We start from the raw sequence: 144,179 nt of genomic DNA on the forward strand, positions 1-144,179 counted from the left end.
ATGTGTGTGTGTGTGTGTGTGTGTGTGTGTGTGCGCGTGTGTGTGTGCGTGTGTGTGTGTGTGTGTGTGTGTGTGCGACCTAAAACTTTCCACATCCCTCGGCCTGATTCTCTGCTTTCTGTTGCCAACACCGTGCTGTTAACACTCCCTCTCTGACATGCCACAAGATTTCCTGGCCGATACCACAGAGCCAAAGGCCTGCTGGGTAATAAAGTAAAGCAGAGAGAGGGAGAGAGAAAGCTGACGGTGTTGAAGGGAGAGAATTGAGAGGTGAGATGAAATGTGTGTTATGTGTATGTGTGGGGGATGATGGGACTTTAACGTGAGAACACTCGGCCTTCACCGTTCAGGTTCTGAGGGCCTCTCGACCTCACGTGAATGACTGCTCATAGTCAGATGACACTTTCCCACAGGCCCTGACTATACTGTAGAGCACACTATAGCTGAAGTGGCTGTAAGCATGTTATTGTATTTGAAAATGTATTAAGACTACTGATCCCATTCTGCTGTTGCAGCAATTTATTTATGCAAATTGGATCTACTGCACAAGTGAAAAAAGTTCAATAAAGCCTTTTGTGGCTCGAGTCAGCATCTGATGGTGCTGAAGACGTCAGGCTTGAATAAAAGAATCTGGAGGAGTTGGAGGCTGAGGTAGACCTGAGGCAAAAACAGTCACATCAGATTCTGCTCTGATCCGGAGCCGTTCACTGACGGGAGGAGAGCTCAGAGATTACTTTTTAACTTTTGGGATTAAAAAGTGGATTTATCTTCACTCCTGTTTATCAACCTGACTGCAGCAGGGATCTGCTGAGGAGACGTTACTGTAATGTTGACTGGTGACTGGAGCCGGGTGGGAAATGTAGTTTATTTAAGAGATTACAGAGAGCAGAGGGGAAAAGAAAAGAGAGAATCACAGTCACTGGGGTGTGCTGAATATTGCTAATATATAATTTAAAAACACACACACACACACACACACATACACACACACACACACACACACACACACACACACACTATCCTTGTGTGCCATTGCTGGCTAACATTAGCTCACAGTTAATGTACTAAAGTAATCAGGCCGTATGCGTCAAACTTGCTTTGCTGGCGGTTAATACACCATTCAGCAACAAGCACTGCTGATGAAAATCTACCTGGCTCAGACACAATTGTTCAGTTTTATTCATCTTAAGTTCATCTTGTTTGCAAACTTCCCTAACCCAGAACAAGTATCAGCGACCTAATGAAATGCACTGTTACCTTGAGTTAACATGGATTTCTCTGGTTTGAACATTGTTGGAAACATTCAGGATCATGTAAATACACAACTCAACAAAATCTATAGCAAAGACCAAGGAGTGTCAGACATTTTAATGCTAATTCCTACATATTATATCTTTAAACTGTCTATCATGAGTCTGACAATGTAATTGGAGTGCAGTGCTCAGTGGTATGAGACAGGACACTCAGCTTTGTATGAAGACTGGAGGCAGGTTAAATAGGCTGCCTGTCCAAAGCAAAAAAAAAAGGAATTTTTCCTGGCCGGGACAGTGACTTCCTCAAAATAGTTCCACCATGTAACCAAGTAACAAAATAAAATAAAAAAAATCAGTAAAATTAGTGATTCATTTACCTTTGGACAGAGCCAAGCTTGTTATTTCCCCTTATTGTCTTCAGGTTTCTGCTGAGCTAATCAACTGCTTGCTGTTGTTTCATATTTAGCGAATGCTGACATGAGAAAGGTATGGATTGTTTCATCTAACTCTAGGCAAAAAAACATGAAAAGTCTTCATTTCTGAAAATGTCAAACCAGTTCTCTAAAAACAGTTGACAGGACTTTATGATCAGTTCCAGTGGAGGCCGGTGAGGATGGCACAGGAGTGATCTAATCTCCCTTTTCTGTGCCAGGGAGGAAGCACGCAGCAGCATTTTGAACTATCTAAATCTGAATTATGCAAAGTGGAGGACTTGTGCACACACTGGTTGGACAGACTGACATGAACACTTGAAACAGCGCAGCCTTGCAACACGTCTTCATCCATGTGAAGCTTTTAATGCTCAGAGTTTGTTTCCACTTTGAATTCAACTACAGTACATGGTCGTTTGTGAGACTACAGTCAGTGGTGGTTGGCCAACCTCTCTGATACTGAAGTTTCAAAAGGAGCTGAACACTGAAAGCTTCATCAGAGCTGTAGTAGTAGTAGTGGTTGGATTGTATTAGAGAGTGCAGGTGCTTCACCCTCCTGTGTCCTGCTATTACTGTCTAATGTTGGTCCAGTCTTAAGCTCAAAAGCCTGTGCTGACTGCGACTATTTTCCATTCTCAGAGAGCTGTAATCAGACACTTCCCACAGGAGCACGAAGCATGTGTGTGTGTGTGTGTGTGTGTGTGTGTGTGTGTGTGTGTGTGTGTGTGCGTGTGCGTGCTGAGACACACCATAACAGCACCTGCATGGATGTAGATAACTGGGTTAGTAGGGGATAGATATCAGGTGATACAATAGTTTACATCAAGGCGTATTTCTGTTCCAGTTTAACCTCTGAAACTTCATCTTTAATTGAAGTTCATGAAATAATCAGGCAGTTATCATGAACACTGAAACATAATAAGGTGTGAAGGCAGCTGGTTGATGATTCATCTTCTCGTTACTGTTTACAAGTTCCTCAAATCACAAATAAATCACGCTGTGAGTGTTGGTGGAGCAACACCACACAACAGCCTATAACTCTACCAATAGAGTTACAACGAGTGGTCGATCGAAAGGAAACACAATAGGTGCAATTACTTTGATGATCATTTAATTATTTAAGTGACACACATTTTACAGTTCAGGCTTCTTAAAGGAACAGTTCACCCAATAAAGGAAATCCAGTCATTATCTACTCACACCCATGCTGATGGAAAGAACAACTGAAGCAACTGGGGACTTAAAATGCAGAAAAAAAAATCATGAAATGGCTCCAAACAGCTCATCTGGCACAATCAAAGTCTCTGAAAGACCCCAGATCCTCAAACAGATGTTATAAGCACCCTTTTTTTTAAGCCAACATTTTCGCTGTAGCTGCTGAGCTAAAAGTGTTAGCGCACACACCTGGTCTGAAGTGGATGCACAAGCTCGAATGTGCGTATATGCACGTACGTACGGCAGTCCTATGGAGTAGTTCTGAGTGCTAACGCTTTAGCTTAGCAGCTACAGTGGAGATTACGGCTCAAAAAATGGCTGTAATGTATTTTCAAATCAAGCTGGGACCTCAGGGCTTCCAGATAAGAGGATTACACTAGGATTGTTTTTTTTTATGTTTTTTGCTTCAGTTGTTTTATTTGCGTTTTATAACAAGTCCAGTTGTGAATGCTGCAACGCTGTTTTGCTGTGAATGACTGAATTTAATTTTTTTTAATCAATAGGGAAAATAATCAAAAGACTCATCGATAATGAAAATAATTGTTAGTTGCAGAGGATACACATTTTCATATACCTCCTATGCTACAAATATACAATGTAATGTAATGCTCACACACACTCTCTCTGACCTTCTGTTTGACCGATATGACCCCCCACCCCCACCCCTACCTCCACCACAGAGTGAAACGTGACCTGCATTCACTCTACGATGCTGCTAATTTAAGAAACACACTGAGCCCGCTTGCCCTCAGTTTAGCACTTTAACGCGCGCGCACACACACACACACACGTTTCATCACCCCAACAGTTATCAGCTGATGTTTACATGTTGGACGGCAGATAGAAGTGTAGCTCTTACTGACAGTCTTCTGATACTCTGAACTTTTAACCATCTCTAGACAAAACACTGGAATTTTTTTGAATTTGAATAGTTTACGGTGGTTGAGCATCACCAACTGTGCTAACAGGCGTTCATACTCTTGGATTTCTGAGAGAGAGGATGTCCAAATATGGAGCCAGCCCAGCTCACCAGTGACAGGAAGTAATTTAAATGCCATCAGACGTGTGCAGTTCTCAGTGTCAACAATCAGGGAGCTAGCCTGGAATTACTTGGTACTTGCTAATGACAAGTGTCTTTCTAAAGTGCATTGTAGTCATACCTCTTTGATTGGCTCTTTTTATGGTATAGGACTAATTTGCAACCAGTCAACATACAGTATATAACCCTGTTTTGACCTCTTACAGACCGCTCTCAAGGCAGACAAACAGGTGTTACCTATTACCGCAAATAATGCTTGAATTTTATTTAGGCATGTCATTCCAAGTTTCAAGGCTTAAAGGATAAGTTCAACTAAAATCGAAAATTCAGTTTAATCTCCTCAGCCTCAGTGAAGTTTCGTGGTCCAAAAAAGAAGAGAAGTAAATTTGGACTTTTTCCAAACTGACTTGAAAAGATGTTATTTAAACCCACCTGCCTACTTATTAATACAACCAGGTGTTTTCCTCTTCCTTTCACAGCACTGAGATCTGGATTTCTAAGTCAAACTGGGATTCTTTCAGTAGCCAGGCTGCTAGTGGTAGCCATGTTGCTAATGCTGTCATTGCGACAGTGGCCGGCAACAGTGATAACACAGGGAAACTATAGTTTGAAACGTTGTCTATTTCCGCTTTAACAATGTTTATGAATATTATTTTTATCTTAAGTTTGCAAGTAGAAGCCAATTTTAATTTAATGTGTGACTGTAGAGTCAGGGTGTCACAATTCTCAGGTGATATTTAAAAAAGAAATATTTACAATACACATACAGTATGATAATATTGTGTTAAGAATCCGGTGCCGCTGGATTATTCCCCTCACCCTATTGTTCATTCCTTTTCAAAGCAGGTGACGATGGTGCACATTATTGCTGGTTGCTACCCGCCATGGAAACAACTAGCTAGGTAGCTACAACCACAGCTACACCACTACCACTGCTGTGCAAAATCATGTTGGCAAATGACAGACGACGACTCTACCCACACCTTAAAAAAGTTAGCTCTCCAGTGTGGGAGTTGTGTACATTTTCTTTTTCTTTCTTTACATTTTCATTCTTCTCTTTTAGATATTGCGCTAATATCTTTATCATTAATCCCTCTGGCCATGATAATCATATAATGAAAATTAACTACATGACTACTACTTCATTTTCAATATGTGTTGATGCAAAGGATTTCAACTTTCTGTGAACCGCATCAACAGTGTCAAATGTGTGATAGAAACACACATGAATGAACAACAAGGATATTATGATTTGTGTTATTATTTGATGTTATTATCAATTAACACTCTGCTTGCTGTAGAAATAATATTCAGAATCCACTTTATAAAGTAACAGCGATAACTTGAGACATTATTCAACACCGGGACCACTTTATTGCATCACATTAAGTTGTTGTTAGGTTCATCCTAGCAATTAGTTAGAGAACACTAAAGTCAGGATTACTTAAAAGCAGTAAGTATGTACAGGAAAATGGTCAAACATCAGAATGGAGCTTTGCATACACATGTAAGCCACGAGCAACACTAATGTCCCTGGCAAAGAATGTTTTTTTATTGTACAGAATAATCACTCGCGACATTAAAAATCAGAACTGAACTGTATCAGGATTTAAAGACAACTAACTGTGAATGTGATTCCGACTTGAACTATCTTGAGAGGAAGTCAACCGATAAAAAGGAACGTGAAAAGGTAGAAAAATGAAAAAGTCTCTTGGTTTTTGTTTAAAACAAACATGATGCAGATGCAACATCTGATTGGGAGGGATATTTCCACTGTTATTTTTATATGTTAGAAAAAAATATCCAACAACATATGAATTAAAATAAATTAAAAATAAATTAAATTGGAAAAAACTAGTAAAAGACTTGTGGCATTACAGAGCAACAGGGGACACAAGCACCTCTGTTCATTAATCATACGGTTTGATCTGAACGCTCTGACCATCCAGTGGAGGCAGCAGCTTTCCTCCATATCCGTCAGCCTGAAACAGGGCTTTAGTAAAATTTACAGGTGGAGCTGAACAACAAAATGCAACTTCAGTTTTAAACAAGAGAAACCAGGAAGAGATAACAATTCACTGGAGCTCTGGCTGAATGATAAAGTTGTAAATCGCAAAACAGAACAAAATAATAGTGTAGAAAATGGATCCAACCTGACTTAAATAAAAGAAAATAAAATAAAATTAAAAAAAAAGAATCTGGATAACGCAATTCAAATAAATCTTTAAAATGCACATATATGAGAACTAAAAGTAGTAAATTAATTCTAGATTATTCATCTCAGGATTCATGACCTATGAGGGTCGTCACACTACACTACGTGCTGTCAATCAAACATCATTTGAAGGGAAACAATCCTGAAATGGCACCAAACATAAATTAAATAATGTAGAATTTATTTACTAGATTTTTCTCAATTCAAATATTTGTGCATGTATTTCCTTGTAAGTTAGGCTTGGTCCTTCACAGGTGATAGGATCATCACTGAATTAGTACGTTACGGTGGTGCTATTATGGCTTTTGTCTACATGTAGTTACAGTTTTATAGAAGAATTTACTTTCATGGTTTTCTTAAGGACGGATCAGTTAACGTGTTAGCTAGAAGTAGCTCTGCCAAATTGTCTTGGGCAATACATCTAAAAGTAAAACATTTTTTTACAAAATCAATATCAACACTTTGCGAAACATTGCTAAAGCAGAGGAACATTCACAATAACTGTAGGTCATCATGAGAAGAAAGCAGGCTGTGAGTATTCATTTTCTACGTCTGCGACAAAATAAAATCAACAACTTTACAAAACACTGGTTTTAAGTTCAAACTACGTGAGCAGCATCTACAAATCGCAGTGATGGCGAGCGTAAAAAATGAAAAAGAAAGCCTATCTCGGGAAATTGTTTCCACAGAACAACAAACTGTCCAGTAACAACTAATTCAACTTCACAGAGTAAGACTTGGTCGAATGATTTAAGGAAGCTCAAAGCAGAATCCAAATATCCTTCCAACACGACGAGCGGTTGCTCGGGCCTCCACAGCACTTTGACAGTGTCAGTATCTGTTTGTTTGTCCTTTATGTAAGACTTCTGACATCACGTCCACAGCTGTCAACAGAGAAATCCTCCTGTTCCCTTTTACTCTTCGTTTACTCTTCGCTCACTGTTCCTTCATCCAGCATCAACGTCTCAGCAGAAGACTAATAAGTATAGTTGTAAACTTGCAGGAATGTTCTGTGCAGTTTGTCCAAAAAACAAAAAAAACAAACAAATCTTCGAGTCCACTGCGATATGAAGGAAAAACAAAAAGATCTCTTTTCATATTATGTCTCCCTTTAGTTTGACTTCAACATGGGAAATCCTTGTGAGAGGTGTCAGTTCAGAGCAGGTCCCTATATTTTGATGTGCTTTATTTCACATTTTCTTTTTTTCCCCCTCAGAGCAGTGTCATCTTCCTCCCAGTGTTAGGACCTGTGGAAATGTCAAGGGAGTCTTTTCTATACCTCCTGGACACGGGACAGAAAACACGGCCAGTGTCAGTGATCCTAGAGATAATTTCTCCCTTCGCTAAAAATCAGTCTGCCAGAATGACAGCAAACTCACAGTATGTGCCACATTGTTCCTTTGTCCTTAAAAAAGGAGAAAAAACTTTGCTTTTTTCTCCAGGAGATGGAACTTTCTTCCATCATTGTCCTCTGCATTAAGGCTAAAGGAAAAATCTGTAGCGTCCTTGAGGTCATAGGTCTGTGACTTTGTTTTCTACAGCTGCTGCAATCTGTTGGAGCCTGTAACCGAGCTGCATCTTCTGGGCTGTGGAGTCTTCTTCCAGGGCCGTGATGATCTGACAGGGGATGGAGGAAGTTGGATGAAAATCATTACAATTGTACTGGAATTTTGGGGGACATCAATATAACTGACCATTTGCTTACACAGCAACTATAACTAGGCACAGCAGATCAGTAAGGAATGCATTACACTTTTTAAATTTGGACCGGTAACATCATTGTATTGAATTTGCCCCATATTACATAAAAAGCTCTGATTGGCCCAAGACAGACCAGCTCAGACAGAAATCTGTCTTAATGGGAGCAGACCAGACGTATCTGCCGGAGCAAACAAAAAGTTCGACAGGCACAGCAGTGGTAACAAAGGGATGCAGGTCTTACAGTTGAAGAGCTAATACGATAGTGTATTTTTAGCACTTAAGAGAGTGAATGAAATGACTGTACACGCACCCAGATGCATCTAAACCACAGCACATCAAATCATCCAACCCCACAGTCGTGTTTTTGTACTCTGGTTATACTCACTTGATCATAGTACTTGTTGATGTACTTGTACAGCTCATGTAAAGCCACGAGGCAGTTGACCTCAGCAGTATAATTCTGTTTGGGGAGAGTAAAAATAGAGAGGTGAAGAAACGTCAGCGGGCGGAGGCTGTTAAGAACTGTAGCGGTTGCCATTCATATTTTATTTAACTCCACAGCTAGCTTGTTAGGCACCCACCCAGGTGGTGGGATTGTCCAGGTCCTGAAATGATTTGTGCTGAACCTTTGCCTTAAAAATTTATTTTTGCAAAATAGGAAAACAAGAGCGGGTAACGTACACGAGAGAGTTCTGCTAGAGCAGAGTTCATCTCCTGGTCGCTGGCGGAGATGGTCTGACGGATGTCTGCATAGTACCTGAGAGAGCAGGAAAGAGTTATGTAGTGAGAAGAAAGAACTGCAGTGGAATTTAAGGAAATATAATGCCTCAAGGTTCTTGAATCCCTTCATATTTTACAGCAGCTGTTATACAATGTGTACTATGTACAGATAGTCTGATGTTAAATGGCTGTAATACAAACAGAATAATGGTACTTGTATGATGAGCAGAGCTACTTTTCTTACAGCAGAGGATGTGTTCATAAGGATCAAGACTCACTGTTTCAAATGATTTCACCATTTACATCAAATGTACCAAAGGTCACGACATTTTAATGATCGTAAACATGTCAATTATTTTACTAATACAGTTAACAGGAACCAATACATGCTACGTCTTTGTCACCAGTGTAGAAAGTCCCCAGACTCACTTAAAAAATCATGCAGTTTTGTGAGTTGAGTTTGGAGAAAGCAACAATCATGTTTACCATCCTAAAGAGAGGTGGACTGTCTCTGCTCTTTAATACAGAACACAGTTTTCTGCAGCAGTTATCCTTTTTAATGTACATTAGACTAATAAAGCTTATGAAACAGGCATATTTGTTACATAGAAGTCAAGTCTAGTGAAGCTTTAATACATCACCAGTGTAATCTGCAGGGTTTAATGTGCAGCAGACAGCAGTAAGTGTAGCAGTCTGCTCTCAGACCATCCATGCATGGAAGCCTCGCAGGCTTAGTCTACCCTCTGTCTGCCCACTGACAGATTGTCCTCGGCCTCACTCTCCCCCTCCTTCCCTCTCCCCCTTCCTCACTTCTCTCTCCTCCAGTGTTTTTTATGCCTGGGGGTCAGTGGGGCAACTGGCTGCCATATTCTTACCTCTCCACCATCTGTTTGTAGCGCGGGATGTCTCTGGCGTACAGCAACTTGTTGATGGGAGAGTCCTGAGCAAGGAAGACAAATGGATAGATGTGTCCTGAATATCACATAAGACGGGTCATTCAAAGCCACCGTCCTAATATGAGATGATGTATTACAAATACCTACTGATTTTATTTCCCTCTTAGTGCTCGTATAGTGTTTTGTGATTTGTTTAATAGCAGAGCTATAGTGGTATAGAGTTACACGGTTCTGTAATATTGGCAGTGCCTTAAAGTGATTAGCTCACCCGTCCCAGCTTGTGGTCAGCGATGGTGCAGGAATCCATGAAGGTCTGGGCGATGACGGAGAGCACAGCATCCACGTGGTCTGAGGTCTGCACGTCAAAGATGAACTGTGGGTTCTTCAGGATATTGATCCAGAAGCGCAAGGGTAAACTGTTTGGACAGACAAGAAAGTCGATGCACGTGTTAACAAAGATCCACTGATTACAATGGATATCAAGACAATGTATTTACTGTATAAACAAGAGGAAAAGAGACACCTTAATAAATGTTTTGTTCAGGTTCAAGGATCTTTTATATATATATACACATACAAACATATATATATATATATATATATATATATATACACATAACATCCTCTTGGTAATGCGTACTGTATACGCGTTAGCATGTGAGTGCTTGGACTTTCATAAATTGATAAAACTGAAGGAGTTCAGTGAGTAGCGGGGTGAGTGTGGCTGTGGCTCAGGAGGAAGAGCGGTTTGTCCAATAATCGGAAGGTCAGTGGTCGATCCTCAGCCCCTTTACATGTACAAGTGTCCTTGGACCAGATACTGAACCACAAATTGCTCCCGACGGCTGTTCCATCGATGTGTGAGTGTGTGTATGAATGTTTCATGGTAACTCTGCCACCAGTGTGTGAATTTGTGTGTGAAAAGGTGAATGCTGACTTGTGTTGTCCTTGAGTGGTGAGTAAGACTAGAAAAGTCAGAAATAAATGCAGTCTGTTTGATTGCAGGATGACTGGCTGTCAGTCACTGGTATTTGATTTCGCCATGTTGGTTCATGTAGCAATGATGATGCAGGATGGCAGAGGGAGAAACGATCCAGTAAATGAGTTTCTTTGCCGTCCGTATATCCTCATTTTTACTTCTCTTGGATTGATGCAATAAGTCACTGTGAGCACAGCTAGAACAGAACTAAAAGGCAACAAGATGGATAATGTATTAGTACGGATGTATTTTTCTTCTCTGCCCGACCACATGAACCAAAATACATTGTGAAAGTGACTGAAATAACCCTTTGATTAAGAGTTCAAGAGCTCTGGTGACATTTCCAGGAACTCCTTCAGAGATGTTTTTGATATTGTTTCATAAAGTTGTGGCATTTCACATGAATCTTTGCGTCATTGTAGAAATACGTGTTCAACTGCTGTCCATATGTTCTGTGTGGGCATGCTTTGCTGACACATGACGTTCTTAAAGCGTCAGATGAAATTTCCCTTGCAGTGTGTTTATATCTTTTCTCACATGGCGGCCCACCAGAAGTTGGCCTGTGACCCATTTCTGGCTTCAATCCCTGTCTTCTCACAACCAAACCATTTGTGAGCTGCTGCTGCTGCTAGCCCGTTACCTGTTGGTCTTCCAGATGTGGATGGTCTCAGGGTCAGTGATGTTGTGCTGCAGAGCCTGCTCATCCAACAAGTCGAAAAAGTATTTGACAGCCAGAGGTACAGGGCGACTGGTGCTGAGGATGGCGGTGAATAAATCATCCACAAACTTCTGCAGTGTTCCCTGAGACAGAGCACACAGTGAAACTGATAAATAAACCGCATGTTTACACAATCAAGCTCACAGTGGGTTATCCGCTCATTTGTGGTATTCTCATAACTGCCGTTTGATGTAATTGTGATTATTACTTCACTACTACTGGCTGGTTCTCTGACATTACTCTTTAAATACATCCAGTCAAACTTTGTCTCCCCAGCACATTCCATAACCCTTACTCTGTACACTAACCTGTTCACTGTCACATGTTATAACAAGAGGGTGTAACGATACATGTATTTGTGTCTTCATCATTGCAACCTCTTTGTCTTAGTGTCTGTATGTTTATGTTCCATCACCTTCTATACCACTCTTTGTTTTGTCACATGATTTCACCAATTCAAAAGATGCTTTCATTACAGGAGCACTCCACTGATTTAGCACTAGGATCATCTAGGATCCGGTTATAACAAAATATACTATCCTGTTGCATTATAGGAAATGTAGGATCATCTTTTTTTAGAGCTTGAGTCATACCAGAGACTGACGTTAGGATATCTCGCTCACTGCTGTACAGATAATGACTGTTTTTGTTGTTGTACCACTTTAACCCTTCTCTGACTAAACAGTGGAGCCATGACTGAAATTCATACTACACCACTTAGAGTTTTCCTTATCTAATATACTACATATAATACTTTCATGCCCACTGCATTTTTCACACCATGCTTATCAACATGTGTTTACTGTGAGAAAAGATCAGCAGGATGTGTTGGGTCAACAGATATATTCAAGATGAATATTTCATTTGTTTTAAATAATGCAGACTCACACTGGATCAAGACTGATGATGGTTTCTTTGTGAAAATGTAAGCTCAAAATAGCACAAAGCCATAGTCATGAAGGCTGCCATGTTCACACCCTTTTAACCAGAGGAGCTTCACTCACTATAAAAGACGAGCAGCTCTGTTACTCTTTATGGTGCAACAGCCTCTTGGAAGTTAAAGGCAGTGTTAGCTGTCTCGTGAGTTAAGTGTGGAAGATTATCCAGAAGTAAAAAGAAGACACACTTCATACTTTGTGTATCTAACATGGAGACTCCACCACGGAGCCACAAAACATGCTCATCCAAATTGTCTACGACGCTGCCTGTTACCTTTTAACACAATAAGTTTGGATCGTTCATTTAAAGAATGTGACCATCTAACATGTGTGGTACATGTAAATATGCAACACCTGTTCAAATCAGAGTGACGGAGCAGCATGTGTTTTACCTTCATGGAGAGCAGTCGTGTGAGGTAGATCTCGGGGATGGCCTTGGCCCTCTCGCCTCCCCTCTCCCTCACACTGCCTCTCCTGTGCTTGGGCAGCTCCGACTCTTCGCTGGCTTTCACCAGATGCCACAGCCTCACTCCTCCCTCCTCCCCGTCATCCAGCATAGGGGTCTCTGGTAGGAGGGGACCACAGTGGTATTAGTATATTTGTCTTGGCTTGGTGTTGTCTATTTCTGTTGTCCGTTTTACTACTACTTTTATTGCCAACTCTCAGCTTCCCACTGCAACATAACACACCAATACACTGTCAAACAGTGACCTCTGCTGGTTATTCAGACTCTGTTCAGCCTGTCAGGAAACACATGACTGCATAATATCTGTACTTACCAACATTCACTTACAAAGTATTTACATGTACAAGCTGTTAAAAAACATCTAGACTGATTTATTTTCTTCGTTCCGTATGTATGTTTAGCTGCTCACAAAATAAATTAAATAACATAATACTTTGACCATGTGCTTAAATTAGTCAAATAATAAAGCTTGCTCTGTATTTCACTGATTAGTACCTTCAACAAAAAGGAAAAGAAAAGTGACTGAGATAAAATCCAATCTGTGTAACTGTTGACTGTCTGGCTGAATATGAATAGTAGAGAATATGACGGGGTAACAAAGGAAAAGTAGAAGTCAGAGTTACATCTGACAATATTCCATGATTTTTCTTTAAAAACTAGAGTCTGTATATATACAGTAATGGAAGGAGGCCAAGATGAATGAAGAGTTGTTCCGAAGTATAAAACAATCTGGAAAAAAGCACTCTTGGCCATTTTGCGTTCATGTTTAAGACGCTGCCTAACTTCAGACCCTCATGTCCCCGTCTCTTAAGTACTGCAAAGTAATTTCTGCTGCTTGAAGTTCCTACCTGTTCATATCTAAATGATGTATTTGTGTTTAGTGTGTTTACAATCCACAAAAAAATGACTCACTTTCTCCAGGCATGTAATCATGGCTGTCATGGAGGTGATGCTTGGTGTTCCTGGGGACGAGGGCCACTGTTGCTCCATCAGGGACCTGCATCACACAGTTATATCACATCTTTCACACTTTGGAAAAACTGCCTCAAACATTTAGAGGAACATCTAGAGGAGTCTAGATAGTTTTCACAGCTGTATTCTGCACATTCATGGTTGATGTGTGTGTGTGTGTGTGTGTGTGTGTGTGTATGTTAGTGTTTGTGTGACTTGCTCTGACCTTGTAGTGCTGCAGTGTATTAAGACGCTTCCATGAGCCTTGTACCACTGACGTCAGGTCCTCATCTGATAGGATTAGGTGACCTGCAACACCTGCACGCCATTCTGGAGAGAATATGTTTATATGACCTCTTGTTACTGATTATCATTACAATTAGGTGAGACTTTTTTGTATCCTAATCACGTTATGTCGCTCCATGTATTCCAATACTCCCCAGGCCTGCCCAAAAGTTAATGTGAACAACTGCTCCATATGACTGAAAGCCCACTAATCACTACAGTCACCTGCTAAGGAGAAGCAGGATGTTGTAACACAAACTGGACTTACCAAGATGTAATGAGTCAATGTGTGGCCTCTGTGAGAAGGAGGTTCCCTTCCATGTTTGCTCCACAAGTTTCTCCTTCACTTGAGTGATGGTGTCACAGTCGAGGACTTTCGCAGGTACCGTCTGGGTAGTAGTGCCTCCAGTGGTGGCTGCAGCTGGCATCACAACATTTAAGGTCTGGACAGATCAACAGGAGGATTGTTTGACGGTGGAAATACTGCGACACCACTAGACAGAATTTCAGTGAGTGTGTGCCGTCGTCCATATTGGTTTGAGTTAAACTTGTAAGCTTTATTTAGTCACTCAAGTTTGAATTCAGAAAAATAATCAATAAGCTATGACATTAACTATAATAAATATCATGAAACAGTTCATGTTAATTTGACCCCTGCTTAATGTAAAACAATTTATTTTGGAATAAAGAAAAGAACTATGCAAACTTAAAGCCACCAAAAATGACAAAAAAGAAAGAAAAATCTGCTTCTTGAGTAAAATACACATTTTACAGACTCTAATATTGTTAACATATTAACTCTGCCTGTGTTAATAAACTGTATATTGTATCTCTGTGTGTCCTGACCAGAGTGCGGTACTCCACGTCCTCTCGCAGCAGCCGGTTGTCATTCAGTGTGTACTTGGCTTTTCCCGTCACAGCGTCCACAGGTCCCTTGTCCACCTGGTGCTTTATTGCTCTGAACAGCATGTAGAACGACTCCCCTGCTGATTCCTGGCCAAGAATAAAGACGGAAGGTCAACAATGTCCCAACACAACAGGATTTAATTTAAGAGTCACTCAATGCGTGTCCTGACCGAGCTGTCTCCATTACGTGTGAGCAGCCAGGATTGGCCAGCCTGCGTGTGGACGAGGCCAGAATGATCAACTGAATTTCATTTGTACTGGCTTCAATAGAGAGTTTTCATAGTGATACATGTTTTAAATGAGAAGTGTTTCTAACTGGCTTAATATTTATCAAATTAAATTTGAGACATTTTAAGACGTAGACGTGCTGTATTTCTCTGAATAAGTACAGGCTTTTGATGCAGATTTAACCTTCACTCACTGATCTCTGGTCAGGTTTAATATACTAGCATACATACCCTCAGAAAGGTAAACAGACAGATTGACATCCAGTTTGTCAAAAGCTTTTCAACCACTGATTCCGTTCTGGAAAAAGAAAAAACACACATGTAAACAAACGATGTATGGATGGAGAAAGTGTCAGCGGCCCAGCGCTGAAGATAAACTGACCAACTGAGTTCAGCCTCACCTCCTGAGCATCAGTTTGGGGTTCTTGGCCACATACTGCTCCACCAGATCATTGAGGAGTGTTTTCAGGATGTCTGTGAAGTACTCCAGTTTACCATGCAGGGCTACAGTCAGCAGTGAGGCCACATAGGCCCGGTCCCTTGGAGAGAATGTCCGCTGGACCTCCAGAGTGTGAATAAACTACAGAGACAACAGGGATAAGAAGATTAAATCATACCTTGGTGGATTAAATTGTACCTAAGTGGCCGACATCAGTGTGTAAGGTTGAACAATAAAATATCACCCTTAAAAAAGCCTGCCACAAGCTCAGAACCACTGCTTTTCAGTATGTATAGTACATCAATAATCTCCATCTGTTCAGAATATCAAATTAATGATGTATGCCCGTCTCACTCTAAATGTTTTAAAAGACTGTAACTATGTACTGTACCAATAGATACAAACCTTAAGACCTAACTTCCTGGCATCAGTGTAAATGGGCACAAAATCATGCGGATGAAATTAAATACTTGGGTGTTACCCTTGATCCAACTCTTAACTTCAAGAAGCATAGAAAAAAACTCTGAAATTTAACCTTGCAAATTTTAGATATAAGAAACTCAGTTAAGGCATCATATTCCTACTTGAATGCAATAATTCATTTATGTTTTTTTTTTTATATTGTACAACAAGTTGGTCTCAGGCAGGTAAAACAGGCTCGAGACCACCTGAATCATTGTATAAAGCGTCCTAAAATTTCATAATGATAAAACACATCGGTATCACCACTGTTGTATATTCACCAAATTTACTCACCAGATTGAAAATCTAAGTACTTTGTACTCTCGTAATGTCTAATTTTGGAACATAGCAATAGCTTACATTACATCTCTCCTTTATGTTTTATATAAGATCCATGTTTATTTTCTCCATTGCCCTGTTCAACTAAAGATGTATGAAACATGAAGATGTGAAGAAACAGCAAGTTATCGGGAAAACTCATGTTGTGGAAAATGAATTACAGTCTCTACACAAAAAGTGAACATCTTTCCAATTAAAAACATGTCCCCCCACATTAAGACACTTCCTTTGCTGACCTTGGTGAGAAAAAGTTTACTGTTGAGCAGATTGGACAGCTGAACCAGCCCTTGCTCCACAGTCTGCCTTCGACTCTCAGGAACATCCAGATCTCGTCTCAGTGGCGAGTCCTGGTGGCCTGGGAAGAAAATGCGCTCGGCATATGCCCGGTAATCCAGGAAGGGAATCCCTGAACCCACCAAATCACTGGACATGTCCATCATCTCAGTCATCAGGTCTGAAGGAGGAAAAGGGAATGAAGGCATCAGTTTGAGCATCTTCCTTATTTTGGGACAGTGGCTGAGCTGATGTTAAGGTTTGGATCGTACCTGTGAACTCCTTCTTACAGCGATCTCTCACACTGGTCTCCAGGTTCTCCAGCTGGATCTGCACCTTCTTATAGTCCCTCATGGCCTGTTTGCTCTTCCTCCTGACAAATAACAATGCATAGGCAATATTAAGGTAAAGACGAAAGAAAGTTAACAGGAGAAGTACTACTTGAGGACAAACTGGTAAGTCAGTGGAATTGAAGTGAAATGACAAAGTGTTGCACATGTTTACCTGTATATGAGGACTATGATGAGCACAATGAGAGCCACTATGGAGGCTCCCACCCCGACTCCCACCTGAGCCTCCAGAGGAAACGTAGACTGGGCCTGGCTGTCATACTGCACTCTGCCCAGAGAGAAATTCAGATTCCCCATTTTCACCTGGAAAGCACAAATACAGACTTTTTAAACCATGAAGCAGAAAAACAGCTCAGAATGCAATCATATACTGTACTGTTGTTCCTCTACACGGATTCACTCTTAAATCCTTATTCTCCATTAGCTTCACCTGACCAGAGTCCTTTGCTACAGTCCGGTCACACTGACTGTAAATGTGAACAGGTTCTCAGTAACATTAACTCACTGTGAATTCAGGCAGACTGTCCATGCCATCCTGTTTGTTGCTGGCTGTGACTGACGGCTGCTGGGCTGGTGGTTCACAGTACAAGTGGTTGCGGGTCAGGGTCTTCACTGAACACACTCCCTCCCCTATCCGAGCCTCCACCTCATGCTTGTAGATGGCCAGATCCAGGTTCTCTCCCTAGAGGGGAATGATACAAAACGATGCACAGCATAGTCTTATGGAACAAGGATGTATTGACATATACTGAAAAACATAATGAAATATATTAAAAATAATACATTTTAATATACGGAAGTCATTGTCATTTTCATTCAAGAATATATATTACAAAATATATATTGATAATACATTGGTAATACGTAGTAATATGTATTTAAAAATCTCTTAAAGGAACAGTTCACACAAAAAATGCAAATTCAGTCATTACGTGTTTGACTGAAATGGCCGCGTGCAGCTCATCAAGTGTAATCCAAGTGTCCAGAAGCCCTGAGTTCCCAAATGGATTTGAAAAGACGTGACGTTCACCCTTTCTTCAGCTGAAACCTTCACTGGAGCTGTTAAGATGAAAGTTTTGGCACGCACCAGGTCTGCAGCGGGTGCATGAGCTCGACGATGTCTTTTCAAATCAATTTGGGATCTCGGGGCTTCTGGACACTTGGATTATGCTGGACGAGCTGTACTGAGTCATTTTATGTTGTGTTTAGAAGAACGCTGCAACTGTTTTGCTATAGGCATGGGAGTGAGTAGATTATGACTGAATTTTCATTTTTGGGTGAGCCATTCCTTCAAAATAAATTTGAACATATTACTAGATATTACATTTTTGGAATAGATATGGTGTTGTCAATGTAAAGAGCGTATATAATTTGATATATTAAATAATATCTCGCAAGTACATTATTAAATACATATTAAATATATATGAAGACGACACTAATTCAAACACAAGACTGTTTCAACACTTTATATCAGTGTTATATAAAATTAGGTGAACGTATTCTCATAACACTGTTTAATTGACACAATAATGAAATAAACTGCAATATTTATTATGTGTGTGGAAAAGTGTTGTCTTCCTGCACTTCTTAGACTGGCCCACAAACTGAAGTAATTTCTTAAACACAGTTTGGAGTAGAGAGAAGAAGAGAAGTTGGTTTCATCAAAGGGTGTGAGTCCTGACCTCCACAGAGATGATGCTGCCAGGTTTGTAATGGTACGGTTTGCTGGGGTCATTCTGGTTCAGGGAGTAGAGCTGCGGGTTGGGCTCGTAGCTGAAGGCTTCACTCCCCACTGCACTGAAGTCAAAATGTAGGCTGTCCAACAGGAAATGAACTTTGACCCTGGCCCTCCTGGCCTCTGGACCCACGGCAGGAGTCGGACACAAGATGAGGGAGGAACTGTTCACTGTGCAGCGTGACTCGTACTGCAGGAGAGCACAGGAACAGTCAAATTAAGTATGTGAGAGAAATTTTAGTTGAAGGAAAATTATGATCACCGTCACCCTGCTGAGTTTTATATTTGACAGCAGCTTTAAATATTTTTTTACCATATATATTTGACAGGTTTAAAGAAAACTGAACACAGACCACAGAGAAAACAGACCTGTTTGACATGACAGAGTGTTCCCTCAGGGCAGTCGGCCTCTGGGACGATCCTCCTCAATCTCTTCATTGGACTCCGATGATCCCGGTATCTGGTCAGGACTCCTTTATTCCTCCTGACGATGCTCCTTCTCCTCCTCGGGGGGAGAGTGTCAGGAGGACTGAGGGTGACCCTCATTTTGGGCTCCTGGACCACATCCAGGTTCTGACCAGAGACTCGAATGACTCTGCCTCCCCTGAAGAGGAGAGGAGAACAGAAGAAAATCATGGTTGGAAAGATGATTATATTACATGTTAAACTTAAACAACTGACATGCTGGGATAATAAATAAGCCTGTTTGCGTCAATGCAATCTTTTCACTTTAGCGTATTTAGTGAATATTTACTAACTACAGATGTAATTGTCTTCAGTTGAGTTGACAGGAGGTGACTTCTCCAATTGTTCCCTTGTTCAAAGTGTCAGACGGTGCCAGATTATTACAGTCCAAATGTGTTCAGTATGTTTCACAATGAAACTTCTGTACAATTTATTTCAAGTGACGGAGAAAAAATTATACCAGAATACCTGATGCAAGACTTTCTGAGGAAAATCATGAATATAATTGGTGAATTTTAGTTGTTTGATGTTTTATAAAACTTTAAATGTAATGCACAGAACGTCACATGTATTCCTACATATACGTAGATATGGAAGAAACACGATTCAACAACCCTGATTACAGAGAAGTTGGGACACTATGGCAAACAAACAAAAACAGAATGCAATCATTTGCATACTGACAACAGTTTTATGAAGCCCATGTAGTAATCTTTATACAGTCATATGTTTCACAAAGTGGTGAACCTCGCCCCATCCTTGCTTGTGAACGACTGAGCCTTGCGAGGACGCTCATTTCATACCTAATCATGATACTATCACCTTTTACCAATGAGTTGCCCCTGTCCCAACCGGTGTTGCTGATATCAAATTCAGAATAAGCATACATTTGCACAAATGAAAGAGGTTGATGTGGTGAAACATTAAATATATTGTATTTCTACTGTTTCCAATTGTGTTCAATTGAGCCACAAAGGATTAGCAAACAAGATCAGGACAGACAAACATCATCTTTTGGTTTACTTCTTAAGATAGATTACTGCCCACTATCTGCCTTAACTCTTAACTGTATCCAAGACGTGTGAGGTTGAGATTTCAGGGTTTTGCTCTAAAAGAAAAGTGTCACCACAACAATTATACAATGTATATTGTGTACATGTTTAAATTATACTATAGAAATGTATGAATGATTAAAGATTGCTCTGTTGAGACTGATAATTACCTGAGAAAGCTTTTGGACGGAGCAGCCATTGTGATGTTGGGGTTGGGGGTGTAATGATACACCAAACCCTGAAGGTGTCGCTCTGCTCCACCGAACCGCACAGTGATGCTGTGTTCTCCTGTTCTGTTGCTGCCTCGGGTCAGACAGCTGATCTGATCCTCCTGGATGTTCAGCCTGAACAGAGGCAGACATTTTACATTATAACCCCATATGTATATAAGTCAGTTTACACTAAAAGAAAGTCTTAATTCATGGTCAATGAGAAACACTTACACCATACATGGCACTCCTCCAATTAAGACGCTGACTTCACTCGGGTGTCCAGTCCTCAGTCTCTGGCCTCTGATGGTGAGAGATGAGCCCCCCGCCTTGGGCCCTCTTTGGGGGAAGATGCTGCTGAGTACGGGATCCTGGAGATGCAGAGACAAGGAGAAGAAGAAAGATAACGGATGAGTTGAAGGGAGAAAAAAAAGTGTAATCAATAATCCGATACTGAGCGGCTGATTTATTGTGAAGATAAAAGAGACACCAGGGCATTCTGGGAAACACTAGAAGGCTGCCTCACAGTCAGCTAGCAGAACAATTAATCTGCTTGTCACTTGGGCCAATTAATTAAGGCTGTTGTCAAACCTACGGCCCTTTTACTGTAATGTAAATGAGGAGACATGTTATTACCTTATTGCACTGCAGTGTTTCACTTACATTTACAAGGCACAGTTTCAAGTGAGGCCCAATTAACAAAAGCTGGGAGCAGCGAGCTGTCGTTTCATTAATTGGTCAGAAATCTTCAGTGGGAAAGCACTTTTTATGGATAAACAAACACGGACATTAAACAGCTGCTGCAAATTTTTACAACCAATCATTCTCGATGCTTCCTCAAGTCGAATTCGAACGCTGACAGATCACATTTCCATCACATTGTCCAAATGAGGCATTTCAGGATGAGGTTAGAAATATACCAAGGGACTCTCCCTCTCAGAGAGGGCTTGATGCGTCTGTTTTGGTCCACACCCAAGACCGATTACTGTGTACTCATCCATAAAGCTGGACAAAACTCAGGGGGAAACATTCAAGAATTCAAAGTAACTGCTGCTTGTGAAGTGGGTGTGAAAATGCCCCAGAGATGTCTTTGTTTTTTAAATGCTTGTTTATTTGCTTCAGAATCATTATGAAATCCTGCCAGGGTCGGCTTTTTGAAAGGGTGGAGCAGTTTCTGTAGATATTCAGTGGGTTTACATGCACTTAAAGTGTAACTCCACCGATTTTACACATTATTGTGTCTTTACAGGTCTTTTAGAGTACTACTGCATATGTGATAATTGTAGTATAAAGCCCTTTGTGGCACCAGAGGAAGCTGCATGTAATCTGATAAATTGTCCAGAGTAACCCTTTAGGTAAGCAGGTTATAGTGTGCTCTGGGTCTGAAGACTACAAGTCTGAAAATGAAAAAAAAAATGTAGGGGTGTGGAGTTACAATCTTAAAACTGTGATGAAAAATTCAGACATATTCGTGCTGTGAGGACGAGCTGTGGTCCTGATGGAAGGAGAGAATTCTGATTACCAAATGACCAAAGTTACCTGATTTCTCTGAGTAACTGTTTTTTTGAGTGGTTGCAAACATTCTGACTGTGGCTGAATTTACCTGGAATCTGAAGATCTGTGCAGACAGTCCGAGTCCTCCTCCCCTCACTTTGACTGAGGCCTGGCCGCTCTTTTCTTTTCCACTGCTTGTAGTCTCACACACTATCCTACAAGATAAAGACAGAAGACTGTCACAGTTATAAAAATGGAAACAGAAACATTTCCGAGCAGGCTTTGTTCAGGTGTGCTAACGATGACTTGCCTTGAGGAGACTTCGTATCTGCTGTGGATGACATTGCAGTGGACCCCGGCTACTTGGACTGAGTTCTGGATGTCTTCAGCTCTCTGGCCGAGGTTGGAGCCTGAAATGGTCACAACGGTCCCCCCCTCTACGGGACCAGATACTGGGTCCAACTGAAACACAAGAGCACACCGATATGAAATGTATATCCTGCCTTTTTCTGACATAATGCCTCAATACAATGACAGCGTGACATGAAAATGGTGTCCAGGAGAAATGTGGTTTGATGCAGTATTGTTAAAAGTGGTAAACCGGGGGGTAAAAACCATTGGGACCACTGCTGCACATCATTCCTTATCTCTCTCCCCTCATCTCTTGACAGCAGACATAACAGACAGACAATAAAGACTGAACTGAACGGAACCAAACAGCAGAGTCAAATGAGCATATATCTGAGCTGTCACATACAGAAAACATCCAATTTGTCAGATACGGAATAAAACAGAAAGCAGTCCTGCAGTCAGAACAAGATGACGATTCACATCATTATTATATCCTGCTTTTCTCAGACAGTGACTTCCACCGCAAAAATAAAATAGATAGGAAGTTTATTCTTCAACACCATTTTTCTCTAAAAGCAAAAGAATCCTTAGGAAGTGTTCAAAAGATGGTAAAAACATTCTTACAAAGTGAATGACAGGTGCAGGACAGGTGTGTTGGACCTCATCGGTGCAGGAGTCCTGATACACACAGCGAGAGCTAACGGCACCGCCACACCATACACAGCCATACTTGGGGTCTGCAGTGCGACACCGGCTGCAGTCTGATCGGCCCACTGAACAATTGAACAGAGTCACTGAAAAGAGGCAGAGAGAGGAAGTCTGTGAGGAAATTACATTATTTTAATGCCAAACTATATAAAATGAACCCGCTACTGTACGTAATCAGAATCTTACATCTCCCGCATACAAATGATGTCACACACACAGACACAAAAACAGTCCTCACCATACAGATCCTCAGCGCTGTCGATGTGGAAGTTGTTTTTCCTCCTCACATTGATCATGGCTGCATATTCCTCCAACAAGGCAGAATAGGCATACTGCAACAAGAACAGCAACATCAGTTAAACAGGCATAAGTGCTACTTGTGATATCTTAAATGAGTTGATGTTATGCACACTCATGTGCAAAGCAGCGACAGTGTGCATCAAATTATCTGGTTATGAGAGCAAATGAAAAATATTCATAGAAACACACAAAATGTTGATCAGGAGACGTCAGTTCATAGATTTTTCTTAATATTGCATGCCAATGGGCTATTGGTGTTTTTTTTACCTTTTCTGTTGATTTACAGTCATTATGAATGTTTATTGCATCAGATTGAGACAGAGGAAGCTGATAAATTATTGTACAGCCTGCAGCAAAACGGTGACTCAAACAAGCATGCAGAGCGGGGTGGGCGGGGTCAGTTATTCAGAGCCGGCCAGCTCTGGAGAAGAGTGATGTGCAGAACCAGCCCTTCTCGAGGAATAAACACTGGAGTTACATCGGTTTCTGCTCTGATCCGGAGCAATTAACAAACAGGTGAAGAGCTCAGAGATTACGTTTTAACTCTTGGGGAAAAAGACGATGCATCTTCACTCCTATTTATCAACCTGACTGCAGCAGTGATCCGCGGAGGTGATCTCGATTGTGGGGATGTTTATGTACTGTAAGGTTGACTGCCCGGAAATGTATTTTCCTTTTGATTGTAATGTTACAGAGAGGAGAAAAGAGAGAACCAGAGTCTCTGGCGAGTGCTGAGATTAGTGAGAGGTGGACCTGAGATCAAAAACACACACACCTTTATGGCTAATGTACAGTAAAGTAATCTGTCTGATTGATGCAAATAAGCACCTGCAGTAACGGGAATAAACTTGAATGTTCCTGTGGTTAAACCCAAAACTTCACTTCACAATAGGTGATCACACTATTACACAATTGTTGATGAAAATCTACTGTATCTGACATAACTCCTGGATGAGGTAATGTCACAAAGTTTTATTGAAGAGACTTTTAGTCTCAGTTGCCAACTTCCTTCCTCTCTCTCTGACTCCATCCTGAAAGTTATAACGACAGATAACCAAATGAAATGCACCATTAACTTGAGTACACTTGTGGATTTCTCCAGGTTTGAAAATGGTTGGAAACATTTGAAATGATATAAGTAAACAGCTCAACAAACTATATAATAAAAGGTCTAGTCGGTTTTAGACATTTTAAGAGAGAAATGTTACATTTTATCGTTAAGATGCAGATAAGCCGAGATTTTTGCTGAGTATTTACTATATAATAACCAAGGATGTTTTGTACAAACTTTTACTGTGATTGCAGTTATTTAGTCATGAATATTTAATATTGTTGAAATTGTTTTCAGGGCTTTACAAAAGGCCAGACACCGTTATTTTCAGACTTGTAAAGTGTACACTAAAAGTTTCAACACACTGAGATGATAACTGAGATATTCGCTGACCTGGTGGGGTTTGCAGGTGATAATGAAGACTGATTGTTGTCTGGCATCCGGCTCCACGGAGGCATCCACCACCACTGACTGATTCTCAATGTCCAACACACACTCGTAGTCCAAATTCTCATCCTAAATGTACACACCAGAAACATTCAAGTAGACAGACATACAGAAAATAAGCTTGTTTTCACCTATGTCATTGGGGGTACAGTGGGTGGTACCATCTGATTTTTATTTTGCTGTCACAGTACCCCAGTGAGGCTGCAAAAGCTGCTATTTCTACAGTTTCAATTTCATTAGGAGAAAAAAACACCGAAAGTCTTCACATTATAATGCTCTTTCTGTTACAGTGAACAGTGAAAATCTATCCTAAACCACAGCATGCATCAAAAACCCCTGAGGTCTAGAGCTTTTAATATGAGCCTTTATACTATTATATACTGACACAGAAAAAATGTGTCTATATCTCTCATATGTTTGCAAATCTGCTTGTACTCACTGCTGATGATGAGACTTTTTTGATAATTACATGAAACAAATCCCAGCCTCAAACCTTGTATCTGAAGCTTGATGATGGATATATTTTATCATGTGAATAATCAGCTTTAATGTAATCTGACTCCAATGAGACACAAGGCTGTTGACCCAGTGTTTGGTTACCTTACCTGGAACAGGTTTAGGTGTTGTCCCACCAGAGTGACTTTCCTCTCCACATTGACAGGTAAGAGGGAGGAATCCTGAACTCTCTCCACACACGGACATTCCTGATGACACATTATGATCCGTTACATGAGAAACATCGAAACATAAGGGAAAAGACAATGCTGCTATGCTTTATAAACCTACACATACATCCTGTTCAACATTATGTGGACATGTGAACAACTTATATCATAATGATGGGCATGAGATGGTTGCTCCATGCTGGTAAGACTTTGAGTTCTTTTGTCAGAGACAGACATAACAAGTTGTTTGAACATCTGCTGGAACAAGTGGCATTAGGGTTACAGTAGGTATGCAGTTAAGCCTGGCTCATGTCCCGGTTCATTCCAAAGATGTTCAGATCAGTGTTGCCAGATTGGGCAGTTTTCAAGCCAAATGGGAGGTTTTGGGCAGGTGGACAGGATTTGAGCTGGTTTTAAAATACACTAAAAACTAGAGAGGGACATTTCTGAAGAAACTGAAGTGTGAATGCTGGAGGTTGAATAGCTGATGCTAAACTGCATTGCTGGCCTTAAATGGTTGAGTAATACCAATAATGTATGACAATTGTGGAATATTTTAAGGTCTGTTGAAAAGCTGACGCTAAACTGAACAGCTGGGTTTAATTCGAGGTATGACTTGTTATACAACATGGGGTGAGGTTGAAGGATGCAAAATATACAGCAGGTTGGGAGCTAAACTGCATTGCAATTATAATCAATAGTTATGAGAACACATCCAATCACTCAGCTCACACGATCTGTTGTGTTTTTGCTAATCTGTTTATACTTGCAACATTAGAACATAATTATTTGTTTTTTGATATTATATCTACTTTACTCTGTCTCTTTTTTTCCCTTTCTGCCTCTCTCTCTCTCTCTCTCTCTCTCTCTTAATGCTGTCGCGGCTTGTTGCAATCTACCAAGTTAGATAAAATCTATTTTATTTGTTGAGTGAGCTGTCCCTTTATTTTTCTTTATTTTTGAGGCAGAGAGAACAAATGAAAAATAGTTTTATAGTTGCATCGTACAATGTATACTCATTCTAAAGCGCACTTGAGAACAACTGACTTGTTGTTTTATGTCAAATTGAAAAAATGGGATTACCAACAATTCTGTTACTGCTGTTTATGCATTCATTTGTATTGTTTATTTTAATATCAATATTTAATATATTATATCAATACACTGGAGGTTTTAATCAAATGGTAGATTTTGAGATGTTATTGGACTGAAAAACAGACCAATCTGGCGACACTGTTTCAGATCCTGGGACGATGCAGGACACTCCTTGACTACACCTTGATCTTAATACATTTTGTACAGGACATTGTGCAGCCGAGCATCGTCAAGCTACAATATTAGAGCGTTTCACGGAACTGGAACTAAGGGCCTTAGTGTGAACCATGAAAATAATTCCTCCCAACCAAGACATTACAATTGGTATTATGTGGGCAGACAGCATTCTGCTTCCCCTGACCAAACTTAAATTTGTGTTTCCACAGAAATCTAACAAACTTAGTTGATCCACATACTGCTGGTTGTAACAGATCTGACGTGGGAGTAGCGATCCCATCTTATACCTAGCTTAATACTAGACCAGACTATGAATACAAAAAGCCACTGTAAACAAAATATGACACAGCTAAATCCATCCGACCGCCAACACAAACAACACAACAGCAACAAAACATTAGACATAAATTAAAAACCAAAGAGGGATAATAAGAAATGATGTCATGATCAGGGATTACAACTCTTCTTAGTGTGTAGGAGAAAATGTATGTTCTGCAATAGGGAAACATTATTATCAGCAGCTAGCACTGAATGAGGTGAACAGCAGATGATATGGAGAGGGCCGACTAGTCGATAAGACCTGTCGGGTTAGTGCCTTGAATTTATCACTGCTATCGTCACATCTGAGATTACATTGATTTAGTGTCAGTCATTAGCCTTTCCTGTTGACAAGAGAGCTAATAAAGATAACTGCGCTACAAGTGTAGTATTCAATATTCCTTATTGTTGCCACTGCTGTGGGATGTGCACCGTGTACTTGTATGCTGACTGCAGATTAGAGTTTAGATCATCCTGGGTTAATTATGAAGGACTTATAAAGGAAAAGTTCAACAGTTTGGGGAATGTGCTAATGTGCTCTTTTGTCAAAAGTGAGATGGGAAGATGAATACCACTCTGATCTCATGTGTCTGTTAAAAATGAAACCAGAGCTTAGTGTAGCTAACTATAGGTGGGACAACATATTGAGAGGGCAATAAATTGTATAGCTGCCTTTTGCGATTTTTAGATACACTGACACCAAGTAGTGATATTTTTATGAAAACTTGAAGGTGCTCTAAACAGATTTCCCTGAAATTTTGACTTACTAGATTCACTTCTTCATAACTCTTTGTGGTATAAATCTAATTCATATAGGTTGCAAAGATTTTAATGAGTCATAGTCTTATCCAACCTTTAAACATTTAGCTCCCTGGCAGTAAAGCCTTTTACACTAGATGTTTTCCTCCCTGCTTTCAGTCTTTATGCAGGTATAGTAACGTATATGCACTTGTATGTTCTTACCCTTAGCACTTATATCATAGCACTTATGTACTTAAGGCATCCTTGATAAATAGCAGCTACTATGCTCAGACGAGCTTGAAAATTGTCTCTATTTTTTCATTCTTACTTTATCGACGGTGATATGTTGTGGTTTCTTTCTTGTGACAAATGTACTTACTGTAAGTCGCTTTGGACAAAAGCATCTGCTAAATGACCTAAATATAAATATAATGCTAAGCTATGCTAACCATCTCCTGGCTTTAACTTAATATGTAACAGACATATTCAAGAGTGGTATCAATCTTCAAGAAATATCAAAACTATATTTCCCAAAATGTCAAACTTGCTTGAAGCAGTTTCTCCCTGTGACAGGGTAACAGTGCGACTTCTACACCAGCTGCACGCGTGGCTTCTGCACTCACCAGGAAATAAGAGTCAGTGGAAGAATCTGACTGGTAGTTTGTTGCAGATTCAGAGGTGGGGTTGATAACTGTTTCTGGTGATTGTGTATAGATGACCGACTTTTTGCTGGTGCCTGCAACGGATGAACCTGTTACAGAGTCCACGTCAGTTTCTCCCTCTGGTTTCTCCCACTCATTCGACCACAGAGGTGAGTCTTTTTCTTCAGCGCTGGTCAGAAGAATGGCTTCCTTATTGTCGCTGACAGAGAGGTCTGGTAACAGGGCCACTTCGCTGGAAGTGGTTGAGCTCACATCAGAGGAAGAGCCCACCGCTTCACCAGATGGCTCTAAAAATCTAAAGACAGAGTCTACCTGGCCACTAGTACTGCTAGGTAATGTAGTGTTGGGAGTTTTGTCAGTGACATTCCAGGGTTTAGTGGTCTCATCCTCTGAAAAACCTCTTGTGGTGCCTCCAACTCCCTCCGTCACTTGTTCCACATCAGCAACCAACCCGCCGACGGTGGTGACATCAGTGTGAATGGTGGTGGCCTGGGTGATGATCCTGACAAAGGGGGAAGTTGTGTCCGGGGTTGGGGGTGAGGTGAGTTCAGCATTAGGGGAGGTGGATGGTATCACTGTTGTGGCAGTTGAGGGGGCAGCTGCTGTGGTGGGGGTAGGTGTCACTGTGGGTGGTGGCTGTGTAGTTGGGGTCATTGTTGTTGTTGTTGTAGTTGTAACAGCCGGGACAGTAGGAGGTAAAGGGGTCAGTTTTCTGGTGGGTGGTGGGATGGTGGGTGTTGGCGGTTTGAACTTGACGATGGAGTAGCACAAGTGAACAAGCGAGGAGACAAGAAAAAAAGGCAGGGGGAGGACAAAATTAAGATAAAACAAGAGGGTATGCAAATAAATACATCAAGAAGCAACTAATGAGGGACATTAAAAAAAGATTCATGGTAAAAACTGGACTCAAAAGACAAACAGAACAAACAAAACTACTGCAAACAGACATGTTGCAGAGTGCAGTGTGAAAAATGTCCAGCAAAGCAAACCCAGTGCTTTAAAGTTACATGTACACAGTGTTTTCCTTTAAATATACAGTAGACACTCAAGGCAAGTTTATTAGGTGCCTCTAGCTAAAACTAATTTAGACTGATACAACAGTCCTGCAATAAATCCTCCCTACAGGAAGTGAGTTGGACTGTGTATACTGAGAGCTCACTTGTATAAATCGGGTGAACAAAATATAAGAAATACATTTCAAAGGCCCTGTTCAGTCCTGATATTAACATGTGTCCTGAGTGATCCGAACACAAGTGGACAGCTCAAAGTAGGTGTGAATGGCCCCGAGACGCATCGAGGATGCATTTGAGATCCGATCACTCCACATTCAAAGGCGGTCTGGACGGCATGTGACCAAGTTCTTTTTACACTGTGTAAACTAATGAGTCCAGGGGCACAATGAAGACCACCTACTCAACTGGCGTCCTCCATGAAAGAAGCAGCAGCCATAATAACAGGCAGAATGGATCACATGCTGTCCGATTTCCACGTGCTTGTATATCAAGCATTAACTACAATACATTAAGTTGCGTCTTTCCTTGTAAAAAGCGCTGGTTTGTGACGGCATCGTTGTATCGGTCTGTTTTAATTGACTTCACCATTTACGCAAAATTTATGAAGGACGACAAGATTGTATCGATGTTAACGGGTCAAATTTTACAATTACAATAAACAGTAATCAATAGTGCCTACTTCTGTGCCCAGGGAGTAAGTCCCCAGTCTCCCTTCAAAAAACAATCACACAATTTTGTGAGTTCTCTTGTTAGAAAAATATAAACTTAGTGAAACAGTGTCCATGACAAATTCTGAATTATTCCGGCCTTCTCGTAAATTCAGTAAACGTTATACATGAGGTTCTGTCTTGTGTGAAATATATTGTGTGTGTTTGTCCCACTGATGCATGCATTTATACACATATGAAGTGAGATACGATCACAACGGGTCACTTGAGACGCATGCAGAGACGCATTCGAATGCCAAGTGTGAACGGACAGACTCCACTTGTGATTGGATCACTCAACCTTCACAAAGGAACAATTTATTGGACGACTTTTGTATTAGTGCAGCAGTTTAAGCTAGGCGTACCTAATAAACTGGCAACTGTATGTACCCCTCAAATCTATTTTCCATTTAAACGACACAACCAAAAGCCTTCCTGTGGACTCACATGTTGGTTGTAGATGGTGACTCCTTGGTTGCAGGTGTGTTTGTGTGTGCAGACATGCTGGTGGATGCACCAGTTACACCCCCAACGGCTGCTCACACACCCTTGGCATCTGGCAGAGCACACAGCAGGAGAACAGGCAGAACAGCAAAATAAATCACCATAAATAAGACGCTAAAAAATGTTAGAAAGCCCTTTCTACAACTGCTACAACAGCTCTAACACTGTATTTCTTTGCTGTTCCTTTCACTTGCACCTCCTGGCATCCTGCTCTGAACCATCTGGTGCTCATACTTGCTAAACTATCAAATAAATTACACTGACTTCAGCTGCAATTTTCCTGAAACAACATATAACACAGTCATGAATGTGTCAAAACAGCTATGCATGGCTTTAACTGCATACAAGATCTGAACAGTCTCAGTGAGGCATCCAATGGACAAACAGCGCAAGCTGAAGAAGCCTTGATGTTGACGTGTGTGTGTACTTACGGCCTGCGTCCAGAGAGCTGCTGAACTAAGCTGCAGTTGTAAAAGGTGAATTCTGTCTCGGCCACCGTCACGTTTACGAAGCGCAGTGACAGGGTCACCATCACAAACTCTGCAGAAGAAAAAAAACAGTTGCCATTTTAGGTCAATTTCAAATGATCTGACCAACTTCTGTGTCAATTTCTAACCAAATGCACAAAGCACTCACCATCTCCATGGCCAATGGGGGGCAGACTGCTGGCATCAGGGGTGGAGCATGTCACACCGGTGTCGGTGAATGTGGCAGGAGTTTCTGTGTCCTGGAAGAAGCAAGAGTAGGACTCTGCTTTCCCTAGACTGGGGAGGCCCTCCACCGACACTGTAATCTGAGTGAGGGGGAAAAAAGTTAAAAGCTTGACTGAGGGTTCAGCTCTTATATATCTTAGAAAGTGTTCAGGAAGACTACAGGCACACAGTAGACTATCTGTTCCCCACTCTTTCCCTTGAATTACATCAGTTTTCTCCCCACGGCTGATGTTGTAGACGCTGAGGTGCTGGATACTGAGGCACTGCTGCGTCTGGTTAAAACTCCACAGCCACTGACCAGGCACAGACCCTCGCTGGCACTCCCAGCGCTGGCCGCACCTGAAACACCACAGAGAAGTTAAGTAGAGTGACAAGGAAAGAGGAAGTGGACATTCACAGTTTTTTTTTTTACACTGACTCACCGTCCCTCCAGGACACACCAGCCACAGTAGGGGTCTTTGGCAGACAGACAGGACTGACAGTCCAGGTGGTCTCCACATTCTGCCACTGGACGCTTCTCTACCTGAAAATGACAAAGAAGTGAGGGTCAGTACTCAGAGACAGGTTTTTGTGGTGAATTGGGTAGTTATGAGTTTCTCAGTTTAACCTTTCTGAAAAATAATGTAAAACTTCAACCTTCATTATGGTATGAGACCTTATAAATGGTTTTTAACCTACATGTCGTTCTTATTGTTTGCAAAAACATAACAAATGTCAACAGCCTTTTTATCATTTCATTTTGTCTGTCCAGCAGCCATTCTTAATTGTCATGGTTGACTAGCTAACAGTAACATTAGCAAACATCCAAATTTGCCATGCTTATGTATATTAGCTAGCTAGTCAGTGCTTCAAACTTAACAATGTATTTTTTTTTGCTACTAATGAGTCAGGGCCATAATATTACCTGCGTATGTTACTTATTTTACCTCTTGCCTCTTTTAGTGTTGAGCTTAACTTCAGCTTCATCCTCTTGTTGCATTGCTAGTTAATTATCATTAGCTAAGTTAGCTCAGGATGCAAACCTTCCTCTTTGAAATGAGCGATTACGTTGCTAGCTAGCTCACATCCGTCCAGCTAGCTAGATATGTTGACACTATGTTGAGCTTCAATGTTTTCTCGACAGTTAAGTGTCTCACTGGCTTTAACCAGAGCATTCAAATCCTAAATTAACAAAGGCGTTTGTTTTATCCCCTCTTAGTAATGAGCGCTACAGTACACAGTAGGCCTACCTCTGTCTCAGCAGCCATTTTGTCATTAAATAGCAGGTAGACACAGGTGTTACTAATCACATAATTAAGGCTGTTTCTACTTCATGTCAACTTTTGCTTCCTGATGTGGGTTCAGTCTGCATTATTTGGTCAGAAAAGCAGTGATTCATTGCCTTTGCCCACAAACTTAAAAATATAGCAACATTTTTGACTCAAAGAAATTAAATTTTAATCTACTAATGACACTCTACCAGTAGGTTTATGACAATGTCACTGCTTTTTCGTGATGCCATTCTAGATATGAGACATAAAACTTTGGAAAATTTGGATTAAGATGTTCAGTGGTCCAGAAGTAAGACAAGCCCTTCAATATATAGACTAGCAGCTTCCCATCTCCATTCATCAGCATCTACGGCTACCCACACAGACACTCTGTAGGGAGTGTGCCAACACAATGGAGGCCACTTTCACTGATCAATACCATTGTTATGTCTGACCTCACACCTCCTGCTGACTGTTGTACCCATCACAGTAGGTTAGGCGACCTTTGACCCCGACAGCCAGCTGGCCTCTCTGTTTTCTCTTATGCTCTTTGCCTCTTATTCTTTTATCCTCTTTATCTGCGCGCGAGACACAGCTTGAGGAAGTATCAAAGCCTGAAAAACTCTGACAAACGATAAATTGTCCGACCATGAATGACAAGCCATGTTCGGTCTCGTGTATGGAGACATCTGGGTGAGAGTTTGAATGGACAGACTCACCAAGAAAGGCTACGGCTGTTTATACATCTGTTGAGGAGTTCGAAGATAAAATGCATGAAAATCTGTGAAAGCGTAGTTGCAACATAATCTGCTGAACTCCATTCTGTGTATTTTTAACAGAACATTGCGTTTACCACCTCCAACTGTCACACAGCCTTATTGTATATTTAGACTTACAGTGGTTTTGGTCATGATGTAGATGTGTGCTCCACTCTGGTCCAGTAAAAGGTCACTGTTAATGGGTGAGTTGGGCTGGATCGTCATGTTTGCATATACCTCCACCTGGCCGTCCTGGCCCAGATATACCTGAAGAAGTACAGCAGAACATAGAGACTTCAGAAAGTGGCATATGAGTTAAATATATACTCATCACGAAAGGATTAATATACACGGACAAACATTTTGAGAGAAAAGTGGTACAATCCTCTCTCTGTAAGACTGAAGTGAAGAGCTGCCAAAAAAGAAAAGGATGCAAAAGAAATATCTCCTTCAACTTACAACTCAAAAGCAAATCAAATCACGCTTGTGCAGGATCGCAGCAGAAGTGGCCATAAATGTGATTACGGCGCAGTCAAATCTAATATGAAGCGCAGGAAGACACCTCTGGCTTAAGTGATTCCCAGGCCTTCAAACTCTCATGTTACCTCATGTTAATGAGATTAGCAGAGGTTTTCATGCCTCTTTCCACAGGGCTCTCACTTGGTCACTGTGGACAGTTGTCCCATTAAGAGGATGCACTCAGCATATAATGGCATGAGAAGTAGCTCTGTAATGTGTCGTGACTTGGAAATAAATGTATGCAGTCCGTTGTTTTGCATGTCATAACGAGAACACGATGCTGTACTGAATATCCAATAAATGTGCTGCATGTGTGTGGGAGGGCAAACTGGGGAGACGAATGGTCCGATAATCGCTGACAACTGTTAAATGCAGTGATTTACATTTTTTCCAAAAGGCCGACCTCAACCTGAAAAGTAAAGTTGAACATTTTGGATAATTTGCTTTCTTTCTTACCGAGACCGAGATGAGAAAATCGATAGGCCTAACCGCTCTTATGTCCGTACCCTAAATATAATGCTGGTGAGGTCAGCCTAGACAAAACACTGAGAGCAGCATGAAACAGCTAGCCTGATGCTGGTAGGAGGCCTGCTTTCAGTCTCTGTGCAAAGCTTAGCCAACAATCTGCTGGCTTCAGCTTCAAAAAGCTTAAAGACGTGATCATTTATATATAATTCATATTCAACTTAATGATATGAGTGAGGTATCAATGTTATTATGTAAATCTCTGCAAGAAAAGAAATATGCATCTTTTGCAACATATTTTACAACTATTTCCAAACTCCAACAGGACACTTCAGAGGGTCGACTGCAACCGCACTCGAATCAAGATGGTGACAGTAATTGTGGCCTTTAACACGCATGCACACGCGCGCACACACACACACACACACACACACACACACACACACACACACACACACACACACACACACACACACACACACACACACACACACACACACACACACACACACACTCCAGTATCTGGATGCTGTGGAATTTGTCCTGCTGTGATACGATAATCCTGTTACAATAGCTTACTTTAGATGGCTACATGCAGTGCTGCTTTGATCTGCTAGCTAAAAGCACTATGTCTGACTCCATGTCTCACTCGCTCTCTTTCACACACACACACATCAAACACACACATGCACATACGCAGTATAATAGACCTACTAGATGATAGCCAACTTATCGAATACCTCACAGCAGAGTTATGTCCGCAATCCTCTTATCTCAATCCTTACGTGTACTGTAACTGTCGGTTACACAGCTGTTTTTGGACAATACTGTAAAAAAAAGTAGTACTTGGACAAAAATCTCTTTTGGGAAATACATTCCACACTAGCCCTCCAAAAAAAATTTAAAAATGTATCACTTCTTTTAAACATTAGCTCAGAAATTCTTCCAAGTCTCCAACAATCACATACCGCAGTCCACAGAACAAAAAGCAAACGCATTAGGCATGGGATCATGGTGGTATGCCTGACTGTGTATGTTGGAAAACTATGAATGTCGGAATGACTGGAATCTTCCAGGCTGTAGCTGCATAGCGATCTAGAAGGATATGAGAACTGGCATAAAAAATCCCTGAAACTGGCTGCAAATGTCTCATGTAGTGTAAGGTGTGTTTGCTTTCCTGGGAAGTGATTCATAGACAACCTTAGAAGGATCAGGCGCGAACAGCCACAAGGGCAGGGCCACAGGGATCACAGTATTAAGTTAAGCCTTACTTGTGTGATTGTCCTCAATGGAAAATTAGGAAACTGCCTTATAAGGAAATTGCCCAATGGTCCAAATATTTCCACAATACACGATCTTTGTTATTCCTGTAATGTGCTGGCAAAGTGTCTAGGGCGTCTCCCTGCCCTCCACCTAGTGCATGCTGTGGCAGGCTCAAGGGCCCAGAGAAACTGCCACTAACAAATGAAAGTATGATGTCACATAGGCTACCTTGTGCAGAGTCCCTTTGGAGTCTCCGAGGAAGGCGATGCTGTGTCCCTCTCTGACGCTGACAGCCACAGCAGTGAGACGGGCAGCTGAGGTGTGCCACGCTGCTTTAGCTTCCAGCGGTGCCCGGCTAGCCATCGGGCTGGGGGTGTGGTCAGAGCCACAGGGATACGCCTTCAGGGTATTCTATAATACATGAGCACAACAGAGAGGTTGGTCAGGTGGTTTGTCCGAACATGAAACACAAAGTTTTATTGCTAGCATTTCGAGGTATTTCTTGATTATTTGTTTTTATCTAAAGCAGGGGTGCACAAACATTTTCCCTTGGAGGGCCAAAACCCAAACTTAAAGGTGGACAATGGGCCAAAAGCAAGCACCGATTGTATTGTATTGAATTTTTAAGATGCCAAACGGTACTATAGCGAATCCCTAAGAGGCAAATGATACGAAAGTTATAGTGATCCATTTTCTAAGGCTGATCTATTTGTTTTGTTTTTTCTTTCCTGCGTTTATCACTTAAGAACACATGAAACAATATTTTGCCAGAATCATTTGAAAGTTTTTTGTTTTTTTTTTACTTTATTTTTTTTTACTTGCCTCTCTGGGCTTCCGTATTACTTGGATCCCAAGTTCCCTCAATTGACTGACTTCTGACAAAGTGTCTAAAGTGACAGATATTATTACCTACTGTAACTTGAAGCCAAGTAATCTGGAAGAAAAAGGTTATTTTTGTTTTATTGATCTTAGTATATGAAACATCTAAGCTTCAGACTTACAAATTCGTATTCACATCTTTTCAATTATTCTTCCCTTCTGTCCTAAGATTGCCTCAGAGCATTTGAATCCTCTTAATTCATTGTAAGAGGATTGCACCATAGATTAAAGTAGACTCATACAGACAAAGCCAACTCGCTCTTTTGGTTGGGCAAAACAACCGCACCAAATCCAGCTTTTTCAGTAAGTCTCTGAGCTCTGGCTCCACATAATTGGCCCTGAAGGAGGAAGTAGAATGGGCCATCTTTTTTTAGTCCACTCAGAGTTTATAAAAAAAAATAGGATTATCGTTGTTGCAAGGGGAACTGTGATCTACTGCATCTTCCTCATCCTGCAATACCCACTCCTCTATGCTAGACTTTCTTTTTCCATGTATCTTCATGCCCCCCCCCATTCTCTCTCTCTCTCTCTTTCCTCTTCTATCAGTGGGTTTCAAAAGACATCCCATCCTTCCTTGTCAGAGCTCATTAAGCAGCAGCACAGCTGATTCCGAGTTAGTTTGGTTTATTGATCCCTAACGATCCTATTAAATGGTTCTGAGCACTGGCAGGACCTAAGCGGCTGCAGGGCAGCAGAGGGGGTCACTGGAGGGCTGCAGCTGGGCAAAGCGACTCCTTGGGCATCTGGGAGCTTTGGGCTTTTCAACAAGGGCCGCCTCATTACAAGGCTTGGCTGCCTTCAGTTCTTCCAGGTACTCAGCTTAATCTCAGCAATCCAGTCATCCCCTTGTTACAGTGCTCTACTTTCTGTTTTGTCTTTTAGAGACCAATGAAACCATGTGAGTCAATACTCTTAAAGGTACATAAAGACAGCAGGAAATCATTTGCCATGATGTATAGCCCTGTGTGTATAATATGGCCGGTATCCATGCTGTAACAAGCAAACAAAGCAGAAAAAACTATAGCGTGCAATTCTGTTAAGGGTACCAAAGAGAAACAGTAATTTGAGAGTCTCATATGAGTATGTTATTGTTAAAACCATTGTTTTAAAAGCCCATAGCTCCTAAATATTTTCTGCTGAAACACAAAAACATTTCTTCAATCATACCATGAGCAAGTTGGCACAGCTGGACTTGACCTCGTACTCTATGTAGGCCACCTCTCCTTTTCCCTCCACCTGACCATCCTGGGTGTAGCAAAGGTCACGGGTGGAGTTGATGTGTCTGTCGAGCTCATCCAGTGGGTAAACGCACAGAGCCGAGGCATCCAAGGGATTGTTGTTTGTGGGGCTGATGCGGGTGGAGAAGACTCCCAGCAGATCCTCGCCTTCCCTGCCTGCACCTTGTCCCACCTGTTGCAACAAAGGCGTGGGAAAAACTCAGGAAAGTTAAACACAGCCAGCAGCAGTTCAACTTTTCATCAAAACAAGAAGAAAGAAGATATTTAGCTACATCTTGAAATTTTACTACCTTCAAGGCAAAGATTATAAAGGACTCATGTTGTTAACACTTGGAGAAACTTGCACTGATAAGCCCCAACATTAAAAACACTGAAAGGGGAAGTGAATAACATTGATTATCTTGTTACAATCAAATGCTCTGCTGGGAAACCTTGGGTCTTTAACGCGTACCATCCATCCAAACACTGTTGCAGACCAAGTACACTCCCTCATGGCAACAGCACCCCCGATGGCAGCGGCCTCCTCAACAGGACAACATGCCCTGTCACACCAAAACTACTCAGGAATGGCTCGAGATCCTTAAGGTCCTGGGGGTTGCAAGGTGGGATCTCGTTGGATTGGACTTGTTCCAACATATCCCAAGGACACTTGATCGGATTGGGATCTGGGAAATTTGGAGACAAGGTTGATGCTCTTTGTCACGTTCCTTTGGCCACTCCTGAGCAGTTTTTTTCAGTGCGTCAGAGCATGTTGTTCTGCTGGGGGCCACTGCCATCAGGGAGTGTTTGGATGAGTGGTGCATGACAAGTGGCTTTCAAAAGAATGCCAGGAGCCAAAGTTTCCCAGCAGTACATTGCATTGTAATGAAATGATCAATGTTATGCACTTCACCTGTCAGGGCTTTTAATGTTGTGGTTGATTGCTGTATATACACACAAATAGGAAATACCTGGGCAGCCTGGAGCAGGTTGTAAGTCCTGTGGTGAGAAGAATGGGATCGGCAAACAAGAGGAACTTCCACATAGGAATAGTAGGAGGTGTCGTCCAGGCACACTCTGGCAGCATATGTCCGGTACTCCCTTGAAGCCGACTTGATGTCGCGGCGGTAAAACAAGAAATACACGTACGAGCGCCGTGTGAATGTCATCACAAAATGGTGGTCGTATTCCGACAGACGCCCAGCCACAGCCAGCTTAGCTGTCTCCTCGTAGGAAAAAATGGGTTCTGATGAAAGGTGGCGGGTGGAGATGGGCGGGTGGCTGGCGGTATAGCCTCTACCAACATACATCACGGTCCTTTCCCCACCACGAAGCCCAACCACCAGCCCCACGGTTGACACTGACGGATCATTGGCCGCAACATACTGAGTATCCACGGGCCTCTCAGTGGAGAAGAGAACCTGCTTGATCGATGCCAGACTGCGTTTCTGGCAGGTGCCCTGGTGGATGCTGCCGCAGGTGATCAACTCCAGCGCCTTTGGGTCCACCAGCAGTAATTTATTGTAATTACTGGTTCTCCTGGCATGGGGACAGTTAAGCTCAGTGACTGGGGGAAGGCAGTCTTTGCTGTCGCTCACGGGACCTGTCGTCTCCTCTTGCTCCAGCCGAAGTCCATCTGATCCGTCTAGCTGGAAGAGGTGGTCCCTAGCCCCCACATACACCGTCCCCACATAAGGGTCAGGGTGGAGCACCAGGTGCTGGAATTCAGTGTCATTGCGAGAAAATCGAGGGTAGGAGCGACCATAGGCAGTGGCAAAGATAATGAGTAAGAGCAGGGTGGAGTTCAGAGCCTTCCCATGTAGCATGGCAGATATTCTGAGGGAAGAAATAGGAGGGTTAGAGGCACACTGGCAGGTGATTGAGATTAAACATCAACACTGAATAAGGCTAAAAGCTGCTTCTATATAGTTGAGTATAGTGGACGTTTAAGAGCTTTAGAGAGCTTAGGTTAAGGCTCAGATAAATGTTAAGATGTAGTGAGAACCTGTTGAAATGTAAGGTAGGAACGGAATCTCTTTTTCTTGCTAGCTCTTAATATTCATGCAGACACACCTCATTATGACACAAAATGTAACAGGATAACTGGGATGTTGTATATTTTCATTATAGTCAACAAACCAACAATGAATTGACTCTACTAACATGTAATGTCTCTGTAGCAAAAGCCTGATATAACTTGTTCCTCTTCACTGTAGACCTCTACTGTTGCACATGCTGGTACATCCCTTTAATACCATGCACTCTAGGGCTGCAACAAGCAGTTATTTTCATTATTGATTACTCTACAAATCATTTTCATGATGAATCAATTAATCAAAATTTGTGAAAAATGCTCATCACAATTTCCAAGAACCCAAAGTGATGTCTTCAAAATGCTTCACTTGTCCAACCAACAATCCAAATCCCAAACAATCTTCACTTACCTTCATAAACAAACTAAACCATCAAAAGCAGCAAATCCTTATATTTGAGAAACTGGGGCCAGCAAATGTTTGACATTTAGGCTCGAAAATGAAATGATTCATTTATTACTATAATAGTTGGCAATTCAATTTCTTTTTATCTTTATCTAAATGTATTTTCTGTCAGTGCTACATACACAGTGAAGGTGGTGTACTTTCTTGCTAGTGAACCATTCCATTCCTAGAAGTGCACTTTTTTCTTTTTTTTACAGTTTTTTTAGTAACATCTGCTAAAAATGACACCGCCCAGCTGTTTTAGGAAGTCATTTATTTTTAATACAAGTGGAGATTCTAGACTGATTATAAGATTGTGTCGTCAAATAGTTGCCATAAAGAACAAATGTTTGAAAGTATAGACAGACACTGTCTGGGATTTATTGAGAAAACAAAAAACACAGACTATTGCCAGCCTTGTCCTTAAAACACAATTTTTCAAGGAATACATCTTACCATCTATGTTCTTTGTTAAGCTGAAGACTTCCTCCTCCTTATCACCTGGAATCATATCCCATTCCTTTCCTCTCTGTCTGTGAATGCAACACAGGAGGATTAGTTATATATGAAGCAGAGAAACAAAGAGAAGGATGGATACATGACACACAGACAGACAGTCAGAAGCAATGTTCAGGATTCTTGTCTAATCTTATTCATCAAATTGTCACATCAAGCATATGATTTCTCACGCAGTGTTTATATCTTTGCCACACAGTATATCTTACAGACAACAAAACAACAACCATCATTTGCCATTTCCACAGCCATCACTCAACACCTCTGAGGAGAGTGGTTTGTGGACACTGAGAGCCTTCGCATTAGAGATAAAAACCCCTTTAATTATTAAAGAGGTTCCTCAGACCTTTCGCTGACCTCACCGAGAAAGGTCATGTAGAAATAAATAAATAACTCCTGTACATCATACTGTATCTTGCAAGCTTTAAACTGAAGATGTGTCAGAATTAGATACACAGAATATTATTCAAATTCAAACTGGGCTCTGGGAAGTATTACTTATGCTTCAATGCTCATAATGGCAGAGAGAGAAAATATGCAGAGAAAGCCATGTCTCTATAAAATGCTGCATTGTGCACCATTTCTTTGCAGTGTGAATAGATTTCTAAGACATTAGACATGCAGTGCCATCTCACCTCACTGTCCACCCCCCGGGGCTGCAATCAGGACAAAGACAAGGGGGGGTGGACCGGGGTGCTGTGTGTGGATGTGGATGTGTGTGTGTGTGTGTGTGTTTGTACAGGAGCAGGTGCATGTGTCTTCGTATGTGTCTGGTAAGAGGGTGAGTCTCTTTACTTATTCATGAGCAGAATAAGAAGTATAATAAGTAATAACCTCCACGCCCACTGTCAGAGGATTTCGGTCAGATGTGTGTGTGTGTGTGTGTGTGTGTGTGTGTGTGTGTGTGAATGTCAAGATGAGTGGCCATTACAGTCTGTTAAACAGGGCTTAAAAACCACACCGTCCTCTGAGACAGGAGGAATTGTCTTTATGAAATATATATATAAAACAAACTCATTCAGTGTGCCTCATGTTTTATTGAGTCAAATCTGCTAAAGCTCTCAGATACAATTTCTCTTGAGCCATGTTAGCGGTGTGGATGTTTACTGATGGTAATGTCCTCAGATCTGTTGATGGGGTCTGTCCACCACTTTGGTCCACAATAAATCTCAATAACTATTCTCTGGATCACCATGAACAGACATTCATGTTCACATTAGGATGAATTGCTATACTTTGGTCCCTTTGTGATTCATTAAATTTTCATTTAGTGGCATCATCAACATACCTGGAAAACTAATGACATCAGCCTCAGCAGTGGCCTATTTTGTGTGCCAACATGCTCACAATCACAATGTCTGTATTGTCATTGTGAGCCTGTTAGCATTTAGCTCAAAGCACTGTTGTACAGGCCACAGAGCAGTCAGCACGCTTATAGACTATTGAGTCTAATCTGTCATAGATGTCAACAAATGTGACATTTGCCAGGCTATAGGAGCCCACAAGATACAGTTGCAGGATAATGATAAATGCTAAAAAAGTAGCGTAATGCACAAGCATAGAAGAGTCAGAAAGTCAGGAAATTGATGAAATAATGTCAAATATATAACAACAATATCCAATGTTGGCTAGCATTAGCCACCAGCAGCTAGTGGTCGAACCAGACCAAGTAAAGTGCATTTAGACAGAATCAAACGTAGTGCAATTAGCCGCAGAGGTGTCATTTCATTACCCAACTGTGTAAAGTAACGATGTGAACTTTAAGCCCCCCGATCCAGAATGTGGCGGTAATGCACCAAGATTGTCTTGATGCACAAAACATGTAAGTATCATAAACTAAACTAAAAGAGCTTATTTTCTGCAATAATCCAATTTAAAAATGCAGGCTTTTTGACCAGGGAACCAGGGTGATGCAGACTTCTGGGTCATTCCTGCCACTTTCTATTTAACTTGCCAGTTCTAAAGCGACTGCATGCATCTATATTTTCAGGATATAACCAGTGTGTTTTAAACTGGTGCACAAGGTCAAACTGAGTTTCTACATGTGAGACATTACGTCACACTCCATTGTGTTTTTGGTCATTCATGTCTTCTGGTCTGGTCATCAGCTTACGTGATTGGCCACCACAACATGATGGTGGGTGGCATTTCTCCAAAGTTGATTCTGTTTCAACTTTTTTGCAACAACCAGCTGCTTTTTTTTTTCCCAGCACCCTCAACGGTCTGCACGGCTGCACCCTAAACACATTTCCCTCACGCAAATGAATGGGAGCAACGCCTGACTCTGACTGAATGAGGCCTGCTGTAATGGGAAAGCCCCTGAGTGTATTACAATGAGGAAGAACATGTTTTATTTCTCTACGTTTCAGTTTTAAGAGACTTTTATTTCTCAAAAGTTTTCCTGACACACACCGGGACCATCAAGGCACTGACAACAACAGTTGCTAAAGCACACACAGAATTTTCTACACACTACAAACAAATGCTGCATCAAGTACTGTGCTAATGACTTTTCAAGCTCGATGTTCTGCCTCTGTAACAGAGAGCCTGGGAACAATTTCAGACAAATTCTCACTGCTCCTCTGAGCAGGCGTCCTCACCTGCTCTTTGACCGGCCAACATGACGCAGTCACCATATTTATAGCCTATGGCGACCCCATCGCCATGGGAACTTCCTCTTACCAACCAGCAATGATGGCTTCCTACGAGCTACCGTGAGATCAGACTGGATGACTGTGGTGTGGGACTGAGTGGAGATGGAGGGGAAGAACACAGGCGGAGGAAATACAGCTGTGGTGGGTGTAAAAGACAAGAGGGGAAGTCTATTTTTAGATATTTATTCCGACATCTGAGACCTATTAAGGCTATGAAACATTTTTCACTGAATTCATCAACTGAATGACCACTCTTCAACATCATTTGAGTAGCGTGACTCAACAAGCTTTTAAAGCTAATAAAGCACAAATCCATTCCATTCAGATGCGAGAGCTTCATCTTTATACGCTGCAGCTGGTCTTTGCAACGACCTACTGACACTGAAAGTGAAACATCTCCTCTTCTCTCACTGTGGAAGTGTTTGCTAGTGATACAAATACCACCGCCGCCCTTCACGGGAGCAGAGGGGCGGTTTCTCTCATGCTCCTCACTAACAATCTCCAGAGTTCATCAGTTGTGTCTGGTATGCAGCATGTTCGGCCATGGGGCGCAGTCCAACAACCTATAAATAACCCCTGGTAGACCTTTAGACTGTCAACTCAATTGGGGAGGAGGGGTCACAAAGCTTCTATGGAGAGAATATTCACATGCAAGTGAAGACACACAGAAACGTATAAGAGTGAATTACTTTCCTGCTGGAGTGAAAAAGCCTCTGGAACAGGAGTTTAATTGAACTCACCACTTAAAACCCTAATAATGGCTTTCTTTTAGCTGCTGACAGGAGGATGACACACCCATCCCAATCAATGGTAGTAGTAAAGTGGTTTGTGTGTGTTGTGTGTGCCAACAAGTGTATTTATAGACCCCTATAAACCTCTCAGAATGTGGTCTCATCAGTGAACTTTTGCCCTAACCATTCCTATCTGACTCGCTTTCTCTCTCTGTCCATGTTTATTAATCACTGAGAGAGTCTGCTGTGCAAGTTCATTTTTAAAGCTCCTAATGAGCCGTGACAGCCCACTGAACGCCTAAGACCCCATAAAATATGTGGGGTCAGCAGCGCAGGGACAGTGGGGGACATTGGGCCTGGAGCCACGAAGCGCTGCCTTGCATTGTTATGTTCTGCTGGACTCGCCTGGCGTCTCGCCCCGGGCCCCAGACTTTGCAACAGTAGCATCTGTGGATCCCATCCAGAGAGTACAGTAGAGAGAGTATGAGAGTGTCTGTTTGAGTTCAACGAGACTTTCATTGACCAGACGCAGGCTACCATTGAAGAGATACAGAACAGACATCACCGTTTGCCAGTAAACAGTTGGAATTGATTTAAAAGTAGGGAGTCGACAGAGCTACATTGAAACACTGTGTTTGAAAAAGCCTGAAAACGCAATTCTTGCCTGTTTCCTCCTACTCCTAATGCAGGAAAGACCACATACAGGAAGTTGAAGACAGACTGCTGTTTTGCTGTAACACACTAGCAAAATGTCTCCCTGTCAAACCTTCTGCTGGCCACAATCATCACCAGCGTTCTGAACAATGTGTAGTGGTGACACACTCCCACGCTACGTGTTCCGCTTCATTTGTCAACCCACTATTTAGTCCACTGGTTAATACGTGTTGCCTGGTGTGGTGTCTGCTCTGTCATCACTGTGATGAAGTTGGATTACGTCTTTTGGTCCATGGCTACTCCCAACTAAACCCTCATTTGTGCTGCATTATAAAAAAAATGCCTTCAATTTGAGTTGATTTGAGGTTTTATAGATTTATGTGTGTCAGTTTCTAATGAGATTCTTAGAACCTTAGCAAGGTTTTTTATTCTCAGCATCTTTTTTTAATCAAAACCAAGCACACCTTTGGAAATGATCTTATGACTTTGTTCAAATAAAAATACAAGAATATTTTTATAAATGAGGCCTCTGGTCTACAAATCTTGTTCTCAAGATGAAGGGAAATATGTTTGTTTGGTGTAGACCTCCAAAATATGTCACATCATCATGATGTGAATCAGACCACAATGGGAATATCTGTCAAACTAATTGCAATTTGTTTATTTTTCGAGCAGGTTAGGGGTTAAGGGTCATGCATCTCTAATTTAAACTAAAATAAATTGATTACAGTCCACAGTAAACATCCTAAATGTTTGTTTGGCCAAGTTCTAAGGGTTGAATGTGATACTGCTGTTTCTCAAGCTTGGAACACATACAAAATAATACACTGATCATGTTTCTCATGAAGCGTGAGCTCCAAAAAAGGGAGTAGAAAAGCAGATCACGCTCAGCTGAAAAACCCGGAGACATGTTTGGACACCTTACTGCCGATAACATCTCTCTCCGGATCAGTTGTCCTAAAAGGTAACCAAAATCTCTAAAAAAAACAGGCTGAACACAGCTGTCACTGTCAGCGAATATAAACACACAAAAAGCATGCGTATAAAAATCAATTTTTCCACTCTAGTTGAGGCCAACACAACAATCTGGAGGTGTTATCACCCTTCACGTCAGCTCCAATCCCAATTTACATCCAGCATGTACATCCACAGTGGAGTCGCTGGTTGTGTGTCCCTCTTTAGATGGTTAGATCAGACAGAGCGCTAATATTATGAGAGGCAGATGTACACATGCTTGGCCCCTCTCCACTTCCGTCGCCTTCGTTAGGGTCAATGGCCATCTCTCTCCCCTCAGTTCACATGCAGACACAGAGGGTCTCTCTCTCCGTCCCTCCGGTGTGCTGAAGGGGCTCTCTGTCTGTCTGCTGCTGGAGGGAATAGTGTCCCTTTCACTGCTCTCCCACCAAGTGGCTGCGCTGAACGGACACAGGATAAAAGCCACTTCCCTTGGAAAGAGAGTCCACACACACATCTACAGAGGAGCAGAGACACAACACACTTTTTCATGTGCGCACACACACACACACACCCACATACACACTCGCTCAGCCCGTTTCATGACAGGATCTTTTCACCCTGGAGACAGTAACGCTCTCCCTGGGAAAAGCAGGTGTTAAGCCTAGCTGCTTGGTACAGCGTGACACGCGCCGCCAGACGTCCACTGTAAGACCAAAGGACTTTTATCTGCTATGATCCATCACTGATGAACTTTTTTATAATCTCTATTCTATTCACGATAACCATTCAAGAGCTCATTTTTACAAAAATCCATTATCAGTGAAGGCCAAAATGGCCATTTAATGAAAGAATGGCAAATTCATTAATATGTCGATGAAGAAAAGAGGATAAATGGACTTTAAAGCTACTGTGACAGGTCACTGCCTGCTATGAAGAAGGCTATTAAGACAGGATGGAAGACATCGTCCGAAATAAGTACATCCAATACATAAATAAAGAATTAAGTTGTGCAGTAGTCAGGGAAATTATTAAAACTGGATTCATTATAATGAAATGTCATCCAGTCATTCTGTCCATAATACATTTATTTATTTATTTTTTATCACATACATCTTTATTTTAAAATACCCTCGAAAATCTGGTTTTATTTCATCATGGAATTTTCCCAATGACATCCTCTCACCACTCAGCCAATCATACGTCCTCTGCTCCTTTCAGCAAACTCGACTTGTTTCCAAGTTTAGTTTAGGGATGTACTGATATTTCAGCCAAAAATCAGTATCAGCCAGCATACACTCTGTTAACTGCCTCTTTTAAACATCGGTATCAGTACCAGTCGTGAATTTCACAATCTGTGCATCCCTAGTTTAGTTAGTTAGCATTAGCATTAGCTAGAGCAACGATGTTCAACCAGTTGCTATTGCAAAGAAAACACAGGGCAGAAACACTTACACTTACCCCCCAGTTTATTTAGCTGAACAAGGTGATCTATGCCAGCTTGTGCTAACTAGCAAGGAGTAACCAGCAGCAGCTAGCTGATCAGCTAACAGCATGTATTTGGCTGAAAGTTTTTTTTTTTTTTTAAACCTTCATTTATTCATGAGGCATTCACTGAGAGCAATGCAACGCCCTGATCACATGCACTCAGTTACACATTCACACCTGGGAGCTGCTCAGTACAACCACAGTCTGATCTGCTGGCTAATAAGCAGCTCCACTGGAGCTGGGGTTAAGGCCCTTGCACAAGGGAACCTCAGTGGTGGTGATGAGGGAGGGGCAGGCGCCGCCTTTCACTTCCCCCACCCAGATTTCAATATTGGAATTGAACTCCACTCCCAAGCTCGGTTCTCTAAACTTTAGGCCACCACTGCACCAGTTGAGGGGATTGTGACAGTGCTGCTTTCATGAAAAGTTTTGAAATAAGTGTCATTATGTATAATGCCATTGTGAAATAAATAACAACTTGACAAAGGCCTTTGTGAAACAAGTATGAACTCATAACATTTAAAATGAAATCCTTCTTTTATATATTTGACTCATCTCCTCCTTCATATGATTATTTTCTGTATTTCATAATGTCATATTATCTTCACACCCTGCACATTTTGAAATCCTTACTATACAGTATTTATTATATAATAATATATCTATTGCAATGCAACAATGACAATTCTTATACTTTATATGGATGTTCATCTAACAGGATAGCAGACAGAGATTTTTGCAACTGCTTTCTCCAAGTGTATGACGACGTCTTTGACCTTCTGACCTTGACTAGGTGGGAGAAAGGAGAGACTGGTGCTGTCAGTGAAATATGACAGACTGGAACTGATGGTGCTGTAATTCTTCAGTTCAACATTCAACAGGCACAGGGATCAAAGAGCAGTCCTGAGGAAGCCGGGGTGGACGGACTTAATCAGACGGAGAGAGACAGCGAGAGAGAATGAAAATGATTGACAATAGCAGCTGAAGCCCAATTTAACTTTTTCACCAGTGACAGGAAAACGACTGTGGGACCCAAGTGACCCAGGAGTGCAGTAAAATATGACCACTTAATAAGCATGTCTGTTATAAATCTAAAAGTGCATGTTTGAATATAGTTTGATGGGAAAGCATGGTCCTCGAAGCCTTTACGTAGCTCAGGTCGTGGTTGTGTGCTTTCATTATCTTGTGGACGTGTGTTTTTTTGAGTGTGTGTGTGTGTGTGTGTGTGTGTGTGTGTGTGTGTGTAAGACAGAGCGTGTTAAGTGACTGCTGGTCAGATCCTTAGAAAGGGCCTCAGCTGACAGGGCTGGACCACAACAGCGCGGACGGCAGCCAACAAATCCTGCCACAATTACAGAGCTCAGCTCTCGGGCCTCCCGTGGGAGAGTCGGCCACGCTAAATGACAACGTGAGAAAGGGGAGGAATAGATGATAAAGCAAAAAACTTTCACTTGCACTTGTGCAAAACATCTGAATGTGCAGGAGCCTGTGTCTGCTTACTGACAAGCTTGTCTATTGAGTGAAGTTATTTAGATATGAACATGCAGCTGGGTTATGTGATAAATCCTCCTCTTAAAGATTTCAACTCCCCAGTGCAGGTCCCTAAAACACTTTTCCCATAAGCTTACATTGTGAAAGGAGAGGCTAAAAACGGTGGATAGATTTTTTCCGCCACAACCCCTGTGAAATGACTGGTTTCACTATCAGAATTTGATCTGTTCAGTTCGATAACATTTGGAGAGTCTAGAAGAGTTGCTCGTTTAAATCATTTTATCCCCATTCAAGTTAGCGGAGGGCTAAACAGGAAGTTAGCCGCTCGACCGCATATATATATATATATATCCACAAAGTCAAACTTTCTTGGCCTTCGTGCGCAACTGTACAACTTCGACAGGAATGAACATGGCCCCGCCTCCAACGCTTTTCCCAGTTTCTCCTTAATACATCCATGCTTTAAACCAGTGAGAGCACCAGGGAGGGACATTAAAGCAATCATGTTCAATAACCAAAAGTGTCCTAACTTAAATATTATATAATACTGTGTTAATCTAGGACTCCATCAATCCTATTTAGTACGTTTTCAGGGACTTAAAGGTTGTCGTAGTGCCGTCCAAGGCTCTCTGATAGTCCCCATATGCATTTATAGCCTTATTCAATTCAAAGCTTTACCTGTTAATCAAACTATGATCTATTGTGCTTTTTGTTAAAGACATAGTTCATGCTTATCTACTTTCTTTCTGAGAGTTATGTGAAGATCAAAACCAGCAGAGGGAAACAGCTAGCCTGGCTCTACCCAAAGGTCAAAACATCTGCCTTTACCAGCAGCTACATAGCTTAATTAACACATAATCAATTCACAAATGTTATCTTGTTTGTTTAATCCACATTGTAAAACATAATTTGATGCACCTGCGCAAAGCCATGAAATAGTTCAGCCCATTACTCCCCGGAAAAACATAAATTGTTTTTAGGGTTGTTGTTACTGTTTGTTTTTGTTTAAACAAACTAAATGTAATTTACTAATTACTGAGTTGTAGAGGTGCCTGTGGACAGTATGGCTACCTATGGGCGGAGCTAGGCAAGCTGTTATGCCTCTTGTCTAACTCTTGGGAGAAAAGTCAATAAGTTCATTTCTCAAAATGTTGAACTGTTCCTTTAAACTTCAGCAAGCTTGCAATAAAAATATCAAGCAACACTGACGAAAGTAATGTACAGTAGTCCTGCCTTAACCGTCACATATACCAAGACCAGCACCGAGCAGGGAAGTTACTAAATTTGGATTCCACTCATAAGTTGGTGTAATAGTTCAGACAGTGACTGAGGTTTAAAGCCATTAAATACACTGAATCTCTCCTACTTCCAGAGCCATGTCCGTAGTAGAGTGGAAAAAAACGGACTAGTACAACAAAAAGGCAAAGTTCATTTGCATCCTGTCTAAAAAAGACAAAGAAAGCTCAAATAGCTTGTCTGTGACTATTTGGGGTTTGAATGTCGACTGGCCATATGCTGGGATGAAGCATCACGTCATCGAGGACGCGCTGGTATGGTCATTGTGTGGCAGAATGCTAAGGAGGTGGCAGTGGGACGTGCATGCGTATTCATTTGTTTGTGGATGGTCTGCATACATTACCACCTACGGCTTGTACAGCCACATGTCCACTCCAAGTCACACATGCACACACACACACACACACACACACACGGCCGCCTCTTCTTTCACAGCACTCAATAGCCTGAGAAAGCCCTTTGTCGTCCTTCGTTGTCGTGACGACGTGCCTGGGTCGAGTGAATAGAGAGTGGAGGTCTAGCTCTCCCAGTCTGTGGGCATTTTAATCAGCTTGTCACACTGTCTGTGGTCGAACAACACTTCTGCTCTCCCCTGTCCCTTTATAAGGCCAGAGACGCTTCTTAGCATTTCTTTTTTTTTTTTTTTTTTTTTTTTGAGTAAGCACATCTTCAGCAAAATTATTCCAGCATCATGTTATGATCCAGGGAGCTCTGGGAAACATCAAGCGTGATTTTCTGCTCCATGATTGAATTACACAGTAGAAAATGGAAAGAAAAAAAAAAAAAGCGCCATATCCAGCCACAAGACCAATGATAGTGAACCAGAGTATTATTGCTAATATGCCTGGGCTGAGGGTAGAAAATGTGGTCTGCTTTCTGCCCATCCTCCAGTTTAATAAGTTCTATGGTTATGAAACACAGTACATATTCTCAAAAGCCCAGAATAAGCCTAAAGAACCCCCCGTCTATTCCCCGAGGATCTTATTGCTGGATGTTTGAGTTTGAAACAAGGATCAGAGAACATGATTTGTTTTATTCATGAATGAGTTTGCAGCTCATGACCCCTGGCGAACCTTTGACTCGTAGCATGCTAAGTGGAGCCGGTCCTGCATCCCCCTTCTGTCTCACCCTTCTCAACAAATCCTCTCGCCCGTCTCTCCCTCTGTGGCCACCGTGCCTGGTATCTCAGGCGCCTATCTGGATGCCACACATTTTCTAAATGTTTAGTCAGGGATTCTTTGCGGCTGTTGTCTCTGCAGGACTGGTGGTGAGAAACGCTGCAGCATTATATCATTACATCATTACTTAACGAGGGAAAGACACTCTTGAGGTTAGACCAGACTAGGACACGGCAATATATCAATATTATATTGTTATCATGTTGTCATATATATTGCTATATGGTGATATAGCTTTAGTGTTGTCTGTTCCTGGTTTTAAAGGCCGCATTACAGTAAAATTATGTAACTATCTGACCTCACCAGACTGTTCTACTTGTTTTAACACTTATCTTTACCAACCTAGTCCTTACATCAACAATACTGATGATTATTTATCCAAAAAATCATTCTAAAGCCGAATCACCCAAGAATGAATTTTTCTGATTGTTGAAAAGACGAAAAAAACAAAAACATTTTGCAGACTTGTAGAAACACATCCAAGCTTCAAGCCTCTGGGTGGGCAGACCAATTTCCCAAAGCAGTGGTCGACTGACATTTTGGAGCCAGCATTGCATGGAGACTAGTTTGTCAACTAATGCCCCCATAGCACTGATGAAGTATTCTTAGTCATTTTTAAACGGCTCTACAGAACTTCTGTGTTGTGCTGGAAGCCTGTTGTTAGCCCTAATGCTAGCTACTGTCGCTCTCTGTTAGCTGAGCGGAGAGAGGCACTGAGACGAGACACTCGAAAACGTCCTTTGGAGAAGTCGAATCCTTTGGACTGTCACGGAAAAAAATCCAAATTCACAAAGAAATCTACAATGCAGCAGCATTAAACAACTTCAATAAATCTTCCATAGGCTTGTACAGGCAGCTGAGAGAGACGGGGCAGGTCTCATTTGGATTCACATTACAAATCAATCAATCAATAAGAAAAGGAAGAAGGAAGGAAGGAGGCGGTCTAGCTAGCATTAGCTGTCTCTCTCTGATGGGTCCAAATGTGATGACAGGTAATGACGAGCCTGTCAAAACTCAGCAGCAGGTATTCCTATAACCTCAGCACTCTGTAGGTAACACCTTGACTCAAAGTGAGACAAGGAGTAACCTACTTGTTAGGGAGTGGTGACAGAGTGATGGTTAACAAAGCATCATCATCGGTTTAATCATCAGCAAAAGTTTTGAAATGTACAAGCTGCAGCCTGTAGATGAATGGACTTTGGCTTCTCTGGAACTGGAATACACTCCAAGAGAAATTGAGATACACATTCATGTCCTATGTATTTTGAAACAGTGCCAATCGGTGCTCGCTAACATGACTCACTGGATGTGAACTGTGGGTAGAAGTCTGCCATTGGCCGAGTGTTTTCTTCCACTGTACCAGAATAATGGTTGCAACCAGACCTTTCTCCACTGGACACAGCGCTGTGGAGATGGGTCTGGCTGAGTGAGACTAGGTGCTGGCAGTCAGCAGAGCTGGGAGCGGTGACCTGAACTTGCTACCCTATCGGCAGTCTGATGAAAGAGCTGTTGTAGGGTCAGTTCTACTAACACACTGACTGCTCTGTCTGTCTGCTGAAAAATCAAATATCAGCATGGGCGTCTGCGCCCTTAATGTGTTGTTGTATAAGGGTCAGCCCTGAAAGAAATTTACATTTCTCTAAGAATAAAGATAAAATGTGATGATGACTCTTTCAAAATCAGGATTGTGCTGTTGGTTTAGTGTCTCTCCCTGGCGGCGAGATTTCTAAAAGCACCTTCTGATTCTGTCAGCGTCTGTTTCTGCTTGGTTGTTGGGGGCTACCTGATTCTTTGACCAGAAAAACAATACGACGACGCTTGACCCGAGTACGTCATTGTCATGGCCGGTCACCATCAGTGTGTATGCATGCTAAGGCTGCCTACTTTCATCCGAGACTTGTTTCATCTGCAGCCAGGGCACCCATGCAGACATAATCCCTCTGAATCCCTAAAAAGGGACCAGTGACAGGCGTTCCTAATTCACATTTCATTCCGGATCGCACCCTACAGTCCTACAGGGATTTATGCTTATTGGGTAGCTACCGGAGGGTACTTCCTGATCCCAGTGTGGTGCTTACTGAAGGTAGAAACGGCTGGTTAAACAGCTTTAAGACCATAATGCTTTCAGGAACATTAACAAAAACCAGCTGGAAACAGTTACTGAAGCAGAAAGAAATCTATATATCTGATTGAGCTGTGCTGATCCAGGCATGTGTCATATGTCATGTTTGCTTACAAGTGGAGTGAGCACCTCATTTAGAAAACACTGATGCCAAGTAACACAGCGACAGTTTTCATTGATTTCTAATGACAAAAATTAAAAGGATGCAATGATCCGGAATACTGAAGTGATTGAAGGATTAGGATTATTTTTGTGTCACCACAAATTAATAAAAAAGAAAGTAGCAAACACCCTATCAAACAATAATCAACACAAGTGCTACACAATCAGTAATCGACGACTGAGACTTGTACCATTGTAACATCGTGATTTAAAAGGCCCCCAACCAGAAGGCCCAAAAAAGTAGTGCGTCCCCTCAGAGTTGCTGTAAGGTGTCATGTGTTTGACATGTTGAAGAGAAAATGGAAAGAAGTTTGCTGCTTCTCGATTTTAAACGTCAGTTGGACCCCAGATGATCGGTCACATTGGTGGCAGCAGTGTTTCTTTTCTCTGGGCTACTGTTTGCGTTTTTCTCTCAATTGTGCTATTGTTATTTGTTGCCGTGGTTTTCTTAGCTTAGCTTCTTCCGTATAGCTAGCCAGCTAACTTTGTTTCAAGCTTCAGGAGCTGAACACAGCTAGGTTACATGTGGTGTGGAGACAAAGAGACTTTTAGACCCAGCATGGGGATGTAATGTCAGTGGTGACAGGAGACAGTATTCTTGGTTAGGTGAGATCAGTGGGTTAAAGGGACATCGGGAAACAGGGTTGACCACAGTGGGTTCTATCGAGCAACTCCAGCCTCACAGCAACTCCGAGAGGACAACTACTTCAAATTCAGAAACACACATACATCCCCCAAACAACACCATTGTTGATCACAATGTTTCACTGTGGACATTGTCATCTGTCAATTCATTGCCCAACCCTATGCTCAAAATCACAATGCTAATGCGTTGAAGCTGGCAGGTATAATGTTCACTGTGTTATTAGTGTGTTTGCATTAGAGCCGAACAGAAAAACTACTATTTTGATAATCAATTCATCTTTAATGTCTCTTTACAAAAAAAACTGCTTCCAATTCAGGCCCTGTCTGAATGACATTTAATGGCAATTAGGTTTGCACATTCAAAGTGTAACTGGAATTGCTGGTCAGTATAAATGCAATTCAGAAAAAAGTCCCAAAAAATACAGAATACTGCCTTGTATGATTAATAAATCTTAAATTTTCAGACCTGCATGTCAATGACAAAATTCATTAATTAATAATAAGGAATATGTAATTTGATCTTCTGCATACCAGATTGTTCGAGGGTCTTGTCCAGCCATTCACACTCTGGTATAACAAGGTGAGCAAAGATTTAGCAAAATATTATAGAAAAATTCTGACTTTGTAACAAAGGAAATACATCAATTTAAGTAACATGGTCACTTGATACTCATTTCTGCTGTCATGCCTACAAGAACTACGACTATTCAGTATGAAGCTTGTGGCAGCATTTAGTTGCACTGCTGAGGAAAATTCCCCATTGGTGCGTGAGCTGTGAAACATGTAGTGCAGAACCTAAATGAACACTACGAAATGCTCCCATCACAATGTTTTGATCTATTCCCATTTCCTTTTTCTTTTATATTCAAAATGACTTCACCTCATTTAGCTCCCGAACTGGTGGTTTTTGAGTGTAGGCAGGTGGGCGTGATATCCTGGCCTTCTGTCAACAAGCCGCTTGACGGACAGCTTCATTAGAAAGAAAATGGACGCCCCCCGGAGACACGCCTTTGTCCCCCCCCTCGACACCACCCCTGAGCTTCCTGGGATTGGGAGAGCGGACAATCTGAGCAGGTCTTTTAGAGTGGGAGGTCTTCAATTGTCAAATGCTTAATAGACTGTGCTCTCTCCATCTTGCTCAAGAACACGCACGTGAGAGTCGACATGCGCAATGAACACACACACACATACACACACACGGTGTCCACACCCGCAGACGCTTTCCCAGTATCTGAATCTCTGGCAGAAAATCAAAGATGATTGATGAGTGGAGTCTGGCTGTGCTGAAGGTCTGAGGTGTGTGATTGTGATCTGGGGACAAAGGAATCATTGCCAAAGGTTAAGCATACGATAAAACCCTCCGGAAAGCAGGGAAGGGATTTTGGATGTCATTAATCACATGAGCTCGCTCTTTTCAGTGCGTTGTCATCTTTTCCTATCAATACCAACAATGTCAATGGCGTGTTGTAGGAATCAGCTGAAGTCATATTCCAGGTCTTGAGACTAACCGCATCCAGATGTCCCGAGGACACTAGAAAATGCATTTGTGACGAACACGCATCTTCCCTAGAAGATCCACCCAGAATTATTGCTCTGCAAATAAACTAAACCTAGTGCCGACTACAATGGAGCACGTCTCCTGATGAGGTTACAAGCCTATAGTTACTATCATTGGCCGACCTACAAATAACATGACACCTTAGAATCCAAAAGGACACAGTAAACTCACTATCAATGGAAACCCACCCTACTTTTTCTCTTATAATGTTACACTGTGAACAACACATATATATTTAAATTGGCAGGAGGAGAGGCAGTTAAACTGTGAACTACAGTTTAATGTGAACACAACAAGCTTACAGCACATAAATATACTGAAATACTCCAGCTGAGTACAGTTTAGACGTAAAAGTACTTGTATGCTAATTTATCGAGGGATGTTATTTTCAGTTAATTTTGCTTTTGATGGCCCAACACCCACTAACTGGTGCGCTAACTAACCAGTTCTTAAGAAAACTAAACAACGTGAATGACGTGAAATAGGCTACAAGAGGCGCTTTCCTTACAGTCCAGCATTCCATTGACTCAACTAGCTGAGCTGCACCACGTCAGCTTCGCGGCAGGTTTGTCTGAAATGTGCCGGTCAGAGAGGCTCAGGGTAAGGAGTGCACTGGTCTCTCATAGCTCGTCCCATTTCCACACTTGGTTTTGTTGCTGTGCCGAAAAAAGAATTACACTGGACTACATCTCCCAGTCAGGAGTGAAGACATTTCAGGTAGTTGTGAAGTTAGTTTTGGTTAATGAGAGTTGTCAAGCAGTCGCTTGTCAAAGCTAACTTTAGCATGTCTAGCTTGACGTGTAGGTCATCCTTCTTCTTCTCAAAGGGCTTTTTTAGTCACAGTAGCTGTGGATGGCATAACCTATTCAGGTTCGAGGTACCGAATTAGCTCTTTGAATCCCTCTCCCTCTAATACAATGACGAGTAGTACTCTGGAGGAAATGTTCCCAGTCAGAAGCTCCGTGTGGGAACTTCCCACTTAATGGTTGACATATATACCTTTAACTAACAACTAGCAGTTGATAATTACAAAGTAAAGAAACTAAATTTGATTTTGGGATGGTCACTTTGGCTTCATTCACTTTGGGACATTTACAACACTTTATCAGGACGGAGGAGTAGCCCTGTATTCACAGTGGTAAAATCCACCTGCAAGTCCAGTTAATGCACAATGAAATATGACAGGGGCATCATAGATCATGTGCTACATTATAAGACAGCCGTACTGCCACCGCCGACTGCGTCTTCAAGAGGGTGTGTGGCTACATATCACTAAATCCAGACAAATGCCAACCAAACTGCTCCAGGAGGCATCGAGAGCTCTTTGTTCGAGGAGGGGCACGGGCATGGACCCAACACTAATATGGCTAATGGCTTAGGACACCCCACTGCTTCTTTAATTGAAGCTGGCTCTCCGACATCCAGTGGGGAGAGAGCGGAGAGGGCGAGATAAGAAACGGCAAAGGAGAGGGCGAGATTGGGGAGAGGGTACGGAGTTAGGTTTAACTCTGATCTTGAAACGAAAGGAGGGGGCTGTGAGCGGGATGCAGAAGGTGTGTGTGTCAGAGTGTGTGTGTGGTGGGGTGGGTGTGGGGATGCAGCCAATCAGGATTTCCCCTGAGCCCTCAAGACACCTGGGATCATCAATGATTGATCAAACCAGAGGGTTTAACCAAGGGAGAGGTGGGTAAAAAAAAGCACGGACGGAGGGGGCAGGAAATACAAAGGAGTGTGTCTATGTGTGTGTGTCTGTGTGTGTGTGTCTGTGTTTGTGTGATAATGAGAAATAGAGAGAGAGAGAGACAGAGAGAGAGAGAGCAAGCAAATTCTAACAAGAGAAAGGGCAGAAATGAACAGAAAAAACATCAAAATTGACCGAAAAGAAACAAAAACCAGGCCGAACAAAAGACTGCATAAAAAGCCAGATTCAGTTCACTGTATCTAAACTTAAGAGAGGCCGCTGTGGAAGCAAACATCCCGATCAAAGCCAGACCGCTGCAGCTCTACAGAGACCCTGCTGCCTGCCCGCATGGTTTTGGCTGTGCTCAGACCAGCGAAAGACAAACAGAATCTCAAACTGATCCGCACAGACTGGAACATTACTCACACACACACACACACACACATCAATGTCCTCACAGTGACATAGTGTATTGCTTTCTTAAAAGGGAAATGTCATTATTTCACCCGGCTATTTTAGATGTTTTTGCCATCAGGCTTGTTCGTTATAGCAACAGCTTCTTTGCAGAGACTGTGGACACAACAGACCAAGACACAGCTTGTTTGGCGTCAGCTGGGGCCGTGAGGCTGGAGCATCGCACAAATACAAACTAATCAAATTAGGTTCCAAATGGCTGAATGGAAACTAAGTAGATTTACTTTACAAACTGTGTATTTAAAGAGGAAGTGCGATGATTTTATACATGAAATAATGCAGTTGTAGGTAGGTTGTATAAAGGCTTTTTGGCTCCAGAGGGAGCCGTGTCTGAAAAGTCTGAAAAATTGCCTCGAGTGATGTCACTTGAGTCGGTGCTGTAGCCCGCCCCTCATCTCTGCTTGACGCTCGAGGCTACATTAGCTGCTACGAGCATAACACACCTTAACCTCCAATCAAACGGGTTGCATTATGGGTAATATAGGCACCAGGTATGCATTGATTCCTTACACTATTCAGTCTAGTAATGTTACGGATATACATGGATATATTGGTTGAATACTGTTTAGAGATACCTTTTGATGTACTACTGTATATTGAATATTTCCATTTTGCTACATTTCAGAGAGAAATTGAGAGGGATGTTGTACTTCACTACATTTATCTGACAGTGACCATTACGTATAAGCTATATTATATATTATATAATGCAATAACTTACTACATTAATAATTAAACCAGTGGTTCCCAACCTTTGTGGATGTTAATACCTGCCAATAAGCTGTTAGCAGTTCAAACATTAATGATTCTCTAAGCCTCTCAAATGGTTTCATTTTAAGAACTGTTCAAGGTTGGAAGCTATACGACTAAAAAACCCACCTAGACCAGCTGCAACAGTAAAATGCTGCCAACACGTGGATGCATCAGTACTAACAATTACATGATGTAACACCTAATGATAGACAGTATCAGTCACAGGAGACAACTGCAGATCCAGTACTTCAATTTTGATACTTACATACATTTTGTTTACCATAATTCTGTGCTTTCCCTGAATTAAAAGCAGGACTTGTAATGAAGTATTTTCACATTGTTCAACTAATACCTTTACTTAAGTACTATAAAGGAGATAAGCACATCTTCCACTACTTAAGGTCCCCACTGCAAAGCTTCTTACGCTTCGGTTTGTAATAGCCTTAACCTTCAAATTCACATCCTGTTGAACCTGCTGTGAATCTGAATATTCAGTGTCATTATAGGGATGTTTGTACCATGTTCTTTGTGTATTTGAGACAGAATACGTTTAAACAGGTTAAACTGTGTCATAGTATCAATACAGGAAAGACAGTAAGTCAGACCTACAAAGTGGACCAGGTGGTATTTCTGCAATGGGTAATAAAATGGGTAACTTTCAATTCAAGGTTTGAAAAAGATTATTTTTCATTTGGTGAAGACCTTGACCCTCGTTTGATTTTGGTGTGTTCATGCTCTGCTATGACTACAGATTATGGACAGGCATAGATGTATGTATCCAAGTATTTCAATTTCAACTTAACCTGTGCCCTACAAAGGCTAACCACAGCAGCTACGTTAACATGAAACAGGTTCAAAGTTTTTTGACTGCCCAGCCAAATGGGTTGTAGGTGGAACAGTGGTTATGTTTTAATTAAATATGTATTCTTTAAGTAATTTTCACATGACCTATGACCCTATAAATTATATATATATATAGTTCAAATATATATAACATTCATGTATATATATATATATATATATATATATATATATATATATATATATATATATATATATACACACATATATATGTATATATATATATATATATATATAATTCAAAAATATATAGAGAGAGAGCTCACAAAAACTAAGGACGAGTGTATGAACAACACTTACTGCCTTTGATTTGATTCGATTTTATAGTTATTGCAATTTTTCACAATTTCAGTCATAACTCAATTTTGACCACAGTTGGAGTTACTGTGCTTTGTAAGACAGACCTGTTTGTTTATTGTTTCAAAAATCGAAACATGGCTGAACATGAAACATGTTTTGTTCTTGGTGGCTGGCTTTCAGGCTAAAGCAGATTGGCTCCGAGGGTTGCTTGGCATTGTTGCTGAATCTCTGAATAAAGACTTGAATCCACTCCCTACGTCAGGACTGCTGCTTAGAAATGCATTATTAATGAGAATAGTCTGACTGATGCTTGGGATTAATTACAGTAGCTTTGAAAGGACCCCCCCCCTCCCCCATTTTTTTGCTCAACACAACCAAGCCAACATTACTTTTGTTCTCATTCAAGCTCAGAATTGAACTCCGCGAGTGTTTTGCAGATACTGAGGACACCCTAGCAGACATTACTGTCTGGTTTTATTATTTCCATTCCACACTCTATGAAGCGTATCCTGTGTTTTTTTTCCACATTTGTTGGAGCAACAGTTGCACCGTGCTGTTGTCACCTGCTTCAGTCATACAGAAGAGCTAAAAGGCTAAGAGCTTCTTCCTCATCGCCCATTTGCATCCTCTTTTGTCATTAGACTCGCTTACAAGTGCAGCTGCTTGATGCAACACAACAACACAGCCGACATGTGTTCAAGTCCTTTTAGAGAAAGCGCTCTCTTCTATCATTTATTCAAGTGCTTCATGTATTTATGAGTAATAAAACATATGTTGTCATTTAAGGCAACAGACTGTCCATGACACTGTAAATCATGTGCTCATGGGAATTTCAGTTCCTCTTCCGACTCCATACAGTTTTACAGTTATTTGAGATACATTTTATTACTTTTACATGCCACACCTTTTGTTATTCTGTTGTTCAACACGCCATATTGGGTTCACACAGACATTAACAGACAACACAGTTAAAACATGGTTGAAAAACAGTCCATAGACAGGGCTGTGTTACTCACTAACCACTACTCAATAATCACCATATTAAGATTTAAAATAATAATAATTGCTAATTGCTGTTACATCTGTTTTTTAAGGTTATAATTTGATACAATCAAACAATCAATGTTATTTTGGTCTTGTCATCAGAGTATTTATTGGTAAGACTCAGCCACTAAACTCCTTCCATCGCATTCACGTTATAACATCACTGTGTTCCAATCATCTGCCCCCTCAACGCTAACTAGTTGCCAACACTAGCTAATGCTGCTAATGCCAGATGGCTTACGTTAGCATTGCTTATATTTGCTAACACTAACATTGCTAATGTAGGCATACATTAATGTTGTTAGCGCTAGCTAGCATTAGGGCAGAACAGTATGCTGGGCACATAATTGTGTAGAACTACATTTTTTTACACACTGGCAACTACCAAGACCCGTTATGCTGACAAAACACAGATACCACATAATATCAACAGCATTATACCACTGGCTTACAAACATTGTTACAAGCTGGAAACACACAATAGAACAAAACAAAACAATCATTTTGGACCCCACAATTTTGTACATTCTTCATTCACAATCATGATTATGTTTTTAAGGAAAAGAGATACTTTTATTGTGCACATTTATACAAGCTCTGCAGACGCATAATTCTTAACAAAAGTAGTTGCCTACATAAAATTGTCATCAATATGCCCTTAAATTACGATGCCATTGAAAAAAAAGACTGAAGAAAGTACTGTGTGTGTATCCAAAGACTGATATATGTTATTCCTCTGAGCCATGGAGCTCCGTTGTTGTCCAAGAACATCCTCAATATGCATGACTGGAATACGGACCACAGACACAAGCAGGGTAGGGGATTCCTGGGATTTGTTTAGAATGAGAAAAACACACAATAATGCCAGCCTTGTCCTTGAGGTAGGCTGCTATTATTTTTTTTCTCTCTGAATGCATAATTTTCAGCCCACATTCATCTTGCTGTCATACAGCCGACATGATTGCGGTACAATTTTTCTCGCTAATCGTGCAAAAAAAAACAAAGGTCTCAACACTAGATGAGGACTGGGTGATCACCATGTGAATGTGGCAGATCCTCCATCCTCCTCATTCATCAATCCAACACACACATGCACAAAAAGAAAATGCTCATTCTCTCTCACCATGGGTTGTTGTTGGTTTCAATTAGTGGACCCACCGTCTGACACCGGGCCACAGGAGTCTGTATTGATTGGCTGAAGCTATAGAAATGCATGTGTCAAGGGCAACTGGGGTCAAACTGTGGACCCCGGCGAAAGAAAAGAGGCAGAGAATGACAGGAGGGAGGGACAGAGGGAGGAGAGGGAGGCAGACGGACATGGCCTATCGAGACATGCCTCTGTAAGAAGAGGGGGAGAGGAAGATCCATTTAGATGGGACACAAAGCCAGAAGGCCACAGTGTGTGTGTGTGTGTGTGTGTGGAGGGGGTATAGGATAACGCACTTTGTGAAAACCAGTAAGACATTCAAAGTACTTTTGTAACGCGATTCCCAAATTCTGAAAAAAAGAGCTTTGGATAAGATTTAAGTTAGGGTTAGTCAGGGGTTAAAGTTAAAGTTTGTTTAGGATTAGAAATGATTGTTATCAGCACATGAGTGTGTGTGTGCGTGTGTGTGTGAGCGAGAGAGAGAGAGAGAGAGAGAGAGAGAGAGAGAGAGAGAGAGAGTGAGAATAAGAGAGAGATCCTGGTAGGGGGTGATTCAGCAGCTGGACAAACAGACTTGATCCGACTACTGTTCAACTAATGGAGACCACTGATGGCTGGAGCACACACACACACACACACACACACACACACACATACACAGACACGCACACACACGCAGACATGCACACACACACACACACACACACACGCAATAACAACAACTTCTGGTCTGTTTCTCATATTGCATTCACCCACTTTCATGTGAAAGCATGATATTACAATAATAAGCACACTGCATAGCTTGTGGGCTGAACCTGGTGGGAGGTATCATTTGTGTAAACCCAGAACAACAGAGAGGGGGGAGGGAACCCACCTGGAGATGGACGCACAGTGAGCAGCTACCATCTGTCAATAACCAAGGACAGTGTGTGGTCAGGGCCAGGAAAATTAAATGTCTCTACGACAGTGAACTTGGGAGAAACAGTTAGCCTGGCCCTGTCCAAAAGTAACAAAATCTTCAAATCAGCACATCTCCAGCTCACTCATTAACTTACTTTCCTTGTTTGTTTAATCTGGACTGAAAACTAAGGGTACGTATTAATTAGTGCTGATAGGTTGAATTTTCTTACATATGGACTGAGCCAGGCTAGCTGTCTTCAGCTGTATCTAGTCTTTAAGCTAATCTAAAATAAGATGAATAAAGCTAAACTAACCTAAGCTAAGTGGTTGCTGGCAGATATACTTTTCCTTTTTGGAGAACTTGCCACATTCACCCATGTTCTTGTATAGAATGTTTTTCTTTGGACATCAATTTTAATCGATCAATTTCAAGTTATTATAAGTTACCAAACTAAAATATAAATGAAAAACTAAAATAACAATAAATCAAAGAACTAAAACATTATTTTCTGATTGTTTTTTACAGCGGTTATGTTCTAAAGCACAAATAAAAACACCCACCTCTCTGCAAAACCCTCCAGAATTTATGTAAATGCAGCTGAAGTGCAGACTTCATCATGTCCACTGTCTGACTCTCTGTCCTGCCTCTGTATGAGTGTGTGTAGCTCGCCCCAGTCTTAGTCAAACAAACAGAGCCACAGCTCTCTGTACATTCGTAAGCCCTGAAATGTCCCACACACTGCAAAATACTAAGGAAATAAGAAAATACAGACGGAGGGGCAGGGCCTCTGCAGATACAGACACAACCACATACTTCTAATGGGTTTTAAGTGATGAAAGATTACTTTTCTGAGTGTTTACATTGTGGTTTTTTTGTTTGTTTGTTTGTTTTGTTTTTTTACATGCATACTATACCTTAAAAATGATTTTATTGGCATATGTTGGCAACTTATATCTTAGAGCTCAGAATGTCCAAGAAAAACTTATTTTTACTCCAGCAGCTGCTTCTTAATGTAGGTCACTGTCCAAGAGACTATATGATATTCTGTCATTCATTTATATGGCTGTCGTGTCCACTTAAAGTCATGGTCCACTTTGCTTTGGCATTTTTTGGCATGCCAAGCTGTTCCCTCTTTATATCCATCATACTGCAGTGTACAGCTGTAGTAATACCACCTAATAGACTACTGCTACTGCTAAATGGTTTTCTTTGCAACAATAAGACTTTTCATCAAGTTGAAACAAGCAATTTCCGACAACTTTGTCCATTCAAGAGTGTTTGGTGAATCCAACACAGAACACTAGAACAACCAAGTACAAAATAAAAACACGATAACGTTCTTCATGGGTCTTTTTTAAAAGAAAAATAGACTCGGTAGGTATTACCTATAACTATCGTAGGGTATTAATCTGAGATATCCGGGATCTCATTTTAGTCTGCTATCAAATCTGAAACTTACTCTTCATGAGAACAATCTAACAAAAGACTTTCTCTCGCTTTCAACTGGACTCCAGAAGCTTCCTGAAATCTTTTTCATTTCCTTCATACGAGTAATGATCGGTGTTATTCTGCTTTTCTCAGCAGCATTCAGTAATATAAAGAAGTTGATTGAATGTTAAACTGAATGACTTCATGTGATTGACATTTGTAAACAGTCGCTGTCTGACCACTGACTTTCCCGCGAACATAACATGTTCACCAACTGTGCAGAAGAGCAGACAGAGTGACAGAGACAGAGTCACAGGAAAGAGAAAGACATAAATGTCAAGCTGTCACAAATTCAGGACAGTAAATGATCTGGTTACTGTGTTTGTGTCATTTCCCCCTGTTCTCACACTGTGTGGTCAGCTGTGCTGTAACCGCTGTGAAAATCTATACTCCCCTTCTACACTCAGACACGCTGTAGACTGTTTGCTTAGCCCCCACAGACGGCTGGACCACTCCTCCTGTTACATCCGGAAAATCTAAACAAAGCACTGAGCATTAATATCTTACTTTATTTTAACAAGAAGTGAGATTTCTGCTGTCTTGTAGCAAAAAATGACCCTAATGCATATTTCCTGCTGAGTTGTTGAACAGTAGGGCTGTCACAGATACCAATTTTGGGGCTTTGAGGCTTCAGTGAGAGTATTCGTGGCCAAACTTTTCTCAAACTTGCAGTCATTACTTACTTATATACTTTGCTGTTGCTATAATTATGAACCTAATGAGTAGGGGGGTCCTGATTTTGGAAAAAGCTTAACTTTTCGAGCTTGTGGTTATCGCAGCCCGCATTTGCACACGAATGCTCTCATTTTATGTGCTTTTTGTGTACTTAAAGCAGCAATTTTTTTTCACCTTTCATGGCTTTATTCGATAGGACAGCTTGAGACATGACAGGAAACGGGATGAGAGAGAAGGTGGGATAACATGCAGGAAAGGGCCGCAGGTCAGACTTGAACCCTGGGCCGCTGCAGTGAGGACGCAGCCTCTGTACATGGGATGCACGCTCTACCAACTGTGCTACTGTGGCACCCAATCAATATTTTTTAACGATTGATCAAATGACTGTTTTGTGAAAGGTGTTGCACGCAGTAACAAACCCAGAGACAACTATCACCCAATTATGTTTGTTTTCATATCCCTTTTGGACCTGTAGTTCAGATTTTGGAGGCATGGGCATCTATGAGCCTTGGTTAACCATAGTCGTGGATTGACCATATGTTGTTTGGGGTGCCAGTCAGCCTTACATCAGACAGATTCTGGTTTTGAATTTTCAGAAGTCAACCCACTACACGGATGCACCAGCACTTTCCACATGTTCCCACTTCAATCGCCTACACACCTTGCCTCAATGTCTCAAAAACAAACAAGAGTGACTAGCCAACACAGTTCAGCATACAGAAATGTACTGAAAATATATAAAACCAAACCCAACAAAAACTGTCCTTTTCAGGCAAACTCCACAGTCCAAATGCAAACAGAAAATGATCTTTTAGTTCAGTTCATCAAGGGTTAAGACCATCAGCAGCACAAAACATTCAGTTTATCATACAAGTGAGCCCTCGTCCCAAAAAAATCAATAGAGGATCTTTGCAAAGAAGATAAACATATCTCTAACACGTTCTCTGAGTGGGGATGCTTGGGTGTATCTTCAGAGAAGCATGATTACAGCTTAGGGTTAGGGTTCATCAGCAACCTTTCAGTTCTGCTTGTTTAAACATAGATCATTCAAAGTCATTGAATGTCCCTTTAAAACAAAGCAAAAAGTGGGTAAAGTTAACTGTATAGGGTTTCTTTGCAAATTAATATTTTTGTTTCGTTGTTGTTAAGAGTTTCGAGAAGAAATTGGAGGACCAGCGCTAGAAAAAGACAGCTCTTCACTGATCAGTTCAAGATACAATTCAGAAGAACAAGTCTAAATGGCTTGTTATGTATGATTCTGCAGCACATAACTGCAGTACTGATCTACCGAAGACATCAACAAATCCAGCATAAAAGCAATTTCCACAGAGGTTCTGGGGTACTTATGTCAATAATCTTGGCTTTATGTTAATAAGCAGGCATGTTTTTATTGTGGCTCGCTGCCAACTGCATCACAGAAATGAGGCAGACTTTTCCACTGCCGTGGTCAAACCGGTCAAACAAACCATCTAAATGACTTCCTGCTCTTTCTGCTGCAGCTGCTGCATTCGGAGGAAACACACACAAATTCATGGTTTTCTCTGCTACACTCTGCCCACGGGCCAAGGTCCTTCACTAAATTATACCGTTCAGCACAGAGCAGTACGCCTCTCCTCTCCTCTCCTCATCTAATAAAACAGAGAGTGAGCTGCCACTCACTCAGGCTTGGAGTAGTTTGACAGAAAAAGCATCTATCTGTCAGTTCATGGAGCCGGAGAACAGGGTAATTTAAAGCCTCTTCTCAGGTTCAATACCAACCTTCCGGATGAATCTCACATCAAATGAGATAAGCATTTCCCGTTGAGCTACTGTGTTAACAGTAAGTGGAATGCCAACATCTATAATGCAACTCAACAGAATGCATTAAGACAATGAAGACTATATTTAAATCTTTCTATAGGTTGAGAAAGTGGGACTCAACTTTCTAAAAATAAAAAAATGGAGGTAATGGATAGTGATTTTTATTCAACAGTTTTCCTTTTCTCTTTTTATTTACACTTTGTATGCATTAACAAGACTGTATAATTATCCATTGTGTGATAGAACTCTGTAAAATATCAACACTGTTTTAATTAAAACATCTTTTATTTGCAATGTCATGGACAAGTACTACACTTCCCTAAAGTGTGACAGCGACGTCTTGGGTGCAGCTGTGTGTTCCAACAGGACAATAATCCCAAACACACATCAGAAGTGGTAAAGGAACAGCTAAATCAGGCGAGAATTGAGGTTTTGGCCTTTCCCTGAATCCCAGTCCACATGTTCTCGAATCCCATCGAGAACATGTGGACTGTGCTGAAGAAACAAGTCTGTGCCAGGAAGCTACAAATTTAGCTGAACTTTCTTTCATCCCTCAAGAGGAGTAGTTAAAAAGTCAGAGGGTGACCAGAAGCTTGTGGGTGGCTATCAAGAGCACCTAATTGGGGTGAAAACGGCCAAGGGACATTTAACCAATTATTAGAATTACTGTATGTATTTGTTTGACCCAGCAGACTGGCAATAAATTGGAAACTCAAGACTGCCATGATATACATACATGTTTACAAGTGGATGTAAACTTACTGTACATATGAGTCTCCTTCAGATGAGTCTAAATTAACCAGCAGCCAGCTTTATCTGCCCTGGACAGCGAGTGGACTTCATACTGGGTGGCTGGCAAACTCACCCTGGTGGTATTACGGCTTAATCTTCAACCTTATTACTTCCCCTCAGCTTTTCATTAATCAGCGGGAGACTTAAGAGGATTGCACTTTCGCTACCATCACAGCATAAAAACTGAAGTACTGAGTGAGCCGATTCCAAAGTGTAAACACGACGAGAATCCTCTTAAAACACATCCGCAGGAAGGGAGAAACTTTAGCAGCAGAGTGGGTTAATTCAATAAGGTTGTGTTATGGAATAAAAATAATTTCCTGTACTGGAAGTAATAACAGAGCTAGTTTAAATCTTTGAGGTTACTTCATCAGCAAATATGCAGCACAAGGAGAAATGTAATTGGTTGTGTAATTCACTGAGCCAGAGTCAAATGGTAAAAATAGGACTAAAAACTTTGTCCAACAGTGATGGTTAACAAAACGGCATTACTATCAGTGACTGTTTAACACAAAGAATATGCAGACCACATGGTTTGCAGATAATCAATGGGCTAATCAACAGTCCTGGAAAAGATTCTTCTCATTTTATCCCCGTCTCTTGAGTAGCCTAAGGGGATTTAACCCATCGGCTCTATGAGGATCTAACTGACACTCTGACAATCCCCTTCACTGCTGATAAACCTGAGGATCAGATGAACCCCTGCCTAACAGCAAGCCCATGCAGACAATAAGAGCAGAGAAGCTGACTTAGCAATAGCCTCTGGTGGACTCTGCGTGTACAAACAAGTAAATTCCAAATCCATTAGCTCGACTGACAGCCAGGTGAAGCAGTTGAGTTCAGGTTCGTTTGATCAGTCGATTCCCAGAATGTTATCTTGACAAGTGTGCAAATGATATTGATCGCTCATCGACCGCTGGTGGTTCTCACTCCTTGTTTGCAGAAGTAATTAATTGGAGCCATAATCTTGAGAACTAACAATGACACAAATCAAGTGTCAGTGGGTGTGTCACATTCAGGACAACATTTCAGGGCATTACTAACAGTTGCTAGAAACCCCACGGACAAATGCAGAGGCGTTTATTTAAGAAAGGGAATGTTCCACCTGTGAGTCAGTCGGATCGCTAACATAGCTATGCTGGGTCCAAAGGCAACTGTCCAGGGGCCTGTGGCAGCGTGTTAGGGGCAACAGCTTCAGAGGGAGGAGGGTTTATGTTTCTGGCTGCAGGCAACTGTGCCCACATGTGTAAGTAGCAGTCTGGCACCAAGGGCTCGGATATAGACAGAAATGAAACAGACAGAATGGGAACTCTTACTTAAATCAACAAATGGTTGGTCATTGTGTTTAACACTACAGGGTCAGTGGGCGATCAGTCCCGAGATCACTATGAGCATCATCCTCGCTTGTGAACGACTGAGCTTTCCAGAATGCCCCGTCATACCCAATCATGTGACTATTACCTCTTACTAATTAACCTGTTTACTGGTGGACTGTACAAAACAGGTTTATTTAGCATGCCACGAATAAATAACACTGACAGAGGACAATGAAGGAAAGAAACATCCTTTGATTGATGATCGGTATTGATCTGCTTCCAGCAATCAGTGATCGGCCCCAAATATCTCGATTGGCGCACCATTAGATAGAAGATAGAAGCATATATTTACAAAAAACAATGAAGGTGATGAGGTAAAATATCAAACACGTCGTCTCTGAAGTGATTTTAATTGGGTTTATGTCAAAAAAGAATGATCACAGTCTGTTTTATTTCTGTTTTATTTCTGTTTTACACAACTTTTTGTAAATCTTTTTGGTTGTGCCATTTTTAAATGTATCTTCTGAATCTGTCCCAAAAGACCTGACTGGTGCATCACTAGCTGTTATATTAGGGAATAAATAACCAGGTCAATAGTGCACAAGAGTGTTTCAGTTCCCACAGCAGCAGCAATTCCACTGAACTTTCAGTATAAAATCTGTGTGGAACTAAAACTTGTCAGTTACTGGAAAACATAACATGAGAAAAAATGACATTAACAAGGGCAAGATTTTATTCCAGTAAGCTTCGGTGTTGCAATGAATTACCCTGATTCACAGAGGGCACATCTATATACTCTAATTCTATAGTGGACACTGCCTGAGGCAGCGATATAGAAGAGGGCAGCTGGGGGTTTAAGGTTTTGTCTGGAGGCTGGGCTGCAGGCTGGGCCGAGGCTCTCCAGGGAGCTGGGGAAGGGGACGGGCTGTGGCTGAGGCTGAGACCGAGGGCTGGTGGCATGGTACGTACACAACTGTCCCGGGGCTGAGGGCTGCTCAGAACAATAAAAAACCACACCCTATGGCTTTAACATGGCATGCCTTCTTCTGTCCTCATATAAGAAGATTAGATTTTCAATAAGGATTACATCACTGAGGGTTAAGCTTGACCATATTAGATGCTTATTTCTAACATCTGAACAGTGACTAATCTTGCTGATGTAATTAAATGTTTTATATTCCATTTTGTCATTGGTGATGTTGCTCATTCATTTTAAAATCAAATTCTTGTTTCAATCATGTTTTATCTTGACCATAGGCTGCAACTGCACATTAGATAATTTTGTAATTCTCCGCATCTCTATTGGCTCTAGTGTGAGCCAGTCGGCATAGGTAGGCAATTACTGTACCTGGGAGCCCAAGTGACTTAATCTGCCGTTTGCTCTCACATTTTTCACAAAGTGACATTTTCAAATTGCTTATTTTGCCCAACCAACAGTCTAAAACCCATAGATTATTCATTTAATGTCATACATGACAAAGAAAAGCAGCAAGTCTTTATATTTAAGACGCTGGAAATTGGAAAAGTCTGACATTTTTGCTTGAAAAATGACTGAAACTATTAATCCATCACCAAAATAGCTGATTTATCAATTAAATCAATCGATTAATTGACTAATCTTTGCAGCTCTTCCTCACCCCAAAACATCAAAGACAACAAAGCTGTCAGACGGCTCACAGAACAGAGACCACAGCATATCATTACAGCTTTATGTGCACATGGGCGGGACGAGAAAGAACGGAGGAGGACAGCAACAAGACAACAGAGATTTTCTGCCTGCAAATAGCAGCCAAACACCACAGCCAGCTCAGGTTAGACGGCTTTGAACAATTGTGCCCATGATGAGGCGAACACCTCTTTCATTTATGTACCTACTCTTGACCCTGAGACATTCTTCTCTCGCCGTGAGAGTAACAGAATGAAATGATGTTCAAGGCCGTGAACGTGTGGGTGAGCGATGTCCTCTTACCTGGAACAGTCCATCATGTTTCTTGTGTATGTAGCCTACAATACTTACTCAAGTCTTTCTAAACATGGGGAAACCTGTCTTAGACAGCATAGTGCTGTTGTTCTCTGTGGAACCGTCAGCGTTCATTGCGCATGCATGTTTTCTGAAAACTTACCGATGCTGACGAAACGGAGTAGTACCATCGTAAATCGTGGGGGGGCAGTGCAGCCTACAGTTCACCAAATGACCATATACACGACAGAAAAGTTTGAACAACGGCGGACATCCGAAAGTACTGGAACCTGATAATCTCATTGGTAACCAACACCACCATGTTTATTGTTGTTAGAAACTCTCGACTCTGAGCTGCCCTCTACTGGATTTATTGCTTATCATCCATGCCAACGAAAAAGAAATACGTGCGCAGTTACGGTTACATCGTTTGAGATCTTTTTCTGTATTATTTCAGTACAACTGCATACCCCAAGTGACCCAAGTGTACGTTTACCACATCAAGATATACTAAGAAAACATACTTCCCTACACTGGAATGTTAACTCCCACTTTTGGTGTGAGGAGGATGTAGACAAAGAAAGACGGACCAATCATTACGAGTCACTCAACGATCCCTCACTAGCCTCAAAGATACGCATCTGGTCTCATGAGGGCCCATTATGTGTCATGGTCCATCTGTGCATGTACTTCTCATGACAAAAGTCTCCTCAGCCTGTACCTCTGTTTTAGACTGTGTGTGGTGAACAGGACGAGAGGATGGAGGGGAATTCCATTTATGTACGATGGACAGAAGCTCGCTGCTAATGAAAAGAAGTATTTATTAGACTGCCAATCCGCCCGTCAGCCAAACTCCCTCGAGGGCTCGTACCCGGCAGATAGCGAGCATTTCTGAACCGGGGTCAACCATTTGTAAAGCCCTTCCACTACGCATGTAAAAACAATTAAAGAGTGACTTGAGGTTACACTGTGGTGCACAGAAGAGAGGAGCATGTGGGTTCAGGCTTCTCACAAAGCCGTTCATTTTCCTTATCTTCTCAGGGATGCCTGTGGCCACCGTGGTGCCCCAGCAAGTGTTCTCTGCAGAATCTCCACTCCCAGAGCCAGTTACAGCACAAACAGAGCCCCCCTCACACACACACACACGCACACACACTCTCCCACACACGGAGAAGAATGTACCATGAGGGACCACCAGCTGTTGCAGTGACCGATATGGGGAACGCCCAAAATACTTCTATCATCAAAATCTGGCATGCACATTCTCTCTCATGCACTTACACACCTACTGTAAGATCAACACGATCAGGTTCTTTTACACTCTGTGACTTCTTCTGAGATGCTTTCCTGCCTGTTAAAGGAGTTAAGCTAATAATTACTGTGAAATCGTCCCAGACTCATCCAACAAAGCCATTCATTAACAGGACAAGAGCTTATCATAAACTCAGCAGGTCATCATATCCAGTCATTTCTTCAGATGCCTCCCAGCTGACTAAAGGCTTGTTGGACAAAGGTGCTAAAAATATAACCAACATCCTACTACAGTATGTGACACCTGAGATGAACAAATGAGAAAGCACGCTGAGCAGGGCACACTTGGCGTCTGATTTCAAAAGCATTAACACTCCTCTCCCTTTAACGCTCCCACTCATTTCCAGTTCTCACGCTGTTGAAGAGCAAACTACTTAACCTACACTGTGCCCGACACTTGACAGCTATAAATCATAACACCCCATCCATGCGGCATACATGCCCAGCAGTCTTACTTTTACGATCCATTGAACGGGCTGGAAAATGGTTGTTTCAGCTGCGGAGCATCGCTTTTCAATGACCAGCTGCAGCTGAAGTGGCCTTCGACCCGTTCCTCCGTGCGTGTCTGAGAGGTTTGAGGTCCGGATGGTAACCTAACCACTTCCTGTATGCAACCTAATGAGAATAATCATCCCATAGTTTGATTTCAAAAGCTCTGCGGGCAGAAATGGCAACAGCCAGCGATGTTGTTTTGGATTTTGAGGCAGAATATTTCTGGTAATATTGAGGCCAGGAGCTGACAAAATGTTGGAAAGGTTATCAGACAAGACAAATATTTGACTGAACACATCAATAAATAACAGTTATATGAATACAATGGATTGTATGAAGAAATATAAACTTTACACTGTCCCTTAAACTGTAATCCAATTTAATTAAAATAAATTAAAATAGCATTTTAAGTCTTCTAGTTATCTTTTATTAGCTTTTTATTTCCTTAGGTTGTAATTGGCATGTCCGAACCTGACCAAGTCCAAGAGAGTGGCAACTGAGCCCGACCCAAATCAGACAGGCACTCTGTTTTTTCCATGCCAACCTCGTTAGAGCTCGACTCTGATTACAGACATCTGCAGAGTAGATGACCATGAAAAGGCATTGTTCTGTTCACACAGATATAAAATAACAAACATATTCATATATCTTATAACTGTGGTTACGCACATATATTTATACAGAACTGGAGTTACATCAAGGCAGAAACTACTGCTGTCCGGGTAGGGCTGGGCGATAAAAATAATATCACAATATTTTCTGGCCATATAGTGATACACAATATATACCTCAATATTTTGAAATCACCTCAAAAGCACTTCATAAATGCTAGGACTGGGCGACAGAATCAAACATCACAATATTTTTGATCAAATAGGCCCGACTTTCATATCAATATTGCAACAATATTGTAGAGATGACTAGTGGTACTTTCACAAAATATTAACACAATGAGATTTCTGATTAGTAATCATCAGTAATGTGGATTTTAAGACAAAATGAGTAAGGGCAAGTATTAGAACAAGTAGAACAGTCCGGTAAGTTCAGAAAACGACTTCACTGTACTGTAATGAAGCCTTTAAAACCAGGACAAGACAACACTTATGCTTTATCATGATATCAAAGATCTAAACAATATATAGTCTCATATCATGATATCGATATATATCATATTGCCCAGCCCTAGGACCAGGATGTGTGTTTAATGTAATGTCATATACTGTCATGCATACTGCTGTAGAAACACTGTAAACTCTTGTATCAGGAGTAAAAGTAATCAAGCTGGCGAGTTAATGCTAACAAAGTTAGCTAACATGTGTTAGTAAAGGCAGGAGACAAACACAGACACACACCTACAAAATGTCAGCGATAACACAATTAAGTCTAAGACTAATTTCCATTGTGGTCCTTGATAAAGTCAAAAATCTTGGAGGTGACGCTATATAACGTTGTGAAGACGGAAGATGTGTCCGTGAGCTTCCGAGTAGCATTAGCAAGCTAACTTTGTTGACCTGACCTGTCAGCTGAAATGCGCTAGCACCCGTTACACAAGTGATGCTCCAGCAGTCAGCATGGATGATTAACATTATGTGGCTGATGTGGTTTTATGGAGTAACTGGTGCTTTCAAAAAATATTAACACAATACGATCTTGATAAATAATCATCAGTAACATAATGACCAAGGGGAAATATTACTACACCTACAACAGCCTGGTGCGTTAAGCAAATTACATATATATTCCTTGAGGTGCATTTGATCAACTGATAAGGAAACAAAGTACAAAGTTTTATATTTCATTTTACGTTTCATTTAAATAAGTAAACTAACAGAATTACTTATTGATGTACTCAGTTGTATGTTTGACCTTTTAATGCTCATTTTGGGGCTCCACACAGTGATCTTGGTTCACTTGGAAAAAGTGACAAATTGGACTTGAGTCAGTGAACAACAGAACTTTTCTACACACTACAGTCTGTGATAATGCCATAACCATGCACACTTTCATTCATCCCCCACAGTCAAGTGTGGGTAATGTGATATTGTGCTTCTGGAACAGACCCTTAGCAAGCAGATGGCCAGCTATTCAAAAATGTCTGGATGCTGGGACCCCAAGTAAAAACCAGAGAAAAGACGAGACCACGAGAATCTTAACAAAGGTTGCATAGGAAATGTGCGCTTGAATGTTTGGAATGAGAATGATATAAGGAGAGGCTTTGATTTAGCCGTTTCTCGTTTTACCAGATAAAATCCAACAGCTGTTACAGAAGAGGGGAACCAGCTGCCCAACCTAACTCCATCTTCCTTTTTTAGCCATTTCAACGAGATCATGAACACACCCAGCGCTGAAGAGCTCTCTGTCTTCAGATCCAGCAGGCTCATCATGTGCAACACACAGACTGAGAGGGGGATCCTCTGAGAGCCAAGCCTCACCTAGTCGCGGAATAGCAGAAATCACAGCGCATGACTGGTTCTGATCACACACTCCCTCTATAACCCAAGAATTTCAACCGTTCTCTGTTTAGTCCAGAGGCTAAACTGACTGTGACGAAGGCCAACATCATCATTTTCAATAAGGGTGATAAAGCGTGTTTCAACAAGAGCAACATAAATAAACACTGTTCATCATCAGCAGCCACTGATCACACAGATTCCAGGAAATAATGACACATTTTAAAGTCAATGAGCTCTCCTCAAGTTCAACAAACATTGCCAAAGCAGATCATCACAGTTTTTGTAACTTGGGCAGTAAATTGGCAGCTGTGTATGTCCTGCAGAATGCTAGCAGGTGAACAAGGCATTTGACATTTGGCTCACACACATTCCTACATCAGCTGACAAAACCCCAGAGCTCACCACAGCCCACAGCTTCTATATTGTAGTGAGCAGTCTTGTCTGAGTGTGTTGGATATCATGTATCATACTTTCAAAAAAAAGATGGTGGTAACTTCGAGGTTTAAAGGAGCACTATGCAGTTTGGGGGAAGAATTGTTTTAATCAGAAGACAAAGATCTTCATTAACTGATTTTTTTTTTTCTGCCTAAACAAACTAAATAAACAAACTCTCTTTGTTTTCATGACTGAATAAACTGAATACACAAACTGAGCTTAAACGACAACACAATTTATGCTGTTTTACTTTGTTTATATGTGGCAGACCCTGCCACCTTTCCTTAAAACAGTCTTGTGGGACCGTATTGTCCTCTTAGAACAGCTTGTTTATTCACTTTTGGAAAAAGAAATATATTCCTGAGTTTGTATTATTACCTTATTAATATTGTAAATATTTAAATTCTGAATTTGAATTCCTTCTCTAAAACTACATACCGCCCCTTTAACTGTTTGGACGTTAAAACAAAGCATTTCTAAACATCAAAGATCGTCTACACACACCTCAAAGCAGGATGAAGTTCATGAACTGAAATGCTACCTATGAATTTAACATGACTCACAGTAGCATGTGTCGAGTCCACCTGAACAATAAGAGGGGTTGTTTGTTTTTTTCATTGACAAACAAAAGTGATGCTCGTGAGGAAAGTTTGTTTTTCTAACGTGAACCACAATTTTTTTTTGTTCCGTTTTAATGAACGCCGGCCTTGAACTCACCTGTCTGGTCAGTGGTGTGTGAATCAGCCGTCCATGCTGCCTGAGTGAAACACAGCCTCACATCCACGCCAACGAGCTGAGAGTATGTGATGAGGTGCAGCTCCACTTCAGCTCACTGTGAGTTCCCCTCAAAAACCGGCGCACTTTTAGGAAAGTAACGGGACTAAAAGTAGAAGAAAGTCCGAGTCCAGAAAGTGTGTGTTAGAGTGTGTGTGTGAGTGTCCCCGTCAGAACCTGAGGCAGTCTGTCTCTGTGGTTTGGTTCGGTGGAGGGCTCCGGACAGACAGGCTGGTCTGCACTTCTGATGGGCTTCAACAACAGAGCAGCAGGCAGCTGAGACAAGAGACACGGAGTCAGACAGGGTGGGACAGGAAACGGCAAGGGGTCGCCTTCAAAATAAAAGCTCAAAACCTGTCGCACCTGAAAAGGTATAAATGCTAATTTTGTGGTAGTTGAACAGATAGCTAATAAATCTTATGTATGCTACAATTTCTTGGCGTGTTGTGCTACTTCATTCTTCTGTTTCAGTATGCTACTAATTTCCAGTTCCTGATATAGCTTAATGAATTATGTGTGTGATGTACTGTATAATAATAAACTAAAAACATTAGCCCGACCATAACCAGCTGCAGCATTAAAGAATACGTTTACCAAAACTTGGATTACAAAGCACATACAAAAACAAACAAAACAAAGCAACAATAGAAAAAAAAAACAATCTAAAATGGCTCCATACAACTCATGGTGTAATCCAAGTCTGCTGAAGCCCCAAAATCCCAAATGGATTTGAGAAGATGTTATTTACACCCTTTTGAAAATTGAAATCATCCCTGTGGCTGCTTAGCACACACATCCTCTGAAGCACAAGCTCAACCAGGTGTCAAGTGTTTACTTATCTACTTTTCTAATCCATTTGGGATCTCGGGGCTTCCAGAGGCTTCGATTACACCGGATGAGCTGTACAGAGCCATTTTATGTTTCTTTTTGGTTTTGTTTTTCAGTTGTTTTTAATATTTTAAAACTTTAAAAAGTCCCCATCTACTTAAGTCATTGAGCAGAATGCTTATCCTTTAAAGTGATAAGTACAATATATTGACATATCAATAATTGTCATCCAATTATATAATGTAGGTCTATATTATTCTGATTATTATTCAGTACTGGTAGACTATCACTATTGGTAACAATAATAATAGTAATAGCACAACAAAAAGTTTATCAAAAGTCTGTCTTAGTTTATTCTTTATCCAGAAATGTTTTTTCACTGATTATCAAAATAAAAGTTGTTTTTTTCCCCCAATGTCAAGTAAGTTTAAAATAGGGTTATATTTCGGCTTTAAAGCATTTCCCCGTTCCTGTGCCATTATAACTCATAACGAGCTCGAACATGAGGGTTTTATTTTGAAAATCCTGCTCAGACATGCTGCCCTGCCTCTGCTGGCTTAACACCAGTAACACTGAGCTGTGGCTCTGTCTGTGCAGACAGTGTGACCGGTTCAGACAGTCAGCTCCTGTTAGACACTGGCACCCTGGATCCGTTATACATTAAAACCACTGAAAATATATGAATGAAAAAAAAAAACTTGATTCTGTGATGATCCTGTTCACAGTGTACCTAAATCAGGCAACATCTGAAAACATCCAACACATGGTGAAACAAATTTGAATGTGCTGACAGATCTATAGGATTCCAGTCAGTCAGTATGTAACACTACTGTTATATTTGAGCATAAAAGTCTTGGTCAGTTAGTTCAAATTTTGATGATCATTTTGTTTTTTGTCCATTTCATTATACAGCACATTGTATGGTCTAACAGCTGAACTACTATTCATTTAGTCATTTGGTTGAAAGCATTTTATTTGAATGTCTGACTCTGACGCTTTGAGATCACTGAAGATGAACATGAACAATGACTTAAAGAACTGGGACTCTCCTCCTCCTCTGTGCGCCTACGTGAATGACGTGTGACTGCCCTCTGCTGGTCACTGGTCCATTTGTCTCCCAAATGTCAGGTTCAGAGTTGTGGATGCATCCTGTTTAGTCCAGGATGTGCTGACATGCAGCTCGTTAGATTTACAAAAAACAAGAGAGAAGTCGCTGGTATTCACTATTAAAACTGTTTTTATTAAACACCCGGTGGCTACTTTATTAGTTACACCTGCACCAAGTAGTCCAATACTACTAGGCCTTGAAGTTTACTTTATGATTCTTTCTGATCACACTGCTATAGAGGTGTTAACAGAATTATACATTTTAGTTTTGTTGTTGTTGTGACTGCATTATGTTCAGGGGGTTTTTGTTATAGTTTTCCTCCCTAATGGTTTACATAGAGAGGACAACAAATCTGAAATGCCTTTCAATATGGCAGTGAAGTACTACACCACTAACTACGAACCCAGTAACAACTGACATATCATTGACTTCAGTGCTCAAGTGCTCATTAATACAGATTTAACAACTTTGTGCTTGAAATCTGAGAGAAACTCTTTTGTGTGCATAAAAAAGTCTTTTACTTCAACTTGTGAAACACGGGCGCAAAAACAAAGGTGTTGTGTTTATATTTCAGCTGAGTGTCCATGTGTCTACAAGAGACAGTATAAAAAAAAATGTCCAAGACAGATTTTTCATTTTCATTTTTCATTTCAGATTTTTCGTCTGACCACTATCTAGAATCCATAAAACAGGAGAAATAGCAAAAATGTTTAATTTTTTTCTAATCAATTAGAAAATTAGAAAAGACTAATCAATTATCAAAATTAACTGGTCAATTAATTGATTAATCATTTCAGCTCTACAAAAGTCAGTGTCCTTTCTATTGGCTTCCCACCAAGACCCTTTAGTTTACTCACAGTAAATGTGTCTATTGAATTTTTTTTTATTTTTACATTTTTATATAATAAAAACAATTACACTCACGTAGAAGCTCCCCTTTACTTTACACATAATAGCTGAATTAAAACATAAGATTTATGTATAAGGCTGCATTCATTTACGATTTGATTTATTCACACTGACTCAACATTATTGAACAACTTTGCATTAAATGTGGCGCTTTACATTGAACTTATGTAATAAATTGTAATGGACAATTTACATGTCATTAAAATGCTTAAAGTCGAATTATGATTATGATGATGATGATGATGATGATGAGGATTATTTTAATTATTACGTTTATTATTGTCATCATTGTTGTTGTTGTTTGACTGTGACAGCTACGAGCATGACTGCATAACCCTGATATTGTGTTTGGGTTCCTTGAGACCTCAGGCCCTCTCTGACAGCTCAGCATAACTTTGTTTGTTCACCTTGATTCTACATAACTTATCCTAGTTTGGTGAGAATTGCTTATGAATGAGATTCTGAAGTGATTACAAGTTTTACAAGTCCTCTGTACAAAAAAACAACACATTACCTCTGTCTCAGACACCTGAGCTGGAACACATGGTTAGAAACACTAGGTTTACACATGCTCTGTATCTGTGATTGGTGTTGACAGTACTTATTATGCAGCAGTTCTCCTCCAAACTCCCAATGAAGTCTTTTTGGATCATCAGATTCCTTTTACAGTTTGCTCATGTCAAACAGAGAATACAAAGTCTCTGAGGTGTAGCTGACCATGTATATAAGTAGCGCCTCTGTAGGATAACATGCTGTACATTTCTCTGTCTGTCAACGACTCCAACAAATGTCATGTATCCATATTGTACCCAAACGTCACACTGGAGCAAAAGATATCGTGTTAAAATATGACTTTATTAAAAGTGAAAGTCAACCACCCTAATAATGCTCGATTAAAAGTCTTAAAGTATCTGATAATAAATGTACCTAAGTATCAAAAGTACAAGTAATACATATATTTTTACATACTGTATACTATGGGTCGACCAATTATTATTATCGAATCTAATATTCAGCATTTTTCTAATGATCAGAATTTAAATGTGATTGCTGATAAATAAATCCTTTCATGTGATCTGGTTAACTAGTAACTAAAGATATCAAATGAACATAGTGAGTTAAAATATCTGTCTCTGGATTGCTGTGGAGTGGAAATACAAAGTAGCTGATACTCAAGTAAAGTACAAGTACCTCAAAATTGTACTTTAGTACAGTACTTGAGTAAATGTACTTAGTTACATTCCATCACAGCTCGTTTTAGACTGGTAACATGTCATCCACACACACTGGTGCATGTTGTTTCTGACAGCTCAGCATGTGGCGGGGGCGGGGGCGGGGGGGCAGGCTGAGGACGCACGGGGGCGTTCCCTCCCGCTGCTCTCACCTCCGCCGCCTGCCACAGCTCACCTGCCAGGTTGAATCTGCAGGACCGTAAAAGCGTTTTATGACTAACTGTCCGACTGGAAGCTAAAACAGCAGCGCGCCATGGAGGCTCCAGGGAAGGATTCCCCCGTCAGAGCGGGTTACCACAGACTGGAGGTCCAGAAAACGACGTGGGACGTCCCGGAGAGGTACACGGCGCTGCGGGCGGTCGGCTCCGGAGCTTACGGGACAGTGTGGTGAGTGTACCCGGGGAGGGGGCGCACGGCTGCAGGTAAACTGACGAGGAAAGAGCCGCAGAGTTTGTGTCAGTCAGTTTGTTCAGCAAAGGTATTTAGACCTTTTAGCCTAATAATCCTATAATACATTATAATCCCGCCATGAATTCTCTTATTAGGAACTGTTATACAATACTGGACATAAAGGCTGTTTTTGTACTGACAGTTAATACCAATCTAGGGTGAAACTGTGATTTATAGGACAATTAAAGTATTTCTTTTACATAATGGAGCACATTGAGAAAAACATTCAGCCTCTAACATACACAGAATGATTTGTTTTATAGCAAGCACTCTTAAACGTGATAAAACATGTGATAATGAAGGACAGGGATGCTGTTTTGTAAATGGTAAAAGCTGCTCGCCTCTGTTATCTACTATCAATATGAATGCCCGGCGTCACAAATGATTTTCTACAGGCTGTCTACATTTATGTAGGCCTCAAGTCTGCATTCCACTCCCAGACTGTGCTGCATCCAGTCCAAGAGGCCTAGATTACTGTGACATCTGCTAACAGAAGCATTATTGTCCCGCCTGAGGCGAGTCAGCAAGTCAATGCAGGTCTCCTCCGATAGACAAGAATCTCCTCCACCAACAGGGAGGAACACAGGAATCCAAGATATCTCAGACTCACTTCTTTCTAATGATAAGCCGCTGAGAGACAAGATCCCAGTGCTGATGTTATCACATCTGGTCAGTGTTTGACAGAGGGGACCTCAGTCCTGAATAGTTGACTAATGTTTTGATAATAAACTGGTTTCTTGCAAGCTTGTTTTCTTTTTGTCTATGAGAACTATACAACAATGGCGCTCAGTAGAGTGCATACCTCTGCCAAGGCCCAACTGTCCCCTTTAATTCAATCAAGCCTTATAACCCTTGATACTCTCCTGAGTCCCCGTTATCTGAGGTGCACATTGGTGGTAGTTGCAGGTTTATATCCTTGGTTGTTACGGTGTAAAAGACTACCATCTTTGAAAACATATTTCAGTCATCTAGATCTGGATTTTTATTAGGATGAGCATCAAATTGTACTCAGTCTTAGATACCAGGCATCTGAATACACCTTAAAAAAATTCCTGGATTCGTCCTTTTAACCGGATCCATACCAAAAGTTAACGGGGTCTATTCTGGGCTGCGATCCATCCTCCATCCAAGTTTCATGGAAATCTGTTCAATAGTTTATTGTAATCTTGTTGACAAACCAACAAACATGATTGAAAACATAACCTCCTTGTTGGAGGTAATTACTGTGAGTATGCTAAAGAGTCTTGGTGGGAAGCCAACAGAAAGGACACTCATTTATTAACAATTACAGTAGAGCTGAAATGATTAATCAATTCACTGATCAGATAATTTTGATAAAAGATTTGTCTTTAATGTAATTTGCTGGTGGTCAGACGAAAAAATCTGAAAAATCTGTCTGGAAAATTGTGTTGGACATTTTGCATCATCTCCCCAATATTTTACACATTAAAGTATGTATCAGTTCATCGCAGTTAATCTATCTAAAAATACAGTACAGTACAGTAAGCATATGTGTCATTTCATATGTGAGTTGATGCATACATGAAAAACATGTGTGTATATATGTATATATATATATATATATATATATATATATATATATATATATATATATATACATTTATATTCTGTGTTCATAGGAAAATCCACCGATTTATTGAATCAGAATATTTTTACTCTTTAACATCAGTTTCAGCATTGGCCCTAAAATTCCAGTATCGGTCCAGCTCCACCTCTGACTGTATTTTATTCCCTTGCACTCAGTTCTGCCATTGACCAGAATACCAAAGAGAAGGTGGCCATCAAGAAGCTGTATCGTCCTTTCCAGTCACTCATCCACACCAAACGGGCCTACAGGGAGCTCCGGCTGCTCCGCCACATACAGCACGAAAATGTAAGAACATGGGGAGAGAAAAAAGAAAGGGCTTGGAGAGTGAGTGGTTTGTTTTTAGCAAGAGGCTGGACGCTAACATGAAAAACTTGTTGATGTTTGTTCAGACTCGCTGTTACACAGTAAGTTGTGTTTACAGTCAATCCATTCAGATCAGGTGATTTTGAGGTAAAGCAAACTTTGTTGACCATTCAACAAAAACTGATAATCTCATCACTGCTGGGAGTGTTGTGTGTTGTTGAAACCCTCATGGTTCAGTATTTTTGCATGAGGAACTGCCTTTGACTTAGCTTCAATATATACTTTAATCAGGAAGTCAAGCTGAGACAGAGATCGTATTTACAAATGAGACCTGAGTACACAATAAAAAATCAATTTGAATAAATTAAAACTGATCTTGGTAATGACATAGAAATAAAATAATAAAATAGGAAACAATTTAAATTCACATTCATGTATGACAGCATGACAAAATGCATTCTGAAATTTCCTTGTTTCAGGTAAAATATGGAATAAAATACAAACATGATCTGTAAAAATATGTGGAAATGTGTTGGGGTTTTTTTTTTTTTTTTTTTAAATAGTCTGACGTTACAGTATAAAGACATAGATGTATTCTAAGATATCCTTGGCAAGAATAAAAATACAACCATGTGATGTTAAACAGTCCTTGAACCACATTTTTCTAACTGCCCTATACATATCACTGTGTCAAGTTTTAGTCTACTAATACTTCTAATTACTGAGTTCTAACTTAATTAATATGGTGGTTCTTCTATCACTTGGGGACATGTCAACAAAAAACTTGACATCCATTTTGTATCCTGTGTTGTCAGCTTCTTTTTTTTATTTTTTATTATTATGAGCTCAAACTTGTTAAACAGAAAATGTAAGGGTAATGACGACAGTCCTGGATGCACTAATGCTTCAGAATCAATCTGGAAAATGCAGTACAGGAACGTCATAGCAATGACAGTGTGGCTTAAAGGACAAGTTCAACCAAAAAGGAAATTTCAGACTTCATCTACTCACCCGAAAACTGATGGAAAGTCAGCCAGCATTCACTTCAACAACAAAAAAAACCAAACAAACCATAAAATGTCTCCATGCAGCTTGTCTGGTGTAATTTAAGCTGAGATCCCAATTTGATCTGAAAAAGATGTTATTTTCATCCTTCACCCACAGTCGAGATCATCCGTGCTAAGGCTGTTGGCTTAGCTTAACTTAGCATTTGGGCTTCTGGAGACTTAGGACAAGCTGTATGGTACCCCATCCACTGCACCTTATAAGCTCCAGAAGTGTTTTGTAGACTAACGACACATTTTTTTGGGTGGACTGTCCCTTTAAATATCAAGACTGTGATACCTGAACCAGAGTTCCAGCAGCTATAGACACTTCTACATCTAGAAACATAACATCTTGTCCAGGGCTGTGCAGTGTTATTAACTCTGCACTGATGTTGATGAAGGTCCTCAGTCATCCAGGTAGTGGTAACTCTAGGTGCTGAATCGTAGACAACTGGACGTGTTTCAGTTTGTTGAAGACGTTTCACCTCTCATCCAACAGGCTTCTTCAGTTCAAACTAACTGGAAGGGAGGCACTGACCTATTGACTCGTCAGTGGTTTGTGTTTGAACACATTGGACATACTGGATGCTAATGTCTCCGCTGTGTCTTTTCCCTGAAGGTGATCTGCCTCCTTGACGTCTTCACACCTGACTCCACACTGGAGAAATTCCAAACCTTGTGAGTTCAGGAACCACATTCTTCTGCTAGTTGTCACAGCTTGTCGAGACCCTGTGTGCATGTGTGTGCATGTATGAAATGTTTAAGCAGGGATGTGTGAGAGCAGGCTTGTTATGGTCGGTTTGTGCACTTGTATTTCTTTTCCATAGCGATGAGCTGCTGTCATCTAACTGTCTAGGCACACTTTTCGTCCCTTACCTGTTTGTTGATTCTCTCTCCAGTTATATGGTCATGCCATTTGTAGCCCAGGATCTGGGTCACATTATGAAGAAGCGGAGGTTAACTGATCGCATCATCACGTACCTGTTCTACCAGCTTCTACGAGGACTCCAGGTAGGTTTATTTTTTGCTTCTTAAACATATAATCTGTGACATTTCTGCAATAAAATGTCTAAAAACTCTACATATTTTGTTGAGTTGTGTACTGAAATTATCCCAAACCTTTCCAAAATGGTTCAATTTGAAGTTTCATTTTAAAATGGACTGAGTCTGCAGTTCTACAGCTGTTTTCAGCTAAAAGCTCTGATAATCCCACTGTACACTATCCACCCAGCAGGCTAGCTGGTGAACATGGTGGAGCATGTAGCAGCTAAAGAGACAGACAGGAGTCATCAGGAGTTGGTGGTGTTAAATGAAGAGCAGTTACTGGACTTTTATTGGACTATTTATGGGTAGGCACAGAAATATCTTTAAATGAACCTAGTGTTGCTCTGTATACATCAGTCTGGCACAACTTCAGCTTTCAACACGTTCCCGCCCACTTTTACAGGAAAGCCAACCACACCCACCCACCACTGACTTAAATGTAAAGTAGCAGTACAAACTGAAACAAACAGAAAACCATCAGAGATAAATCAGTTTATAAATCATCCAATGACAGTGTCAAGTTCATATATGTCCACTCTGCCCGCTATGGAACATGCTAGATATATCAAAAAGATGAATTTGATCAATCTTCAATCATTCCCATTCAGTCTCCCAGCCTCAAGCTGGTGCAATAACCCCTCCCAGTGGCCAAAGGTGTCCTACCGGCTGAGTCTCCATGCTTGTCAACAGTAGCACCGTGCTCTGAAAGACAAATGAGCAGCGGTGCAGCCAACAGACGAGCATCACAGTAGTTCAATATGACACAATAATATAATAAGAAGAATCCAAGTGTTCACAGTGCGCTGGGATGCAGATTGGAGCCAAAAGTTATTATGTTGTAATGCTGGTCACACAGAGGCTTCTGTTACAGTGAAAAGATTTGCACAAACGCAACAGCTCGTGTGTGTTTATAAGCAGCAGGTGGGTGGTAATGGTGGTAACTCGTATCCCCTCGGGATAAATAACAAGTGTCATGTCAAAGTTCCTCTGAATTTATAACTAGCTAGCTATCAGCTCATGTATCAGCAGCATGTAATTGTTCATTTACAGGTTCGTCATTTTATTTTGGGTTACTACTAGAATAGGTTTACAGGCTTTAGTGTGATGTCACAAAGTCACAGAATTAGGGGTGACACTACTGGCGAAGCGTTTCAAGAGCAGTGTTTTCTGTTTTCTGTTCATTTTCAACTAAAACTCTTACATATTGCCCCTTTAAATGAACTGCTCTGTATTTAAGTGATTTGCATTACAATTGTATTAATACTAATTAGTTAGTTTTAAACACAGAAGGAAGTCTGTAGTTATTCTGGTGACACACAGCAGAAGCATCATTTGAATTATATTAATTTATTATCAAAGGAAACACAAGGAGGCGGCCTGGCAGAGCTGTGGTGACCTGACATCTTTTATCACAGTCTGCTATCTCATTAAGTACACAAGGTCTGATGTGATAATGCTCTCACTTTAGGAACTATAAATGCCATTCCCAGACAGATTGTGCACTGTGGCCGATGACTGCTCTACCCTTATTTATGCCTTTGCACTCAGTGCTAGTCAATGTGTAACCAAGAGTGTTCAATGGAAACAAAAGAGGAAGCACGTTTAACACGGAAAATAGACTTCTCGAAATTGGCCTTTTGTCTTTGAATCTTTTGGTCTCGAGATGTTTCCCCTTCCTGTCTGTTGACATATGTGTCCATTAAGCACTCTTGTGTGCTGAGAGTGTCTGAAGGATGGAAAATACACAGAAACATAGCTCTCACAGAGGGCTGTGGGTGTCCACACCACGCCTTTAAGAGAACAAAGCAAAGCATGTGGGTCTGTGTACTCTGCCAAACTTTGTATATGCGCAGTATGTCTATGTGTGCTGTTTTATACTGTGTGCTTAAATCTGTGTTCTCCTTCTTTACAGTATATTCATTCTGCAGGGATCATTCATCGGGTTGGTATTTGTAGCCATTGTGTCTCACTCCTTATCAATGTGTGTTTACTGGAGTTGTACACTTGAAGGAATGGTTTCAGGAAATATGCTTATTTGCTTTCTTTCAAGAGTGACGTCCCGACAGAATCAACCACTCAACTCTGTCAGTAATGAGTGTAAAAGGATCACACTGTGAATTTATGTAACTGTATCACAGTTAGAGGAGAGCAGGGCTCATGGTCACACTTTTGACATTCATCTGAATCCCTCAAAACTGTGTCCTTAATAGATTACTTTTCAACGTGTAATGGAAGTCTACAGTGTCAGGTAGGAATGGAGTGACCTTACTCTCATTAGGCTTATTCTGGTCAGGAGATATGGACTAAAAAGATCACAGCAATCTTAAAAATGAATTTAAAAAACGTATCTCTTGCATCATCAGATCATATAGAAACATGTCCATAAGTGCAGCTGCAGTGATTTAGCCTTAAAAAAAAATATTTAGAACAAAACAAAGAATACTCAACTCATCCTGACATCAACTGCTCACCATCTGTGACACATATTGTCATACTGTAGGTGACAAACAACCCAGGAGAGAATGTGACAAGCATCCCCAACAGGTTTTTTTTAATCCTTTTTTTTTTTTATGGCGACTAAGCTAACAACCACATGCTTAAGCCTAGCTAATAAAAATCTTATCTACACTATAACTTTCCCTTCATAGTTGCTAGTAGCAGTAATTATTTTATTATAAACTCATGGTGTAGAAGATATATCAAATCAAATCAAATCAAATTTTATTTGTATAGCCCAAATTCACAAATCACAGTTTGCCTCAGAGGGCTTTACAATCTGTACAGAGACGACACCCTCTGTCCTTCGACCCTCGATATATATATATATAGATATTTACATTTAATATCCCTGTAGGTGACTAAAGTAACATTACATTACATAACATAACATTATATTAAGTAAAATAATGAATAATGTAACTGATTACTTTTGCTATTGAGTACATTGATTATTATATCATATTTTTCTATTAACTTGCCCAGCACTGTCAAATGTATGTTGATTTTGTTACCTTCGGACAGAGCTAAGCTAGCTGTTTCCTCTTATTTTCACTTTTTATGCTAAGCTAACCAGCTGCTGACTGTAGCTTCATATTTAGTTTGCAGACATGAGAGTGAGATCCATTTTTTTTATGTAACTTCCTGCAAGAAAGCAAACGATCGTACGTCACAAAATGTTTAACTATTGCTTCAGTGTATTAATCTCATCATGACAGGCTTTGTGCCATCAAGACACCTCATGTGATTGTTTTTTATTTCAGGATCTGAAGCCTGGTAACCTCGCTGTGAATGAGAACTGTGAATTAAAGGTACGTTTTCAAAAAAGACTCAGGTCAGGTTGATGATTAGTTTCAGCTTGAAATATGAAAAGTTTATTAATTTACATTTGACTTGTTAGACATGTAAAGCTGGGGTTGGTTAGATTGTAGAAACTAGTATCCAATAAAAAAATCCCACCCCCTCCCTTCAGGCCCCTCTCCACACCTCCTGACTACAGACCGCCCCGTAGCTCTCAGTTGCCTGAGATGGGAGACATATAAACGGCCAGTTCACAATGTTCAACAAGCTCATTTCATTCAGTCCCAGTTGACTGGATGGGCTTGTGAGAGGCCCGCAACAGCGACAGGCGCTGGATTCTTTTTCTTTCTTTATCTCAGAGCATTTTATTTGTTGATTGCTGTCGGCATGTTAACAAAAATGCTCCTAGAATAACTCGCCAACCCTGAACTGAGTGAACTGAAATACAGGAAATGCAACAAAAGTTGAAAAATGTATTCAGGCCAAAATGGGCCGCTTCAGGTTCTGAGTGGTGAACTTAACTGTGACTGTCTTAGATCCTGGATTTTGGCTTGGCAAGACAGACGGAGAGCGAAATGACCGGTTATGTTGTGACGCGCTGGTACAGAGCACCAGAGGTCATATTCAACTGGATGCACTACAGTCAGACAGGTAACAATATTACCTTCTTTAATACAAAAGGTCTTTTCCAGTTTGTTATAAATACAACAGAATATTGCAGTATTATGACAAAGTATTACATTTTCATTATTAAAATTCTCCTCCCGGCTCACAGTGGATGTCTGGTCGGCTGCCTGTATCCTGGCTGAGATGATTACTGGCAGTGTGCTTTTCCCAGGACATGACAGTATCCTCACACTGTGCTGTAATAAAAACTGTGTATGCTCAATCACAGTAGCCAGAAGCTCATACTGTGCCAGGCATGTTTCATGTTTAAAATATAGGACATGTTGGTGCAGCATTGTAAGGTTTAAAGGAGTACTCCACTGATTTTACCCATCATAATTAGTAGCCTGCTACTCTGATTGTGAACACAGATGTCAAATATCTTCTGTGGCTCTTGAGAGAGGTTTTTTTTTTTTGATCTGAGTATATTACTGGTTTTATCATCAGCGGTATCTCAGCTCAGGCTCAACGTCATTACAAACTGCCTGTGTGAAGTTTAAAAGATGAAAAAAAGTTCACCCAAAAATGAAAACTCAGTCGTGACCAACCCACCACCATGCACAGAAAAATCTGGTGAAGTTTAGGCCACGAAGAAACATTGCTGGAACTTCACAGCAAAACAGGGTTGCAGCTTTTCTTCTAAATTAACTGAAGCAGATGGGGACTTGCTTTAAAATGTAAAATGAAACAGTACCATACAGCTCATTTGGCATTATCAAAGTCTCTGGAAGCCCTGAGAGCCAAAAGACAATATTTACACCCCGTTTTAATCTTTATGTTAGCTACCAAGCTAAACGCGTTAGCACACACCCTGTTTGAAGTAGATACATGAGCTTGGCCGAGCGTCGAGGGGATGGAATAACATCTTTTCAAATCAATTTGGGATCTTGGGGATTCCAGAGACTTGAACTAAGATGTAGCTTGTTCTTCTCCTTTTTTCCCCCCATCTGCTCTAGTTGTTCAGGATGATGCTGTTTCGCTCTGAAGCTCCAGAAATGTTTTGTGGACTACAAAGCTTCATCCGACTTTCCATCAGCATGGGGTTGTGTAGATAATGACTGATTTTAGTTTTTGGGTGAACTTATCCTTTAAGAGACATGGCCATTTCCCAGGAAACAAACTGATGTTGCATTACAGCATGTGGAATGTAGGATCCAGTGTTTCTGAACCATTCTACTCTGACCCCCATACAGAGGGAGTGAAAATCAAGATACACAAGATTCTTTTGTCTCCTGCACATCCACCTATTTTGTGGAAGTGCAGTATTAAATCTCCAGAGTGCTCCTTTAACTAGACATTTTATTGGAATGCTGCTTGTGTATGCTGTGCTATATGAGACTTCCTTAACCAGCCTGTTCAGGTATTGATCAGCTGAAGAAGATCCTTCGTCTGACAGGAACACCAGACTCCTCCCTGGTTCAGAGGATGCAGAGTAAAGACGTACGTTTTGTCTCCGTCCCTTATTATTCCTGCCAACAACAGCACTTTGCAGCATCCATATCTGACATTTAAGCCAACTCATAAATACAGTGTGCATTTCCATATATCCTTGCAACATGTTCTTTGGAACTGTTTTCCAGGCGCAGTCATATGTGCAAGGTCTCCCTCCACAGAAGAAGAAAAACTTCAGGGAAGTGTTTTCATCCATGGAAGATAGCGGTGCGCTGAACTGCCTCTACTTGTTTACTTCACACCCAGTCATTACACATTTCATTCAAGTGCATAACAATATCTTTTGATTTCAACTCGTCTCTGTCTGGCTAATCTCTGTGTTTGCAACAATTTCTCAACCAAGGTCAACCATCATGCCCCCTCATACATGATAGCTGTATCCAATTAATCATTTTCACTGCTATAAATCTGATAACAAATAGATTTAATGATGCTTGGAACCTCAGTGAGTGTAGAGATTGAACTCCATGTTGTGGTATCAGAAAGTCTGAAACCTCAGTTTAATGGCCAAGTACCAGTGAAAGTTTAAAAAAGCGATTGAACTAAAAGTAGAAAAAGAACTCGCTCTGCTCAGTGTATAATCCCACAGACTGTCAGCATCCTGTGGACCGTTTGATTATAGCCAATAACAGACTGATAGTCTGCACCCATCATGTTCTGGTTACAGACAGGAGCCACCTCTTCTTCGCCAAGTTTGCTGAAAGCTGAGGATATTTAAAGGAACAGTTCACCCAGTGAAAATTCATTATCATTATCTAGTCATTATCTACTCAGGCCCATGTCGATGGAAAGTCAGGTAAAGTTTCATCGTCCAAAAAAACATTTCTGGAGCTTCATGGCAAAACAGAGTTGCAGCACTCAGAAGTAGATGGGACTTGTTTTAAAATGTATTTTAAAACAAAAAAAAAACAAAACAAAGAAACAAAACCTGTCTGTCCCGTGTAACCCAAGTCTCAGGAAGTGTTAACATGTACCCCTCTTCAGATGGGGGATATGCTAATGCTTTTAGCTTAGCAGCTACAGTGAAGATTTTGGCTTGATAAAGAGTGTCAAGTTATGGGTGAACTTATCCTTTAATGTAGGTTGCATCATGCAAATAACCTTCATGCGAGCGTGCCACTGAGATGACGCCGTCTTTATCTCATCATATGTTGTCTCCAGCGGAAACAAGATTCAGAGCTGAAGCAGTTGTTGATCACTCTATAAGAGCCAGTTAGGAGATTGATTTGATTGATATATTTTTATTCCTAACATGTAAAATCAAGGTGAACAGTGTTTTGTGTTGATTCCTCCAGCTGTGGACATACTGGACGGGATGTTACTGCTGGACCCAGAGACCAGGCTGACAGCTAAGCAGGGGCTGTCACACCCGTTCCTGGCTGAATATTCTGACCCAGAGTGCGAGCCGGACTCTGATCCTTACGACGACTCGTTCGAGAGCCTGGAACTCGCCGTTGGGGAGTGGAAGAGTAAGTATGGCTGAGCAGAAGAGGCTGGAGGTGACCGTTACTGTGAGGTTTTAAACCCTGACTGAGAATAGATCAAATGTCAGGACTGAGTCTGTGCCATACTGTCTGAAAGCTTCAAACTTGCTTTCCCTTTATAATCCTACCAGGCCTTATCCACATGGAGATCATGACCTTCGACCCTGACAACCCCAGTAAGACGGCCATGTAGGAGGCTGTGATGAGCTGGTGCCTCCCAGTGTTTGGTTCTAGTCCACACACATACTGCAAAGGTCAACAACACTGTGAAGCTCAGAGTAACAAACATAAAATGCATAAAGATATCTTGAATGTTTTTTTTTTTTGGTGCATCTGATGTTTTAGCAGTTGAAATGCATTTCACTAACGGGCAGCTGAACAGAGAAGAGAGATTCTAAGATGACGGAAAAAATGTCCAACGTCTCGTCAAAAAAAATGTTTTCAAGCTTATACATTTTGAAACACAGTCTTGAACAGCGGTCACTGGCTTAGCAGCATTCTCACCCTGCTGTCATGCAAGCACCAGCTTCACCATCTCCCTAACCCTCATGTACATGTCATGTGAACGTGATATGACACGTATTGTACAAATGTCAAGACGGTACATGTGGCATGCACAATTTTGAAGATATCCTTGGTTTGTAGAAACCTAAACGGCTAACATTTTATTCTGCTTCTTACTGTGAAATAAAAGATGATCGATCCATCCAGTGATGGAGGTCGTGGACCCTGAGTTTATTTCCCAAAACGTATTCCTCCAAGTCAGGATTCAATTCTATAAAATATTTACTTTATTGACTACTGCACAGTAGATTGGGGAAAAAATGTGTAAAAATATTTGTTGGGAAATCATGAAAAACTGTACCTGTACAGGAAATATAAGTACATAGTAGAAATATAACCCTGCCTTAGTTACATTGTGTCTTATATGAGAGTTATTGTATGTCTCATCTTGTATGATTGTGTGTAGCATATCCACGATCAGTAAAGGGTATGCAGTGCAATTTCTTTTACAGGCTCATCTGGAAAGATGTGGGAATAATTGATCTTCATTTGTACTGTTGGAACTCACTCAACTGTTTTCAAATAAAACTTTGTTAAAAAAAAAAAAAAAGGAGCATGTTGTTTATGAATAATGTTGGAAAGACGAGAATAATTGAATAGTGTCAGATGGATACTAGTAATATCAAACAAGCACACAGTGTTATAGAATCAGTGATCGCTAGAGGGCAGCATCACCTCATAACAAACATTATCTGAGGAGGAAGGAGCTGGTTGACGTGTCCTCGGTAGAGAAAGTGGTGTGTTATGGGCTGTATGTATTGTAAACAATGGCAAAATGAAGATAGACATGATAATGAGAGTTAATTAGAAATTAACCCGATGTTAATTGTTACAAAATGTAGCAAAGCAGTGTGGCATTTTTGAGAATATACTGAATATACTGTATATCTTGTTGGTGGCTTTTAAGCTAAGTTTGCACCGACGGAGGGATTCCTCTTGGTGGTGACTGTGCTCCACATACAGGTCTCACATACCAGAATGAACAACTTATCTCCAGTTCACTAGTTCATTATTTCTGTCAAACTCACTGTTCATTTCCTGCAGATAGCTACATGTTTTTATCTACATTAGCTCTGCGGATGGCAATGCATTTGGTTGTATTGACATAAAATGCTGTATAGACATCCATGGTGGGGAGTGGATGGATCCTTTTGACTCTGACTCTAGCGCCACCATGAGGTTGAAATTTGTGCTTTGTGCTCAAAATGTCTCAACCATTAGTTGCAATGCCACAAACTCTGGGACAGTCATACTACTTGACTACTGTAATGGTGTGTTCACAGGTCTAAGTAAAAAAAATCCATCAGACAGCTGCAGCTTGTCCAGAATGCTGCTGCCGGGTTCCTCGCTAACACTAAGAGGGTGGATCACATCACACCACACTGCAGTGGCTTCATGTGTGTCAGAGGATAGATTGTAAATCTTATTACTGACCTATAAAGTACTTAATGATCTCAATACGTGCCCAGGATCAAAACCAAGCATGGTGATGCAGTTTTTAGTTTCAATGCCCTGATAACCCTGTTTTAAACATTACTCTTTACTTTCCAATGATCTGATTCATGAGTTTGGTTAAAAAACCAAACAAGCAGGAAAATTACAGTTGTCACTGCAGAAAACAAAATCCAGTTGTCTAAAAATGAAAAACATTTATTTACTTACTAAAATTGAAACTCTGCACCCCAGTCTGCTCTGATTGATCCAGCTCTGATCCAGCAACGATAGCAACAACAGAGCAGCTGTGCTAAATCAGTTCTTACGTGGCTAACTAGACACTGGTCATTACAATATGCAAATGTGATTGTCACTGTGATGTGTTAAGTCACAGAATTAAAGGCGGGACTATTTAGGGGGCATTTCAGGAGCAGTGTTTCCTGTCAGAGAGAAGAGCTTCTGTTGGTTTATCCCTCAAGACCTTTTCATGCAAAAGAGCCTATAACACACTGAAGGAAAGGAAATATACTGAGGAAGCATAATAAAAAACTACAACTTAAACTTCTGTCCATTGTGCCTGCACCCAGAGCCCCCCACTGTTTTGCTGACAAAAATCCGCCAAAACATTTGTGACACGGGTACAAGAGTAGAGTCGGATCTTGAGAGAGCAAGACGCCCTCCTCTCACCAAACTCTGATCACACTGTCTAAACTCGGCAGTGCTGATAAACAAACCAAGATTCTGTTACTACACTGCATTGTTCTGCCAAAAATGCTCCCAGAAACATATTTTAGTACTGTTAAGGTGCAATAGAGGAAGAGGTTGCTGCCATGTTGTTCCTGTACTGTGAAAACCACGGCTGGAAAAACTCGAAACTCTCCCCTAAAATGTTTTCAGAAACACATTTTTAGTGGACTGTTTGTTACTAGCGTTACAGTTTCCTGTTTCAAAATGGCCTCCTAGCCAAAACCAAGCACCTCCTTGCACACCTCCTACCTTGCAGTCAGCCATCATTATGAGTGTTTATTCGTCCAATGCGGTGCAGTGCATTCTGGTTGTTGTAGGTTTTAAAGACCAAAAGATAACCAAAACCCTCTCCTGCATTGACAGCTTAGTTTTATCCAGGAGTGAAATGCTCCTTTAAAGACGCACTATGTAGTTTTGGAGAATTAATATTTACAATATTAATGAGGTAATAATACAAACTCAGAACTATTTATTTTTCCATAAGTGAATAAACAAGCTGTTCTCAGAATTAAATAAGCTAGAAAGGTGGCAGGGTCCGCCACATATAGACAAAATAAAACAGGATGAAACTGTGTTGTCCTTTAAGGTCAGTTTGTTTGTTCAGTCATGAAAACAAATAGAGTTTGATTATTTAGTTGTATGCACATGAAGCTTCTTTAAGTTGAAGGAGCCCCTCCGTCTCTCTCACATTTGATTGGAGACATTATGCCCTGTAGGTATCTGAGTAACTACCTCCTACCTTATATAACTTATTAAATTCTATTTCTCTTATGGTCTGTTTCTTCCTCACTGACAATCAATAATAACACACACCATTCACAAAAAGAAGAGACACAAACTGCCTGAATGAATATGAAATCAGATTTATTCCAGACGTTTTGATGGTACAAGTGCACAATAAATCTGGTAGTCAGCCTTATCCATGTTTCTTTGTAATTCAGAGTTAAAATGGAAGTAAAGCAAAACACCATTTATATGCTGGAGAGCTCATTTTCTCTCAGAGCAGGAGAAGAAAAAGAGGATCCCAAAGATGAAATATGAAAGTGTTATATGTGGCTGCTTTTGATGATGTCACAATGCACAACAAGATGACGGATGTGAGACAACAGAAGAGACTTGACAGAAGAGAGGAACTGACACTTAATGGTTGCCTGTCGTGTATGATTTATAAATGCAAGACAACATCAGGACCTCCCGCTGTGCGAATCTCAGAGCTGCAGTTGTCATTTTGTGTGCAATGATTGTTGCTTGGTAAGGATTCTCTGTCATGACACTACAAGTATCCTCCTGTCTGCACGACGGCACATCCAGCAACCAAAAGACAGCCAGGCTGACTGATGAAAGGAAGAGAGGACTGACTCACATCTCTGCTGCTCTTTGTTTTTACTCTGGTAATCTCTCTGCCTCGACTTGTGTTTTGATGTAATCTCTGACTCTGTAGGTATGTGGTGCCAAAGAGGGAGCAGCAACACCTGAACCATTAACATGGATCTGCCAGCTGTAAATGGCCAAATGCAAATGTTTCTGAGGCTGCTGCAGGGAGAGGGGTGGTGGGCTCATAGAAGCCACTCTCATATGAGTGGGGGAGAGGGGAGGGGCAAGAGAAGGAGAACGAAATGAGGGAAGAAAGTGAATAGAGAGAAAGACAGCTGACGTTTTTAGTAACGGCGAATGCTGCTGCTGCTGCTGGAGCTCATTCTCATGCTGCCGCTGCTGCCGCCGCCGCCGCCGCCATAGCCGCCGCCATAGCCGATGCTCATGCCGCCGCCGCCGCTGCCAAAGCCGCTGCTCATGCCGCCGCCAAAGCCGCTGCTCACGCCGCCGCCATAGCTGCTCATGCTAATTCCACCGCCACCACCGCTGCCAAAGCCTGTTGAAGAGAAAAACGTGTTCAGATGAGATGGCCGGAATTGTAATTTCTCTGTATCTTAAGCTCTTTTATTTTATCAAAACTTGATAACCAAACTGATTTCAGTTGTTATATCTTCATAAATATCTTAGAAATGACTTGAAAAATATCGTTCAATACATACCGAAGCCGCCGCCGCCGCCGCCGCCGCCGCCGCCACCGCCGCTTGAGCTCTGTTGTACGTGGATGGTTGCAGCTGCACCGCCGCTAGAAATTCTGCAGAGAGTTACATAAAAGAGCAATTTTAGCTATTGATGCTGCTGTCTGCACAATGTGATGCTGTGCACTTTCTCACTGTGTCTCAGGAATCCAAAGTAGCTAAGCTTTTACCTGGATTCCTCTCCTTCCAGAAGCTTCTTGTATGTGGCGATCTCAATGTCCAGAGCCAATTTGACGTTCATGAGCTCCTGGTACTCGCGGACCTGGCGGGCCATGTCCTGTTTGGCTCTCTGCAGGGCCTCTTCCAAGTCCCTGATGCGAGCCTTGGCGTCCTTCACAGCCAACTCACCGCGCTCCTCAGCCTCAGCGATCTGGGCCTCCAGGTTGGCACGCTGGGGGGTTGAAAAGTAAGCAGAAGCTTCAGATGTGATATTTCTCATTCACCATGCCTTCTACATGTTCATGTTCTGGCTTTTGACATGCATTCAGTCTCAGTTGAATTCAACTGAAGGTTATTCAGGTGTTACCTGTCCCTTGACTGCCTCAATCTCATTCTGGAGACGGCTAATCATGCGGTTGAGCTCAGCAATCTCATTCTTGGTGTTGCGAAGGTCATCTCCGGCTGTGCCTGCAGATGTCTGCATCTCCTGGTACTGAAGGAATAAGATTAGAAATAAGTGTCGTTACAAATTCCACAAAGAATCCTCACGTCCACTTTGACGTGACATTGCATGATGTGCTGAGATTACTTTCTCTCTCTACCTACCTTCTGCTGATACCAGGTCTCAGCTTCAGCACGGCTATTTGCGGCGATTTGTTCATACTGAGCCTTGACTTCAGCCACAATGGAGTCCATGTCCAGGTTGCGGCTGTTGTCCATCTCCACAATGACTGAGGTGTCCTTGATCTGTCCCTGGAGCTCACGCAGTTCCTGCACAAGAGATGTATGTTGCTTTTAAAAATGACATTGAAATGAGGAAGTGTTTCCCTGAAGTCAGATTGAAGAAAATTGACATATTAATACTGAGGTGAGGTTCATTTTTCTTACCGCCTCATAGACAGCTCTGAGGAAGTTGATCTCATCCTGAAGGGCGTCAACTTTGGCCTCCAGCTCAACCTTGTTCATGTAGGCGCCATCTACATCCTGAAATTAGAGAAGAAGGAAGTGGTAATGGGCAATAATACATTCTACTGTTGTTGATGACAAGGTGGAGTGATAGATGTTATCATCGCAGATCCATTCTCACCTTCTTGAGGAGCACAAACTCATTCTCCACGGTAGCACGCTTGTTGATTTCATCTTCATATCTGAGACAAACAGGAGAAAAGACAATAAGGAAAAGGAAAAGCCGTGGGTATCATCTTGTATCGGTTGGATGCTTTGATGTGGTTTCCTGTGCTGGCATGAACTCACTTGTTCTTGAAGTCCTCAACCAGTCCCTGCATGTTCTTCAGCTCTCCCTCCAGCTTGATCTTCTCGTTGCCGAGCCCATCCAGCTGCCTGCGCAGGTTGGCGATGTAGGCCTCGAACATGCCGTCGATGTTGGAGCGGGTGGTGGTCTGATCCTGCAGCAGGCTCCACTTGGTCTCCAGCATTTTGTTCTGCTGCTCCAGGAAGCGCACCTAAAAGGTAAAATCATGTGCCGGGTTTAGATCCACTGTCACTCAAGGAGAGGTATCACTTTGAATAAGAAATTAAGCAAATTTTGTAACAATGCATCATTAGAACAACATTTTATATTGGAAATACTCCATATCTAAAGATTTGTTTGCTTGTTGGCAATGTCTGTTTTCATGTTACCACTTTGATTAAACTACAAATAAAAAAAGGCAAATAAGTAGATTACATTTGTTGTTCCTCTTCTTCATGATTGGGCACGCTCGCTCTGAGGTAACAAAAGATGTTTGTCTTCTCTGTTTTACTTTCCTCAGGTGATCCATGGAGCCACACCTCTGTGTGACTTTCCCACACAAGAAGCAACAATATTGGCAGCTGCTGTTTTAAAATGCTTCTCGGGGCAGGGACGTTCTAATGAACTGTACCGAGCTCCAATCATTTTTTCTGGGAGCATCTGACACGATCCTGACTAACACGTTTCAAAGACTATACAGTGCCCCCTATAGAAGGTGGGGCCCGTCACTCCATTTTTGGGTGTGCATGTGTGTCTGTAAGCTTTTGCCACACCTTAGCCTAGCCCCTCCCCTGGCATTACCGCTCCCTCGCCTCCAGGATGCATACCTTCACTGAGTGAACTTGCCTGCCACAGCCCTCGGTAATTATTGCTACACGCCCGAAGCGATTAACATTCACATGAACTGAGTGCTGATGCTTTAAAATGTACTTGATCCTTATTTGCCTGATACCACCACATCATTGAATGTTAGGAAGTCTACTCTGCATGATGAGGGCGGGATCAGATCACCTGTGTGAAGACACATGAGGTGTGGTACGCACACACTGCAGAAAGTGCTAACTGAGCATTTTGTCCTGCAGGGTGCGGTTAACTCGTTGTTTGTTTGCCTGAGAGAAAAGGCCCCTCATCGTCTGCACCAGGTCTTTAATTATGCATGACAGTGTAGATGCATGAATTAAATTAACTTCAGGCGTTACGCGATGCTTTGCAAATAGTTAAGATGGGGTCGACTTTCTGCAGCACCACTGGAGGCTTGTGAGTCCTTGCTGCCATGGGAATAGGTGATAACCTGATCCCTTCTTCCTCTCATACTGTGAACTTGGAGTCACTGGATACGACCACTCTAATGTTTCCTGCCTCTCTTTCGGCACTGAGACAGCTGGCAAGGGGCCAATCATGCCCACGGTGAAGCGGACAGAGCAGCGGTCTGCTGTCAGATTGAGTGAAGGTGCAAGTATTGGTTTGAAAGGAGACTTTTGTTCAACTGAGGACATTATAGTCAAACTAATAATGCTGCACTTGGTGGCATTAGTTCTCAGAGTTAAGTCTAGCTATGCCCTGACCGCGCACAGTATTCAGGTTTGGATCAGTTGCTGTGTAATATTTAATGAGCCCAGGTGGCCCTTTAGAGGCAGGTTGTTGCAGCTATTCACGCTTACACAAACCAACTGAACTCTACTGTCAGTGCATCCCCCATCTATTATTCCACACAACAGCGACTCAAGTATGTCAATGTCACAGTGAATTTATAGTCAGATATAAGGTTTTCAATATTCTTATGAAATGATGTGAAACATATCGGAAGCTTTTTCAGTAGCTTAAAAAGGCCACTCACCTTGTCAATGAAGCTGGCGAAGCGGTTGTTCAGGGTCTTGATCTGCTCTTTCTCTTGGGTACGGACAGTGTTGATCGTGGGGTCGATATCAATGTTCAGGGGGGCCAGCAGGCTCTGGTTGACTTGGACGTTTGCGATCTGAGGCACTATCATACCTCCACCGAGACCGCCACCGAAACCACCGCCGAAACCACCGCCAAGGCCGAGACCACCACCACCACCATAACCACCACCGCCAGCACCGTAACCACCACCACCACCGTAAGCAGAACCAAAACCAATTCCACCTCCACCTCCACCTCCACCGCCACTGCTTGAATAGCTATAACTAGAACTACCACCACCACCACCACCACCACCTCTTGCCATAAACAGTGAGCCACCTGATGGCACTGACATCCTCGAACCTACAATTGCAGATTGGGAAGAAAATGATCTTCCTCCTCCTCCTCCTCCTGAAGCTCTGAAACTACCACCACTGCTGTAACCACCTCCACCACCACTTGACCTGACAGTTTTTGTCATGGTCATAGAAGATCTGGACGCCATGGCTGGTTTGTTTCCTCTGACAGGGAAAGATTCAGAGAGAAAAGGGGGAGCAGAAAGATAGAGAGGTCTGGCAGAGCACACAAAGAGGAGAGTCAAGTCCCTCTAAGTATCTTCTCCCTGTCCGCGATGGACTTTTATTTGCCTCCAACTGCGGAGGAGGACCCAATGAGCTCCACCTCCCCTGCACCTCCCCCTCAACCCTCCTCCAATTACCTGGAGCCTGGAAGGGTGCACCTGTGGGCAGGTAGGTTGGCTTGGAGCAGCTCAGCCTGTCAGACAGGTAAGAGTGCCACCTCTGTAAAGCGATCGGGGCTCGGCACACCCATGTTTCTCGCAGAGGAATGGCATCTGAGCCTGGGAGGAAAGACATGTTGGCAAAGACAACGCAACTCGCTGGGGGCTCTATGAGAGGTTTGGGTGATTGGAGGGGTGGGAGGGTGGTTTAGGGGCCTACATACTCACCGTATGAATACCTAGAGGTTCAACGAAAACTTACATAAGTAAAATCTCCCTGGATGTTTTTTGTAAGTTGACCCTGCATATAAATGGATGCATGTCAATACATTGTATGTGTGTGTTTGTGCACAGATTCCTAAAAACTAAACAAAAAAACTGACCACACCACATTAAAATTCTCCCACATGGAAAAACCACCTGACTTTGTTCTTAAAGTTAAAGTTCTCCCACAACTGAAAATGTTGTTAATGTCTACTCATACCTATTCTGATGGAAAGTCAGGTGTAGTTTTGTAGTCCACGAAACATTTCTGGAGCTTCACAGCTAAACAACATTGTCCTAAACAACTGAAGTAGATGGAGACTTGTTTTAAAATGTGAAAAAAGAAATGAAAAATCATAAAATTGGTCCATTCAGCTTGTCTGGACGTTGAAAAAAAGGCATTGGATGATGTGTGAGATTGTTTGTGGGGAGATTCATACTCTGCATTCTCTTGGAGTGCTTCCAGTCTCTGATCACAGAATTCATCAAAATAAACAATAAAATACAATAAATATAAATGCTGACAACCAAATAATCATGATCACAGAGTTCAATAAAATAAGCTTGATTTGGGAGACAAAAAAAAATAAAAATAACAACACAACAGTGATGCAAGAACACTGTTTCGCTCCAGAAATGTTGCTGTCTTATTGAATGTATTATAAAACTACTGTGAGCACTTCTATTGTATTGGAATGAGGCAGACATTTCCAAGACTGATACATTAAAGGGTAACTCCCCCAATTTTACACATTAAAGTGTGTCTACAGGTGTTGGAGAGTACTATCGTATATGTTAAAAAGAAGCATAAAGTCTTTTGTGGCTCCAGAGGAAGCTGCATGGAACCTGATTAATTGCCTACATTACCCATAATGCAACTAAACGTCTGAGTGGCATCACTAGAGGCAATTTATCAGAATACATGCAAAAAGGACGAGTACAAAAATATTGACTTTTGTCATTTCGGTAAATAACCATGCTCTAACACAATCACTGACAGGGAAGAGGCACATGATTATAAAATGAGTTGCATTACATCATATTCTCTCAGATACATATGCAGGAAAACAGACAGTAAGCAGGAAAATGTTGAATTGACGGAATTCTTAAAAGGAGTTTTGAATGTCTGTTGCAGAGGGGTGTAAAAGCATGTTTGGTGAATCTTATCTGGACTGTTTATGCAGTCAGGGTGACAAAGAGGTTCTGGGTGAGGCACAGTTGACTAAAACTTCCAGACAGAAAAAAAGCAAAGCTCAACTCACTTCAAGTGAAATAGTTGTGGTGTTGTTTTTATAGGTGGGCGGTGGCTTATTTTCACTTTTTAAAACAATGGCACTATCAGCAAAAGTAATTTTAAATATAGTGAAAACATAAAGAGATCGAAATACTTGATAACCCTAATAAGGAAGCCGCTTTCGTAGGCAGCAAGCTCTCTGCACAGAATTAGATAAACAGAGTAGAGCTCACACAGTGAAAATGTCTAAAACTGAATGCTCATTTCAAGGAAAACACAAATTTGTATGAGAAAATGACATAAATGACATTTATTTAAGGGAAATCTACTAAGCTGAAAGGCTCCTTAAAAATTGTTAAGGTACAAGGTGAGTATGAAGCAGATAAATAAAGTGATCTTAAATAATAAATAGGAAAATAACTTCACTGAGAAATGAATCTGGAATTCATGAGTCCACAATCCTTTTATTTATGTGTTCAGGCCTGCAGCTTGTACGTGCTTGAGGGCACTGTGCATACTATCATCGACACTCATACAACTGTCCTTTAGTAGTGTGACATCATCACTACAATTCGTAAGTTTCACTACTTGCTAAATGTAGTTTTGTCTCACGTACACTCGGTGCACCTTTTTGAGAGTTTCAACTTTAAAAAGGAAAAGTGCTTTACACTTTGGATCTCTGTTGCATTAATGTCAGCCTACAGCTGAAAGAACACCAGGAGTTAAAAGCAGAAACCATATTTCTTGTTCTGTCAGACATGAAACTGTGGATGCCTGTTGAAACACATCCTTACAACTCTGATTTAGGTGTTGGCACAACTGAGTCACACCCAGAAAAGTGCTTCCAGTACTTCTCTCTTCTTTTTAACATTGTCTTGTGTAAGGACATATCAACATAATGTATGTTTATGAATCTGTGCATTGATTGAACACGTTTTGAGGAAACACCAAAAATATGTTCATATCTGCAAGTGTTTACAGTTAACGGTGTTTGCAGGTGCATCTGCTGTTGTTTTTCTGACGATGTTCACACATCAACTCAAGCACAGCTTATGTACGGTCAAAGCTGGGCAAGAGAACCCACTTGATTGTGGTTGAGGAAAGATTATAGAGGAAAAATTGCATAGTTGTGACCATTAATGAGGAACTATCAAACATGATCAGCTACCGTTACTTTCCACCATCACAGTGACGAGGCTGTGCAACATGTATCCATAGCAACACCAAGGCCATCTCAGCCCTGATCACTCCCAACCTGTCAAATACAGCAGCCTGGTCAGTTCACTTCTACGCTTCTGAGTTTGACACTGTACCCATCTGATATCATTTCTGGAGATGACACTTTAGTGTGTCGTATAAAGAGCAAGAAATGAATACTGTTGTTCCCATTATATTGCAGAAAAGGGGGAAGGGAACTAGATAGGACTAATGAGACTCTCCAGTTATTCAGTTTTTAGTCTGGAGTGCTTGGTGACCTTGTTTGTTGTAGATTCAAGGAAGTTAAACAACAGCCTGTGCTGGAATGTAACATTTTATATATTTAATCAAGTACTGGACTTCTATTGAGTATTTTCTTCTTGTGCCACTTCATACTTCTGCTCCCCTACATTTCAGAGGGAAATAATGTGCTTTAGTTTTCTCTCGAAACAAAATATATGACAAGCTCATTAAACATATAGATTCAATTACCAAAATATTTTTTTACATTATTTTCAACAATCTTGAAAAAAGTGTCTGAATTGAGTACCTCAATTTGAATACTTTATGCAAATTTTCCTGATAATACAAATAACTTTCATTTTTTGTTGATTCTGGCGGCCCCTGTGGACAAAAGTGGTATGAACACCACACCACAGTCCTGTCTCATAAAGATCCTGATCTGGCTAGGCGTGCATTAGCTTTGGCAGAGAGTGAGAGAAAAAAGCAGCATATTTTTGTTAGTTTTTCTTGTTTAAACACAACTGTTTGTTCACTGTGCTCTTCATACACCTGGGTTAGCCCACATGCAGCCTACAGCTAGCACATTCAGCTACTCAGCAATAGTTATTTTGTTGAGAAACTTAAAGTTATCTAAATTCCTTAACCACAATTATATAGAAATAGCCAACCTTCTCACTGATGGTCTGTTACATAGCTACTATTTTTAAAGTGTGGTATTCGTCTGACTTCTGCACCGTATAACTAAAGATTTAAATGTCCATGATTTAATTTATATGTAGAAAAGCTTTTAAACATTTATGTGCACATTTCTTCTTCATACACAGTACCTATATGAGGAACAGATCTCTACTGCAAAAACACTAATTGATGTGTCAAAGGGCCTCACCCTATTAAAATTCTGCCCTTTTCATAAAAACTGACAGTCATCACAATGAAGATCATTACTTTTAACTGAAAGCACCATTCCTTAAAGGCAGTGGCACCCACCAATCTGGTACAGGATTATATTTGATCTCACATGATATGACGGATGACATTTCAGGCGTTCTAGTCCGTGCATGTAGAGGAATGTTCACAAGCTCATTCACTATGTGAGAACCGACCTCAAGATGGGAGTTTACTCCACTGAAACTTGGCAAGAGGCAGTTCTGAGAAAAGTAAGAGCAATTAAATCAGGATGAGCAGTTGATTCTGACGTGCAATACCTGCTATTTTCCAGTGACAATTAGGACAGTGTTTGTATAATATAATGCTGTAATTTGATCCCTCACTGTATCTGGGTTCACACCTCACTGCAACCTTCAGTTTTTAAATGTCACATTTTTTCGCTGCTTGTCTCAGCCGGGGCAACAACATCTGTTTAGTCACACAATGTGTGCCACACCTTCGTGGTCAAGTCAGGTGAGTTCAGCTGATTGAGAGACATTTGAGAACAGTGTTATCTCAGTTGTATTACACTTAAAAAGTAGCCCTTGTATTGTTGCACCAGGAATTGTTAATGTAAGCCCAAGCTCATTTTACAGTACATAGTTGAATATTTGAAAGCAACTAGCTATTTGTAGAACTGAGTAACAAGTGCATTAGTGTCAATAACAATAAATATCCACCTGTGTGGAGAAGCATGATTACCCTTCTACTGACAAAGTCCTAGTAGGAGAATAATATAATTTTAATGTTCAATCATTTTAAGTTTAATAGACATTAAAATGAAGATTAAAAAAATACAAAAAAAGAATAATCTGCATGAACTGTTGATATATTTCCTGTCTGATTTAACTTTTAGGATAATTTTGAATACGAAACAATTTTCTTAATACAAAAAAAAAAAAAAGAAAAACAACAAAATTCCATCAAAGGCAATTAGTTAAACTAAAACTTAAAAAATAGGTAATCAGCTTTTAGACCTATTTCACAGACATGTTTGTTGGTACTTAATCCAGTGTTACAGATTCATGGAGGCACAGAGCAGTCAGTCAAACAGCCCTCTAACCTCATACAAGTCCAACATTATAGAAAAGGATACAACATACATCCAATACTAAAGCACAAGCAGTGTCAGAGAAAAGCAATTTCAGACTGCTCAGGTGCAAAAATGTGCAAAAATGCACTCTGGCAGACATTATTTTTCTATGAATTCGAAGTGTTTAAGTGTGCCGCCATTTACCTGTGACAGATTGTTCTGATCAATCAAAGACATGATGATTTTTTTTTTTTAAATACGATGGGGTGTATTGTTACGAGCTAGCTTGCTTGCTAGCTAGCTTTCCCACAGGAGATGGGAATGTGACGTCATCAACAGCCAATCGGCCATTTTCAGAAGATATTTTAGCCGACACCTTTGCCACCCATCTAGCTAGATAGTCAGCAAGGTCTCATCCTGTTCAACTTGGTGTTCAACTAGATAAACTTCAACACACATGATCAGTCAACACTGCTACAGCCAATCGTACTAAAAATTAGACCATACTAAGTCCAACCTGATGAGTGAGTGAGTGCAGGACAAAGAGTAAATGTGGGACTACAGTTTCAACGTATTCTCACTTTTTGATACAGTAGATGGATTGAGAGAGATATATAAGACATTTTACTAGCTACTTACGTTTATCTACATGGGTAAGAGAGCCAACTGTTGGATGTTGGAATCAAAAAGAACTGCTGAACCAACACAAAACACTTCACATTGAGAAAGATATGAAACATGAAATGTTGCCGTATGAAGTCAGACACAAAGGTAGGCGAATGTAATTTGTTTCATTTTGCTAAATAGTGGTAGAATAACTATGAATGATTAACTGATGTTTTGTTAGCATTCAGTTAACCTAGCATTAGCTAACCCTATCCAATCAATTTACCTCAATTCTGTAACTTATCACTTATTTTCCTTTGTCAAGAGCTTCTCTTATGGGCATTTGTCTTTCATATGATCTTCATACAGTTATGATGCTTAACAATTGACAGATGGCAAATGAGCAGTGACAGTGACAGATAATGAGAGCTAGTACGCTACCCTTCAATGCATATAAAATGTCATCACTTCATCATTTTCATAATTAGCATGAGTTCTTGAGTTATGCCAAAAACATGTATTGTGAGGTCAAAGTGACGTGGACTGTTAAGCTTTAACCATCATTTGATCCTTGATACCAAGAGGACATTGCCACATGAATAGGTGGCGTGAGTAATAAATGTGTGCAATTGTGTAAACCAATGCCGAAACATGAGCATACAGTATACTCTCACAAATATGCACTAAATACGGAAGTAACAGACTAACTAAACTATTGTCCTAACAACAGGCTACACATCCAGAGGCAGCTGATGACTAAAGTAGCTAGCAAAAGTGCCTTGTGTCACGCACAGAAGGTACCAACTTACAACTATACCAACTTAGAGCTATACAAACTATACATCTTTTAAAGGTGCAAAAGGTGATTCTGGAGAAAGATAGTTTATTTGAGATTGAGATAGTGAACATGGCTGGATACCAGACCGGGACTGAACACAGCCTCAGAGACTAACAGATGCCAGTTTGATGACAGGGGATACAGAGGTGATTGACAGTGGCTCAAATAAGGACTACGATACCGGGGACAAGAAGACACGGCAGGCGGGGACAGGAGAGGCATGCAGCGGCAGAGGACCAAGAGAGAGAGTCGGCATCAGCAGTGGGCGGAAACAGTGTGTAGAGACGGAATATTTTCACATTTTACTCAATGAATTGAGGATTTATTTTCACCAAACCAGAGGTGAATGTGGAAAGACAAACAAAAACTTTCCTGGGAGTATTTCATTTATGGCCAATTTGAATAAATTATGTTATGTACGATAAACCGGCAATTAAACTTGCCTCACCGTCAACCCCCACCGGCTCCGTTTTGAGTGCAGCACAGCGCAGCACTGACGGACAGCTGGAGTTGTGAGACCGAGGAGTTCCTGCGATAATTACAGATTCACGTGTGACCACAGTTATACGTATGTGTTATAAACACAACAACAATAAGTGTTCCCAACCGAAGGATTAGAAGAAGTGCTTGGATCTGTCTCTTTTTTGTGTGATTTATTGTGAAGATTAACCAGATGTTATGTTGTTGTTTTGGTGTGTGACTTCCTGTCTGCTCTGTGCTGAATTCGGCTGAAATGATGCACCGTGCTCTGGCATCCGGCAGAAATAGAAGCCTTGCATATCTGCTACAGAAGGGTCCGGACTGCCGGAGCTGCAACAGAGTAGATAAGCAACGCAGCGGAGCCAGTGGAAGAACAGGCATAGACTAGACTGAAACCTATCAGCTCTGCTGCTGTGGCGGAGCAGGGACCGGCCGAACACAGATCTGGTGGAATTTAGGGTTTAGTTTGGTGAAAGAGAGAAATTTCAATTTAAGTAGTGTATGGTTGTATTTGGTTTAGCAAGGAAAATAGGCATACAAATATTTCCTTTCTCTACATTCTGTGAGTTTGGATAGTTTTCCACCCATCTTTTTTCATCAGAGAAACATACAAGACATCTACAACATCGGTAACTACAAGGACACAATTGTTTTATCTCCAATGAAGCTTCTACGCATAAATTTCTCTAAAAAAAAAAAAAAATGCAAAAATGGGGCCCGAATAAACAGGTTCACTATTTACATGTAAGGACACAAACAAAGCAAACATGACTTACTGGAAGCTTGTTTATTAGCTTATCTTCTGTCTGCAGGGAAACATTGCTTAGGCGTAACAAAATAATCCTGACTCCCTTCAAGTCTGAACTAAGCCTAACTGACAATGCTTTCCAGATTCTTACTGAACACAAAAGAGCTGAATACGAATCAAGTTTGCACTGGATCAACTAACCATGAGGAACAGCTTTATTTATTCCTATACTACCATGGCAATTACATTTGTTTTGAGATGTCGTGGTGCATTTAATTGGTGCCATCATTAAACCAAGCACAGCAACCAATAAACACTTACTGAAGATAGAATCTCTCTCGTTTCTGCCACTTGTGAATTCATCATCCGACTGTTACTTGGTGGGGGTTGCCAGTTTATTCTTGTAGAGATATGTAAACTTGTACAGGTCGTTGTTTATCTGCATAAATCTCCTCTAAGCAATACACTGAAGGTCAAACCGCGGAACTTGGTTTACAGCAGCATCTAAAGAGCACGACATGTTTGAACATTGCATTAGTCCCACTGAAGTTTTCTGTCTCCACCTCTGTTATGCTCTGGTGGAGTTTAAATGACAGATGCCATTCAATAATAAAAACACTTTGACTTTTAAATGTCATTCTTTCTGTCTGAATCTTCCTTTTGAAGCACAGACAGACTGTTACTTCACTTTTTAAACTGTCCCACTAAGCTCTTGAGAGTCAGTGCACTCAGAGTTACAGTAAATACCTGTGATAAAGGTGTGGTGCTGACTGCATCTGCACACAGTTCTACTACTCCCTGTTTCACATATACACAAGCTAAAATTACTTTGCTCTACAAAAGCATCTACAAGGGAGTGGTATGGGACCAAATCCATCAAGCTAGAGGGGAATTTTACTAGACTGTATAAAAGGATTATAATGGTTGCCACACCTTCACATGAATTAGGACGATTCAGTACAAGGTTAACCACCAAGAGTGCGGCCTTTCCTCTTCACAGGACCCTCTTTTTCAATTCTATCTTATTTCATGCAGAAAAAAATGAAAAGTCCAGCAGTGAAGTTATCAGTGCAGACTGTTAAGGTAGGAGCACAGGTCGCTAATGTTAGCCTATAAAGCACCGCTAACATTAGCAGCAGGGTCATGAAGTAGTGTTATTTTTTATTTGATGACTTGGTCGATAGTGTGAACTTTTGATGGATTGTGATGGTCCATTTATTTCTCTCGCCTTCAGATAAATGGCAAATGGTATTGTGATCACAACAGGATTGCCACAGTAATGCAAGAGAAATCACCAAAGCATAAAATGCCATGTTGGAAATGTCCTGTAACGTCTGTTGATGCCAACATCGACGACTACTGATGCAATATAAGGGTCTATAAGGGTTGTCCCATGGGAGGAGACCCATTCTCATTTTCAAGTTTCAGAACAAAGTTATAAAGTGGTTGTGGTTGAAATCCCCCCTATGACATGGGAGAAGACCCTAATAGTCATCAGTTACGTTAGGACCGGACATTTCCACTGCGGTGATTTCTCTTGTGTTACCATGGCAATCCTGGTACCATCACAAAGCCATTTATCTGATAGTGATAGACAAATATGAAAGCTCGCAATTCGTCTTCATGCTATCAATCAAGTCATGAAATTAAAAAGAACACTGTTTTGTTACCGGCCGCTAATGTTAGCTTTGCTATATAGGCTACCATTAGCAACCCGTGCTCCTACCCTGCCTGTCTGCACTGATATTAGAGGAGTTGTACCAAGTGCAGCAATGCTACTGCTGGACTATTTCGGGTGTCATATGCAATCAAAGGGGGGAATGCAACATTGAAACACGTCAAAATGTCATGCACAAATCAGCAATAAGAATGTTACATTAGCGAGCTAGCTAGCTAGCTACAGAAACATAAGCAAACTGGTTACGATTGTGTTATTGTTGTCACAAGGAAAAGGACCATAATACATTGAAGGGAGGGCCATGTAGGCCTAACACTTCACCCTACCTCTATCCCAACAAGAATTGGGACAGCCTAAGCTGGACGTGAACGTGTGAAACACAGGGGTAGGGCTAAGCAGTAGGGACAAGGGGTATTGGGGTTGGGCCTTCAACAACTACCCCTTGTAACTCTGTACTGAGGGGGCCAGGGTGGACTCGAAAAGGAGGGGTAGGTGTAGAAATTGGAAATGGGATTGAGCCCAAATATTTACTTATGTTTATGGGTTACACACTTAAGATCGGTTACTAAACTGGTTTTAAGTATAACTTAACTAGAAATATAATCCCCTCTGTATATTTAAAGTTATATTTCTTGGGGCTAGGTATAAAACAACTTATTATCTGAGACGGATGAAAAGAGAGCCAACAAAAATGTGACACTGTCATGCCACTTACAGACTACTTTACATGTGGTCACAGGCAGTAATGCTGCACATAATGACCTTAATACTGCAGAAGTGGCCTTACGGCTTCTTCTGCAGTCATTGTAGCACAAGAAGCATCTGTCAGCATTCCGAAAATGTGCCAATGATCAGGATACACCTTTCTCCAGCACTAATCTTTTGCAACCACACCCAGTACTACAGTAGCCAGAGGGCAAACTGGCACAGCGGAGGCAAAGCTGAACTTATGGTGGCAGTGCAGAACAGGAGACACACATATTACTTTGCTGCCTTCATTATACTGTAGTACAGATCTGTGCACGGGTATGTGTAGTAGGCTTTTTGCATAAAAACAGAACTTTTTTGTGTTCTCTCTCTCTCTCTCTCTCTGTGTGTGCGTGTGTGTGTGTAAATGGTTAATTCATGAGGCCAGCATCAAAGGAGTGACTGTTAATGAGACCTGGGAATGAGGAATGAGGAACCACACCCTGGCAACGATGCCTGCATCATGGTTGTACACAGCCAGACAAAATAATGTAAGAACTTCATCGAAAAAGGCCGTCACATTGACGTAATCAAATCTGCAAGAAGCGCTTCAGTCCCTCCCCTGAATGCTGTCTGTTTCTGAGTGTAACGCTTTAATCCAATGGAACCAGGAGTGAGTGGTATTTCTGGGTATAAATGTGTCCCAGTGTGTTTGTGGAAAAACACGGATGCCCACAGCAAATGGATGTTTGTAAAGCAAGTCTGTGGACTTCACAAGCAGCTACAGAAGCTGATTTAACAAACTAGTGCACTCAAAGAAAGACAGGAGGAGTAGGCTCAGGCTCGCAGGCTTACAATGTTTTTTTATTTTTACAGCACAAACAATAGCTTAAGGAAAAGAGGAAAATTGTTCACTGTGTGTGCTGCTATACTGCTGTGATGTCATCTGTGATTATGTCGAGAAGCTGGGCTCAGTGGATTCTCGCTGATTTTCCGACTTGGATGACAGTTCCAATGCACTTTTCCATGTTGGAGGTTGCAGCATAATCCCTGAAAGCTGCCTCAATTTAGCCCTGGAACTGTAAACTACCACAGTCTGTGTGGTCAGGTCAGCTACAGCCGTCTGTAGCAGTGCGTCAGTGCTGTGGTAACTGACAGGTGACGTTGCAGGGCCTGCCCATCAGCTGTCGGTAACGTCGGGCCCTTCAGCGAGGATCTGTGTCACATATCCCACACTATTAGAAATAGTCGGCCCATGTCGGTGGCTTTTCGGCCAACTGAGCAGAAGTGGGTAGAATCAACGGAGGAACCAATCGATGAGAAAAAGTCACTTTCATTTGCCCTCAGGCCTGTTGCTGTAGTATCCATGATATCATCCATGCAGTGCGGTTTCTCTTTATTTTTCACCTCGGCCTCTTGGCCAGTGTAATTTGAAACTTTCCCACACATATTCTTGATTAGATGTCACAATATAAGCGAGAGTGGCAAGGAAAACGCTGCTTTATTTATGCAGTCCAGAGTCTTCTTGTTTCCCCTTTTCAATGATGAATACAGACTACCGCCAACTGATGGTATGGGAAGGTACTTCCTCTCATTCCTCTCAACTCAGGATGTCTGAGGGGCAGGGGTGAAAAAATAGAAAAGGCACTAGCTGTATGCAGTGGGGCACCAGTGAATAGAAAGTGAAGAGAGGGCACTTAACCACGTTTTGTTCTCTGGAAGGGCACCCTAAAGGGCACTTTATCATGTTGTGTCCACTGGAAGGGCACCCTACAGAGCACTTTATCGTGTTTTGTCCACTGGAAGGGCACCCTACAGAGCACTATATTGTGTTTTGTCCACTGGAAGGGCACCCTACAGAACACTTTATCGTGTTTTGTCCACTGGAAGGGCACCCTACAGAGCACTATATTGTGTTTTGTCCACTGGAAGGGCACCCTACAGAACACTTTATCGTGTTTTGTCCACTGGAAGGGCACCCTACAGAACACTTTATCGTGTTTTGTCCACTGGAAGGGCACCCTACAGAGCACTATATCATGTTTTGTCTACCAAAGGGGCATCCAACTGGGCACCTTCGTGGCGTTTTTTTCCAACACAAGGGATCCAGGGGGAAATCGCCCCCCTGTACCCCCTAAGCCAATCCCTACTATTGTAGTTGGCTGTTGGCTGCAGTCTTTGCGGTGTGTTCAATGCAGGCTTTTGGCCGAGACACAGGCGATGCAAGGCCTTTGTCGCCGCTTTTCTTTGGTGTCTTGGCCCTTAGATTTGAAGTACAGTAACACCGCAGCATGTGAGTGATGAGCACAACAATCTAATCACAGTCTGCACACTGATGAACAACTACGAAAATGTCTCAGATCGTGGTTTTCATTGGTTTCCACACACACAAACTATCATTAAAGGTTTGACAGGCAGGTCGTCTTGCTATACCGCATCAAATAACTACAATCACCTGAAGGCATTTGGATGAGTGTGCTCCATATCATAAATCATACTGCATGGCCTGACACTGCATGAACTTTAAAAAGAATGCACACACTAATGAGGGAGATTATTTATTAAGCTGTTCATATAGACAGTGTTTTTGTATGTATGAGTGACATGTAGCCCAGAGACGAGTTGGATTGGGCCTCATCTCCTGTGTACCTGCTCACTCTCAGAGCATGAGGCAGCTTGCCTCAGTACAGCTGTGATATAAAAACTCATCACAGACAGCTGCATAATCAAACTGCTCCCTTATAGCTCAGGCTGCCCTGTGGCCTTGAGTCACCCATGAGAGTGGTTTGTCACGTACTTTGAGGTTAACACTGCGATACCTGGTACAGATCATTTCAGTTTGTTACATTTGGCTTATGCCATTGCGTCGCAATGGTTTATTGCCATTCTCTGAAATAGCTGAAGGCAATACTGTATATGTGGCGTCCTCAAAGGTGCAGTATGCACACATGCACTCAATGGTACCTTAACTTGAGTCCAAAGACAGTTCATGGAACAGTTTGAATGAATGTGTTAAGGTGGGTCTGTTGACACTTTTCTGTCATTAAAAGACAATTGCTTGAAGTCTAAAAGTCATTCATAGGAAACCAAATGTGGTTTCATGTGACTTGTGTGCTATCTGAAATAATACTGTGGCATTATGGAGACACTCAGTGAAGATGATTGATGATGCACCCAGAGGCATCCACGCTACTGCAGCATTAACAAAATATTATGCAAGAGCCTGCAAGCCAGGGTGGTAAAGATAAATTAATTTTTTTTAAAAATGGAACTTGCACACGACAGATTATGGTCTACCTGTGATTAATCATGTGAACAAGCTAAGCTAACCGTACTCTAAATTACTGTGCAGCACCTATCCATAACAGTGAAATAGTCAGCCGGCTAAGTATTATCGCTAGTGTAAGCCAAAATGGATCGTTTTGTAATTTATCAAGCAAGAGACAAACCTTCCACCAAAGAAACCATTGAAGAAGAAGGTGAAGGTTAACGTTAACCTTCATTAGCTGTGCTGTAGTCTGACTAACTGAATGTAGACGGTTGGTATAAAGCCTGTCATTGGGCACCTTTCCCCCTCCACCGCTTTCTGTGTGTACTGTTTTCAAAAACCCCCATCACTTCATGAAACTACAATAGCAACCTCCAAGCTAGCCAGCTACATGCTAAAACTAGCAAGTAAACACCTGTCGAATTCATACTCTATGCAAATAGAGGGCAGAATGTCACTTGAGTAAATGCTAATTGCTGATAACTGTTGCTGCTGTTAGCAACAGTAGTGCGCTCAATTAACTGTGCAGCTAGAGCGTTAGTATACTCTGGCCAGACCGACGCTGGTAGCATAGGGGGAGACTGTCAGACTACCACCTCTTGAGGTACAAACTAGCCATGGGCTAACTGGTTAGCACACTCTTCACACTCTGTTGATAGTTTTTAGTTTTTGAATGTTTTTAACAAAAATTAACCTGTTTGTTAATGGCACAAACGTAGTCAAGCTAGCAGCTTTTACCTTTTCTTTTGCATGGATTTAGTCATTTTAATACCAGGGCTCACCTTCCCACATGCAAACCAAGTTTCCTCCGACACCTAGGCTGCCAAGGATGACTGTGATTGGTTTTAAGCCACAGCGTTTTTTCCCCTATACCACAATTACCAGATGAAGTCAGTACTTGATAGATATACTTTATATGTATATATATATATATATATATATATATACAGTACCAGTCAAACGTTTGGACACGCCTTCTCATTCAATGGTTATTCTTTATTTTTATTATTTTCTACATTGTAGATTAATACTGAAGACATCAAAACTAAGAAAGAACACATATGGAATTATGTAGTAAACAAAAAAGTGTTAAATAAACCAGAATATGATTTATATTTTATATTCTTCAAAGTAGCCACCTTTTGCTTTGAAGACAGCTTTGCACACTTCTGACATTCTCTCATTCAGATTCATGAGATCGTCACCTGGAATGGTTTTCAATCAACAGGTGTGCCTTGTCAAGAGTTAATTTGTGGAATTTCTTGCCTTCTTAATGAGATTTGGTTTGAGACCATAAGTTGCGCTGTGCAGAGCTAGGGTTGGTACACAGTTCAATACAGTGAATAGCGCTATTCGACCACTGTTCTAATCCATATTATGGCAAGAACCACTCTGCTTAGTAAAGAGAAACGACAGTCCATCATTACTTTAAGACATGAAGGTCAGTCAATCTGGAAAATATCAAGAACTTTGAATGTATCCTCAAGTGCAGTTGTGCAGTACCACCCCAGGAGAGGAAGACCAAGAGATACCTCTGCTGCAGAGGATAAGGTCATTAGCGTTACCAGCCTCAGAAACCGCAAATTACCAGCACCTCAGATTAGAGCCCACATAAATGCTTCAGAGTCCAAGTAGCAGACACATCTCAACATCAACTGTTCAGAGGAGACTGTGTGAATCAGGCCTTCATGGTCGAATTGCTGGAAAGAAGCCACTACTGAGGAAGAACAAGAAGAAGAAGAGAAGTGTTTGGGCTTAGAAACACAAGAAATGGACATTAGACCAGTGAAAAATTTTTGGTTCCACCCGCTGTGTCTTCTGCGGCTGTGGTTTCTGCATGTGTGGTTCCCACCGTGAAGCATGGAGGAGGTGTGATGGTGTTGGGGTGCTTTGCTGATGACACTGTTGGTGATTTATTCAAAATTCAAGGCACACGTAACCAGCATGGCTACCACAGCATTCTGCAGCGACATGCCATCCCATCTGGTTTGCGCTTACTGGGACCATCATTTGTTTTTCCAACAGGACAATGACCCCAAACACACCTCCAGGCTTTGTAATGGCTGTTTGGCCAAGAAGGAAAGTGATGGAGTGCTGCTTCAGATGACCTGGCCTCCACAATCACCCAACCTAAACCCAGTTGACATGGTTTGGGATGAGTTGGACCGCAGAGTGAAGGCAAAGCAGCCAACAAGTGCTCAGCACCTCTGGGAGCTCCTTCAAGACTGTTGGAAAACCATTCCAGGTGTCTACCTCATGAATCTGATTGAGAGAATGCAAAGAGTGTGCAAAACTGTTGTCAAAGCAAAAGGTGGCTATTCTCAAGATCATATGTATATATGAGAATAATGTTACACAATCCATATGTGTTCCTTCATAGTTTTGATGTCTTCAGTATTAATCTACAGTGTAGAAAATAATAAAAATAAAGAAAAAACATTGAATGAGAAGGTGTGTCCAAACTTCTGACTGGCCAAAAATTGTTGGCAGAGACAGCTTCCAAATAAAGAACTACACAGACCTTCAACACAAAGGTTCTTTTATAGCATGATCTCCCCAAAGTCAGCTCATGTCACACTGACACATTGTTTACTCTTTTCTTTATCCGTTGGTTGATTTTGGCAATGAGTTAAGTATAGACGCTGAAACTGCTGATGTACACTAAGCATTCCTCATACGCCTCACCCTGCCTCACACTTCACAGGAACTCACCCTGCAGTCTGCACTCAAGATATGCAACACTAATTGTTTCCTTATTTGCCATATCAAGATGCTAATTAAACAGCATCATTATTGCAGAATGCATATCAGGGAAGCTCATCTATGTGCTTATTGTCCTCACCAGCAGCTTGACCAGACTGGTGGTGGTTAGTATGAACTTAAGAAGGCAAATGATCACTTTCGATGGTGTCTGGCATTTTGGAGAAGTGTTCTATCAGGGATGAATCACGGCCTCATGTTGCAAGGATCCTGACACAATTCCAGTAAGATGACGACATCCCAGTTTTTGCATGTCCTGTATACTCATCAGATATGTCAGGCCTTGAGCTTGTTTGGGATGTTGTCAGGATCAACGTGTGCGACAGCATGTTCCACTTGCGCAACTTCGCACAGCCACTGAGGTGTGCAGTGGACCAGCACTGCACAGGCCACAATCAGCAACCTTATCAGCTCTATGCGAAGCAGATGTGTCGCTCTGGTGGTCACACCAGATGCTAACTGGATCTTGTTGGGCATTTGCGTCGTTGAGTTTACTTAGCTCTGAATCAAGAACCTGGCCTGATATTCAGTTATAGTGACCCTGCTGCGCTACTGCATGTTCAAAGGTGACCAAATGCATTTATTCACTCCTTGCATTCTCAAATCTGTTGCACGCTTTGAACTGTCATAAATGGGGAAGATATAAACTGTGTATCTCGAGAGGCTAAAGGCAAACAACCTAGTTAAGCCTATGCAGATACAAAAGGGCAGGTCAAGCAGCCAAGTATCTGCTCTTTGCTTGATTGAGAACTTTTAAGATTTAAAGGCAGCTTTACGGGATGTTCAGGGTTAGAGAGTGGTTTCACCTGTCAGAAGGCTCCTTAGAGTTATAATGACACATAACACTTAGCAGGCCCGATGAAAGGTCAAAACATCATTCAGCATCATTTCACTGCAGAGTTAGATGAAGGCCCAAACTGTTCAGTTTCATTACTGATGTTGCACAGAAAGACACGTTTTGATAACTCTAACACTACTGAGTAATAACAGAGCAAAGTATATATAGTATAGTGAGTATACATGCTGCAGAGACTGTTAATGCATAGAAAACAGTGAGATAGGGTCTAGTTTGCGACAATTTGCTTGTCAACTCAGCCCATTAGCTTTCACTGCGACATTGATCTTGTCGTACGCCTTTTAAACAGCGTTGTTGGGCTGATTGATGGTCAGATTTATGGTCATTCAATTCTCCACACCTCCTCAGAATTAAGGCTTGGTTGCCCGGGGCATGTAGTGAGCCAGCTCTGTCAGTAAAGAATGCCAGTCACCCCAAGCTAAAAGCCACACCTCTGAGCAAATCTGAAATGAGTGCATTTTTACACTCCCCTTTCTCCTCCTATCATACCTTGTTCCATTCAGTCCTCTGACACGTTTTAAAAGGTCAGCACAATTTAAGCACAGGTAGAGAGAAATTAAGTGCATGCCACTGGGGTCACTTCCACAGATTATACTAGCATGGATGATGAATTGCATGGTTTGTACTTGTCATCTCTAAAGGACTGGTTGTTGAATCCATAAAGGATGCAGAACACCAATCCCTGTCATGGGAACCAAACACTGTAACACCTTACAGTCAACAAAGCTCATCAGCCACTCACATCTTTGGCACCTGACAGTGTTTTGTTAGTCACAAGGCCTGGATTTTATTTTCCAGAGCTGTGATTTATGTGTCACAGGCAAGGTCCAGACAGATGAAATGGTGCACAAGGCAACACAGATTTTCTAGATCATCTTCTATTGTTTTACAGCGCCAGACAAACAAGAAGAGCAAAACAAACACCGCCTATCACTCTCTCAATCAGTGTTCTCCATCATCAGGTGACTCCTATCAGACATTCTTTCAGAAACTTTCCCTTTTTGGGAGTGGTTAACATGCAAGTATAGGCTTTATCTATTAAAGCTAGGGTTATGTATTTTACCTACCTGCTTGTCTCCATACATACCTGCCTGCCTGCGTGCACTTTACCTGTGCACTTTTTGCGCATGACTGGAGTCTTCCACAAGGCTAGGTAGACATATTGCTAACGGAACGGAAAGAAAGGGCAGCTAGCTTGACAGCCCTGAGTACTAACAATAGCCTTGTTTGTTTACGTTCATTATGATAATGCAGCACCATTTCTCATTCTGTAGAAGGGAAACGCTCGGTTTGTTTGAATGTCTTTAAAACAATCACAGTTGTCTTGAGGGATGTTTAACTCAGGATGCAGCGATGGTGCCCCTGCTAAATAGAGTCCAGGGAATCTTGGTTTGCATGCAGGGTGGTGAGGCCTGGCATTAAAATGGCTAAATCCCACCAAAAGAAAAGGTAAGAGCTGCTAGCTTGTTTACATTCGTGCTGTTAGCTGAAAGGGTTCGTGTTAGAGTAACTTGGCAGGTTGCAAGCACGGAGGTTGTTGTTGTTGTTTCAGGTAGTGATGGGGAATTTGAAAACAGTAACAGAGCAACCAACTGTCTACAGCCAATAAGTCAGACTTCTGCAAACATTGACAGACTTGTTTAGCAACTAACTCAGTAATGTTAGCATAAAGCACACAACCAAAGCAGATAGCAGTAACTGCTGGACTAGGTAGCCTTTTCAGACTGAGGTACCTTTGTACCTAGTAATTTGCCTGTGTTGGAGTAATTGTGTTACTTAACAGAGTTTATCTTTTATGTATTTATTAGACTAAAAACAGCTTAGAGAGCTTGTTGAACAAAGCAAACCAGCCTCTAACACATCCCCCAGCTGGCTAGGGAGAGCTTGAAAGAAGAGGTGGGGTGGGATTCTTTTTCAGTTGAATGTTTTGGAAATTTAGCTTGCTCTTGCTGGTTTCTCCAACTAAACCAGCTCAGCCTCAAGTTGTTTAAAATAACCAGCCAACAATAAGACTGATCCCTACACAAAAAAGAAAGGTAAATAAATGAATTGTCCTACAGACTGAGCTTTTATGAAACGTTGATCTGAACCCTCACACTTGCCGAAAGGTGCTGTCATCTCACACACCCACTGACTCACAGCATAAAAGGTGAGGGTGGAGCCCATTATAGCTGTGTTGATTACAAAGACAGTTTACAATAAACACCATTAGTAAAAAAAAAAAAAGTAATAAAAAGTGCTATATGTTGAGTGAAACGATCAGAAGCTAGATATTCAAAATGTCCCAGGGCAGAGGTCCAGTCCAAAAACGTTAGTCTTTAGGTTGATTGTTTTTCATTGCTGAAATCACAATATAGATACATATAAAATATAGATATAGTATTAATGACACAGTTTTAAAGCATCTTTTTAATCACTGGTGCACTTTTTTAAAGCTGCCTCTAGTTAAAAAGGTGATTGCTTTTTGTGAAAACACCTTTCACTGCATTAAAATGAAGTGACATCAACTGAAAGTCAGTAGTAAGTGACTTTTTTGCACCTGAATGGATATGCAAGACATTTCCACTGGTGGTGAGGCAGAGTTTAAGTGAAGTGTGTTTTTGTCTCCATGCAACCCATCTGAGCTGCTGTACTCTACTACACATTCATGGAGGTTTGAATCACTGTCTCTTATTTCTGATTTATGCCTCCACACCCTTTCACACCCACACACACACCCATAAACATGCACCAACACTGCACGCTCAGACTAGTCTGCGTTATATTCTTCCCCTTCGATTAGAAAAGAGGCACCTTATAATACTATTCAAGTTGGCTAAAGATGGATTTGTGTGTTCTTCTTCACTTCTATCAGTTGATCAGCTGAGACTTTGATCGTCTTTGGTTTTTATACCACTCCTTCCAGCACCAGGCGCCTCTGCATGAAGACACGCTCTGACAGGAACATTAAACCTACCTACAACCCAATTTAAGAGCCACTTTCCTTTTTTCTCATTGGGAGTCAGAGCTGACTTGTGTCATACTTACATACTACGTGAGTTATGCTGATGCCTTGCCTCAACCTGCTTTCTGCTGGCAGTGGTAAAAACAAGCCTCGCCTACAGGCACCAATCAGAAAAGAGCAAACGCTGTAATAACTGTGTTGGGTGAGTCTGATTAAAAATGACAATGAGAGTACTGAGATGGCTACTGCCCTGTGCCACACACACACACACACACACACACACACACACACACACACACACTCGAGTAGCCCCTTAGTTTTCTGAAAACTTCTAATTGGCAATTTTTAATCTATTCTTTACACCCATTTTTGTGGGGACTGTAAGACACGGAAGGGAATGGGGGGTTGGGTGGGTACCTTGCCTTGCTCCGACAACATGAACTGTAGTGGGAGAGAGGCAAGGAAATACCCCTGGAGAGATTATTATGTAACACACCACCTGAAGAACTCCAGCTGCTTATTCTGCCACTGAGGTTCAAGATTAAGATAAAGTTTATCTTCAGACTACTTTGCACAGACAAACGGCAGCACATTCACCTTTTTCAGATAGGTAAGAGGACAGGTAGAGGTATAATGTTGCAAGTGTAGTCCTCAAGTAACTGAGTACATTTAAACTGGACTTAAAGAGTAACTCCGCCAATTTTACACATTAAAGTTCCCATGAAAGGGCTAATGGAATGCTATTTACTTTGGCATAGCTATGTGTTTCCTGTAAAAACAGATGGCAGTCATAGGGCGGAACGTAGGCTACGCCACCCCCGCCCCCTAACCACCCAACGCTGCCTCTCCCTGCACTGGCAGCTTCCACTGAACACGGGCGGGCCGGGTGAGAACACAGCCTCCAAGCGGATGGAGGTCAGTTTGATGACGGGACAAGCAGTACCGAGGTGCTTTTCTTGCCAGGTTTGGCTCCTGGTACTGTGGGGCTGAGTCAGCGTATAGTATTGCTGAACGAACTAACAGCAGTTGACGTTACTATTAGCAGTAGTCGGAGCTTACTTTAGCAACAAAGCTACCGGCAGTGGTGGACTCAAGATGTTTGAAGGGCAGGGGCGAAAAAAAGGAAATGGTCACCAGCTTTTCTGCAGCATGTTTATAGTGAAGAGAGGGCACTTCACCACATTTAGGCCGCTGGAAGGGCAGGTCCCTCCAGGTAATTTATCAGGGTACATGCAGCTTCCTCTGGAGCCACAAACAATGTGGTGGAGTCACCCTTTAATTAAAATGTTGAGATTCTTGTACCCTACATGAGAATCTACATTGGATGCCACTTTAAAATTGTATTCCATTACATTTCAGAGAGCAATATTGTACATTTATCTCACAACTATGGTTACTTTGCAAATCAGGATTGAACATTTAAGATATAAGACTATCCATAAAATATGATGCATTGATCTAGGGTCGGGTTATAGGGTGCTGGGGCAAAAAAATGTTTTGCGGGACCTGTTGCTCCCCTCTTTAAGTAAATGCAGTGTAAACTAACATTTAAGGTTCAAGGTTGATTTGTCATTCTTCAACACAGGGTTGTAGAAGTTGATTTAGGGTTAGGGTTAGGGGTTAGGGTTAGGATTAGGGTTATATTGTACCTCTTAAACAGATTAACTATCAACCAAAATTCCATATAACCAATTGACAAGTGATAAAAAGTGAAGCTGGGGTCACGGGGAGCGCACGGGGCACTTTGAAAACTGGACCCATTTATTTTAACGAAGTATTTTCTCACTGTAGTGTTAGTACTTTTACTCATGTAGAGGATCAGAGTACTTCTGCCACCATTGTTGAAGGACAACCACAAAAATGAGGCGCAGGAGGCGTCATCTTGTCAGGACAATGAGTGAAAGTTGTAGTCTGTTGGAACAGCCAACTCATGCATAAAAAAACGCCTGTCATCTGCTATCATAACACTGTGTGAAATTAGCATAACCTGCCTTTCTCTGCTATGTGCTTTTCATACACACTGGAGCTGAACATGAAGCATCTTGGCTGCTGTCCCAGTTTCTGTGAAGTAAAAGTGCGTGGGAAATACATGCGCTTTAAAATTAGTAGAGAGACAGAGGTCTTGATGTAACATTCAGGGGTGGATACGATGAGGCCTACACCCTCAACAGCACTAAGCCCAGCATAATGACATGTCTCATAATGACAGCCTGTTTGAAGTCGACTGGATACTCTTATTTTGTCAATGAATCAGCTCAGTGGCCAGGGCAGGGCTCTCTGTGTGGAGTTTGCATTGTGCTCTCCATGTTTGTGCTCTGGTGTCCCCTACCATCAAAAATATGCATGTCAGGTTAATTAATCAATTAATTCTCTCATCAGTGGCTTAGGACTGGAGTTGGTCCCGAGGTGCCGCATGCTGCTGCCCTCTGCTCCTAATGCAGGTTAAATGTAGAGAATGAATTTTGCTATTAAAGGTTTACTTAACGTTCTTCTTCTTGTTCCTACAGTTGAATGCTTGAGCTTCACTGTGTAGAATGATGTATGTGCAGAGTTCAACTCTAGAGAGCTGTTTACACATTAATTGAAAGTGTCAATTTTCTCTGTGCTCATTTAAAATCTGATCTTAAGAAGTGGGCCTACGAGCATGATTTGGTCCAGTATTCGGCGTACAAAAGTGTGATGTGGAAACCTGAAGCCTCCACTGCACTTACACTGAGAATCTTGTATCCAGCAGTTAACTTCTGAAATGAAAAATAATAGCATATTCATATATTCTGAATATATTTTGATCTTTATTTACACTGACACACACACGCTTCAGTTTGTGCAGAAGAACTGTACTTGGGCTGTTAATAATGTCTTTTAAAATCAGTTTGAGATATTGAGGGCTTCCGGAGACTTGGTTTACGCTGGACGAGCTCTATGGAGCCATGTCATTTTTATTTGTTGCAAGTTTCCCATGAGTCCCCATCTACTTCAGTTGTTTAGGAGAATGTAGCAACGCTGTTCTGCTGCGAAGCTCCAGAAATATTTTGTGCACTATGAAACAACCCTTCAGCGGCGGTAAGTTGATAATGACTGAATTCCCAATCTTTTGAGCTGAGTCCTGACAGATGGGTCTGAAGTACTGTATGAAGAATTACATCACTGATTCTACTCATTACACAACAACTATAATGTGTAGAAAAAATCTGGCATCTGCAAGCCAGCAGATACTGGAACTAATATGCAACATCAAAACTTGATAGCTTCAACTGGTGTAGAAGACTCATTACAGAGATAAAAGGAGGTGGATTATGGCAGTGCCCCAGTGACAATTAGATTATCTAAAGACGGGCTAATATAAAATCATGTTGTTGCAAGTACTGTACCTGGGTTGCTGTTATGCTCCCGCACAGTCAGTTTCCAGCATTATGTATTTCTAATGACGTTTGGTTCAAGGCTCAAACAACTTCTGCAAAGTTACATTGCCATCTTTGTGTGAGGACGCAGGCAGGGGCTTTCTGTGGAATCACACATTTCCGAGGCTAGTAGAGGAGTCGATGTTGGCGTATGTCAGTGAAGTCATTTTTAGGGTCGGTTGGCTCACGCTGTGTGCCCATAAATGATTATGAATCAGACTTTTACGGCTTCGAAGGATGAGACTTTGCATGGAAGTGCTGCATCTGCCTCGCATTTTATAAACTGTAGCACACACAGCGTTGTGTTTTCCCTCGAAGATGTTCCATTTGAAAATTAAGAATCAATAGACTTCACTGAAATCTGCACATCTTGAACTCCACGATGAGTAATAATACAGCATCAATTAGGCAAAATTCATTATTAATACGGATTCTCCAAAATGTGAAGGGGTTTGTAGCACAAGATGAAGAAAGGTCCTGTTGTCCAGCAGGAGACTGACAACACAATACTGCCGTCTTGTGGGGAAGAGTCAAGTGGATACCAGCTCAGGTCGCTACATGCTGAAATGCTGGATCCTACTGCTCCACCCTCCTGGGTAAACTTCATTAAAGGGAGATCATTTTGTTAATGCCATATTGTGACTTTACATTTGTAGCTCATAGAGCCTTGGTGGGAGACAAAGACTTTTTCATTAGTGCATTGTTGTTTCCACTGTGGATAAGGAGTTACTTTCTGAGAAGCTGCAGGGGGACACTGAGACAACCTGTGTCGTGAGCCAGTATGCCAAGTAAGCAAACACTCTGGCACGCATGCACGCAAATGCTTTGTACTCTTATTGTCTCACTGCTCTGGTATGTATAAAGTCTGATTGACAGCAAGAAACAGCTGTTATTTAAGTCTGATGCAATGACATCAACACACAGGGTTTGAATATTAGACTCACTGGATCCAAGAATCTTCCAACATATTTATCTTTAATGTAATGTACATGCATGCACTATTCAGTCTTCAAGACTTAAGGCTGCATGATAAATAGATGCAAAACAAATTATAATACCTTGCAGATGAGATAGAGAGATAGAAGTTAGACTGTCTGAGATAAATATGTTCCTCTCAGAGTAAAACCCTTAGAAGAACTTCTCTCGTCAGTCTAGTGTTGTCTTTTGTTGTTTTGTATTGCAACAGGTCAGCGTTATTTCTTATGTTCTATTGAACACACCAGCAATATGTCTCACACATACACATAAGGGTGTGTCCAGCATTAACCTAGTGTTCTGTGAGAGGGTTCGTCCTGACCTGCATGGTCACGTACTCAGTTCTAGTGGAGAGATGCTGCAACCTGGTGGTCACATTGTGCAATGTAATTATTTGAATGTCTTCTCCATGCACTTCTGTCTGTGTGTCTGTTTGTACTCTTATTAATTATAGGCTGTGGTACACTGTGTATCGACTTGTGGTTTCTATTGGGAAACCTAAATGGAAAAGAGCCAGCATTACTGGTATTAGTTAAATCTGGGTGATCCTGTGTCAGATCCTGTTCACTTTAAAAGTAAAGATAACATGGAAGGAATCGGTTACTTCACAAAACATAAAGTCCCCCCTTATAGACTGACAAAATTGTGTTTCTAGGAATGAGTCCACATCAACATCCACATGTCGCATCAATGGCTCGAAGTTCTCCCCATGTCTTCAATCCTGATGATTTTACAGCCCTTGGAATTTGGCATAACATCGATCAAGCATATTATCTTGAGCAGAAAATGTGGAAATGTACATATGCATATAGTTTGGAGGAGTTTCTCAGGCCCCCAAACCACCCAATTTGCACTTCTTTCATTTTCAAGGGCCAGTATGAAAAGCATGACATGTGCCTTTCAATCATTCGCCTGTTAGTCTGACAAATTAGTCTGATTTTGTCTTCTCTAACAAACTTGATGGCTTTAGTAGTGAACCCTAAAAATGACCACACTAACAATATACACAAAGTTCGGGAAACAAATCTAAAATGTAAACCAAAACATCGACCTAATTTGACCCAGAACGACCCACTTGTGCTTTTCTTGCTATGACAAGTGAAAATGGTTCTCAGTCACTGCATTGTTCAACCTAAGGTCAACAAATCTGAACTCTTGTAATTCTTAGCTAGCCAATTAGGCTAATGACCTGTCAATAAAACATCAAAGGCAACACACAAGCTATAAAACATACTCAGTAGTCCAGCTCTCTCTCTCTCTCTCTCTCTCTCTATATATATATATATATATATATATAAATATATATATATATATATATTCATATAAAGGTTTGGGAACGTCTTGGTTGCTTAGTAACTCTATCTAGCTTACCATCTGTACATATTAACTAACCCATATTACACAAACTCACAGCTGAAACCATCCCGAAAACAAAAAACTTGCCATGTTGTTTAGCCTGTGACTCCTATAACTCTATGCACAGACATTAAATGTTCAGTGTAGCCAGAGCATAAGGGAACAAACATGGAAAATTTTTTCCAAGTTTCTGGTGATTATGCTAAAACATAATGATGAATATTATACATCATTTCTGCCAGTAGATCCTCCTAAATCCTACACAGAACTTCACTGATTACATATTCTCCACTGCTCAGGTACCTAAAATTATTCCTGTCAGATTTATTGGCATTCAAGTTAATATTCCTCTACTACAGTTCTCTCTTTCTCTTTGAGTCATCAAAACGCACACATTTTTCTTCAGTAAACACATCTTTATTTGGTTCGGTAGCAAAAACAGCACCTCAGGACAACAGTTTGACGTGGGCAGTCTCCTAAGGGGTCAAACAGTTTCAGTTACACGCACAGGGAAGACATGCACTACCTACTGTAGCAGGCAATTTTAAGACATTAGTTGACCAACAACGCTGAACCACTGTTTCAGTACATTCACATTCCTTTGACAAAACCACTGTCCATTCTATGCAACCCCATTTTGAAGGAAACAGCCTTTCCTGTATGAAATAGCTGTACTTTTCAAGGGAGTGTTATACATATTTTTTCTTCAAAGTTGCAATTTGCCCAGTTTTTATCTCACTTTGTGAGACAAAACTATTTTTTAGTACTGAGTCAGACATCAGACATACAAAATAAACTCTTTGGTCCCTTTCAGATCTTTGGTAGTGTTAGGATCATTTATTGCTTCATGAAAAACATCATTAGGCTCTATTAAAGAGTGGCTGAAAGCGTTTTTACGATAGTTGGGGGGGTGAAATGTAAGTATAAAACTACCAGAGAGGCAGAGGAGATAGCAGACAGGTAGCTACACCTCTAAACTACAGCTCAATCCTCAATGACCTCAGAGGACTCAGACACCACTCTGCCGTCCTTGGTCTCAATCATCTTGATAACGACGTTCTTCTTGCTCTGGGTGGTGGTGGTGTAGCCGCTGGAGCTGCCTCCGCTGAAGCCGCCCAATCCACTGCTATATCCGCTGCCGCTGCCATATGCACTGCCGCCACCATACGCACTGCCGCCGCCATATCCGCTGCCGCTGCCATATCCGCTGCCGCTGCCATATCCGCTGCTGTAGCCGCTGGAGTAGTTGTAGTTGGCCTTCATGCTGTCCACGGGGAAACCGCCGTAGCTTGCTGTTGAGAGCAGGGAGGTAGGAAAACAGTTAAACTTGGAATATTGTGGAATCTGTTAAAACTCAAGAATGTAACAAAAAACAATCACTGAAGACTGTTCAAAGACAATAAAGGCGAGATTGACGAAGATGACTTACTGCTCTGTTGGGAGATGTTGATAGCCTTGATGCCGGTCGCCAGCCTGTCCTCCTCTCCCTCCAGCAGTTTCCTGTATGTGGCGATCTCAATGTCCAGAGCCAGCTTGACGTTCATCAGGTCCTGGTATTCTCTGATCTGGCGGGCCATGTCCTGTTTGGCTCTCTGCAGGGCCTCTTCCAGGTCTCTGATGCGAGCCTTGGCGTCCTTCACTGCCATCTCACCCCGCTCCTCAGCCTCAGCGATCTGGGCCTCCAGGTTGGCACGCTGAGGAGGAGATAAAAAAAAAAATAAGGCTTTGTCCACTATCCTGATTGTTAAACGACACTAAAAATGGCTCAACAGACCATGGTGCCAAAACACTTTTTCCTCACCTGTCCCTTGACGGAATCAATCTCTGATGTCAGTCTCTGGATCATGCGGTTCAGATCTGCAATTTCTGTCTTGCTTGCTCTCAGATCGTCTCCGTATCTGGTGGCAGATGTCTGCATCTCCTCATACTAAACAAACAACAGCAAATCAACATGACGAACTAGCAAACATACTGATGAGAGCACTGTATTCACTGTTTCTAATGTCTTCCCAAATGACCTGAACGTAAGAAAAATTTGAAAGGAGTTCTCCATCACCTTGGTCTTGTACCATGTCTCTGCCTCGGCACGGCTTCGGTTGGCAATGTCTTCATACTGAGCCTTGACTTCGGCCACAATGGAGTCCATGTCCAGGTTGCGGCTGTTATCCATCTCAACAATGACTGAAGTGTCCTTGATCTGGCTCTGGAGTTCACGAAGTTCCTGAAGAAGTACAAAAAATTATCAGAGAGATTATTCAACCGCACCTCATCGAGAAAACCAATCTAGCTGATTCAGGGATGGTACAAGAAGTGAGTCAAGATGTGAAACAGATGCTGAGAAAATGTGGGTTGGACCACAAACATCTGGAGTATGATATAACTGGATCGATAAATAAGGAGTAATGCTGATAAAAGCAGGATGCAGTTTGAAGGTTGGCAGTTTCAAAGCTAGGAGAGGAATTAGGAAACAAACAGCCCCGTTTTGTGCCGTACCTCCTCGTAGATCGACCTGAGGAAGTTGATCTCGTCTGTCAGACTCTCCAGCTTGGCCTCCAGCTCGACCTTATTCATGTAGGCCTCATCGACATCCTGCAACCAACACAGATAATTGTTAGAATGAGCTTTCACAGGGAACTGAAATGGTCTTCATGGGATAATAAATTGCAGCTCGAAGACGAAGAAGTTGAGCAAAAACGATAATGCTGACCTTCTTGATGAGGACAAAGTCGTTCTCACACTCTGTGCGCTTGTTGATCTCATCTTCATACCTGAGAGGAAAAAAATAGTTCACAGTTAGAAGAGTTTCATCTCAGTTTGAAATATCATATGATAATTCAACACTAGGAGGCGCAAGTAGTCCATCCCTAACGCCGGAACCCCGGTGGGACATTTGCCTCACAGAGTTTCTGTTGACTCAGAGCCAAGCTTTAGGTGTTACTGATATTTCTCCCTTGGGACTCTGATATGCTCCATTTGACTGTGGATAATTGACACATGTGCTGCGCTATAGAACCTGTATTTGATAGGGATACGTGTGTGTCAGCATTGGCGCATCCATGCTAAAGTGTACCCATGCATCCATGCAAAAATGATTTAAACCTTTAGTCATATGTGATGAACATGCTTTCTAAGTGTTGTAATTCCCAGGAGTTTTTATGACGCAAGACAATGGACAGATGTAGGGAGTAGTCCACAGAAAGATTAACTCAGTGTTCTCCTGAACTCTTTGACACTGAACAAATCCAGCTTTATTTTATCATTCTTTACTATTCTTATGAACAGTTTCTTTGCGTTTTGAACTGTCCAGTTCATCCTAGATGTAAAAGATGAATCCTTGATCATTCAATGGTTCTTTACGGTTCACTTTTAGCCCCCGTTGCCCCCTCCACACTCACTTGTTCTTGAAGTCCTCCACCAGGCCCTGCATGTTGTGCAGGTCGGCCTCCAGCTTCATCTTGTCGTTGCCCAGGCTGTCCAACTGTCTGCGCAGGTTGGCGATGTAGGCCTCGAACATGGCGTCAATGTTGGAGCGGGTTGTGGTCTGTCCCTGCAGCAGGTTCCACTTGGTCTCAAGCATTTTGTTCTGCTGCTCCAGGAAGCGGACCTGAAAAGAAAAATTAGGGTTGTTTATCAGGGTTATTATCAAGCAACCAATCAAAAAGCGTCAAGAATCAGACTTACATGCTTGTTTAGGGTTAGGGTTATAATGAAATTTGGTTTGAATCAATTATGTAACTCTGCTCTGCTCTGACATCGCCTAATAATCAATCATCAGGTCCAACCTCGCCACGGCTCCTTCTCTTTGTTGTTCTTATCTATCTTTGGACATTGTAAGCTGCTGTTGGCCATGTTTCCAGAGTGGCTGTGCTTTTCCAAAGGAAGGCCTGACGTATGTGCATCCTGACAGGAGGTAGAAGGGGAGTGAGAACAGTACGAGGTTGGAAAAAGCCGGTGATGGAGGAATGGAGCTAGTTAACCCCTTCTCCTGCCTGTCTTCCTGTTTTTGTACCGGTGAGGTTCGCAGCCATAGAGAGATGGGGGTGAGGCAAAGCTGCTTCCCAAGACAGATGCAGAAAGGTAAATATTTAACTGTGTCATAGATGTGATGAGGGAGGACAAGGGAGTAGAGAGTCAGGGGGGTGTTGGTGGGGGGAGTTTGCATATTTGTGAACAATAAAGGCAAAGTAGCGACTCGGTGGACCTTTGCACTCTACAGAGGACATCTCAACAATAACCAATGGTCCTCTGAACTGGAGTAAGCACAGATAGTAAAGTGCCTCCAATTGAAATGCAAGATAACTGCAAGATAACAGTGGAAGTTTATCTGGTTTTTCTTGAAGCATGCAAAATGCACTTTATCTACTTTTGATCATTGCGCCTGGACAAGGAGAGTTGATATGTAGCCAGTCAGCTGCCGTTGATGAGAACATGAAACCTTGAAGCCTTTTTAAATATTAACCCACTGCTGAGGCCTCAGAGGACACACACACTACTGACTCTTGCATAAATGCTGGACTTAAAGGCTGATTTGAATAATGAAAAGTTATTCGTACTCCCAGTGGACACTCCTTTTAAAATGTCTCACTGTAAAAGAAGATATTAAGGTAACAATGCCACTCAGTACTGACTGTGTGTGTGTCTGGGAGGGGTGGGGGCCACCACGGCAGCAGAAAGAGCCACACCCCAGCTGAGGGAGGGACCATTCCCAAGGTAACTCTTATCACAAGCCCTGAGCTCTGCCCTGACACACCCTTTGCTTTCTCTCTCTCTCTTTCTTTGTCTCTGTCGGTCTCTCCTGTCGGCAAGTCTGTTTTTCATCACTATAAAAGGGCAGCCCGAGCCAAAAGATGGTGTTTGAGCTGCAGCACATTCATTTTTTCTGCCCTGAATGTGGGAGGTGGCGACAGCAGAGGGGGGAATAAATCAACTTTTGAGAGCAGATATCAGCGATACAGGACATGTGGCAAACATATGGATATCTATCTCAAATATTGCATAACAATGTCACAACACTGTAGAGGAACGTTCAGCTTTTTGCCCCACTATGACTTAACTTTCCACCCACCTAAAGCAGTTTCTGTGTGTTTGAAGACAAGAACAAGGCAATGTTTGACACGCACCGGTGTCTGCTCTCTTTTACAAGTTCTTACCTTGTCAATGAAGGAAGCAAAGCGGTTGTTGAGGGTCTTGATCTGCTCCTTCTCCTGGGTGCGGACAGCCTGGATTGTGGGGTCGATCTCGAGGTTCAGGGGGGCCAGCAGGCTCCTGTTCACAGTCACAGCGGTGATGGGGGCCTGAGAAACCATGCCGCCACTCATGCCCATACCCATGCCCATGCCCATTCCCATGCTTCCACCACCCATGCTTGAGCCCAGGCCATAGGAAGATGAGCTGGTGATGCCTCCTCCATAGCCTCTGTTGCCTCCTGCGAAGGAGCTCTTGACACTGTAGCTCCTGCGGGCATTAATACCTGGTCCAGCGTAGGAGTTGCTGCTGAAGCTCCTTGGTGCAGAAGAGCTCTTCACACTGTAAGTGGTGCGATTATAAGATGACATTCTGAAATCTGGATTAGTTTCTTTCTCTTGGATGAATGAAGTCTGGGAAGGTCAGACCAAATGGCTTGGTTGGCAAGGCAGGCAGGCAGGCAGGCAGGCCAGCAGAGGGGAGAGACCAGAGTGGATAGAAAGGAGAAGAAACTACGGAGGAGTTTTAAAGCCTGTGGCTGTGGGAGGGGAATGTGGTGAGCTGCCATTGGCTGCAGGTCTGGGTGAGAGAGGGAGGCAGGGCTGTAACATTACACTTGTATGACACATAGGGCAGTCATTCAAAACCATTACCTGGTCTTTCTACAAGATTCTCTGTTGTTAGAGAAAACCTGGTCTTTAGAGAGGATTGTGGAGTGGTTGTATTTCTCTGCTCTCTCCTCTCGTGTGAGTGTGTGTCCAGGTAGAAGTAATTAAACACACCACAGCTGATTCTACGTGTCGGAGGTCTGGTCAAACTTAACAGATAATCATTTGTATGCTGCAGCAGCTGCAGTATGTATCAGAGAAAGTGTAGTGTAGTGTGTGTGTGTGTGTGTGTGTGTGTGTGTGTGTGTGTGTGTGTGTGTGTGTGTGCTGGGGTCGATCACTTGGTGGGTGGTTGATTAGAAGTTCACTGTTTGGACTAAAATGCTAAGAGATATTACACCAACGTCACTAGATCCATGTAGTCCATAGATCAGCTACAGCTACAAGCTCCTTCAGCTGCTTTACATATTGAAATGCACAGGAAGTTATTACATAACACAGCATAAAACTACAACTGGTGATGAACAAAACTAGTAAGAAGTAGAGGTGGAAGTGGAGCTTAGAGGTGTTGGTAGGTAGATTTTTGTACTTTTCTCCCTCTTTCCAGGCTTTATGTTAAGCAGCTAAATGCTAGCTGGCTTTAAATTCGTAGTTTATTGGCCACATACAAGGGTGGGACTCATATTTTCATCTGACTCTCGGCAAGAAAGCAAATAAGCTTATTTCCAAAAATGTTGAACTTTTTCTTTAACTCCCATCACTCATCATATACTGCATTGGGGGTAAAGGATGGGTGCATCTTGAATAGTGTTAGCATACACCATCAAACTCAGTTGTAAAAGTCACTCAGTCAACATGTATATATTATTATTATTATGTTATTAAAGCAACATTATGTTTTTGTTTTTTTTAATAACAGCTTCAGAATCATGTTGATGGTACAGTGTCTTGTAACAGGGTGAATGGTGTCTCTGTCTCAGCCACTCTGCCCTACTATCACTTGCTTCTGCACTGTGTAACTTCAGTGAGGGGGGTAGGATCACAACGTTACATGTTTACTTCAACACATAACACTGTTATGATGTTGTGAGTTTTGTTTGTAGTTAGCACCTACATTACATCTGAACTGTTAGAGAACTGGGATTTCTATTTACAACAGTGGTTTTGCACTCAGAAACCGTGGGGGGCGCCAAATTGCACAAAATGCCAATTTCTACATAATGTTGCTTTTATTATCATTAATATACTAGCATTTATAAAGGTGTAAGAAATAGCCAGAATTTAAAGGTAGCTCCAAAACAAGACGGGGCAGCATAACTGGTAACTGCTGCTTGTTATACTTTGCTGTAGCGAAAAGATGCTGTTAGCAACTAGCTCAGTCAGCTGTGGAGCTAAGTGACCCTATAGCTGACCGGTGGTTACCCGAGCCCAGACAAGGATCAAGCAGGGAGTTACCACCGGCTCAACCGGGCCTCCGTGGGGCTAGCTGGTGAGCATGCTAACTTCAGAAGACATATCTGCAGCACAGTATAGAGACATGTTTGACATAATGTCAACACTGTTATTTCTTCAGTCTGTAGATGATGTTAGTTCAATTTTTTTTGATCATTTTTTATGATTTTAACTAAAATACTGACCATATTCGACAATTTTATTACCAAAGCAATATTGTACATAAGAGGAGGAGTGTTCACAGTTTTGGATGCTCAAGGGCTCAGAATTCCTTGGCTGCTGCCGGCTGTATGCAACCCCCAAGCGTTGTTCTGACTATAACACATACCACATGTACTGTTTTGTATGCTTGTAACTGCAAACCAGGTGAACTGCACTAACCAGCTGGCCCTAATTACTGTCAAACAAGAATAACGTCAGGCTAGTCCATTCTGCCTCAGGCTTTTAAAAACAATGAATGCAAGTGTCAAGTTCATTAATGCTAATATACAACTATGCTCTGTAAGAGCTTTTCCCCCATGTCATCAGACTGCTGAACTCTAAGTGACGATTGTCGTTTATTCTGGATACCTTGTTTCCTCAAAATATTTGCACTACTGAACCCAACAATGTCACTTTTAATAATTTGTACTTTCAATATGTTTCTGTTTTTGATATTTATTATTCTTATTATGATTTTTTGGTTTTTTTTGATATACTTCATATTTTAATTGTAAGTCTAAGTCTAAGTCTGCTTGTGTGTGTCCATCTGTCTACCTGGCATGAGTTGTGATGCATTGTTATTGTCTATAAACATAACTGACGCTTCTTCCCAAGGGAACAAGTCACTGTGTAAATCAGAAAAGATTTGTCATGCCACACTGATAACAGCCACTATTGCTCCTATCATTCCTGCGAATATACTGCACCTTAGCAATGTTTCTCACCAGGATGAAACTATACAATGTTGGCTCAACCTTCAACTGTCCTTCCACCAATCCCAGCCCTGCCTTCCTCTCCTCCCTCATTCATTTCCTCCTCCAGTCCCTCACCACAATGAGTCATCAGCCTTGGCATTACCAATCCAACCCCTTCCACCATACCCTCTATCCTCCATCTCTCTGACTGTCTTATTTTCCCGCCAGTGGCTCTTGGCCTCATTATCACCATGGAAACATACGGAAATAAAATACACGCCCATCTTCTTTCAGTCTAAATGGATGCCAGCTCTAGAGCGGGGCATTTGCAACTGCAGTGCGCAAAGTAGCGAGGCACAGAGGGACTGACTCAGTCATCCTAAAAAAGAACATGTGGCAATATCGATGTGATGGTGTGAATGTAAGTTTGAGCTTTCGCCACATAAAAAAACTCCTGTATAAAGAGTGCCAGAGGGAATTTCCTCTTTGCTTTGTGAAATTCACATGACTGCAGTGAAATCACAGTGATCATATATTATCAGCAGGTTTTGAATCATGTGGGATGTTGATTCAAAAACCCCATAGCAACAAGAAGAGATCTCTCTCATAGCGCTTGGATGTGTAATTGAATTTCAGCCATTCCACAATGAATTATGAAACTTGTTTTTGGTCATCGTATGACTCTCATTACTCTGACTAAGTGACTCTTAGAAGTCTAATAAAGTTCTGCATTCCTGTTTGTAGTATGAACCAGTTTCTTTCAGGGGCCATATCAAACTTATAAAAGTAGCATTCTGGACTTAAAACAAAGGTTGTTAAGTTATTTGTAGAAAATCTAAACTGACATGCCTGTTCACTCACTGCTCATGACTCTTCCGCAAGGCTATGGATGTATTGCTAAAGCTATTAGCAAACTAGTGGCACAAGAATGGAAGAGAAAGTGCAGCCAAAGTTTCCCAATACTAACATGCTAGCTTGACACAAGTGAGTGCTAACAATAGCCGTGTTTGTTGTTTATGTTAATTGTAATTATGTTAGCTGTTTTCCTACATCTGAGTGAGACATGAGGTAATTGGGTATGTTCAGCAATGACGACAATGCGCTCGCAGTACACAGCCGCTGAGCCTGCTCTTCAGCCGCTAGCTAACTCAGTAGCACAAAGCACACAGCCCCTGAGCCAAAAAACAAGTGAGCAGCAGTGGCATCGACAGACTGTGGCTCAGCTTCTAACCAAATAGCACAAAGCACATACCCCCCTGAGCTGAAGAACAGAGCCAGCAACAGCGTCATTCAGTGGCTAATGTCAGCACAAAGCACACAGCCCCTAAGCCAAGCTAACCCGGTTAGCACAGAACACACAACTAGAAAAGTAAGGAGTAACTTGTGCGCCAGGCCGCCTCTTCAGACTGTAGAGTATGTATGTTTGTCACAGCTATTTTGCTTGTGTTTACGTGATTGTGCCATTTAACAGAGTTTTTTATTTATGTATTAATTCATTTATTTATTATAGCTATACAAGATCCAAAGTCCAGAAACAGAGTTTTAGAAAATACATGTAATTCAGAATCCCACAGTGTTTACAGCTTATTCAGTACATTAGATTTAAACATTTGATTGCACCACCTTTTTTGCATTTATCAGGGGTGCAAACAACAAGATAACTCTGATAGTGACTCGGTTTGGGACCGCTTTTTTCTTTACTCTCTTCACTTGACTGGATGGTACAACGTTTCCATTATTGTTTGTCTTCTCTACTGTGCCTTAGCAACCAGCAGAAGACTCTTTCCTGCTCCAGTTTAGATTTATTTTTGTTTTAAATTTAGTTTCCTATTATTTAACCCCTATTTATATATTTGCATATCATACACATTGTTGTTAATTCTACCTGTTTTTTTACTGGAGATATTGAGAATTTAAGTCATTCAGTATTGATTTCCGATGTCTTATTCTTCACTCTTCTTTTTTTACACATAAATGAACTCATTGCAACATTATTCATTGTAATTCTTAGACCTTTGATAAACAGATGGTTTCAACACTGCTCTTAAGTCAAGAAACCATCACACCTGTGACACCCATAAAACATTTGATTTGTCTTATTGCTATTTGTGTGGACGGGAAATAAATGTACTGTATATGTAAGATGAATCCAGCTGTAACTCAACACTCAACAACAACAAAACTCGTCTCACACCTGTAATTTCTTTGTCTGGTTCACACACCTTCTTGTGAAACAGGCCACAAATCATATATGGACTAATAAGTTGAGTAACACTAGAATTGCATGCAATAATAACAACAACACGTCTGCAGCTGTGTATAGGTCAACTGAGTCTGCTAGTGTCTTATATAGAGTTTCAGTCGCTGATTGTGCAAAGGGTATTATCACCGGTCGACGCCTGCCATTCATTCTATTGACTCAATCAATGTTAGTAAGGCTTTCATCAGGACCAGTCACATGCTTGAAGTGATTGTCACCTCCTGTCATTACATCGTCAATAGACTGAGGTGGATACTGTAGGCCATCTAATCACAAGCTAAGTAGGAAGCTGATATTTCTTGTTTGACTGAGCGGTGGCTGTGAACAGGATTTTACAGCAGGATAAATGAGTGTCAACACTGACGGACCTTTACACTGTGTGTGCTATAACCCTCTATAAACATTTCAGAGGACCTATCACCGTCGGCTCTGCATAAAGCTGTCACAAGGTGTGTCTGAGTGTGTCACAGCTACTGTAGTGTGTGTGTGGGCAGGGTTTGATGGGTGTAACTCACCCCTGTCCTTCAGTTGACCATTAGACATACATGGTGAAGGAATGTTAATCGCGTTAACTGTCACAGGAGAAAACGAGTCCATCCTGCAGATTTGCAGGGTGGACACGTCGTGAGCCATCACTGAAGTGTGTCATCAACATGAGCTGTGTTGGCTGTAGTTTTAATGCAGAGTGTCCTTAGGTAACAATCACTCAAAGCTGTCCAGCAGCCCTTCCTGGCAGGATACACTATAATGCCCTCAGCACTGAACAACCCTTTTTGTTTAAAGGCCCCATTGTTTCTATCATTAAGTAACACCCTCCCTCTCACACTGAACAGGCCTGTTTTACTTTACTTTCCTCTGGAGCAGCAGGTTTTGTGGGACTTTAGTAATAAATACTTGCAAAACAGCTCCTTGAAATCATGTAAATGGGAAATAATGGTGAAATAATGCAAGTTTCATGTCAGCAGGAAAGCGGTGAACCCTGCCATGTAAAAATCTGGGCCCTTATTCACAAACAGCCTGAGAGTTCTCTCCAAGAGCTCTTAACTTAGCCTAAAAACTTGTAGCGAGGAGACTTAGCTAAGGAGTGATTTATACAACATCTTAGAGCAACTCTGAGCTAGGAAGAGACAGAAACTTGTATCTTACTGAAGAGATGTGGTTGACCCCGTTGCTAGGTGTGACACATTCTTTTAACAGCTGTTTTTGGTTGATCAGAAAAAAAGGAATAAAAATGCACTTTTAGTGACAACAGGCACGAGATGGAGACTAGGAAGACATGGTGTAATGAATATCTGTGTGAATAAATTAAAACCAATTCAAAACGAGCACACCAGGAAGGAGAAGAGAAGTTATAGCTAGATAGAGGATAATTTATCATTTATAGCTGCATGTTTTGTTTTTTTCAGTATTGTGATCGCTTTAATTTCTGTTATAGTGTTACTGCACTATGTCTGAGATATGAGCGCATCTCTTATTAGAACGGTCACAAACATTTCCCCGACTCAGTCTAAACTGTACCGTTCCATTAACTAAGCGTCATTCAGAGGCCTTCCAAGGTCAAGGTCGAATATTTCTCCTCCCTCTTTGTCTTTCCACCATTTTCTCCCCTGCTTAAGGAACTCCTAACAGATTTTCACTTCAGGAGCTCTAAGACGTTTTGTGAATGACTTTTTCTTAGGAGCTAGTCTCAATTTTAAAGAAAAAGTCTTAGAAAACGTTCACAATTCTGAGATATTTCTTAGAAATTCGCCACTAGGAGCAACTCTTAGTACTAGTACGCTTTGTGAATACGGCCCGTGTAGACTGAGGCTGGATTGCACCAACAAGGTTTAATTTGATTTAAGATTAGCTCTAATCAGAGATCAGTAAAACTAGGTTTAAAATATGTTAATCCAGGTTTAAAATTAAGCGGAGCTCTGTTGCACCCTTTGAAATTAATCTCAGTTTAGTAAAACTCAGTTTAACTGAATTTAAACTTAGTTTAAACTGATTTAAATCAATAGGGATAATTGTGGATATCGAAATTAAAATTAATAATTAAATATGCAATTAAATATATAGGCTACATCGGAAGCATGCTGTCAGGACACCGGATTTATATAAAAAAAAGAGGGAGACTGTTTCAACGGGTGCTTTTCCGATTAAACGTTATATTGTTGCTTGCTAGCAAAAACATTAGCCTAACGTTACTTGTGACAGATTGGCTACGTTACTATGGCTCAGCAGAGAAGCTCAAACTTTTCCTCCTTTGAAAAGACACTTGCTGACCGAATTAATGGAGCAATATGGGCAAATAATAGAAGACAAGAAAACGGACAACAGCACGGTGAAAAACAAAGATACTGCTTGGCAGCAACTGGCTGACAGTTTTAACGGATCGACCGGAGTGAAAGAGAAAAGAGACGTCGCTCAGCTTAAAGCTTGCTGGAAAAACTTAAAAACAAAACCCAAAAAAGATGCGGCAACTGTGAGACAAGAGATGTTCATCACAGGAGGAGGTCCTCCGCCAAAGAAAGATGATTCACGGAAAAGCTCTCCATTCACACCACCAGGATTCTGTATCGGGATCTGTGTGCAATCAATAGCACCCAGCACCCCTGGAAATCCAGCTCGCCTGTAGAAACCAGTAGCTGTTTCCACTGTTGGGGAGAATCGGATGTACTGGTCCTTCAGAGATGCAATGGACCGAAACACTCTGCTGACAATACGGCAAACAGTTGAGTTGTGTAGACCGAACAGGTCTCCATCCACCCTCTGGAAACAGCCAGTAGCGTAGAACCTCAGGGCAACCAGGAGTTGTAGCATCGGTGGTACAGCTGCATTTCTGTCACTGCCATGTTTGACAGTTGGTCCAGTCTTCCTGTTCAGCTCCAAAACTGTTTCCTTGGTAAACCGGTATCTCACCAAAAATTCCTCTTCATCATAAAATTCAAGAGGATTGAGCCTGTCTCTCAGTTTTCTTCGAGGAACTTCATTATTTTGCTCTATCCACCTCAAAAATGCAGCCATTGTTAAAGTTAAACCTTCCCAACTGTCAGTTTAAAATTAATTCTCGATCACAGTTTAAACTGGAGTTTAAAGTTCTGGTGCAGCAGAATTAAATTTAAACTTGGTTTAGAGTAAAAATTTAACTGAGGTTTAAAGAGAGGTTTAAATTTAATCTGTCTTAATTTTAAACTAGGTCTAAAGTTTGGTGCAACAGAATTTAAACTTAAACCATGATTTAATCTGATTTTAAAGTTTAACCTTGTTGGTGCAATCCAGCCTAAGGCCTGCTCCACAAGTACGCGTGTATTTTTGGGAACAGGGTTTTAAAACAAAAACGATCTCCATCCAGACGAGTGTTTTAGCACTAGATAATCTCCGTCCAAACTAACACCTGAAACACATATCCCATGGCCATTCACATACACTGGGCATGCACGAGCCAATGTCAACAGGAAGCAGATTGTATAGTCTGTGGTTGGTTGCTTAGTTACAGACAATATTATGAACCAAGGAATCTATATAAGGTTAAAGGTTCCTTGATGAAAAATGGCTGCCTCTTTACAGTCTTCCTGGATAATGTTATGTTTTAGAAACATTGTCAGCGGCTCATGTTGTATCTCTCTTTACTCCAGTATCATAACACATATGCTGAGTTCACATTTGCCAATTATGCTGCTTACACTAAGACCCAGTTAAGAGGGAATGTGTGTGTCTGAGTCATTATTTCCCAAAAATTCTGTTTCTGCCCATCCAGACGTAAACACTGAGCGGAGCAGAGTGGATGTGGACAGGGCTGTACTGTACCTGCACCGCTGACACATGATTGGATCAGGAAATGCCAAAATGATCATACTGAGTCAGATCTAAATGAAAGAATCTATGAAAAATTCAGCAATTTATTCAAGGAATCCAGTCCTTACAAAACTTACCAAACATCCATTTATCCATGGGATTTCTCATTATTAGCATTTCTGTTGGCGTGTATGATGAAATAATCCAAGTGCTCAAAACTGCTTTTAGCGTTCACTTGAATTATCAGTCGCTGCGAATATTTCCTCTGTTCAAAGTGGTCCAGCACTTCTTTGTTCTTTGTAAAATGACTTCTAAAGTTCACTTTATATGAGGCTTAATTTAACTGCATTTAAGAATGTATTCTTGCAAAGACTTTTTGTCCCCTATCTCTCAAACCAAAATGATGTTGAGCTGCTTGAACAGAGATGGATGCATAAGGACAGCATCGAGATACCTGGAACTTCGATGCATTTCCTTTCACAATGCGTCCTAGCATCGTGGAGGAAAAGGGGGCAAAAACTGGTGTGTCCACCCAGGTGGATGGTCAGGAGGAACAGCCACAAACTGTGGCATGTGAGTACAATTTAAAAAATGGGAACCTGTCCTGAGGCTAACACACAAGGTACAAAGTATTAGAGGTAACTGTCAACTGAAAAGGGTGGGGGACAGCTACATGACCTGCTGTAAATCAGAGGGTTACAGTGTGTGATTATATATCTGTAAAGCTGTTGTTAAATATTTTATGGAGCTGATGCAGTAAAGTCAAGTATGTGTAGAGATAGTCTCTCAAGTCTTTCATGTTAAATTCCTTACAAGCTGAAACAAACCACAGTGGACCAGGTCAGGGCCGAGGACACATCACAATCTCTAACACCTTGTGTATGTTTAAACACTTGTCAAGTAGTATGTTAGTTACATTTGACCATTATTAATAAGACTAATAAAATCTATAATAAATAAACAATTTATTTACCCATTATATTTCACTTCACGCATTTAAACAACTGAAACAAAAATAAAAAGATCACCTTGTCACTCTGATGCACAGTGTTTCTGTGTCAGGGTCCAGTAGGAGCCAGTTATTCTGAATACATTTCTACGATTCATAATCAATACCCTATAATTTTACTCTCAGGAAGAGGTTACTGCCTTCATTCCTGTTGCCTGCTGACCAGGAAATGCCACACAAATAGTTTATTTTTGGTTCCTCAATGAGAAAATGAGGACAATTATATGACAGACACCTAGACAGACAGGCAGACACTCGGTCTCTATCTCAGCCGAAAATATTCGTGAAGATAAACATGAAATAAATTTAATTTGAGTATCAGGACATCTTGGAAAGATCACCTTATTTAGTTTAGGCCAGTATTATATAAATCTGATTGTGTCCTGCTTTGAACAGTTTGTACTGTGAAGATGACAGCTGCTGGTAATGAGGTTTCTGGCAGGGAAACGCAGCATTTTGAACATCATAAAAGTACAAAAGTTTGTCTGACTGTCTGCTGAAATGAGAGTTTCTCCCTCATAAGGAATAAGGGGCATGCCCACGAGTCATGCAGTGTAAATGTACAGTATGAGATAAGTTTCATTAGAAAAGTGAGAAGGCAGACAGTTTCCTTGGCAGTGATGTAATGGCAACAAACATAACATGCATGCTGTGTAATCCCTGTGTTCGTCATCCAGTCGGGAGTGACAGCCAGTGTCGGATGTAAATGTCATTATGCAATAACCCTTCTTAAAGGAACAGTTCACCCAAAAATGAAAAATTAAGTCGTTATCATTTCTGGAGCTTCACAGCAAAAACAGCGTTGCAGTAACAACAAACATAACATGCATGCTGTGTAATCCCTGTGTTCGTCATCCAGTCGGGAGTGACAGCCAGTGTCGGATGTAAATGTCATTATGCAATAACCCTTTTTAAAGGAACAGTTCACCCAAAAATGAAAAATTAAGTCGTTATCATTTCTGGAGCTTCACAACAAAAACAGCTTTGCAGTATTCAATAAGTACACTATAAGTAGATGGGGACTTAAAATGTAAAAAAACAAACACGCGTAAAATGGCTCCATGCAATTCTTCAGGCGTCATCCAAGTCTCTGGAAGGCCCGAGATCAAGCTTGTGCACCCACTGCAGACGGGGCGGCCGCTAACACTTTTAGCTTAGCAGCTACAGTGACATTGTAATCATTTGTTTTGCCCAAACGAACTAAAAAAAACAAACTCTTCATTCTCAACAATCTGACCTTAAAGGACAACACAGTTTCATACTCTATGTGTACACTGTTTTCATACATATGTTTTACTTTGTTTATATGTGGCGGACCCTGCCACCTTACTAGCTTCAAACAGTGTTTTGGGACCTTATTTTCACGACACGAGTATGCTAGAAGAGCTGTATGGGGCCAATTATGTTTGGCCATAAAATCCCCAATCTACTTCAGTTGTTTATGAGAATGCACTTACACTGTTATGCTGTGAAGCTCCAGAAATGTTTCATTGAATATGAAACTTCACATAACTTTAATCGACATGTGGGTGAGTAGATGATGACTGTTTTTCATTTTGGGGAGAATTGTGCCTTTAATTTACTAGAGTCAAAGTGGTGCGATGCACATTAACAAGTTGATTATGGTTATTATCAATTCAGCTGTGCAACTCAGTGTTGTAGATTGAAATCATATGTCTCAAAACAAATCAAGCAAATACAACGCTAATCCTGAATCTGACATATACAACAACTGCACAGCTCGGTTAATTGTATTGTGAGACAATAAAATAATCTAATGAAAATAATCCAATCATATGATCTGTGAAAAAGAATAAGACACACATCTTAGCTCTGAGCTTTAGCAGATGTATTATCATTATCATTTGAAATATTCTTGTGATATATTAATGTTACTTTTACAGAAATACTGTAAAAAGTTAAGTAACATACAGCAGATAAGGTGCATCTTCCCAGTCAGTGCTGTATGATTAATAGTTCATATCTTCAGTGCACTAAATGGGATAAAATGGACGTAATCTGGTGCCCCACACAAGAACACTCAGGGGTTGCCACTTATGAATTAGACCTCTGCACAGGTTGACATTTCAAGAAGCTTTATGCTGTGCCTGTGTGATGTCATCAAACTACATTTACCAATGTGAAGTATGTGTTTGTCAGTCTGTGGTGTTTATGATGCTGAGGAATCTGACTCAAACAGGCACAAACAGGCACAAACAGACAGGTGTCTTGTCTAACAGGTGCAACAGAGCTCAAAGAGTGTGAGGTAAACATAAATCAGAGCTTGTACATGCCCACACAGTCCAGAGAAAAAGTCTAATCAGACAAAATAAATGAAAATACCTATCTGACTGTAGGTGGACTATGGGTGTGTAGTTTTATGTGAGACATTCAGTTTTGAGGCCAGTGCCAGTTCAGTGCTTTGGTACATGGAGGTGGACGGACCTGCAGTGGTGTAAACAAAGAAAAATTCAGGCCTATTTAAAGGAGTGGTATGTAAGAATTGGCCACCTGTGGAACTCATTATCCAAGCAAATTGGGGCAGCAACTCACCAGAGTAACTGCTGCCAACTGGGTTCTATTTACGACTGTAGCTTCTGTTAGCTTGTTAGCTTAGTTCGCCGTGCAGCTAGCCAGAGAGTTGTTTTTCACCCAATGATCACAGGACTTTTTAACTAGTGGGAGAAAAAGGTTTTCAGGGCCAGGGCTAACTGGTTAGCATGCTAACATTAGTGGATGTCTCTACAACACAATACATATACATCTTGGACATAACGTCAAAGCAGTTATTTCTTCACATTCTGATAATATCTGAGGTTAATTTTAGAATGGTTTAAACTAAAATTCTTACATATTGCACCTTTAAATGTGGCTTCTGAAGTCTTCTTGAAAACAGAAATGACACCTGGCAGACAAAAATAATAAATCATTTGAGGATAATAGTCAGGAGAGATCGGTAGCGACATTGGTAGAAAGTTGTGTCTAAGTTCTATAATGACCTACATCTGTCCTAGTTCAGCACTTCACTTCACTTCACTTCACTTCACTTCATTTCAACTTAAACCTAGAAAATGA

The 144,179-nt window shown here is 41.3% G+C and overlaps 4 protein-coding genes across 6 annotated transcripts; 1 reads left to right on the forward strand and 3 right to left on the reverse strand.

Annotated features, from left to right (window-relative positions):
- Positions 1-5,257: 5,257 nt before the first annotated feature.
- Positions 5,258-76,388, reverse strand: plxnb1a (plexin b1a). 3 transcript variants are annotated; one of them, XM_084367673.1, is made up of 39 exons: positions 76,091-76,388; positions 40,498-40,574; positions 38,536-39,400; positions 37,515-37,757; positions 35,697-35,879; positions 33,360-33,488; positions 31,636-31,736; positions 31,420-31,552; positions 31,137-31,293; positions 30,932-31,040; positions 30,444-30,552; positions 28,238-29,026; positions 25,224-25,322; positions 24,565-24,687; positions 23,059-23,152; positions 22,737-22,906; positions 22,072-22,223; positions 21,871-21,976; positions 20,502-20,638; positions 20,229-20,402; positions 18,911-19,145; positions 18,489-18,731; positions 17,309-17,485; positions 16,958-17,106; positions 16,726-16,826; positions 16,417-16,634; positions 15,342-15,520; positions 15,172-15,238; positions 14,654-14,800; positions 14,076-14,250; positions 13,749-13,852; positions 13,484-13,568; positions 12,498-12,670; positions 11,090-11,250; positions 9,739-9,886; positions 9,450-9,514; positions 8,536-8,611; positions 8,240-8,314; positions 5,258-7,770 (listed from the first exon to the last, which is right to left on the reverse strand). In XM_084367673.1, exons 3-39 carry the CDS (start codon positions 39,388-39,390, stop codon positions 7,666-7,668), a joined length of 6,546 nt encoding a protein of 2,181 aa, XP_084223799.1. In that variant the 5' UTR covers positions 39,391-39,400; positions 40,498-40,574; positions 76,091-76,388; the 3' UTR covers positions 5,258-7,665. The 3 variants fall into 3 exon arrangements, with proteins under 3 accessions (XP_084223799.1, XP_084223800.1, XP_084223801.1); XM_084367674.1 differs by lacking the exon at positions 76,091-76,388 and adding an exon at positions 45,699-45,834; XM_084367675.1 differs by lacking the exon at positions 28,238-29,026.
- Positions 76,389-80,414: 4,026 nt separating this feature from the next.
- Positions 80,415-92,646, forward strand: LOC311265102 (mitogen-activated protein kinase 12). Its single transcript, XM_084366437.1, has 12 exons — positions 80,415-80,611; positions 82,439-82,568; positions 84,252-84,310; positions 84,532-84,643; positions 86,589-86,618; positions 87,937-87,984; positions 88,510-88,624; positions 88,749-88,820; positions 90,000-90,079; positions 90,220-90,298; positions 91,387-91,560; positions 91,707-92,646. The coding sequence occupies exons 1-12, from the start codon at positions 80,478-80,480 to the stop codon at positions 91,766-91,768; spliced, it is 1,095 nt and encodes a 364-aa protein (XP_084222563.1). The 5' UTR covers positions 80,415-80,477; the 3' UTR covers positions 91,769-92,646.
- Positions 92,647-95,167: 2,521 nt separating this feature from the next.
- Positions 95,168-100,281, reverse strand: krt5 (keratin 5). The gene is made up of 9 exons (XM_084367462.1): positions 99,638-100,281; positions 97,803-98,011; positions 97,636-97,696; positions 97,437-97,532; positions 97,155-97,319; positions 96,916-97,041; positions 96,560-96,780; positions 96,354-96,445; positions 95,168-96,190 (listed from the first exon to the last, which is right to left on the reverse strand). Exons 1-9 carry the CDS (start codon positions 100,184-100,186, stop codon positions 95,979-95,981), a joined length of 1,731 nt encoding a protein of 576 aa, XP_084223588.1. The 5' UTR covers positions 100,187-100,281; the 3' UTR covers positions 95,168-95,978.
- A 25,938-nt stretch (positions 100,282-126,219) lies between these two features.
- Positions 126,220-131,600, reverse strand: krt8 (keratin 8). Its single transcript, XM_084367463.1, has 8 exons — positions 131,066-131,600; positions 129,311-129,519; positions 128,623-128,683; positions 128,409-128,504; positions 127,972-128,136; positions 127,717-127,842; positions 127,345-127,609; positions 126,220-127,207 (listed from the first exon to the last, which is right to left on the reverse strand). Exons 1-8 carry the CDS (start codon positions 131,468-131,470, stop codon positions 126,900-126,902), a joined length of 1,635 nt encoding a protein of 544 aa, XP_084223589.1. The 5' UTR covers positions 131,471-131,600; the 3' UTR covers positions 126,220-126,899.
- Positions 131,601-144,179: the final 12,579 nt, after the last annotated feature.

This window comes from Pagrus pagrus (genome assembly GCF_965226575.1).
Source record: "Pagrus pagrus genome assembly, chromosome: 11".
NCBI lineage: Eukaryota > Metazoa > Chordata > Actinopteri > Spariformes > Sparidae > Pagrus > Pagrus pagrus.

Excerpts from the sequence above, each read along its gene's own strand:
- LOC311265102 (XM_084366437.1), top strand. The coding sequence starts at position 80,478 with ATGGAGGCTCCAGGGAAGGATTCCCCCGTCAGAGCGGGTTACCACAGA. Across the intron at positions 80,612-82,438 it reads GGAGCTTACGGGACAGTGTG|TTCTGCCATTGACCAGAATA; the intron begins GTGAGTGTACCC and ends CCTTGCACTCAG. Across the intron at positions 84,311-84,531 it reads CTGGAGAAATTCCAAACCTT|TTATATGGTCATGCCATTTG; the intron begins GTGAGTTCAGGA and ends TTCTCTCTCCAG.
- krt8 (XM_084367463.1), bottom strand. The coding sequence starts at position 131,470 with ATGTCATCTTATAATCGCACCACTTACAGTGTGAAGAGCTCTTCTGCA. Across the intron at positions 129,520-131,065 it reads TTGCTTCCTTCATTGACAAG|GTCCGCTTCCTGGAGCAGCA; the intron begins GTAAGAACTTGT and ends TTTTCTTTTCAG. Across the intron at positions 128,505-128,622 it reads ACTTTGTCCTCATCAAGAAG|GATGTCGATGAGGCCTACAT; the intron begins GTCAGCATTATC and ends TGTTGGTTGCAG.
- krt5 (XM_084367462.1), bottom strand. The coding sequence starts at position 100,186 with ATGGCGTCCAGATCTTCTATGACCATGACAAAAACTGTCAGGTCAAGT. Across the intron at positions 96,446-96,559 it reads CTGGAAGGAGAGGAATCCAG|AATTTCTAGCGGCGGTGCAG; the intron begins GTAAAAGCTTAG and ends AACTCTCTGCAG. Across the intron at positions 96,191-96,353 it reads CGGCGGCGGCGGCGGCTTCG|GCTTTGGCAGCGGTGGTGGC; the intron begins GTATGTATTGAA and ends TCTCTTCAACAG.
- plxnb1a (XM_084367673.1), bottom strand. The coding sequence starts at position 39,390 with ATGCTACATGGGAAGGCTCTGAACTCCACCCTGCTCTTACTCATTATC. Across the intron at positions 37,758-38,535 it reads ACCTGCTCCAGGCTGCCCAG|GTGGGACAAGGTGCAGGCAG; the intron begins GTATTTCCTATT and ends TTGTTGCAACAG. Across the intron at positions 15,521-16,416 it reads GTAAACTTTTTCTCACCAAG|TTTATTCACACTCTGGAGGT; the intron begins GTCAGCAAAGGA and ends TTGTCTCTGTAG.